Here is a 144,179-nt window from a genome sequence, read left to right as displayed (position 1 = left end):
GGAACCTGGGCGTAATACTGGACTCAACCCTCTCATTTCACCCTCACGTCAAGTCTGTCACCAGATCCGCCTTCTTCCACCTCAGAACCATTTCCCGCCTCCGCCCCTCACTCTCCGACACCTCAGCGGAAACACTCATTCACGCCTTCATCACTTCCCGCCTCGACTACTGTAACGCTTCCAAGAAGGTTCTGGATCGCTTACAGTACGTCCAAAACTCTGCTGCGAGGGTCCTCACGCGCACCAAACCCTGGCAGCACATCACCCCCACCCTGCAAAAACTCCACTGGCTCCCCATCAACTACAGAATCCCCTACAAGATCCTCCTCCTCACCTACAAATCCCTGCACGGGTTGGCCCCTTCCTACCTGACCAACCTACTCCACCCCTACACTCCAGCACGAGGCCTCCGCTCCTCCAACTCCGACCTCCTCACCATCCCCCGCACCAGGCGTTCCACACTGGGAGACCGAGCTTTCTCTGTAGCTGCCCCCAGGCTGTGGAACTCCCTCTCCCCCTCCATCCGAGGCTCTGACACCATCAACCTCTTCAAAACCCACCTAAAAACCCACCTGTTAACACTTACCTTCACGCAACACGGCCCTGCTCCCAAGTAGCCCACCCCTGACTCTTTTCTTTTAAGCCACAGATCCCATTGTTTTGTTTGTTTGTTTGTTTGTTTTGTTTGTTTTCAGTTTTTTGTTTGTTAATTTCAACCACTTCATCCAATTGGACAGCACCTTGCTTCCTTTTTTTTTAATCTTATTTGTTTTTTCCTGTTGTTACTATACTATAATAATTTTTTATCTTTTATTTTTTCGAAATGTTTACCCTTTCCTTGTACAGTGTCCTTGAGTCTGAGAAAGGCGCTTCTCTCTTAAAATCCAATTTGTTATTATTATTATTATTATTATTATTATTATTATTATTATTATTATTATTATTATTATTATTATTATTATTATTATTATTATTATTATTATTATTATTATTATTATTATTATTATTATTATTATTATTATTATTATTATTATTATTATTATTATTATTATTATTATTATTATTATTATTATTATTATTATTATTATCAAAATAACCAACCTCCTCCTTGCAGCTGACTCTGGCCACATTAGCATACTCATCCTCCTGGACCTTTCTGCAGCCTTTGATACAGTCTCCCATTATATCCTCCTCAACCGCCTATCCGACAACCTCGGCATCACTGGCTCAGCAGTGCACTCTCCTGATTTCAACCCTGCCTCACCAACCGGACACAGTTTATCACCATCTGCGATTCCAGTTCCACCCCGGCCCCAGTCAACCAAGGCGTCCCCCAAGGTTCTGTACCTGGCCCAATTTTGTTCACCATTTACATGCTCCCCCTCGGTCAGATCATCCGCCGCCATGGCCTCAGCTTCCACTCCTACGCCGATGACACACAACTCTACCTCTCCACAAAACCATCCACCCAGCTCCCCCCACGCTCTCTTGTCAACTGCCTTCATGAAATAAAAACCTGGATGTCATCTAACCTCCTCAAACTCAACAACAATAAAACTGAGCTCATGGTTGTGGCACCCAAGGCCCTGCTCCGGAAGGTTGGGGATCTCACCCTCGACATAGGCGGCTGCTCCATCTGCCCTTCCGCAACCTGGGCATTATCCTGGACTCCACCCTTTCCTACCAAGCCCATGTCAGCTCCGTCACCAAATCCGCCTTCTTCCATCTCAGAAATATCTCCAGACTCCGACCATCACTTTCCGACTCCACAGCTGAGACCCTCATCCATGCCTTCGTCACCTCCCGCCTGGACTACTGCAATGGGGTCCTGTCCGGGGTCCCAAGCAAAACCCTGGACAGGCTCCAGTATGTTCAAAATTCAGCTGCCAGGGTTCTAACACGCACCAAATCACCCCCACCCTCATCCACCTCCACTGGCTCCCCATCAAATCCCGCATCACCTACAAAACCCTCCTGCTCACCTACAAATCCCTCCACGCTCTGGCACCTCAGTACCTCACTGACCTCCTCCACCTCTACACTCAGTCACTGTCCCTGCGCTCCACGGACACTGGTCAGCTCTCCATCCCCCGAACCAGACTGCGGACCTTCGGGGACAGAGCTTTCAGTGTGGCAGCTCCCACCCTCTGGAACTCCCTGCCCGCAGAACTCCGCAACGCTCCAACTCTGGACTCATTCAAAAAACTGCTCAAAACCCACCTCTTCAACGTGGCCTTTAACCCCTAATTTCTCACTTGTATGTTGTGTCTGTCCACTATGTTTGTTACTTTTGTTATTTCCCCCCCTATGTAAAGCGACCTTGGGTCTTTTGAAAGGCGCTATATAAAATAAAATATAATATAAAAGGCGCTATATAAAATTAAGCTATTATTATTATTATTATTATTATTATTATTATTATTATTAGTATTATTATTATTATTATTATTATTATTATTATTATTATTATTATTATTATTATTATTATTATTATTATTATTATTATTATTATTATTATTATTATTATTATTATTATTATTATTATTATTATTATTATTATTATTATTATTATTATTATTATTATTATTATTATTATTATTATTATTATTATTATTATTATTATTATTATTATTATTATTATTATTATTATTATTATTATTATTATTATTATTATTATTATTATTATTATTATTATTATTATTATTATTATTATTATTATTATTAACAAAGTGCCCAGTGGTAACCCTACAAGCCAATGATCTCACATTCTTACATCCATGTTCTGTAAATACTACACACACACACACACACACACGCACGCACGCACGCACGCACGCACGCACGCACGCACGCACGCACGCACGCACGCACGCACGCACACACACACACACACACACACACACACACACACACACACACACACACACACACACACACACACACACACACACACACACACACACACACACACACACACACACACAGTAGTAGTGGTGGTAGTAGTGGTTGTGGTGGTAGTAGTGGTGGTGGTAGTGGTAGTAGTGGTGGTAGTAGTGGTTGTGGTGGTAGTAGTGGTGGTGGTGGTGGTAGTGGTAGTGGTAATAATAATAATAATAATAATAATAATAATAATAATAATAATAATAATAATAATAATAATAATAATAATAATAATACATCTATCTTATATAGCGCTTTTCCAGGTGCTCAAAGACGCTTTACATGGGTAGCAGAGACAAAACTATGGCAAAACAAAAAACAGAACAAAACAGAACAAAGATAATACATGACAAAATAAAATAAAACCGACAGAATTAGAGGTCAAAAGCAAAATTGAAAAGGGAGGGCTGATTTAAAAGATGTCAGGGTGTTTGCATCACGGATATGGCTGGGGAGGGCATTCCAGAGGGAGGGGGCAGCAGTAGCAAAGGCCCTGTCGCCCCAGGTCCGGAGCTTGGTCGTGGGAGGTGTTAGGAGGTTGGCATCAGCAGACCTAAGGCGACGGGTGGACGGGTGTGACGGTGGAGGAGGTCGGACAGGTAGGGAGGGGCAAGGTTGTTGAGGGCTTTAAATGTGATGAGTAGTATTTTAAATTGTATCCTGTATTTGATTGGAAGCCAGTGGAGCCAGTGGTGGTGGTGGTAGTGGTAGTGGTAGTGGTAGTGGTAGTGGTAGTGGTGGTGGTGGTAGTGGTAGTGGTAGTATTGGTGGTGGTGATGGTGGTGATGGTGGTAGTGATAGCTGTAGTGGTAGTAGTGGTGGTGGTAGTAGTAGTAGTGGTGGTGGTGGTGATGGTGGTGGTGGTGGTGGTGGTGGTGGTGGTGGTGGTGGTGGTGGTGATGGTGGTAGTGATAGCTGTAGTGGTAGTAGTGGTGGTGGTAGTAGTAGTAGTGGTGGTGGTGGTGGTGATGGTGGTGGTGGTGGTGGTGGTGGTGGTGGTGGTGGTGGTGGTGGTGGTGGTAGTGATAGTGGTAGTAGTGGTGGTAGTAGTGGTTGTGGTGGTGGTGGTAGTAGTAGTAGTGGTGGTGGTGATGGTGGTAGTGGTTGTGATAGTGGTAGTAGTGGTGGTGGTGGTGATGGTAGTAGTGGTAGTAGTAGTGGTTGTGGTAGTGGTAGTAGTGGTGGTAGTAGTGGTAGTAGTGGTTGTGGTAATAGTAGTAGTGGTAGTAGTGGTTGTGGTAATAGTAGTAGTGGTAGTAGTGGTTGTGGTGGTGGTGGTAGTGGTAGTAGTGGTGGTGGTAGTGGTTGTGGTAGTGGTAGTAGTGGTGGTAGTGGTTGTGATAGTGGTAGTAGTGGTTGTTGTGGTAGTGGTAGTGATAGTGGTAGTAGTGGTGGTGGTAGTGGTTGTGGTAGTGGTAGTAGTGGTGAATGAATGAATGAATGAAAACTTTATTTAACAGATTGCAGAATGGGTACAATACAGTACGGCTCAATACATACAATTGTTAAGGGGATGCAGACCTGAGAAAGACGTTTGTCTTGTTTCCATCAGGGTCCCCCATTTTCAATTCATATAGACATATATGACATACATGACATACAGATAGTCAGTACTGCTACATCTATACATTTATGACATACCAGATTTGCAAATACAGTACTGTTTGTGATACAGAAGGAGTCAAGAAAAGGGAGTATATACATTTGACGTAGAAACTGTACATTGGAGGAGGTTGGGTGGGGGGGGTTGGGTACATTGGGATATTGACAACCATACTGGGTAATTTACATTGGAGGTGGTTGGGGGGGGGGGGGGGGGGGGGGGGCGGGGGGCACACTGTATAAACAAATAACACTGTACATTGAGGGGGGGGGGGGAGGAGACACTGTACAAACAAACACAATTGTACATTGAACTATTGACAAAACCATACTAGGTAAATGACTGTACATTGGAGGGGGTTGGGTTAGGATATTTACAGGGGCCAGTGTTGAATTGCAGTCTCCCGTAGGTGTCCCTTGAGAGAGGTTTTGAAAGTGGGTAGTGATCCACATTCCTTTACAGCTTTGGGTAGGGCGTTCCACATTGATGTGGCATAATTGCGAAACGTGTTTAGTCCCTTATTTGAGCCGAATCTGGGTTTAACATGATTTGTGGAGCTCCCTCTGGTGTTGTGATCGTGGTATTCACTGACCTTTGGGAAGTATTTTGACATGTACATGGGTACCTTGGTCGTGTAGTGTATCTTGTAGACCAGGCCCATTGCAAGTTGTTGTACTCTGTCGTCTACTCTAAGCCATCCTAGGTTGTCGAAGTGGGCAGGGGTGAGGTGGGTTCTAGGAGTAAGGTCAAGCAGTAGTCTGACCAGTTTGTTTTGAGATGTTTGTAATTTTGTTTTTAGCGCCTTTGAGGTGCTTTGGTACCATGAGGTGCAAGCATAGTCGTAGTACCCCTGAATGAGTGCTCCTGCCAGAGTCTTCAGGGTGTTCTTGTTTACCAGAGAGGAGATCCGGTACAAGAATCGAGTTCGTTGGTTGACTTTTTTTATTACATTGGATGCCATTTTGTCACAGGAGAGATTAGCCTCTAGGATGGAACCCAGGTAGGTAATTTCATCTTTCCTTGTGACAATATTGTCACCCACTGTAACTGAGAAGCCGTCGGTCTTGCTGAGTTTGTTATTTGAACCGAAGAGAATGGACTCTGTTTTGCCCATGTGTAATGATAGTTTGTTATCAGCGAGCCATATGCAGATTCTGCCTAGTTCCGAGCTGAGGGTTTTTTCAACCTGTAACTTGTTCTTGTCAGAGACCAGCAGGGCTGAGTCGTCCGCAAACAGGAACAAGTTGCAGTCACAAGCTGACGACATGTCATTTGCATAAATTAGGAACAGTAGCGGTCCTAGTATGCTTCCTTGTGGAACACCACAGCTCACTGTGAGGGGGGGGGATAGGGTACCGTTTACCTCCACCATCTGTTCCCTCCCCTCAAGGTAGGATTGCATCCAGCTCACTGATAGACTATCAAAACCAATTGCTTTTAGCTTGTCAATCAGAATGGAGTGATTGACCGTGTCAAAGGCCTTTTGTAGGTCCAGCATGACCATGCCGCAGTATTTGCCTGCGTCCACCTCTTGTTTGATGTGGTCATTCAAATAGAGAAGGCATGTGTCAGTGGAGTGGGATGTTCTGAAGCCAGATTGGAATTCGTAGATTAGATTTTTTTCCGCTAGGTACTTTTCGACCTGTTCGTAGACTATTTTTTCCATGACTTTCGAGATGGAGGTGAGAATAGAAACAGGGCGGTAGTTGCCTGGGTCTAATTTGCTGCCCTTTTTGTGCAGAGGGGTCACCCTCGCAATTTTGAAGTCCTTGGGGACGTGTCCCTGTTTTATGGAGAGGTTTATTATGTGTGTGATGATTGGTGTGATGGCGGCTGCTGAGTCTCTGAGGAATTTGGAGGGGATGTTGTCATGGCCAGTGGCCTTGTTAGGTTGGAGGGCGCTCAGTTTATTGAGTACCTCATCTGTTGTTACCATTTCCAGCTTGAAGTCGTCCTTGCGGACCCCTAGGTTTTTGTAGTAAGCTACTATGTGTTCTACCCCATAAAGCCCTGAGTGGGAGGGTAGTTTGTTTACCAGTGTTGTGGCTATGTTTGTGAAGAAAATGTTTAAGTAATTGGCTACATCCAGCTTGTCTGTGATGAGCGTGTTGTCAGTTTTTATGTTTATGTTTGAGAATCTGGTTTTAAGTTTTTTACTGCATCCTAGTTGATTATTGAGTAATTTCCAAAGTTCACGTGGTTTGTTTTTGTTTTCCTCAGTTTTGTCATTGATGAAATTCTTTTTTGCAGTTTTGATCATGGAGTTTACGTCGTTTCTTAGTCTGTTTCTTTCTAGTTTGAGTTCAGTCACGTGGGCTTGGAGTTCACTGCTCGTTCTTTTAGTAAGCTTTGACTGACTTTTACGAAACTCAGAGCATTTTTTGTCTCTGGTTTTCATAGCGGCCAGTATTTCGGAGTGCATCCACGGCTCAGCGCGATTTTTTACCCTGGTGGTTCTTAGGGGGGCCATGTCGTTTAGTATTGCTGAGAATTTGGTTTTGAAACCAAGCCATGTTTCGTCAACCAGTGTACCATTGAGTTCATCTGACCAGTCCAGACTCTCCAGTTCAAGGTTGAAGGCCTCGCTAGAGTAGGTTTTGAGGTCTCTAGATGTGACTGTTTTGTGGCAGCCAGCCTTTTGTTTTAGTTTTTTTCGGGTACAGAATATCATATAATGATCACTTAACCCACATGCTATAACCCCTTTATTTGAGATCTTGGACTTGTCGGAGGTCAGAATGAGGTCAATGGTAGTCTGAGTTGATTCACATACACGTGTGGGTTGGGTGATTAGCTGGCTGAGGCCATGCAGATCACAAAACCTACTGAAGGCCTTGAAGACGGGTGCATCTTTTCGTTGCATATCCGTGTTCCAGTCTCCAATAAGAATTTTGTCTACATCCTCAACTCCAGCTAAACACCCATCCAGTGTATCATAAAAGCCACTATGATCTGGCGGCCTGTAGACTGTGCCAACCAGTAGGGATTTCGCCCTTTCGAATAGGATTTCCACCCATACAGTTTCAATTGATTTATGATTCAGGTCATTTCTGTTGATGAATTTGGTGTCCTTGTGTATGTACATACAGACACCACCTCCATGTTTGTTCCTATCATTCCTGATTATTGAGTAGTTCTCAATCTCTATCTCTGGATCTTTTACAGAATCGTCGAGCTTAGTTTCTGAGAAGCACAGTATGTTTGCCTTACCATTTATGAATATTTGTTTGATTTCATCCAATTTGTTTTTTAAGCTGTTAATGTTAATGTGAAAAATGTTCAGTCCATTGGCGTTGGTTATTTCATTGATGTTGGCAGGTTCGAAGTATTGTCCGTTTGTGATCTGTTCCTCTGTGTTGTTGTGGGTGGGAAGGGGGGAGGGGGGGGTCGGGTCCCGCGCCGTGTTGGAACAACAAAGAAGGGGGGAGGGGGGGGGGTCGGGTCCCGCGCCGTGCTGGAACAACAAAGGACTCGTTCCTGGTTGTTTTCGTTGTTAGCTCTGCTAGCTAGCCGGCTATCGGGCGTCGAGATGTTTACATCCCGCGTCGAGATGGTCGTCATGGTTTCGACCCTCGGTTCACCTCCTCTCGTCACTGCCTCACGTGTGCTCGTCTGCTGTGGCGTCATTGGGGGAGCTTCGCCGCCCGCGCTGTGGATGTAGCCACAGGTTGCGTTGTTGATGCTGTTGGTCGCGATGGGAACCTCCATCGCTTCTTGCTGTAGTCTCTGGTTCCGTGTCATTACGGGACCAGGGTTCTGATGTATGTCACCCGACATGAGCAGATATAATAAAAACATTGATCTCTTATTACACTTGCCTGCCGGGGGTAATTTCTTTCGTTCCGGATTTGCAGTAAGTACTGCGTGGATCGCCGTGGCTCCGAAGGCTGGATGTTTCCTCTCCGTGCCCGTTAACAAGTAGAAGTCGCAATGGGACTGTTGGTGGTAGTGGTTGTGATAGTGGTAGTAGTGGTTGTGGTGGTAGTGGTAGTGATAGTGGTAGTAGTGGTGGTGGTAGTAGTTGTAGTGATTTGTGGTTGTATTGTATTGTATTTTTGGTTATTTTCCTTACCAAAATAGTACACTTTTAACAAGTTTACTAAAGTACAACATCTCTTTTTTGAGGACAGAGGCATTTCAACCAGTGATGTTTATATCTGCTGCACAGCTGTTCATTACAAGTCTTCCCTGCCACTCAGACATTTATCTGTCTGTGTTTGTTTGAGTCTGGCGCTATCAGCGAACTGGACCATTATTTATAGCCAGCATAAGCTCTAATTAAAGGGTGTTGCTTATAATACGGCCGGGTATCGAAATTCAATACTTTTATGAGTTACTTTATTACTTAGTTTATTAATTACTTTTAGTAGTTCATCTCATGAGTGTCATTGAGCCAATAAGCATGTTTGTTCCAAGATATAACATTTATTCTGTTCTACCATAATCCAAAAGAATCCTAAATGTAACAAAGCCTCCTATTGGCTCACTCAGCACATGCTACACACATAACTCAGTAAAGTAAGGTCTTTAAAAAAAAAAAAAAGATCAGTATCGAATACCAGGTATCAGTATTGGCACCGGTATCGAAACATTTCAAACGATACCCAGCTCTAAATAAGACAGATACTGGGGGCCTGCTGGTGCGAGTTCCATACAAGCATTGCTGCCAACTCACCTGACTTGCATGTTCTGTTCTTGAGTACTTAACATTGCATACTTCATACTGCATCATAGATACCGTGCCCACTTTATTATAACTGCTGCAAGTTAGCAGTCACACCAAACAACCCGAGGGCTGCTCTCTCTCTCTCTCTCTCTCTCTCTCTCTCTCTCTCTCTCTCTCTCTCTCTCTCTCTCTCTCTCTCTCTCTCTCTCTCTCTCTCTCTCTCTCTCTCTCTCTCTCTCTCTATTTCTCTCTCTCTCTCTCTCTTGTGCTCTCTCTCTCTCTCTCTCTCTCTCTCTCTCTCTTTCTCTCTCCTTTCTCTTATCCTCTCCCTCTGTATTTTCCTGTGTCTCGCTTTCATGCCTGTGACATGGCTGACAGCGTTGGGTGGAATGTAGCTCAACGGTGGGTTTTTAAATAGCCCCCTGGCCTGGATCAGCCACTCCTAATAAGGCAGAGGGCAGTGCCTCTACCCCCAAAATATCAGCACCCACCCCACTGAAAATAAAACTTTTCCCAGTTACTATAGACTGAAAGGAAACAGTAGGAAAAGATAACACTGACTCATCATAATCATAATCAACGATATCTAACAATACTTGTGCGCTGTAGCTACTTCAGCCTTTGCGTCCTGGGGACCATTTGGAGCATATTCTGATGGTACCTTTACATTATGGTGTATTTGAGGTGTTCTCACTGGGATCTGAACCCATGACCTTAGTGCCAGGTCACGGCTGCACCATAATCCAGCAGTCATATCATGGTTGTATGTACTGCAATGGTAACTGTGGCAGACTGAGCTTGTTGTGTGAAACGTCACAACTGAAATAGCAGAGGAGCAGGTGATATTTAATCGTTTGTGCCCCCAGCACCAGCAGTGTGTGGTCGGCTTCACATTTTTCATACCATACCCATGATTTTTCTGTGCAATTTGATCATAATGGATTAGAATCTATGGTGATGCCCTCACTTTAAAGAAATATATAATAACGCACATCCTCCGTTTCTTGGTGCTGAGCCAAACTGTAAAAACAGTAGTACATGAACAAAGCAGGGTTTAACAGATTGTACGACGTTTCGACCCTTCCGGTCTTTTTCAAATATATAAAAACATGCCCTCACTTTATACATACTGTAGCTGCTGTAGCTAGAATTATAGCACATGCCCACTATAGTCTTCCACTCTGCAGTTCTTGTACCTGTATAGCAGGAACTTTGCTGGGGACTATGGAAGTAGGCCAGTGAGCCAACTTGGGTTCCAGCCCATCGTTTAAGAAACCGTTCACCATAGCAATGTTTGTATATTGTTCCCTCAGGATCCTGGTAGGGGCACCCCAGGCCGCTGGAAAGGGCCAGTTGGCGGGCAGTCGACCGGGGGCGCTCTTCAAGTGTCCGGTCACACCAGAGGAGTATGACTGTGAGAGAGTGGATATCGACGGAGATGGTGAGTTATTAAAATTATATTTATATTCATGTTAACCCTTCCCTGACCACAATTCCCTTTATCGTGTTTACTATTGAGATTATCCTTTGCTTTAAACTTAGTGTCATGACTCAAATCTTGAAATATTGGCCATTTGTGTCAACTCCCAGTAAGCACTGAGTAATATAATTTTAGGGCTGGAAAATGGACTTAGTTAGTGAGAGGAAAGCAACAGTTGTGATTGGAGGATCATTAAAAGAGGGCAGAGTTTAGTTTGAGATAGGTAAATTGTGTCTCTCTGTTTTCACTTATTTGTTTTTGTTTTACAATTTATCACAACCCTCACTTTATCATTTCATACATTATTGATATCGTATATAATTATAATTTTTGTTAGAAAACACTGAATTCCCTTGGGCACAGTAGTTCTCGATTTGTACAACAAACCACTATGCCTTATGGTAAACCAGTTTCTGGTGGTAAACTAGTTTCTGATTGTAAACCAGTTTCAGGTTGCTTTCTTAGCATGGGACCACTGTAATTCCCACTTAATTTTCCTTTTCTCAGTGAATCTGGACAGAGAGAGCAAGGACAACCAATGGCTAGGAGTCACAGTGAAAAGCCAAGGCATAGGGGGCAAAGTGGTGGTAAGTAAAGACGCTGCGGTTATACTAGTGCCAGAAACTGCCAGCACACACCCCCATCCTACAGTTGGCTTCCTGTTTCCAAAGGGGAAAAGCTTTGCAACCTTGTGTTTCACAGAGATGTCTCAGATGATATTATCTCTGATAAATGTAATCTCTGACACAGAGGTAATGCAAATCTTTAGACCATAATGGCAGACCTTCATAAAGCTGACATCATGTGGGTCCTGTGAGGAGTCCACAATGCAACTCACACAGATCATTGTTCTTCCGTGGTCAGAGGCAGCCAGCTAACATGGATGCCTTCTAGCGATTATCCTCCTGTCTTGGTAACACCATACCATTACTCTGATGGTTTGAACGTGGACCACAACACATTAGCTGTGCTAATGTTAGTTGGTTGCTGGTGTGGTACTGACAGTAGTGTTGCCAAAGACAGGACAGTAATGGCTAGAAGCCGGCTGCCTCTGACCGTGGAAGAACAATGCTTTGTGCATGTGGCCCTGTGGACTCCTTACATAACCCACATGACATCATGGCAGCTTTATGAAAGTCTGCCATTAAATGTTCAAATGATTTATAATGTGTAGATTTTTTTCTCTGTGAGTAAAACATTTGAATAAGATCATCCTAAATGATTAGCAAACGGTCAATATTAGCCTTGTGCAAAACACTGTATGGTCAGGAACAAGCCTAGTGCAAAACACTGTATGGTCAGGAACTAGCCTAGTGCGGAACACTGTATGATCAGGAACAAGCCTAGTGCGGAACACTGTATGATCAGGAACAAGCCTAGTGCGGAACACTGTATGATCAGGAACAAGCCTAGTGCAGAACACTGTATGATCAGGAACTAGCCTAGTGCAAAACACTGTATGGTCAGGATGGAACTAGCCTAGTGCGGAACACTGTATGATCAGGAACAAGCCTAGTGCGGAACACTGTATGGTCAGGAACTAGCCTAGTGCAAAACACTGTATGGTCAGGAACACGCCTAGTGCGGAACACTGTATGGTCAGGAACTAGCCTAGTGCAGAACACTGTATGATCAGGAACAAGCCTAGTGCGGAACACTGTATGGTCAGGAACTAGCCTAGTGCGGAACACTGTATGGTCAGGAACTAGCCTAGTGCAGAACACTGTATGGTCAGGAACTAGCCTAGTGCAGAACACTGTATGGTCAGGAACTAGCCTAGTGCAGAACACTGTATGATCAGGAACTAGCCTAGTGCAGAACACTGTATGGTCAGGAACTAGCCTAGTGCAGAACACTGTATGGTCAGGAACTAGCCTAGTGCAGAACACTGTATGGTCAGGAACTAGCCTAGTGCAGAACACTGTATGATCAGGAACAAGCCTAGTGCAGAACACTGTATGGTCAGGAACTAGCCTAGTGCAGAACACTGTATGGTCAGGAACTAGCCTAGTGCAGAACACTGTATGGTCAGGAACTAGCCTAGTGCAGAACACTGTATGGTCAGGAACTAGCCTAGTGCAGAACACTGTATGATCAGGAACTAGCCTAGTGCAGAACACTGTATGATCAGGAACTAGCCTAGTGCAGAAGTCAGAAGGAGCCGGAATAGAACCGGGAACCTTCAGATCACCAGATGACCGCTCTACCTCCTGAGCCACTAGTAAAATAAACGAACACAAAGTGTATATGATGTGGGAATGTCCAGGAGTACTCGCTTTTTGGGCCAAGGTTGCATTATTTCTCACTAATATAACGGAGATAAACATACCTTGTTTGCCACACATTTTATTATTAAATGATGATTCATCTCTAAAATTAACACCTCACAAAAAGAGAGTGTTTCTGGCCGGTTTAACGGCAGCAAAGAAAATGCTCGTAATGAGATGGAAACCACCCCATAGTCTCAATATTTACCGTTGGAAACTGTCCTTGTTGTTTCTAAATTGTATTGTATTTTTCCCTATTACTTGGTTATCTAACAAACATAATTATGATTTCTTTTCTAATTAAGAGTATCCTATACATGTATGCATCAAGGTTTCCCCTTCTCCTAAAATGTCTATGCAAACCCGGGGGGCTGGGAGTGGGGTTAAGAAGCGACCTGGGCTGTCTCGCAGCCACAGGACCGCCAGAACGGAGGAAAAGACTGTCACAACTGCAACAGGCAGGCTACACAGTATATGAATATACTGACGGACAATCTATACTGAAAAGACACTTTTTATGCCACTGTGTGAATTAATATGAAATGCTGATGTGAATGTCCTTCCTCTGAACTTGTTTTAAAAAAAGACAAAATAAAAAGTTGGTCACAAAAAAAACAAAGTGTTGTCCTCCCCAGGCCTGCGCCCACCTGTATGAGTTGCGGCAGCGCGTGTCCCAGCCCTCGGAGACACGAGACCCAATTGGGCGTTGCTACGTCCTCAGTGAGGACCTGACGGAGCGAGACGATCTGGACGGAGGAGAATGGAAGTTCTGCGAGGGCCGGCCGCAGGGACACGAGCAGTTTGGCTTCTGTCAGCAAGGCCTTTCTGTCAGCTTCACACCAGACAACAACTTCATCCTTTTTGGGGCTCCGGGTACCTACAACTGGAAAGGTATTGTGGCTATAACGACATTGGGTACAATGTCCTATTCTAGGCTTAACCTAGTTTGTAAAACTGGCCAAATATCTGTATAGGCCCTTTTCACAGTGGCCATTTTGATGTGGTGTAGGCAGACGAGTAATAGTGATAGTAATGAATATAGAACATAGTAGTAATAGTGATAATAGTAGTGAATGGCAGGATTCAATCAGTCAGTAATAATAGTGAGGATGGTATACATGGTCCATGACATAGTAGCACACTGCATCAAGTCCATGCAGTGTTTATTATTCAGAGTCAGACTCATTCTCAGCATGATTCTGTATGATTCTGTATGATTTGCAAGGCAGTCAGGTCTTATAGATGAACTGGAATCAACAAACCTTTTGAGAGGCAGTCATCTCACAGCTAACTGGAATACAAAAAAAAGCTAATCCTTGTCAAATGTCCATTCAAAACAACGCTAGCTAATTCTACTATCCATACCATTGAGTTTCTATCACAGGATAAACAATATGTAATTGATTTATAAGCCAATCTGCTGATTGCGTGCGGCAGGAATCCAGATCGATGTTGGTTAATCAAAGATTGTGCTGGGATTGATCCAGAGCAGTAAACCTTTACTGGGCTGCGCTGATGTATAGTATTGTTATGACCTGACAGAAATGATCAATACTAGTGGAGTTATGGATTACCCTATAATGTATTCTTATGCCACAATTAACATATGACATTTGAAGCTTTTTGTTCAATGTGCATCTTATTTTATCACTGTATGTAACTGCATGTGTAGATCTACAGTTTGTGCATTCTGTTTGCATTTTCATGTGCGTTTGGTGTATGAGAGTGTGAGAGAGAGAGCGAGAGAGTGTGAGAGAGAGAGAGTGCAAGAGAGAGAGAGAACGGTGTGTCTATGTCTGTATGTTTCTCTGTGTTTTGTGAACAAGAACGAATGAGACCGTATGAATGGCTGTCCGCCTTGCTGTGGCTTCACATGTCTCCTTTCCAGGTGAAATGCGTGTCCAGCTCATAAACCAGACCCTGTTGGATATGGGTTTATATGATGACGGGCCCTACGAGGTGGCTGACCAGAAACAGCTGAATGCCCAGCTGATCCCTGTGCCCTACCATAGCTACCTGGGTAGGACTCGACCCTCCCTGCTCACTGCTGCCTGCGCACAGGAGAGAGAGAGATAGAGGGCCATAGAATGGCAACAGGACCTCAGACTGTACCCAAAATACCCCAGATATGGCTGCCAGTTCTACCCTAGGGCCAGCTACAGTAGGACCAACTCCCAAACTGGTCTTGACCGGCTCAGAGAAGAGGGATAGAGAAGGGGTTTCTGTTTACTACTTTATTCTTTGGGGCTTGTCTCTGGCCCATATGAATGTGGGTGGACGTCGAAAACATTCAGAGCTCTTTCTGGTCCGAGGGCTGACGGAACATAAATATTTTGATCCCAAGAGGTAGTCAGCGTGTTCATTTACACATCTCCCATCTAAATTGAATAGGGGGATATATTTAGTTTGAAAACAATCTGACGAGGGACATATTTACCATGCAGCAAAAGGGACTCTGGGTACAGCCTGAGACGGTCTTGTCGTCTTTCCGCCAGGTACTCAGTGGGTCTCCAGAGAGGACAAACTGAGGTACCAGCATGACAAAACACCAACCAATCACAGCCATTCTCACCTGCACTCCCTTTCTCCCCCTCTTCTTTCTTTTCACTCTTTTTCCCTCACCATTCCACCACCCCTCCGCTCCCCCCCTCACTCCTCTCTCCCTCTCTTTCTCCCTCTGTTTTTGTTTCACCCGGGGCCCCATAGGGCTCTTGTTCATGGCTAGCCCTGTTGAAGATGCACTGCTGTACAAAACTATGGAGCCCTCCCACCGGTCCAGCGCGTTTCAGGACGTAGCTCATAATAGCTACCTAGGTTTGTAGGCGTGAGGTGTCTGTCGTCTGAACCGGACTGAGCTTGTAGTGGCATTATAGTCTCACCGTCTTTTCCGTCCTCCCCTTGACCTTTACCCTTTGTGCTAACTTCAACTGGTGTCTCTATTTAGGTTGTGTGTGGAACTTTGGGCTTTTCCACCTTTGCTGCTATGAATATTAAAGCGACAACCATCCTTGCACCATGTACTTTGACTCTTACGGTATTTTCATTGTCAAATGGAGTTTTTCCCCAGTGATAATGTATATTTACTAGGTCTGTGCTTCAGGTTTGTATGAATCAAAGTCAAGGCATTAGCCACTGATTTGATGGCAGCGTAGCGATGGTTGTCACTTTGAGTAGCAGCACGGTGAACGTGTGAAATACCTGTGTGGGTCTCTGTTGTCTGTATAGTCTATATGTAGTCTGTTAATGAGTCTGTCGGGCTGCATGTGTTTGTCCAGTCCGTGTGGAGCTGTCCAGGGTATCTTGGTGGTGGTTGTCAAACTCTAATCACTTTACCAGACTGAGCCAATAACTAGAAAGATGAAATCATCTACCCAATGTTTTAATGTTAACCTTTTCTTTTAAATCCTTTTTTATGTTTTTTTCTTCTTCTTTAAATAATTCAACAATATTTTGTTTAATAATCATACACTGTACAGGTAGATGCTTTTTTCTCAATGGGTAATTATAGACTGTCTGATTAACCACAGTAGATAGTCTCGTCTGCATTTTCGCACCTGTTTAAGAACTAAGCTGTTGTTCTTTTCATTCTAGATATAGAAAAAACTACAGCGCACAGCTACACTGGTGGTCTAATGGATTCTTCTAATCAATAACGTTTTTGCGGGGTCAATTGTTTCTTCTTATTAACCATGTGTGGATCTACTCTAAATCCCTCTATTCACATCCTACCAACCTACTTACCCTCCGCTCATCATAATATGCTGTTCCCTTCACAGCACTAATGACCACATGACTTATGATCAATTATAACTTGCATGCCTCCATCGATCCTAACCAAATGATTCACTGCATATGCACGATTACTAGAAGACAGACAGAGCTGTAGCAAGTTCTAATATGGAAGAATTACATTTTAATGAATTATAATCATTATAATCTTGGACACCTCCTGGTGTCCAGTTTTTCCCTTTTATAAAATAAGTCACAATAGCGGCAACGTATTTGCCATATTGCAGTAGAATCAAAGCAAATGCAGGATTTTAGGCAGATATTTTACTCAAATTATATTCATAATATTTGACTATTGTTGGATATGAAACCAAGTTGGCTGGGCCAGGACGGAGTGTCTTGGTGGTACAGTATGCCAAGTAGCACTAGCTCCAATTATAAGATACGATTAGATAAGAAGAACTTCATTGTCCCCATGGGGAGATTACTTTGTTGCAATGGATTACAAATACAAATTAAATACAGCTGTTGCACATTAATGATTGATGACATATTGAGAGGAAAATACTTTCTACACACAATGTAGCCACATCTAACTTAAGACAATTCAACTCATATGGCTTTTCCACAATCTCCACTGACCTTAGGTTGCACAAGTCCCAAAATAACACAACCAGTATCACAATACAATCTATTTAGGCTGCAGTGGGCCCCACACTTGTTAGGCTGAAGCTAGACACACATCCCTTTTAGAACCTAGCAAGGATAAAAGCTTCCATTCCCTGTTTAGATTTACAGAGACAGTCTAGCGGTTACAGCTTGTGTGGTAAAAGCCCCACAAAGTCCTCTCTGCGATGGAGGGGATGAGCCCTGCGTGTCAGAAGAAGCAGCTCTTCCCTGTCTCTTTACAGGAGCTGTGATGGACACTGTTGCATTCCACACCTGCCACCCTGGAGCAGCTCTCTGTTTGCCTGTCTCTGTTTGTCTTCCAAAAGCCTCCTTCTGCATGTTGACTCAGGACTAACAGACCACCCCCGTCCACATAGATTACCTTTACTTTTTACTCCCATGCTTGCTGGGCTATTGAGATGCTTACATGTTGCTTCTATTTTGTTCTGTCTATGTGAAAGATTTTATGCAGTGTGATATTTTTCACAGCTTGCTGAGACAATGTTCCATTTTTAATACACTCATGTCATCCCACAAGCACAGTACAGTTCCCTCTCTCCCCCCGTCCTCTTCTGTCCTCCCCCACCCATCTGATTTGTATGCAGGCACATCCTCGCATTCCCTTGCACACACACACACACACACACACACACACACACACACACACACACACACACACACACACACACACACACACACACACACACACACACACACACACACACACACACACGCACACACACACACACACACGCACACGCATGCACACACACACACACAAAGGGAGGGTGAGTCTCTTTAGGCCATAAATCGGATTAATGTCCAACCAGCGTGTTTACATGCATCCGTCAGAGGATACTTATGTGCTGCAGTGGTCCCATGGATCTCCTGAGACATTAGCCCAAGCCTCTCTCTTCATATACCGCACACAACAGCATCTTCCCTTCAACCAAACACACTCCCCTCTCCGCTGGGGAGCACACCCCTCCACCAGCAGACACGGCGTACACGCCGTTTACACACATCACGGCATACATGCCATTTACACACATCACAGGTTTGGCATGAAATCAATAGTCACTTAAGGCGCACATTTCATTAGTAAGAGGATGGGGAGGAACATGCGGCAGAGAGGGGAGATGAGTCTGTATGCTCCATATTAACCCCTGACTCTCCCTCCTCCTCCTCCTCCTCCTCCTCCTCCTCCTCCTCCTCCTCCTCCACCTCTTTTATCCCTTGTTCCTTCCTCCCTTGCTCCTGCAGGATTCTCTGTGGACTCAGCCATGGGGATTATGAGCCTGGGAGAGCTGACCTTCGTGGCGGGGGCGCCGCGGGCCAACCACACGGGGGCGGTGGTGCTCCTGCACAAGGACAACGTGTACCGGCTGGTGCCGCAGCACATCTTCTGGGGGGAGGAGCTGGCGTCCTCCTTCGGGTACTCAGTGGCCACCGCGGACCTCAACAGTGACGGGTGAGGGGGCTGCTGTTGGCCGGATGACAACCCTGGGTGTCTCTAGTTTGGGTCTGAATGGAAAGTTCACCTGGTTATTTAGGTTGTCAGCTAGTTTCATGACCCCAGAGAACCCCAGAGAACCCCTGGAACCCATGGCTGTTTTTTTTTATGTTTTTTTTTTTTTTTTTTATCCACTTTTTCTCCTTATTTTCAATTTTTTCTCCCATCCCAATTTCGTATCGCCAATTCTCCCCTTCAATTCTCCCCTCCCCTGTCTTGAACGTTGCTAGACTATGCCTCCCACTGGTCGGCTGTAGTGAGGATAGAAGCCTTGCATCACGTGTCCCCTCCGGTACACGAGGAGGCAGCCTGTTGCATCTTTTCACCAGACAGCGCGGACTCTCAGTGGCGAGGAGTAACGCGTGGGAGGCTCACGCTGCCCCCGATACTTCCTGTCTCTGCTGTACAGGAGTCACCCAACCGACCTGTAGGAGTCGCTGTCCACAACGTCCAATCCCCACCCATCAACTTTCCACCCGCTACCTCTGCCAATTGAGATAGTATGACGACTCTTGCATTGGTGATGAGCGCAATCTCCGCTACGCCACCCAGCCACCCTGTTTTTATTTTAATTTTTTTTTATGTTGATGTTCTTTTATTTTATTTTATTATTCCCCTTGAACAACTATAACTAGGAGTTGCTAAAATGGGATCAAAGGTTCTAGCTAAATTATAGGTAGGTAGGAGCCTAACTGTAGGCACCTAACTGTAGGTAGGAGCATAACTGTAGGTACCTACTGTAACTGTAGGTAGGAGCCTAACTGTAGGAGCCTAACTGCAGGTATCTAACTGTAGGTATGAACCTAACTGTAGCAGCCTAGCTGTAGGTAGGAGGCTGGTGAGGCAGAATCTCACTGTTTGGTGATGGTGTAAGATGGTGAGCATTAGAGATCATCTATGCCATGGTAACATCAGACCGGGTCGGGTCAAGTTTCCCAAAAGGATCTCGGTGCTCTGCTCACCTGAGTGCCGTCATGATTCAGTTGAATAGAATAATAAAGATAGCTATAGAGCGTTTGGGAAAGTCAGCCCTGATAATGCAAAAAGGAATACGTGGGTGCTTGAGGACAATTATTATTTGGAATCTCAGACATAGGCCTACCGTTAGCTCTCCATTTGTAGCAGTGGCGGCTGCTGACCAAATCTTTTGGTGAAGCACAAATTATTATATTATATTATATTTATAAAACATCACCCAATGTGTGTGTCAGTAGTGGCTGGTGAGTTAAAAAATTGGGGAGGACGGGAGAGATAAAAAAAAATGTAATAAAGAATTTTTTCCCTATTGTTAGGTTTTAGTGAGTTTTTCCTTACCTTCGTGCAGGGTATGTCTGGGAGTGTTCGCATTGCATTCATTTATTTGCATTTATTTTAAATTTGTTGCACCTTATGGTGTTCTTATTTTGTCCTTGACTTATTGTTATGTTTCTTCTTGACTTGTTTAAAGAAGACGTGTCCGGCCCATGGGGACATTAACGTGTGTTGTCGGGCCTTACAAATAAATTTGATTTGATTTGATTTAAGTACAGACACAGTGTGGTTATGAAGACAGCAGACAGACACTACAGTTAAAGACAACAGGCACTAGTAATAAATACCTTGGAGTAACTCTTGACACACACCTCACTTTCATAACACTTCCCCAACACTCACAGCTTTACTGCCAAGACACAATAGGCTACAAGTCAAGAACATCACCACATCAATCCCACATGCACTCATTCCAGTACCGGTTTACACAAATAATTATGGACTAAGATCATTCTTCCACACAAACAGCAAAATCTGGAACGAGATCCCATTCCACATCAGAGCAATAACCTCCATCTCACACTTCAAACAGGCCTACAAACAACATTTGATGCTAGAAAACCTCTGCACTCACTGTGTCATTTAGCACAGACCCAATAGCCCAAATGCTTGCAGACTGCAGAGGGGAATTCCTAGCGTCACGCACTCGCATAATGGCCATATATGGACCAAGTTGCCAACTAAGATAGTCTCGAAATGTCCGCAGAAAGCAGTAGCACTCACTCACCAAAGCTGTGTGCTGCTCACATGAAGAGGAAGGCAGCACAGCGGTTCTTCCTCTGGGCGAACGTTTCGATGACTTTGGGGGAAAAAATTGAGAAAGACAGGACAGGAGCTTACTAAACTACTAGCTTGCTAAGCTAGTAGCTAGCTACAACAAGTTAGCTTACAGAGTCCAAGACGGCACGGTCACGTGAACTACACTACTGTCTTCAACTGAGATAAAAAAATATATATATATATCATCAAACGATGCAGTGCACAATAAGTTGATGAAGTTCAACAATTGAATAAAGATCTTAAAATATGAATTATTATATTAGGCAAATTAATCTCTTCTTTTCTATGTCAGTCTCTTTCAAGGCAAATTGCACAAATAGCGCAAATAGGGTCCAGCCGCAGCGCTGTCTCATTAGCTGGCGCCAATCTCTGATTGGATCTTAAGTTTGTCAACACAATGTGGCACGGCGTGAACGCCAATCAATCAAGTGCGCTAAACCTCACTACCTGCCTTTTTTAAACTCAAATACCCTATTTGATTGGATAATTATATTCTTAAGCCAAGCCCGTGCACTTTTTTTGCAGTGAGTGATGGACAGCTGGCCATCAAATGTGTTATGGGATCAGGCCAGGTCAGAGAGCTCAGAGCTGTCACTTGGACATTTTTGAAGAAAAAAAGTATTCACTGGCATTGTTTTTTTCACAGGGGAAAACATTATTTATTTTATCTACTTTTTCTCCCCATTTTCTATTTTTCTCCCTTCCCCAATTTCGTATTGTCCAATTCTAGCCTCCCCTGTCTCAAACGTTGTTAGGCCATGCCTCCCACAAGCCGGCTGCAATGTGGACGAAGCCTTGCATCACGTGTCCCCTCCGGTACACGAGGAGGCAGCCGTCGCATCTTTTCACCTGCACAGCGCGATCTCTCAGCGGCGAGGGTCTGCGTGGGAGGGACACGCCGCCCCCGTTGCTTCCTGATTCTACTGCATAGGCGCACCATCCGACCTGTAGGAGTTGCTGTCCACAACGTCCGATCCCCATCCACCAGCTTCCCACCCCCTAATACTGCCAATTGTATTAGTAAGAACGACCAGCCAAGCTGGTAGCAACGGCGAGAGCTGGGCTCGATCCCAGCATATCCTGCGTTGGTGGCGAGCGCCTAGCCCACTGCGCCACCTAGCCGGCCAGAGGAAAACATTTTGAATAAAAAAATAATAATAATAATAATAAATAAATAAAAATATATATGTATATTAATAATAATATATATTTTTTGTCCGTATATTACTAGTGAAGCACTGCCTCACTAGTTGTCATGCAATAACCTCCACTGATTTGTAGCCATCACCTTCTTACGGTATATTATCTGTCACCCTCTCTCTATCTCTCTATCTCTCTCTCTCTCTCTATCTCTCTCTCTCTCTCTCTCTCTCTCTCTCTCTCACTCTCACTTTTTCTCCCCCCCCCCCCCCCCCCCCCCCCTCTCCTCTTCACTATTATCTCCTCTCCAGCTGGACAGATCTGATTGTGGGAGCTCCTAACTTCTTTGACCGCAAAGCAGAGATAGGTGGGGCAGTGTATGTGTACCTGAACCCCTTCGGTCACTGGGACGACCAGGCACGGCCCATCCGTCTCAACGGGACCTATGACTCTATGTTTGGGATGACGGTCAGCAACATAGGGGATCTGGACCAGGATGGGTTTGGAGGTAAAATGGAATGTCATTCTTTCTTTTCTTTGTGAACAATTATTACTTTATTTTCCAAATCAAATCAGAGAGTGTATACAAGAGTATAGTGAACGCACACACACACGCAAAGAGAGAGACAAATAATGGTAAGTAGAGCTTGCTTTGGCTGACTTTAAAATGGCTTTGATAACAATAACAATTGAGAGAATAATCATCACAAACAATATAATGAATGTAGCATTTTAATATGTAGCCAGGGATTTTAGTTAACTTTGCTCCAGTGAACTGACCTATCTCAAACCCGCCCTCTTTTCTTGATCCTCCAATCACAACAAACAATGTTTTTTTCTGAGGGCAGCAACAATTGTGATTGGAGGATCAAGAAAAGAGGGAGGGCTTGAAATAGATAAATTGTCAAATGGGTCTAGACTGGAGAATGTAGCAATAAAGAAGGGGACACAAACAGGCTGGATAAGCTGGTCAGGAAGGCCAGTAGCGTGGTTGGGGTGGAGCTGGACTCTCTAGCGAGGGTGGCGGAGAGGAGGAACCTTGCTAAGCTCCAGGCCATCAGGGAAAACCCCTCCCACCCACTATACAGAGACTTGGCTGACAGGAGGAGCATGTTCAATGCTAGGCTCACACTACCTAAATGCAGCACTGAACAGCACAGGCAGTCCTTCATTCCAACAGCCACAGACTATACAATGCATCACTGTGCCTCACTGTATCACTGAGCACAGGGTGACCGTTACCATCTTCCTGGACTCTTACTTTTGAAACAGCACTGTGCAATACTACACCTACTGTAGACCTCAGTATATTTTTACTGTATTTATTTACTGTATCTTTTATTCTATTTTTATTCTATTTTATTCTATTCTTATTCTTAGGCAATTTGTTTTGTTATTCTTATTCGTGACTTGTTCTGTCTAAATGTTTAAGGTTTGTAAAGGTTTGAATAATTTTTTGAATACACAAGTGAATATCCTACTCATTCTCATTAGGAACACACATTAAATACTAATGGTTCTTATCAATTTTTTATTTTTTTTTATCATTTCAGATATTGCTGTTGGAGCACCATTTGACGGAGATGGCAAAGTCTTCATCTACCGAGGCTCATATTCTGGAATTGAGACAAAGCCTGCACAGGTGGGTTTCACTATGGATGATGTGACAGAGTGCTGGGAGAAAGCAGGGGATGAAGTAAGGGAGGGGGAAGGAAAGGTAGGAAAGAGGGAAGGAAGGAAGGAATAAAGGAAGGAAGGAAGGAAGGAAGGAAGGAAGGAAGGAAGGAAGGAAGGAAGGAAGGAAGGAAGGAAGGAAGGAAGGAAGGAAGGAAGGAAGGAGGGAAGGAAGGAAGGAAGGAAGGAAGGAAGGAAGGAAGGAAGGAAGGAAGGAAGGAAGGAAGGAAGGAAGGAAGGAAGGAAGGAAGGAAGGAAGGAAGGAAGGAAGGAAGGAAGGAAGAGAAAATTAACAAGAAAGAAGGAGAGAAAGAATGAACTAGCTAATGGGTGAATGAATGAATGAATGAATGAATGAGCTAATTCAGCGGTTCTCAAACTACGGGTCGCGACCCAAAGTGGGGCCGTGAGTAGGTGACAGCGCATTGGCAAATGAAAAAATTCTAAAATTTAAAAAGTTTTATAAATGTGTATTGATAACATAGTACATTTTCTAATAAATATACATGATCAAGTTCAACAACTTGTGCTTTTATTTTGATATTTCTTAATTCCATGTTGACATTACGCGATACAAAACTCATTCAGCGCAGCGGGCCTAAATGCATGATCCCCCGCATTTCACTGTATGCTTGTATGCCGTGACAAATAAAATTCTTGACTTGACTTGACTATCTTTGTTCCTACTGCGCCACCGCTCTAAGAGATAGGAATGTGTGGCAGTGTTTGCAGGGCTATATCTATATTCTATATTATAGCTATGGATACAATACTATGGCTCATTTGACATCAACTATCCATCGTTCAATATGTGAAAAAGAAAGAAAAATGTCATGTATACATTCGCGTGTTATACCGTGGTGAATATAAGTATAGTTTCAGAGTGATCCTGGCTAATTCCAGGAAACTGCGCTATGGAGCATTTGACTAAAAGCGTTGTCGTTGCTCGCCTGGACACTCTACTATTTCCAAATCAAATGTATATAATAGGTATTATGTTTCATCATGAATGCATGAAAGGGGGAGGGGGTCGTTTTTTGATGCTTTGCTTTGGTCTGAGAGGAGGGAAAGGAGTAAAACTTGGCGAAGAGAACATCACCAATATAAGATACGCGGATGACACTTGTTACAAAGGGTCAGATTAAACCGAATATATATATTTATTGCCTGAGATCCCATGTATAATATCTGTATATCGTTTGATATCCCTTGTATATTCTTTGTACAATATGCACGGAATATCCCTTTAGTCTAGCAGGACAGACCATAATATTCATTCCCCTATTGGAAGCGATCCCCTGGCGCCAGGTACCGAGTAAAGCCTTACCCCCTCGAGCTGACTTGAAAGCTACCGCCGGGACTTGCCCAAACATGCCCGCTTTCGCCCACGGCTACGAGACCGAGAGGCGACAGAAATGAGATAGGTACTATTTGTTCACGGTACATATATATATGGCGCAAGAAATGTAGAACCCCCTTTTGCAGTTCCCTTGCAGTTCCTCTTCAGTTCGTCTTCAGTTCAGTCTGGTTCAGTTACCAAGTAAAGCCTTACCCACTACGTAACGTGCGGTACAGCAGGGCTCGCATTGCCCCAATATAGTCTCGTGTTATCCTAAATACGTCTGTTTGTCGTATCGTTCTCTATTTTATTAGTAAACCTTCATTACGAGTCAAAGACCACGTGGAGTGAGTAATTGTGCGTCGACATAGAGCACTTATTGCCCGTGCTAATAGTATAGTAACGTCAGGACCAACCGTGCATTACCGCACCGGAGGATTTACACCGGAGCAGCAGCACCACGGGGGATTTACACCCGCCCGCAGTGCCACTCTCCGGGCAAGGATTATTATTCTTCATTGCTTTGACCAAGCTGCTGGAACAGAGAACCGCCTACCCCACTGCTACTGTGGGATCCACGTGCCCGTGGGGACAACATTCAAGCCAGTCTCTGTCGAACCAGAGGCTCCACGGCTTCTACCTTCACCTGCAAGGCGCGCACCCTGGGATCAGGTTGCCTCTCCCCGCTGACCACACAGGGATGACATCGCCTCCTTGAACCCTGGACTTGCATAGAGCTTTGGCCCCCTCTGCTGGCTTACAACCGGTAGTACACCCTTTCCCAGAAGATCCCTAGATAATTACTGAATATTTACTATTGATTTGCCTGCACATTCTATTTGCCTTATACGCGCAATCTAAGCAAAGTATATGATGTAACCTAATATTCCCTTTTATGTAATAAATATTGTAAACTAGTATTTTGTGTGGAAAACCTGTTATTGTGCGAGTGTCGTCATCTAGAATACCTTTGTACGGTGTTGGCCAGTAATGTACAAGTCGGTAGTGATTTAATGATATCAGTACTTGATTAATACAGTCAGGGAATTGTACCCCTCAGTTACAACACTGCTATAGTCTGTAACTGTCAAGAAGATCTACAGGACATAATGAATAAGCTGAATGTCGAATGCAAAAACTATGGAATGTCGCTAAACACAAAGAAAACTAAAGTAATGATCATTGAAAAAACACCAGGAACTGTTTGTAAAATACAGGTGGATGGAGAAAAACTTGAACAAGTGAAGGAGTACATGTACCTTGGAAGCTGGATCAGTGAAGGTGGAAGAGCTAACATGGACATTAAGAGAAGAACCGGAATTGCAAAAGGCGCATTCTGGAACCATAAAGAATTATTGAGAAGAAACATAAGTTGGAAAACGAAGACCAGGGCCCTCATTCATCAACGTGGACTTTGACCTTGACCTACTTCCACACGTAAGCACGGAATTTAGAACTAGCGCACGCACAGGGAAGTCGGCATTCATCACACGTGCGTAAGCAGGCTCTACGCACACCTGTCATGATGAATCCCACCTTGGCCCTGCGCCGCAGCTCGTGCACGCTTTCACGTATTTGCATACCAAAACCGCCCCGACCAACCAAATATGGTCAGGCCCTCCCCTTCAAATACCATGAGGGAATCCCTGTGCGTGGAATGTTGGAGGATGGCAAAGCGAACGAAAAAGAGAAACTACACAGACACCGAGGTGGAGGTCCTCGTAACGGAGGTGGATAAATAAAAGGCGGATTTGTAAACGGTGATGTCAGATATCAACGGCTCCCTAAGACCATTGCTGCAATTCTGCCTGGACAGCTCAAAATACTAATAAAGACCGTTCGTTGACCACTGTTTGGCGTTGGTTGTGTTGTGTGTCATTATAACCGTGCTGTACAATATGAATGCCTTTATTAGTTGTGTTCGATTGGCTATATGATTTTTAGAGGCATCTATTTTGTTGTCGGCTAATAAAGACCGCGCTGGAATATGACTGCCTTTTCCCGTGTTGTTTGATTAATACCCACGGATTAAAGTTCTCCTCAATTCTATTCCAAATCGCGATGGATCTCCCGTCAATTTTCTACCTGCTGCATGATTTCTAGAGGCATACTACTACAATCTATTTTGATGTCAGTATTGGGTAGCCTATATAAACAATATAATACGAGAGCATATACAAGAACAATGAATCTCACTGCATGTATGATGTATCCTGCCTTTCAATACATGAACTTGAATTCCATCATATAGTCTGTCCACTATCTGCATGGTGTCATTGCAATGCGTTTTCTATTCTTTCTTGTACAGTAAAAAGGGGGAAGAACACTATATTCATATGACTTATTCTGCTTACAGCTTCGAAATTCCACTTGTTTCGTTTAACGTAAAGCCGTTTAAATATAATCAAAACGTTCCCGTGTTTCGGCGGTCTGCGCAAAATAATAACGAGTTGAGCTTTATGATTTATGATGAATTGAAAATGGGGGACCCTGATGTAAACAGGACGAAAGTTGGTCTGCATCCCCAATTAACAATTGTATGTACTGAGCTGTACTGTACTGTACCCATTCTGCAATCTGTTAATAAACTTTTCAATCAATCAATCAATCAAGCTACGCGGAGCGCAGTCAGTCAGTAGCCTACACCCCGTATATTCCGATAACGCTATGTAAACCATGAATGAATGAATGAATGAGAACTTTATTAACAGATTGCAGAATGGGTACAGTACAGTACAGCTCAATACATACAATTGTTAAGGGGATGCAGACCAGAGAAAGACTTTCGTCTTGTTTACATCAGGGTCCCCCATTTTCAATTCATCGTAACATATATGACATGCTGCATTCATTCTGAGAGAAAGATCTATTATTCCAAATGCCCAGGGCCCTCATGCATCAACGTGTTCTACGCACAGATCTGTGCGTAACCCGTGCGTACGATCATTTCTAAGCAAAGAGTGGGATTCATCAACTTCAACTTGAACTTGACTTCGTGCTTACATCTACGCACATTTCGGACCTGGCGGCCTGTACGTTAATGCCAAGCAAGCAGTGCAAAAATGCTTCCGCATTCGTCACCGCACGCTAGTGCGGTAAAGCGCCCTTCTTTTCAGACAAATGCTACCGTGCGTGCACCGGCGGCGGCGTGCTCGCTCAGGTGCGTGCGTGCGCCGGCGTGCTCGCGCGAGGTGCCCGCGCATGCGCATGAGATCCCGCCTTGAGCGGAGCTCAATATATATAAGTCACCGCCCCTTATTCAGTATCTACCAATAGCTCAATTGGCAAGGACACATGGCTGTGGATCCTATGGCTTGTTTGCTGGCGAGTTCGAATCCCATCGAAAATATTTTTTAACGTGATTTTTTTTTAACGTGTATTATTTCGCCGGTTAAGGTTATTTCGCCGGTTAAGGTTAGGCATGGTTAAGGTTAAGGTTAAGGTTAGGCATTGTTTCGGAGTTGGTTAAGGTTAGAACGGTTAAGTTTAGGCGCTGTTAAGGAGCTGGTTAAGGTTAGAGTTTGTCAAAGAGAATGGCAATATAATTTCTATGGTTAAGGTTAGGCATGGTTTCGGAGTTGGTTAAGGTTAGAACGGTTAAGTTTAGGCGTTGTTAAGGAGCTGGTTAAGGTTAGAGTTTGTCAAAGAGAATGGCAATAGACAGCCTATTTCCGCGCGACCTGGGCGCTGGGCGGCGGAAAATGAAAGGCGCATTACTGCATGCCACTACGATAAATTTTTGCACTGCTTGCTTGGCATAAAGCTACACGCGACCTGGCGTACCTCGCGCCCAGTGGTAGAATATATTATTACAACAAGGAAATGAGCTTCTGTGCATAATAACACTGGATGTTCTATGAACCGTAGTTCATTATAGTTCATTGTAAAATAGCAACAGTAGTGTAATTATGGTCAAAACCCTATAAATAGCATTTGGAATAATAGATCTTTCTCTCAGAATGAATGCAGCATGTCATATATGTTACGATGAATTGAAAATGGGGGACCCTGATGTAAACAAGACGAAAGTCTTTCTCTGGTCTGCATCCCCTTAACAATTGTATGTATTGAGCTGTACTGTACTGTACCCATTCTGCAATCTGTTAATAAAGTTCTCATTCATTCATTCATTCATGGTTTATATAGCGTTATCGGAATATACGGGGTGTAGGCTACTGACTGACTGCGCTCCGCGTAGCTTGATTGATTGATTGATTGAAAAGTTTATTAACAGATTGCAGAATGGGTACAGTACAGTACAGCTCAGTACATACAATTGTTAATTGGGGATGCAGACCAACTTTCGTCCTGTTTACATCAGGGTCCCCCATTTTCAATTCATCATAAATCATAAAGCTCAACTCGTTATTATTTTGCGCACAGACCGCCGAAACACGGGAACGTTTTGATTATATTTAAAAGGCTTTACGTTAAACGAAACAAGTGGAATTTCGAAGCTGTAAGCAGAATAAGTCATATGAATATAGTGTTCTTCCCCCTTTTTACTGTACAAGAAAGAATAGAAAACGCATTGCAATGACACCATGCAGATAGTGGACAGACTATATGATGGAATTCAAGTTCATGTATTGAAAGGCAGGATACATCATACATGCAGTGAGATTCATTATGCTCTCGTATTATATTGTTTATATAGGCTACCCAATACTGACATCAAAATAGATTGTAGTAGTATGCCTCTAGAAATCATGCAGCAGGTAGAAAATTGACGGGAGATCCATCGCGATTTGGAATAGAATTGAGGAGAACTTTAATCCGTGGGTATTAATCAAACAACACGGGAAAAGGCAGTCATATTCCAGCGCGGTCTTTATTAGCCGACAACAAAATAGATGCCTCTAAAAATCATATAGCCAATCGAACACAACTAATAAAGGCATTCATATTGTACAGCACGGTTATAATGACACACAACACAACCAACGCCAAACAGTGGTCAACGAACGGTCTTTATTAGTATTTTGAGCTGTCCAGGCAGAATTGCAGCAATGGTCTTAGGGAGCCGTTGATATCTGACATCACCGTTTACAAATCCGCCTTTTATTTATCCACCTCCGTTACGAGGACCTCCACCTCGGTGTCTGTGTAGTTTCTCTTTTTCGTTCGCTTTGCCATCCTCCAACATTCCACGCACAGGGATTCCCTCATGGTATTTGAAGGGGAGGGCCTGACCATATTTGGTTGGTCGGGGCGGTTTTGGTATGCAAATACGTGAAAGCGTGCACGAGCTGCGGCGCAGGGCCAAGGTGGGATTCATCATGACAGATGTGCGTAGAGCCTGCTTACGCACGTGTGATGAATGCCGACTTCCCTGTGCGTGCGCTAGTTCTAAATTCCGTGCTTACGTGTGGAAGTAGGTCAAGGTCAAAGTCCACGTTGATGAATGAGGGCCCAGGATTTTGGAAACGTATGTTATGTCAGTCTTTTCATACGGAGCAGAAGCATGGACGCTGAATGAAGAGGCAAAGAGGATGATAGACTCTTTTGAAATGTGGACGCTGAGGAAGATGCTGAAGATAACATGGAAGGATAAGATCAAGAATGAGGAGGTACTGAGAAGAGCGGATATGCAAGGAGGACAGCTGCTGGAGAGGTTGAAAAAGAGAAAGATGGAGTTGTGCGGGTATGTTCTGAGAGGATCCAGCGGGGAGATGTTCAAGAAGGTGGTGATGGGGAAGGTGGAAAGAGAGGAAGTGGAAGACCAAGAAGAGGCTGGTTAGACGACGTCTGTGATTGGAGCGGAGTGAGAGGCGGAGTCACGGAGTTGGAGAGAAGAAGTGGGGACAGAATGGGTTGGAGAGTGATAGGCAACCTTTGGAACGAAGAAGCCACCTAATGATGATGATGATCGTCACCAACGGCATATGTTCTGGAGTACGTTACACATGGTCGTTGCGATCGATGTGAAATCATGGTTGGATCAAAGCAGGATTGATGTCATATAGTCCTTACCTTCACTAGGAGGTACCCCAAAAAGAATATTCCAATTGTCTGATCGCGATCTCCAGTATTGGTGTCCATCGTGTCGCCAACATAATCCACCACAACACATGCATCGAGGGCATTGGACACGCTCCAATGTCATCGAGTGAACCGCTAGACTCGCCTGACCAAAAAAACTGCGCCCGGAGTGAATTAAATGTAACACCGGGTGTGAAAAAAAGGTTTCGAAGGGTGGGCGATACTGCCACCTACCAGGATGCGGCCGGTATTGCACTCTAGCGATCTCAGAGTGGTTCCCTATGGTAACCCCGAGGTCCGTGTGAGAGAAATGAATAAAAATATTGAATAAAAGAAATAACGATGAAAACCTGTCTATACTCGGGTCTGGCGCTGAACGGTTGGCGAGTTAACCCGACATTCCTCGGGTCTGGCGCTGATTGAGTTAAGTGTGAGGTCGCCAAAAAATGCCTAAATAAAATGGGGTCGTGGTATAAAAAAGTTTAAGAACCCCTGAGCTAATTCCATTCTTGCATTTCACACTGCTGTTTGCCGCGACACGTACTGACCTGAGTTCTTCACCCAACAGGTACTGGACGGTCGGGACTTTGATGTGAAGCGGTTTGGCTATTCTATCTCCGGAGGTTTGGACATTGATAAGAACCAGTATCCAGACCTGGCCGTGGGATCCCTCAATGACTCTGTGGTGCTCTTCAGGTGACACTGGATTTATCTATTATCTATTAGCTTATGTTAGGTTCAGTTGTACAGTGTTCCCCCCCACCCCTCCTGCCCACACCCCCCCCCCCCCACCCACCGAACCACCTCCAATGTACAGCCCCCCCCCCCCCCCCCCCCCCCCCCCCACCTCCCCAACCTCCCCAATGTACAGTTTTTACGTCAAATGTATATACTCTTTTCTGGACTCTTTTTGTATCACAAACAGTACTGTATTTGCAAATCTGGTATGTCATAAATGTATAGATGTAGCAGTACTGTCTATCTGTATGTCATGTATGTCATATATGTCCTAATTAATTGAAAATGGGGGACCCTGATGTAAACAAGATGAAAGTCTTTCTCTGGACTGCATCCCCTTAATAATTGTATGTATTGAGCTGTACTGTATTGTACCCATTCTGCAATCTGTTAATAACGTTTTCAATCAATCAATCTCAAATGTGCGTGGGCACATCCTCTTTGGGCTTTGCCAGTAACTAGACAGGGATTTATAAAGGCCAAGAGAACAAATAAAATCATATTTTTAACACCATCATCTTTTCGTTGACGGATAAAATGGAGGTGAGCAAGATCGAATATAAGTCACACGAGGCTGTTTCTCTGTTGTGTGTACAAAAAGACCTTCATGAAAAAATGTGTCATGGTAGTTTAATTTCCTGTGGTAATCCATTAGTATTTATATTATTCAATCTTTAATTGGAGTTCTGTAAGTATCTATTACTGTTCCACTATAATGGTGTTTTCCTGTGTGTTTCCCAGGTCTCGTCCGGTCATACATGTGATTAGAGACGTAACTATTGATCCCCAGTACATTGATCTGGAGCAGAACAACTGCCAGGGCCGAGATGGAGTTTGGTAAGGCTCTGTGATAATGACCAGGCTATTTCCAGGCTCATTCAACTAAGCTAACATGAACAATCAAACTATAATTACAATAATATTACACACATACATTGATAACATACATCCACTATCCATTGCTCAAAGTTATGTATCATTCTGATCCATTGTATTGATTGAAAATGAAATTAAGAGCATGGTAGAGCATGGCACTAATGCTGCCAGGAAGAGGCATTTGATTCCCATGAGGGAAAAACTAAATCTATGCCCTCATGGTACTGAAAAGGTACTTTGGATCAAAATGTCCACCAAATTATTTAGATTTACATATCCTATATATATATTTATACAACGGCATGCAAATTTCTCAATTCTGATTGGCTGAAACAGTCATTTTACACGACTTTATTGGCAACAATTCCACGCTGCTGGCCCAGGACCCGCCCACAACCGAACCACATCACATCACTCCGCAGGATCACAAGAAGGTGGACAATAATCTTTACAAATGGATATGTTGATAGCGACTAAACGACTAAATATCAAGCGATTCTGTCACAGCGAATGTCTTAGTCGTTTAAACAATGTTGGATGATGTAATTGATGGGTCTTGAATCATTCTGTAACAAAAGAAAAATCGCGGATTGATTGATTGATTAATTTTCAATTTTTTTTTCAATTTCTTTTTCCTTTCGACTGTCAGCGCTCGCTCTAGTCTCCACCCACCGCCACACCCTCCCCCCCCCCCCCCCCCCCCCACACACACACACACACACACACACACACACGCACGCACGCACGCACACGCACACACACACACACACACACTCTGCCTGCAACGCGGGCAGGCCCGGACTGGCCATCGGGAGCACCGGGAGTTTTCCCGGTGGCCTAGCCTGCACAGATAAAAAAAAAAAAAAAAAAAAAAAAAAAATTTTATAATTATAATTTTTTTTGCCAGGCCATTGTTTCTAGTTGTGGCGGCGGCGCGGCGCGATAGTTAGATAACCTAGGTGGGTGGGGAACAACCAGGATTTCACTGTCTGCGACAGAGTTGGAGAACTATCTGACTCTCTCCCTCGGATCACACACACACAATGGAGCCGTGCTGCCGCTTGTGATTGGTGGAGGCGGGACCAGGCGATACAACTGATTGACAGTGGAGGCGGCGAATGGAATGGCAGATGGCACTCTGCAGAATACTGTAACAGCCAGGCAGTGAGCCAGGTAGTTTTGTAATAATGAAAGGTCTGTTATTTAATGTTTGTGTAAGGGCTATTTTAACTGTTGATGGGTAGTGCATCAGTAAAGTGAATATGGTATTGTGCTCTTGCTCTGTTTGAATAGGTGGAGAGAGTGGTTAACTGTATTATAATAGTAAATAGACAAATATGTTGTGCTCTTGCTTTTTTCTTTTTGAAGGTGGAGAGAGTAGCATTGCTAGTGCCACAACAGTTTTATTTGAGGTTCATAACAGTACATTGTACTAAGCAATTGTTGGCTCATTAGTTTGTGATTCACATGAACTAAAATTCACCAGAATGCAGGAAATTAAGTCTTTGTAACTAAAAAAATCCTGGTGGGGGACCCCCAGACCCCCCGCTTAAAAAGTGGCCTGACTGGGGCTATATTTCGTGCTATATCTCCCGGTATGAATTATTTCCCCAGTCCGGCCCTGAACGCGGGGGATAGTCAGAGAGCTGGGTGCTGCGCTGTTCTAAGTGAGCATGGCCTATTGAGTTGATTGATTGATTGATTGATTGCTAATTTTATTACTGTACGCTTGGTTTCCAACTGGTTAAGTTTAGGCCCTCTACAGTAGGTTTAAAAAAATAAATAAAAGAATAGGGCGAAGAAAACGTTTTTTTCCTATAGGGCAAAGAAAACTTTTAAATTTGTTTTACCTACTTTATATAGAAGCATCTAAGAATGAAGTTCTATGGAAAGTAGGTCTGCATTCCCTTAACAATTGTGTGTATTGAGCCGTACTGTATTGTACCCATTCTGCATCTGGTAATACAATTTTCAATCAATCATTCCAATAATACACAGTTGGATGTGTTAGTTGGTTGGATGCACTTCAAGCTGCTGTAAAAAGTTTTCTTTGCCCTATAGGAAAAAAAACGTTTTCTTCGCCCTATTTTTTTATTTTATTTTATTTTAGCCTAAACTTAACCAGTTGGAAACCAGGGGTACAGTAATAAAATTAGCAATCAACCAATCAATCAATTCAATAGACCATGCTCACTTAAAACAGCGCTGCTTCTCTCTCAGTCTGACTCCCCCGCTGTTGCAGACAGGAGTGTGTGTGTGTGTGTGTGTGTGTGTGTGTGTGTGTGTGTGCGTGTGTGTGCGTGTGACGTGTGTGTGTGTGTGTGTGTGTGTGTGTGTGTGTGTGTGTGTGTGTGTGTGTGTGTGTGTGTGTGTGTGTCTGTGTGTGTGTGGGTACGCCAGCGTCGGACAGTGTGAGAGTGAACGCTGCAGTCAGTGGGAAGGAAGTAGAAATTTAAATCAATCAATTAATCAATCAATCAATCCGCGATTTTTCTTTTGTTCTAGATTGACTCAAGACCCATCAATTACATCATCCAACATTGTTTAAAGGACTAACACATTCCCCTTGACAGAATCGCTTCATATTTAGTCGTTATGGCGCTATCAACATTCTGGCGCTATCAACATTCTCCCGGAGTGAGCCGGCGGAGTGATTATGTGATTCGGTTGTGGGCGGGTCCTGAGCCCAGGACCGTGGATTGTTGCCAATAAAGACGTGTAAATGGACTGTTTCAGCCAATCAGAATCGAGAAATTTGCATGCCGTTGTATAAATATATATATATATATATATATATATATATATATATATATATATATATATACCAATACAGCCTTAGCAAGTGTTTTCAAAGAGAGTGTTTCACTCGGGTATAATAGAAAAGGGTTTCTAGTTTGGCAAACTAATATATACTCAGATATATAACAGTTTTAATTCTCCGACGTCCCTTTTTTCAGTGTGGAGGTCAAGGCCTGCTTCACCTTCACGGCCCACCCAGACCACTACGCACCCCACATCAGTAAGTCACACCTCTCGCTGAACAACCAACTTATTTCTCATCTCCCAGAAGGGTTTAAAACACTCCCTATGATGCCTTAGTTAGTCATGGCTATTTATATATACGGTAACCTTAGACTTTATTATGACGGACACGGCTGTGTAATACTGTATTCCCTTACATGATGTGAAGATATATTCAACCCCTGGTGAGCTCTGTAATTTGCTCTCTGTGTGCGTCCTGACATTTCTCTCTATTTTCCATCCTTCTGTCTCCATCCATCCATCCCACCCTCTCTCTCTCTCTCTCTCCACCATCTTCCTTTAGCCCTCGTGGTACATTTTGAAGCTGATACTGAGCGCAGGAAGTTGGGTCTCCCCCACCGTGTCAACTTCCTGGGTCGTAGTTCACTGGAGCCAGAGTACACCCAGACAGAGGAGGTGGAGCTCCACGCCCAGCGCCACCTGGCCTGCACCAGCGCTCTTTTCCAGCTCCAGGTGGCTAGAGCCCGCGATCCACATGAGCAATAAGGGACACATCTGATCATATTGTAGTAGAATTTAAGCAGTTTGAGGCAAATTACTTTCAGAGGAATACAGTTTTATTAAGATAACAAAACCAGAGTTAATTTGGAGACAACTGAATAACATGAATTACACATCACACTCATATACCCAGGTATTCTGAATACATCTGCTATGAGACACAACTCTATCCATCCAATAACTAGCACAGTTCAACTAGGCCAACATTCTATGGTGAATAAAGTGTTTAACAAGGAACCGTAGGTGCTCTTGGGTCAGAAGACTGAAAAAAGAAGGGTTCCCAGACACTCAAAGATATATACGGAAGGAAACATGTATTTCTTAAAAAGGCTTTAATTGTGCCACGGCTACATAGTTAAAGTGCCTGGGATCCCCTCTTTTTTCTATAGATCCAATATTTGCTACCCGTCTCTCTGTTATTGGCTGAGTTTACTTATGATGGATGATGCCCTTGTGGTTTTCAACAGGGCTTTTAACATCTTAGTGCTGATATGAGGTCAGGTTGTTGAGTTCTCTTAGCAAGTGGTCATACTAAGCTGAGTCACACAGATGACAGGTGGACATAAACCAGAACATTGGACCTCTCTGTGTGAATTCTCCTGACAAGCAGTCACAATTATCAGGACTCACTATACAGATGTGTGTCATTTGAATATATGCAATACTCATCATTTATTAATTTATGTAAAACCATTATAGATTTTCTACAACAATATGAAGGCCCACAGCCAAATGTGTATATATTTGGTGGTCCTCAGCATGAACAAGGACATCAGTGTAATAGAGGTAAAGCGCATTTCCTGTGAGCCACCACTAGGGGCAGAATGGCTAACCATGAGTGAGTTAGTGATATGAAATGCACTTTGCATCTAAAAATGTAAATTTTAACGAAATTGCAATAAACCCCAATTACATTTTCTTTAATCTCCCCATACAGGAAAATATCCGTGACAAACTGCGTCCCATCTCCCTGGCAATCACCCACACCATCAAGTCTGTGCCACCACGCAGACACTCAGGAACCAAGACTCTCGAGGAGCTGGCACCTGTCCTGAGTCTCTCCCCTTCTAACACACTGCATTCTGAGGTCAGTGGCAAGAACCAGAAATATTTATGTATAGAAACCAGGCATATTTGATGTCTGAGGGGAATACTGCACTGTAATTCCTGCATATACATATTGAATGATTATGCAGGAATTTGCCTTGCCTAAAATGACATTCAGAAAGGTCTACTTCTTACTCTTGGGTTAGGTTTATTCTACATGCAACATTTCTTTCTATCCTATACACAGTGCAAAATATTGACAACTAGGACACAGGAATATAAGAAAGTCTACTTAATATTATGTGTTTCTAAAGCATACCGTTGTTAAAGGGGTACAGTTTTCAACCTTAATGCTATTGTTCTGTTGTGAGGAGGACATGTGTTCTGTTGTGAGGATGACATGTGTTCTGTTGTGAGGAGGACATGTGTTCTGTTGTGAGGAGGACATGTGTTCTGTTGTGAGGAGGACATGTGTTCTGTTGTGAGGAGAGAGGACATGTGTTCTGTTGTGAGGAGGACATGTGTTCGGTTGTGAGGAGAGAGGACATGTGTTCTGTTGTGAGGAGGACATGTGTTCGGTTGTGAGGAGAGAGGACATGTGTTCTGTTGTGAGGAGGACATGTGTTCGGTTGTGAGGAGGACATGTGTTCTGTTGTGAGGAGGACATGTGTTCTGTTGTGAGGAGGACATGTGATAATTGGACATGTAACTCAAGACCATGTAGCTCAACCGCATCGGCACCCCAATAAATTCCTCTGGGTGACGTCACAGAGAGGATCAGACCTCTAGCGAACTGTGGACACTATTTCCTCAATCGTTTCTTTCCTTGAGTTGGACTCTACTACAGTTGAAAATAGTTGAGGAAATAGTGTCTGCAGTTCGCAGTATTCAGTACTTTTACTTGTACAATGACAGTAAATCTAATCTAATCTAATATGTGTGATATATGTCTCACTCTGTGTCCCATGAAGGTGAATTTCCTACGGGAGGGATGTGGTGACGACAAGATCTGCCAGAGCAACCTGAAGCTGAGCTACCAGTTTGGAACCCGGCCCCTGACCTCTGACCTTTTCACCCCACTGCCAAAGTTAGTACCTAACCTGCTCTATGGGGGCGGGTGGGTTCCCCAGCAGCTTCATCACCAAACACAAATTGTGTTTACCGCAGTGTTATCTACATTTTAACTTTTCTCTTTCACACTTGATCTCTATGTTGTATGTCTATATTCTGCATACGTGCATGGTCTACAAATTTGGCAAAAGCTAGAGTACGTTTTTATATAGGAGTAATAGTATACAAGTAATAATAATAAACGTGATTTATATAGCACTCAAAGTTGCTTTACATGAGTAGGTAGTGAAACATAACACAGACACACAAGGATGGATGGGTGGAGCTAATAGTGTTAGGAACCGGTTTACAGGTAGGCTCAAATGCACAACACGGGAGAAAGTTCAACCCTGAAGGGCGTTTAATAATACGTTGCAAAAAAGAGAGCGCACTCCAGTGCAGTGTGTGTGTGTGTCTTGAGCCTGGCGGGGGGTATCCGTGACCGGGGGGAAGCAGTGGGTTGAAGCTGGGGGGATAAAGGAGAGAGAGACGAGGTAAGTTTTCCACGGAGAAACGAGGGGGAAGCATACGGGAAAAACACAGGGAAAACATAAGACGTAAAAAATCATGGAACGGGTGGAGACACGAAAAAACACAACAGGAGTAAGGTTAGCATGATGATGGAAAAAACATGAGTAACAGAGGTAATGTTAAGAAGATACTTGCCAGGCCGTCAATAAACGAAGATCTGACGCTGATGCATGGAGATCCTGGTCTTCTTGTAGGTGGTGAGGTGATTAGATGGCAGGTGTGGAGTCTCCATCCATCAGCGTGATGATTATCAGCTGTGCCTTTTGTGCGCCCGAAGAGAGCGTGCGCCGAAGTGCAGGGAGTGGATGGGACAGACACAGGGTTAGAGACAGACATGGGGGTGTGTGAGGGAGACGGAGGGGATTGTGCAGGTGAAACCGTAACAAAGAGAAGGCAATGGAGAAGGGAGGAGTCTTGAGGCAGGATTGGAAAACTGCGATGGACTCTGAGTCTCTTATATTATCTAATATCTTGGGGGAGAGAGTTCCAGAGCCTAGGAGCTGCCCTGGAGAAGGCCCTGTCCCCAAAACTGTGAGGGTTGGACTTGGGGATGGAGAGAAGGGAGGCTGAGGTGGATCTGAAGGACCGACAGGGTTGGTAGAGGGGAGAGGTCAGTGAGATATGGGGGGTCCAGTAGGTGAAGGGCTTTGTAGGTAAAGAACAGAATTTGGAGATATTTTACGACTAGGGTGATGTGGTGCGAAGATTTGGGTGAGTTAGGAGTCAGGCAGATACGTTCTGGACCAGATTATTGATGGAGCAGCAGAGAGCAGTAGAGGAGTGAGATGCAGTGAAGGAGTGAGATGCCATAGAGGAGTGAGATGCAGTAGAGGAGTGAGATGCTATAGTCGAGACAGGAGGAGATGAAGGTGTGGATCAGTGTTTTAGCAGCAGGGGGCAGGAGAGGGCCTGATCTTTGCAATATTGCGAAGGTGGTAGAAAGATGTTTTGACAATTCTATGGGGCTCGAGTCTCTGAGCGGATCTCGGCCTGCCATATGACCTTTCCACCTAGATGATGTAAAAATCCCCAAATCCTCTGCCAGCGTTATACCTGTTGTTTAGTCTAGACCTTCTTTCTCCACGTGAATTTAAATATACTCTGCTGCACTGGCCTAATAGCTCTGCTGTGTGAGCAGACACGTTCAGTTTATAATGTTGTCTGACTAAGTATTGATAACACGCTTAGTATTTTACAAATTATAGATTTAAATTAAATATAAATATAAACAGATTAAATGTTTTATTCGTTGAATTTGGGCACTGATATGCACATTTCTTTTTCATGATCGCAAACATTTTCAGTCTGAGTGGTGCCAGCAGTGGCAAACCCCCAAAACCTGCTGATGTTACTGTCATACTCTCTATCCATTGATCATATCTTTCCTTTCACCCCCGACACCTTCCTACCTCCATCCAGGGATGATGAGGATGTGCAGGTGTTCTCTCTGTCGGACCAGCGTTCGGTGGTGCTGGAGATCACCATCACCAACATGCCCTCTGACCCCCTGTACCCCGAGGAGGACGGGGATGATGCCCACGCTGCCCAGCTGCTCATCTCTCTCCCAGAAACGCTGTCTTACGCAGGCTCCAGGCCACAGGTATGAAACACTGTTCTACGCAGGCTCCAGGCCACAGGTATGAAACACTGTTCTACGCGGGCTCCAGGCCACAGGTATGAAACACTGTTCTACGCAGGCTCCAGGCCACAGGTATGAAACACTGTTCTACGCAGGCTCCAGGCCACAGGTATGAAGTGCTGTTCTACGCAGGCTCCAGGCCACAGGTATGAAGCACTGTTCTACGCAGGCTCCAGGCCACAGGTATGAAGCACTGTTCTACGCGGGCTCCAGGCCACGGGTATGAAACACTGTTCTACGCAGGCTCCAGGCCACAGGTATGAAACACTGTTCTACGCAGGCTCCAGGCCACAGGTATGAAACACTGTTCTACGCAGGCTCCAGGCCACAGGTATGAAACACTGTTCTACGCAGGCTCCAGGCCACAGGTATGAAGTGCTGTTCTACGCAGGCTCCAGGCCACAGGTATGAAGCGCTGTTCTACGCAGGCTCCAGGCCACAGGTATGAAGTGCTGTTCTACGCAGGCTCCAGGCCACAGGTATGAAGCACTGTTCTACGCGGGCTCCAGGCCACGGGTATGAAACACTGTTCTACGCAGGCTCCAGGCCACAGGTATGAAACACTGTTCTACGCAGGCTCCAGGCCACAGGTATGAAACACTGTTCTACGCAGGCTCCAGGCCACAGGTATGAAACACTGTTCTACGCAGGCTCCAGGCCACAGGTATGAAACACTGTTCTACGCAGGCTCCAGGCCACAGGTATGAAACACTGTTCTACGCAGGCTCCAGGCCACAGGTATGAAGCACTGTTCTACGCAGGCTCCAGGCCACAGGTATGAAGCGCTGTTCTACGCGGGCTCCAGGCCACAGGTATGAAACACTGTTCTACGCAGGCTCCAGGCCACAGGTATGAAGCACTGTTCTACGCAGGCTCCAGGCCACAGGTATGAAACACTGTTCTACGCAGGCTCCAGGCCACAGGTATGAAGCGCTGTTCTACGCGGGCTCCAGGCCACAGGTATGAAGCACTGTTCTACGCGGGCTCCAGGCCACAGGTATGAAACACTGTTCTACGCAGGCTCCAGGCCACAGGTATGAAACACTGTTCTACGCAGGCTCCAGGCCACAGGTATGAAGTGCTGTTCTACGCGGGCTCCAGGCCACAGGTATGAAGCGCTGTTCTACGCAGGCTCCAGTCTCCAACACATAAGGAGGATACACTGTGGTGTCATCAGTGTCCTAATTCAGAAACCTTGGTGGTTCTCCGACATGGGGAATTGGGGGGGAAACAAATAAAACACATTCTTCTTACGATGCACTTTAAAATGTTTTAACTTGTTCCCCTGTTGCGTCACGGAATATGACATTTTATGGGAGACATAGCTGTCAATTACAGTAAAGAAAATGACCAAATAGGAGGCACAAGGTTTATGCCGGACGCTAGCAATCTAAAGTAGGCTACACAATTCTGGTTGAGGTTCATCATCATGGAACTGTTTTACTGGAGCTGGAACATGGAACTGTTTGAGGTTCATCATCATAGAACTGTTTTACTGGAGCTGGAACATGGAACTGTTTGAGTGTTGAGCTACTGCAAAGTTGCATGCTGGGCAACAGGAAATCAATCTCCACTTAAAGTGGCCGTGGTGGTTCTAGTAAGTAGGGGCCTGAACTCCAAATTGAAATGCTCTATACTGACTTCATGGTGCTCGATATTTGCTGATGTATTTATTTGTTCTAATCATGACTGGCTGCAGGAACAGTGTCAAGCCAACCAGAACGGCACCCAGGCAGAATGTGAACTGGGGAACCCTATCAAACGAGATGCTACGGTAAGATATATTTAGTCAGTGCTGATCATCACAGCAGCCAATACTGTACAAGTATGGACCATTTTATCTTGAACATGTGTTGTTTGTGTTTGTTCTTCAGCTGAAGTTCCAGATCATCTTGAGCATGTCTGCCATCACCATCGAGACCATGGAGCTGACTGTTGACCTCTTATTGGCAACGTAAGTCGCACATGTCTCCTCTGCACTGGATGCTTGGCTGAGGGCCACACAACGATGAAAAAAAAAAGCCCACACACTATGTTACTCTTTCGACTGTTTAAACAGTTGAAATGGTGGCAAAGTGGACTAGCATCCATTTTGGATTCTTATAGCTCTTTGTTTTGCTCACTCAGTATTTAAGCGAAGATCCACACTAAAATAATAGTCACGTAATACTATATGGCAGCTTTGATTTGTGAATATGAACCAGTCTCTCTCTCTCTTGAGCTGAAGAGGCTAGAGAGGATGTCATCAAGAGACATATCCTGGAGCTGTTCCATAGAAAGTGAATAGTGGGACAACTTCTAGGATACGATGACAGTACCCATGGTGATTTTACTGGGATATGACAAAAATTTCTGATTCAGAGTTGGAAACCCTATATTTAAATAACACTCATTTATAATAGCTCAAAGACAAATTCTATGAGCCCATAAAGCCATTATTTAATTGTCAATGGACTCCAAAAAGAGTCTCAATCACAGATTAAAGTCTCGATGCTCTGATTTCCAGTTTAGGGACACAGTTGTCCATGTTTATAGGTATTGACTTAACTCAGATCATTGGACTAGCACAATGTGAATTCTGTCCATGATGCCATATTAATGTGTTTGATAAATCTTGTTTCTCTTGGTGTCCTCAGGATCAGTGAGCAGCCTGACCTGGCTCCAGTCACAGCCGTGGCTAAAGTGGTGATAGAGCTCCCTCTGTCTGTCAGTGGGTGAGTGACATTACAGTGTTTTCTAAAAGCTGGGTATGACAGTTCCTCCATAAAAGCCCCCCCCCCCCCCCCCCCCCCTTCTCTGTTTTTGCCCTGTCATTTTGGCAGCTGTCCCACTAAGGCAGGAGACACAAGGAGCATCTTAAAACCCTCCTCCATGCAGCAGCTTTGTCATCTCAAATTACATGATAGGCCAATGAAACGCCACGTTCCTCAGCTGGGAGATGGTTGGATCATCAATTAGGAGAAAAATACAGCACTTAGAAATTAGAATATAGTAATATATTAACGAAGATTATAGCCTATAAAACATAAAGATTAATATTTAGAAATTGGCTGGAAACTTTCCAAAAGTGTAGAGGACTGTTTACCCCCCTCCCTTCAGGCAGGAGGCTGCAAAGCATCCCGGCAAGAACCACCAGGCTGAAGAATAGCTTCTTCCCGGATGCTGTGAGACGACTGAACAGTTCATCGCAGCTCATCACTGCCATGCCTCTGCACACTGCACCGTAGCACTTTATGGCACCTATCTCTTTTCATCTTTTAATCAGTGAATCATATTAGTCTTATTGAATTAAATCAGTTTTTACTGAATTAGACTAGGTTTTTATTTAAATGGATTAGTTTGCTATTGAATCAATTCACTGTTTTTATTGACCGTTTTTATTGAATGATTAGTTTTTACTGGATTTTTATTGAATCAGTTTGTATGTCTGTCATGAGGATCAGTATTTATTTATTTTAGTATTTATTCTAGTTTATCTAGTATCAAATGGCTATAACTGAGACCTGAGTGCTAACTTATATCTCGTGCTTCCATGTCAGTGGAAACATTACAATAAACATAACTGACTTTTGACACTTATTGGCATGGGGTCATTATCAATTGATGATGATCTACAGTATGATGCTGAAGCAGAGCTGTCCCTTTCCCCTTCTCTCTCTTCCCTTCCATCTCTCACCTCCTGCAAACTATGATGAAGCAGAGCTGTCCTTTCCCCCCATTATTTACTAGGGGGGGGGTTGATGACTGTAGTAAAATATCCAACAAGCTTTGCAGCTGTCTTGTGGCTGACTGTATTATACAATACTATTAATACTGCTTGGTGTGCTTGTTTATAATGTACAGTTGGGTCATTCCTGTCTTGTTTGTTTATACTGTACAGTCAGGTAATTCTTGTTAGGATTTGGGCCACTATCCCAGCAGGATTATTTGGTTTCCATCTCCATAATATTTCCATTATACCCCACTCTCATTCAAATCCTGGCTAGCCTTTTTCTTGAACAAATTGGGTTGTCTTGCTAAGCCATTCCAGGCTAGCTTGTGGGTTTACATATTACAAGTAAGCCTTCTGTCCCAGTAAACAGATAGTTATGGAGCTGTGTCAGTGTGTGTACAGCTGTCTGTATGATCCAGGGATGTGATCCTTTATGTGTTACTGCAGGCTGGCCCATTCTCACCAGCTGTTCTTCAGTGGGGCTGTTAAGGGAGAGAGTGCCATGAGCACTTTGGACGACATCGGCAGCCCTGTGGACCTCGAGTTCATGGTGAGGGACCAGCATTTGTGTCTGTGGGTGTTTTAGTTTGCTACTTTAGTTTAGATTAGTTTGTGTGTGATTGTGTTAGCCGATAATGACATACTATACTATCTCTGATTAATCTGATTTATTGGTTGCATACCTCTATGGCTACAGAGCCTAGATAACTGATAAGGCCTGCTTATTCAAATCAATCAACCAATCAATCAATCAATCAGTTAGTCAAACAAATATAATTTTTATGGCATGTTTCATACAATGAATACAATTCATAGTACTTTCACACAAAAAAACAACAACATCCCAACATTGTTTATTACCAATGTCTTCAGGTGTCCAATCCAGGGCAGGCTCTGCAGACTCTCGGCTCCGCCTTCCTCAACATCATGTGGCCTTATGAGCTGGCCAATGGAAAATGGCTATTGTATCCAGTCAGCCTCAAGTTCGAGGGCCACCCAGATACACACTGTTCCCCCTCAGGAGCTCTCAACCCACTGAAACTACACCACGCATCCGCAGCCACAGAGCTGCCACAGCTGGGCCATCTCAGGGTAGGCCAAGGAGTACAGTGTCATAGTATTAATGATAATCACCCGCTAGTCTGCCATCAAATACTATGAAGAAAGTCTGATGCAATTTTGTAGAATGTGAAGTAGAAACACAAAGTATTTCTGTAGGTATTCCTGCCATAGGGGGTGTACTCCTAAATCCCTTTGGAAAATACGAATGGGATTCGTGAAATTTAGGTTACGGTTTTTGCGCTGAACAGAAGATAGCTAACATAAGTTAACATCAACTTTGTGAAATTTGAAGCCTTACTTCACTGGATGGATTTTAAAAGTAGCCTTTGTTTCTACAGTGGCTACACTTACATGTTCCACTTTTATACACATTGGTTCCACTTTTCTCCCACTGTATAACACAGATTCAAACACTTAATTCAGAAATGTTTTGATGCATATCCTTGGCAATGCTGTTAACCCTTTCACTACCACACTACCAAAGGGTTAAGCCTTTCACTGCGACAATACAGAAGGTTAACCCGGTCACTGCCACACTACAGATGGTTAACCGTCTGTAGTGTGGTAGTGAAAGGGTTAACCTTCCGTAGTGTGGTAGTGAAAGGGTTAACATGGTTTGAGACTAATCTGATTCCAAATATTTGTACGTGTCATTTTCACCAGGCGGAGAGGAAGGCCCGGTCCCACCCAGAAGGGGGGGAGGGGCAGGTCATGACCAAAGGCAGCGTGGAGAGAACCACCCCAGCTGTGGCCGCTTCAGAGAGACGCAAGTCACTCAAACTGGTGAGAGAGAGAGGGAGAGGAGAGGAGAGGAGAGGAGGAGAGAAGGATGAGAGAGATGGCAAGGAGGGGGGAGGACAAGAAGAGTAGAGAGAGAGAGAGGGCAATGAAGAGGGGAGGAAGAGAAGAGAGAGAGAGGGGAGGAAGAGAGAGGACTGCTCAAATGTTCTGACATCAATCATCACACTTCAAATAGTACACATTTGGTATGCCTTGGTAACCATTGTTAAGTATGGCTAAGTGTTATGGGAAAAAAACAGTAAACAGTAAGTACAACACAGTAATGAGAAAAAAAATCCAATTCCAAAAACCAATACTGTATTTTGATGGAAAGTGTAATACAGTATTAAACTGAAAGTTACTCAGTCATTCTCAAATATTTCAGAAATCATTTTGTGAGAATCTCGACTCAGTTATTCACTTATTTATCAAAAATAATATCTCACAAAGCGATCACACTGATCATCAATAAACGATAATAATTACATATCTCCCTATCAAGCATATTTTCCCCAGGTCTGAGTCCATATCTTACAATGCTCACCCCTCTGTGTCTCTCTCTCTCTCTCCTTCCTCCTCCAGGACTGTCTCCTGGGTTCAGCCCGCTGTGTGCTCTTCCAGTGTCCCCTCCACAGCTTCTCCGGCCAGGCCGTCCTCAAGATCCATGCCCGCCTGTGGAACAGCACTTTCATAGAGGTAACATTCCCATCATCACCCCGTCAGCTCTATCCAGTAGTCCCTCTCTCTCTTCACTTCAATCAAAAGTGAACTGGTTCTGGCAGGGATATCCTGGGAGCCTTAATGCAAGTGGAGGGTAATTGCAGACCAGATGGCTTGGCACATCAGTTACAGAGAGTTGTTTGAAGGAGCATAGCTGTGACGTTATAGCAGCCAGTCACCACACAGTAAAGTACAGTGACTACAGGGGTAATATTGTGGTGTAACTGAAAGGCAATTTACAATATGACAACATTGTACAATATTTTTATTAAATTTGTATAGGCATTAGTGGAATAGAGAATTAAGTGTTGGTGTGTGTTTTACAAAAGAAAAACCCTCAGCTTTATTTATTTACTGATTCAATGATTTTTTTTATGTAATTAAATAAATGCTGTTAAATGTATTGGTCCCCTGTCAACATTTGACACTAGTCATATACTTTAAGACCACAGGACCACAGAAACGATTATTCTAGATGTACATAGAGCATCCTTCAGTTTGAAGCACCATTAGCCATCACCATCACCATCACCTTTCCTGTCACTTACTGCACCATTTCCTTTAACCGTCACCTATCCAGGAAAGATTTATTTTTGATTGGTTTTTAGCAACACCCTGTTTCACAGTCACACACATTCACACCTGGGAGCTGCCCAGTATCCACAGTTTTCTACTCTTGAACGTTGAAGTTCCGTGAGTTTGAATATAACCACCAGTGATGTCATCAGGGACGTTGATTCATTGTATCGTGTTAATTACAGCTCAATGAAATTATATGGTTGCAGTCCCTATGAGACAATGAATTGCTATTTTTCCACCAACATCATTTCATGGAGCTGTAATTAACACAACACAAGGATTCAACATCACTGGCCATATTCAAACTAATTTACTCTCAATAAGTGTCAAACAAAATGTATGTGTTTTTTGGATGTGTGTGAGATTATGTGCAAAATAAATCAGCATAATTTTTTGGCAAATGCCCCTTTAAGGTTAATTTAATTTATATATATTGCCATTTTAGGTATTACATTTACTTTTTATTTATTTATATTTATATGGTAGTTGTTGAGGGAGGTGGCAAGATAGTGTTAGTCATTCACTTCCACCCACCTACAGTTTACAGGTACAGGTACTCTGGTTTCCTCCCACACCATAAAGACATGCATGGTAGGCAGGGACTACAGATGAAAACTTGCTCATTAGCTAATTCTGGCACATTTACATTGATGTAGAAACTGAATATGTTGATTAATGTGCACTGTTCCTGGGTAAAATAATTACCGTAATTCCTCTAATAGTAACCCCGGCTTGTATTTGTTTCAACTGTAGCTGATACCAGGCTTGTATTAGGAGGAGGCATGTATAAGAGAGAGGCCTATATTTCTAATTTTCAAACAGATCATAATGAATAAATCAACATTTTGTGTCAGTTTGAACCCAGTAAAATGTACTGGGTTCATTTATTGAAACCAAGTACTGTGTGAAATACGGTAGTAAACAGTGCAATTACAGGTGGTCAAAAAAAGTTAAATAAAGTAAAATAGTGCAATCACAATACTGGTATAATAATAATAATAACTTTGTTTTATACAATTCTGAGGTAGGCTTACTCTCTTGGTAAACATTAACACCATACCATTATATTGTATTTACTGCACAGCCAGGCCAGCATATACATGAAACCCGGCTTGTATTAGGAGGCCGGCTTATAATTGCTTAGCTCAACAGCGCACCTGGTCATTAATAGAGACCCGGTTTTTAATTGATTACCGGTTACTATTAGAGGAATTACGGTATAAACAAACTTAAACTTTCACTGCTGGTCCAGAGATTAAACCCGACAACCTTCTAGTCACAAGCCTGCTTCACTAACCTTAAGACCACGGCTGCTCCATTTCACATTTTCCTATTCTTTTTTGTCTTTACTTTGTTCAGGAGTTTCCAGCAGTCAGTGCTCTGGAGCTGCTGATCAGAGCCAACATCACTGTCAAGTCAACAATCAAACACCTGCTGCTCAGGGACGCCACCGCACAGGTACTGGGCATTGATTGATTGAAAACGTTACAGATTGCAGAATGGGTACAGTACAGCTCAATACTAACAACTGCTAAGAGGATGAAGACCAGAAAAATACTTTTGTCTTGTTTACATAAGGGTCCTCCATTTTCAACTCATCAAGACATTTATGACATACAAATATACGGCATCACACAGAGACGAGTGACAGAGTACTAACAGCTTTCACTAAACTATTTATACTGTACATGTCATATAACTACACTAACGTTCTTTCTACCAGTGTTCATGGAGATGAACACACACACACACACACACTCTTAGGGAATAGCTCTTAGAATTGGAAACACAAATATGGGATTTAAGTGCCCCTCAGGTCCCTCACAGTCAAATATTCCCCCTCTCTGCAGGTACCACTGATGGTCTACCCAGAACCAGGTCTGGCTGACCAGTACCGGATTCCCTGGTGGATCATCCTCATTGCCATACTGGCGGGCATCCTACTGCTCACGCTGCTGGTCTGCATACTCTGGAAGGTAACATACAAAGCCTATTCACCACCCACCTTACATACCTGTCAGAATATTTTGGTATTCTAGATTTCAAAATGCTGATTGCACCAGCATTGCTGTTGAACTAAATTCTGATATCAAGAGTATTATTTAAGGTAAAGGAACACGCCAACTTTTTGGGAGATTTGCTTATTTGCCATCTACCGTGGAGTTAGACAAGCAGATACATACCCTTTTCTTCTCTGTGCATGCATTAGGCTTATGGAACAGCCGCACTGTTAGCCTAGCTTGTGTATTTACCATGTGGATACTTTTTTTTAATAATAATTAGACATTGTGATGATGATTTCAGTGATTTCATCACCTCAAAAGCCCAGTTTTTCAAAAAGCAAGAGGGCTTTTGAGGTTATGAAATCACTGTGCCCAGGCAGCAGTGGTTTGGCAAAACATAGTGCAGAGTATATATCTGCTTAGAAAACGAAAATGTAAAATTTTTAATTAAAGTTGTATTTGGAGTGTATTTCGTGACTGTTGGGAACTACAACTGAATCTATTTAACACGTCTCTGTTCTTACGGATTTAATGTGAGGAGAAACTATGATATGATCATACACATATACACCTTTACCATCACATCAGTTTATCATCATGCTCATATTATCATCATATTATCAATTCATCATATCCTCTAAAATTGCTTGGTCGAACAAGGTGAATACAGAGTCTGATGGTATTAAGAGCAGCCAAAAGCTCCTCAATAGCCTGGACAATGAGAGCCTGTCCTAAAACTGCCTCATCCCTTACTTCAGTCTCATCGTTGGCCGCCTCTCTCGTCTCTTCACACTGCTGTGTGGGTCAATAAAGCCTTTCTGTTCCATTCTATTCTGTCCTGTAATCAGTTTATTCTTTCCGGCTCACACTTTGTTTCTTCCTCTCCTTTTTTCTCTGTCTGTGTGTCGTCTGTCTCCTTTCTTCCGTCACCCGTTTGTCATCTCTCTTCTTCACCCTCCCTCTCCTTCCCTTAATCTCTCCATTCTTCCCCTATAACTGGGGGATGTTCCCTTTATCTCCTAACATCCTCTCCATTTCCTCCAAATATCTCTTTCACTTTTTCCATCCATCCATCAATCCATCTCCACCCACTCCCCTCTTCATCCATCCTACCTCCCACCCCGCGGTCCAACATCCCAGTGTGGTTTCTTCAAGCGCAGCGAGCGTCTCCCCGCCTATGACACGGAGTACTACCAGGCCCACCTGGGCGTCCAGCCCTCGGCGGAGGTGGAGAAGCAGGCAACAGAGCTATAGGGTTCTCCTCCCCCCCCAAAAAAACCTCAATCTGGCCTGCTCTCCCCTCCCCCTCTCTCCCAAAGCGGTAATGATCTCCACCCTCCGTACCCCTCCAACCCACAGTACTCAAACCTGATCTGACCTGGGTGGTGTTCAATATGGCATGGAATACATTTTACATTTTATAACAGTGTGGAGGACTTCTATATACCTACTTATACACTTGCATATATAACCCATATAACTTTATATGATAGCATGTACAATAATGCTGTATATACCGTGTATAATATTTATTCTTACCGTGTATATATATCTATCCACATCTGTCTGTACATACCTGCACATAATCCTTTCAATTTAAAAGTGTAATTGTCAGCTATAGCTAACGTTACGTTATAGCATCAAAAGCTATCGATAATGTTAGCTAATGTTGACTCTACTATCTTGACTCTTTTAAATTGACAAATAGCACATGTGTAATTCATGGTACAACTAAAATGGGATCAAATAATTATTTGTCTCTCGCCGTTGACTAGTGTACATATTTTTCCCTATAGGGTCCCCCATGGTGGTTAGGGGGGGGGGGACTCGCTATAGAGCTGTGTTGTGGTCTTTGGCTCTGCAGTGACTGCAGTATCACGCTAGTTCATTCTGGCTGGGATTTTGAGTAGTACACCATTTTGTCATCCCTACTCCATTCTCATTCCCCTCCTGTCTCAAATCAAAGCCTCCAGCTGGCTTTGTAGGGTACCAGAATTAACTTGCCAGCAGATGTGTGTGTTGTGTTCATGCTAGGTGCATGTGTGTGTGTGTGTGTGGGTAGTACTCACAAAAGATGTATTTCAAATTCAGGGCATGCTTTTCACTGCCTGGAAGCTTTGTTGTCATGTTGTCTGTGATGTGCATGTGGTTTTCTGATCATTTCTAATATTTAGCAGAGATGGACTATAGTGTTTTAGTGGTATATGACTTTATCTCCTGCTTGGTGTGGATTATATTTCATAGGATTGTACATTACTTACTGCAAAAGGTAGGACAAATATGAGCAGGGGTCATCCAGCAGAACTGAGAGATGGGCAGAACATTAATTCTCTCTCTCCTTCCTCTCATCTCTTACTTCTCTCCCCTCCCCTCTGTCCCCTTCTCTTCCCTTCTCCTCTCACTCTCCCCTCCTCCTCCCATTTCCCCTCCTTCTCTGCTCTCCTCTCCCCGCTTGTCTCTTCTCTTCTCCCCTCTCCCCTCCTTCTCTGCTCTCCTCTCACCACCTCCTCCTCCCCCTCTTCTACTCCTCCTCCTCCTCTCCTCTCCTGCCAACAGTGTGGATTTTTCCGGCGGGCTCACTACAAAGACAAAGTGCCTCAGTACCACGCGGTGAAGATTCCTCGCCAGGACCGGCCCCAGTTCCAGACCCAGAAGCCTGGGCTTGTTCATAAAAAGGAGTGGGCCACCCGCTGGAGCGACGGGACCTCTTAAATCACAGACTCAATCCAAAAAACCCTCTATGTGGCACTCACTTCCTCTCTCCCCGCAGCGTACGGTAACCTGACTGAAGAAGAGCACGTGGACTGATGTCAATACTTGTGTATTGGTGGTACATTACACTGAGTGGATCTATACTTCCCCTGCACTGTGACTCATGGCTGGCCTTGTTGGATACTAGTCTATATTTATACTGTGTGTGCATTGGTGTTTTACAGGAACTACCGATGGCCCACCAACAATATCAATACTCACCAATTTGGCTGCTCGATATGTTTTATAGACTGCATTTGGGAGCTGTGATGGGACACAAATGGACTTCACTGACTGACATCAATGCTGACTGACTAAAGCAAGCAAGCAGACACACACACACACACACACACACACACACACACACACACACACACACACACACACACACACAGTATGTGGACCCCTTTGACCAGGAAGCCAATGCCCATGACATGGACTGCTTCTTGCCTTAACTACTGTAAGACTGAAAGACCTTTCACCTTTTATATTGTTTGGTTTTTTTTATTCTAGCTAGCACTGGTTAGGAAGCAGTGATATGAAATATCAGATAACGGTAGATGTTGTCAACTAGAACATTGAATGTGTTAACGTCTGAAGAAAGATACATACATTCAGCTGCACTTGTGGACTCTGTTGTCAACACAAGAGAAGCCTTCATCGGGGTTCAACCAACTGTGATGAAGGCTTCTATAGCTGAAAAGGTGTGGCTTGATTCTGTCTTCCTGATTGATGCTTCTATTCAAGCACCTTGGAGGGACAGCAAGGTAGCAGCAGAACTGTCCTATTCCCCCTGATCAGCTGACGAAGCCATGTGACCAGTGGTCTTCATCATGATAGGCTGGCAAAGCCATGTGACCAGTGGTCTTCATCGTGTACTGTACAAGCCCATTCAAGGACATTGAATGTTCTCTAAAAGAGGAGCCCTTCTTCTTCTTCATTATTTTGCTTCATGGTCTAACTTTTACATATTTTACATCAACAACCTCTGGGTGAACTTGAATGGGAACAGGAAGATTACAACACAGCCTATTATACCATAATACAATAATAATACAATATAGCCATGGCCTTGACACTGGGCTCGGATAAAGACCACTCCTGGAGGAAAACTGACTGACTTGAAAGAAAGAAAGAGACAAGGAGCGAGAGAAAGAAAGAGTTGTGATATTTTCATGTGACAGCAGCAATGGGTTTTTCTGTAAGAGGTGTTGAAATAATTACGTTTTCCAACTAAAACAAAATGTAGGCTATGTGAAGGCCTGATTCACGTGCCGACATCATGAAGAATATAATTCAAACTGTTCAATGTATTATACTGCCCTGCCCTGAGCTCCTGTAACGTCCTCACACCAGCCAGGGAACCACTGTTTTCGTTCCTTTTGTTTGTAATTGTTGCATACAAGTGCCTTACGGTAAAACTGGCATAACTGGAGTGAGTGAGAGGGAAACAAATAGCCCATGAAAATAACTCGAAGTGGTGCTGCCTTGAAACGTTTGAGGGCTACTGAATAATTTGCAACAGGACTCCATTCATGTCAACAGAGAGAAAGAATTACCTGCAGAGTGGAGGGAAATAATCGGCCTGGGACCAGACGGACGTTTTGAAACCCGTTTGGCTTGGTTCAGTGTGATGGTTATAAAGCATGGGAAGTATTTTAGGTATTGCTGGACAATCTTGTAACATTATAGACGCATGAAGCTCATATTGCTATTCTCTTTTCCCCCCACTTTTTCTTGTCATGACCCAATGTTTTATTTATTTATGATTGACTGGCTGCACTGTTTTAACAATGTAAATAAAAGAAAAGAAAGAAAAACTAAATGAACCAATTAGATTATATTTTGACAATTATCCTAATGGCATGCTGATAGGGTATTATCCAAATTTAGACAAATGATTGCTAGTAATAGGGTGGGAAAGTGGCGATGATAACCATCTAGTGGTTGCGTTCATAAGGAAATCCAATCACCATTCATTTTCCCATAGGGATACCTTTTGATTATGAATGTGACATTTTGCAACAGTATAAGCACATGTTATAGATACCATACCATAAGACTGTGGAAGTGCTCTTAAAATTGCATTGAACTCAAAATGTAAATTCAAGCTTTCACAGATTTTTATTCATAATCAAAAAGTCTCCCTATGGGAAAATGAATCAACCACTAGATGGCGATGGTTGCCACTTACCTTTCTGCTTGCACCCATAATGTGAAACCTGCCTTTTCTTTAAGAACACTAGATGGTGCAAAGTCTGTGGTTTGTTTCGACCTACGTCTGTGTCATTAAAACAGCAATGTCCCTTTATTGTATGGAATAATTGTTAATAATTCTGTGCAGAAATTAATAGCTAATTTAAAAGGACATGTTTTCCCCCCTGTAACTACTACTTTACCACAGAGTTAAAGAAAAGTATTTGTTTTATGTCAACATGATTGTTCTATAATGGTATGGGCTCTGGTACATAGACTGGCTGTCTATGCACCGGACTTATGTGAATTCAGGTTTGTAGGGAAATATTGACTATATAGCCTATGGGTATGAATGATAATAATTATTCATGCTCAATGATTAATATAGCCAAACTACCCCAGTAGGTGAACAGGTGGGAGTGTCAATATGATTCATATTGTTTCCAGAATGCAGTACCCCAGGAGGAAAAAATGTGTTTGTACAACATAAACACAAGCAGTTGTATATAGTATTTATTATCTTAACGATAGTCATATTTAGTACTTGTTATCTGAACAATGTGGTAATATTTAGTACTTATTATCTGGACCATGTGGTCACATTCCCTCCTCTTTGTGTGTTTGAATTATTTAGAGCAAATAGGAAATCATTGTTTATTATGTTAAAGCTGCACTGGGTAGTTTTGAGATGGAAATTACCTCTACAATAACTACTATCAAATGCTTGAATATTATTTATAATATCTACAATAATAAACCTCACAAAGTCCTGCTTTGAAACAAAGTGAACCAATTGCGCTTAGAGGATTTCTGAAAACTGGCACCAAACCAAAAGCGGAACAGAACAGCTCCTTTAGCACCAACTTGGCCTTAAGAGAGCACAACGGAATGGCTTCAGCGTCGCTGCACGCATCAGGGTCAAGAGATACTGGTGACCACTCAAAAGGCTCACCCATAGCATATAGGATAGAGGGGAGCTTGTGGTAGGAGCTGGTTTGGCTTCACTGCACGCTGGTTACGTGGCAAGAGCGACAGTACTGAGACACATAACACAGATTTCAAGCCAGGCCAAAAGAAATACTTCAGAATGTGGTGGTTTGTTTTAGTTACTTCCAAATGTCCACATAATGGTGATGAGCTAAGCCTGATATTTCTGAGCATTGGAACAACAAGCTGGTAGGTAGTATTCAGCTCGTATGTAGTATTCCAACTACAGTCATCAGTAAACAAAGGAGTTCACTTGCACAGAGTCATCAGAAATAGGCTACATTGATGTCAAGAACTTCATATTTTGGTACTGCAGCTTACGAGAGGTCAGCCTTCTGTGTTATAGCTCCTTGCCAACCGGCAACAGTCAGTGATTTGTCAACAGGCAGGCCACCAGGACTCGGCAAGGTAGATTCCGTTGGCTCCACAGGCAGCTTAGAGTCAACATTTTCATTGAGTGGACGCATGAATGAGTCAGAGGTCTACTACATCTTCACACACAGTTATGCGATTGGGCACGGGTCACAATTCAAGCAGCAAACACAGTGGGGAACTTATCAGCCAAGTCAGTCTGACCTTCACACTGGCCCGGAATGATTGGGTCATGGACAACAATAGGCACAGGGAACACTTGGCCACCTGCTAAATAGCAGCAGGCTAATGGCGCATACTGTAGCTCCCTCCACCAGTTTAAGTTTAAGTTTATTTGGATCCCCATTAGCCACAGCAGTGCTGGGGCTATTCTTCCTGGGGTCCATAACACATAAAATACAGTTACAGACGTATACACTCACAACATTTACATGTCATACAGACAATTAAAACAACAATAAAAACCCTTATACACTCATAACATTTACATGACATACAGACCATTAAAACAACAATAAAAACCCTTATACACTCACAACATTTACATGTCATACAGACAATTAAAACAACAGTAAAAACCCTAATCAAATTCATAATACAATATAAAAATACAAAATTATACAATATTTTAATAATATATCCCTATCAGACACATGCCTTTTCATCCATATATACCTATCTCTTTATCAGACACATACATTTTAATTTACGTACACACTATCTATTATGGAATGTCAATTTCTTTGGTTGAAAATGTTGTTTTACCACGATTTTGAAAGGGCATTTACTATTCTCCTGCTTAACATGTCTGGGAAGAGAGTTCCATTCCTGCATACCACGGAACATGACAGTTCGCTTCATTGCATTCGACCTCACTTTTGGAAGTGTAAAACCTCGTGCAGAAGCATGTCTGGTGGAATGGTTGTGTCTGTCAAGACTTATTGATAAATTGTTATATAAAATTGAGGGGATCTTTGTAACAAAAATATTCCTAGTGAATACAATGAGTGAGCAGAGTAATTTATGTTTGACAAGTAACCAAGTTAAACAACTGTGCATCGCTGCAACATTAGTTCTGTACTCACAGCGAAGCGCTATACGTGCTGCTTTGTTTTGTACCATTTGTAATTTTTTCAGTTTACTCGTCGTTACATTCGACCATACTGCAGGACAATAGTCAAGATTTGACAAAACCAGAGCTTGAATGACCTGTTTGATAGAATTTAGTGGTAACAAATGAGCACATCTTTTAACAACAGAAATCCCTCTTCCCATTTTCACTACTATATTGTTTATATGGTGTGACCATGACAATTTACTGTCTAATGTTACCCCTAGGAGTTTAGTCTCCTGGACTTGATTAATTACCACATCACTTATCAAAAGTTTCAAGACTGGGTTCGTTCTTAGAGTATGGTTTGAACCGAAAATGATGCTACTTGTCTTTGATATGTTTAGAACTAGTTTGTTATTCTTTATCCATTCCATCACTGATTGCAACTCTGCCTTTAGGACCGTATTTAATTCATTGGCTGTTGAGGCTGATGTGTAAATCGTTGAATCATCCGCATACATAGAAATATAGGACTTATTTAGGACAAGAGGCATGTCATTTGTAAATATGGTGTAGAGCAAAGGCCCAAGGCAACTTCCTTGGGGTACTCCACACCTTACCGTTTTAACTTCTGAGTAACTCCCATTAAAAAAACTATTTGTTTCCGGTTTGCTAAATAAGTTTGCATCCAAGATAGTGCAGATGAGGAGAAACCGTAACATTCAAGTTTTTTAAGTAAGAATTTGTGATCTATGATGTCGAATGCTGCAGTAAAATCAAGCAAGACAGCTCCAACCATTTTCTTTTTATCTATCTCTTTCAGCCAATCATCCGTCATTTGAACCATTCACAAGCCCTGACTGTAAGTACACAGTACGCAAGGGAGCTTGCAAGCTCATCTCACATCCTTGTATCAGCGCACTACTGCCAGTATTACTTCTTGGTCAATGTAAGGACTCCTGCTAAACAACAGACTGAGCAGCTCCAGTGTCACTGACGATGCTAATCGGAATGGCAGTCTCTATGCCAGGGAGTGATAGAGCAGTCAGTAATGAAAGGTTAAAATAACCAGCCCGCTCACTACAAGCTGTAGGACACTGGTTCTGAAGAGCATGACTAGGCAAGTTACAAACACAAGGTACAGAAGCCATCAGACCCACAGATTTTTACTAAATATGCTTCTTACTGAGAACAGGGCAATCAGCTACAACATAACCTGGCTTTTTGCAGTGGAAACAAGTTATTTCTGAATTTGTGTTTCCGGGAGTAACAGACTTAGTAACTGAAGTTGGCTGAACAGTCAGTGCTGGCCGACTTTGAGAAACGAGATCTGCGAGGAGAACTGAGGTACTTTTGAAGAAAGGAAATCCGATCAAAACGAAGACAAAATAACTTGGTGGACGGTCTTGCGACTTCTGAGGTTCTCAATTTATTACAAAATCTTCAGATCATGTACAATGAAGAACAAGTTGTCTCTCTCAATATACTACAATTCTGATCCTTAGCTCCAATGTTTGAACAGATATACTTTAATCTAACCCCTCCCATTCTGTCCTTTAATTTGTCACGTCATCAGAAAAGCCATTCACATGGTCAGGAATACCCTGCAACAGACTCTAAAGCTTGGAGCATTCCCGTCAGTCATGGAGTTTTTAAGGCATTGCACTTGACCTATGTACTGAATCATGTAATTGTTTTTAATCTATCATTGTAATAATTGTAATTCATAACTGTTATGATATTTGTGTTCTTTGTTAACTCGTCATCACTGTAAATGAGGGAAACCTCAGTGCTTTCACGAGTATAAATAAAGGTTTGAATAAATGAATGAGTATACACATACTTGTTCACACATATCATAATTAGGCTCCATACATCCCCATTGAATGTGTTGTGTTGCCTGGTCCTGTTTATTCAAATTGTGTCTATCTCCGTTATTCTAGACTTAAATAAAGGTTTATTTGAAAGAATTAAATGTGAAAGTGAAGTGCCTCTAACTAACCCTTTCGGCTAGTTTCTTTTGGAATGTACTCCATTGTTGCAGCATCGTTAGAATGTTCAGTTCTGAAAGCTCTAACTCATGTGAGACTGAAGACCTGGAATGGCTGATGTAGTTATGAGTTAGTTTAGGGAAAAAGGTTTTGCATACAGACTGTAATGGGTTGATGGTAAAGACCACCATAAAGACATGCATGTTATGCAGGGACTACAGATGGAAACTAGCTCAAATCTGGTACATTTACATTGATGTGGAAACTGAAGATGTTCATTAATGTGCACTGTCCCTGGGTAAAAAATAAATAAACAAACTTAATGGTGCATTTTAAAGTTCAAGCATGGACTTAATTTACATTGCGAGGAAATATTCAGCCATTAGACCACAGTGTACATTTTCTACCAATTCAATGATTACTGTATATTTCAAATAATTGACTCAAATGTGTGCCAGTTGAGATTATGGTAGGGTTGAATAAACAGGATGTGCCCCCTGAGGGATTATGAGGGCTAATGGCATATATGCTGTAGCATTACAGAAGAGCAAACAAAAATGAATTGAATGAAAATGCCAATAACTACAGAAATGGATTATTATAATAATGAGGCCATACAAAAATCTTCAGAGTGAGTGGGTGTGGAATGCTGTTAAACTATAGGCTGGTGCGTAGGAAGGAATTCTGAGCCCTGTGCACTCCGAAGGAATTACATGTGAATATGTTCCCACGTGTTAAATGTAAGCACGCGATTTTTTTTTTACTAATTTGGTCACAGAGGTTAGCATATTCACATGTGCTTGTGGTTCACGTGAATTTGCTGACCAATGCGGTTAAGGTAGGGGTGGGCTTATTCATGAGATACCACATTTTTAAGGTGGTGTAGTGGTTAACACTGTCGCCTCACAGCAAGAAGGTCCAGGGTTCGATTCCCGCTTGGGGACCAGGTTTCCGCGATGCTACCCAGGTGGGGTATCTCCCAGGCCATTCCGTGTGGAGTTTGCATGTTCTCCCCGTGCTCGCAAGGGTCCCCCCCCCGATAAGAGAAACCCAATGGAAAAACATGCACAACAGATCGCTGACGCATCCCTGACGAAGATGGGCAGGAGCACTTGGATTGGTCCCCGGGCGTGGTACCTCGCCGACACCGTCTGCTCCCGGCTGCCCTTGGAGGGAAGGACGACGGGATGGGTTAAGCGCAGAGCTCAATCGCATCGGCGACCCTGAGAAAGACAATGCGCGTGTGTGTGTGTGTGTAATCCTGTGTGTACCGCCCATTGCATGTCCCATGTCGTTGCATGCCGAATAAAGACGTCTCTAAAGAGGTCCTGCATTATATATATTATATTATTTTTATGGTGTTGCAGCTAGAGTTGTTCCGATACCGATACCAGTATCGGAAATGCCTCAGATACAGCCTAAAATGCTGGTATCGGCGAGTACGCCGAAAGTCTAGCCTCCGATACCATACATAATTTATCATCAACACGCGGTATCCTCCTGCGGAGAGTGAGCATTATAAAACAAACATGTTTTTAATCGACCGTGAATTAAAGTGTCAATGCCGTTTGTCATTTTAACAGCAGATACTTTCTTAAATGCCATCGCCCCGACAGAGCGGTGTTGACGGGGAGCTCTGATGTATTCGCTTACTGGTGTTATTAGCATTAGCTGAAGAGCTAGCTGAAAAACTAGTTTTAGCTTAACGTTACCTTGGCTAAAGTTGGAGCTACCGTACCTTTCAGACTATAAGCCGCGGCTTTTCCCCCCATTTTTCGAACCTGCGGCTTAAACGGTGTGGCTAATCTATGGATTTTTACAGCTAACTGGGCGCGCTCCCTCAGCTCTGTGACCGTCAGATCAGACTCCTAAATCTGCTGCAGCAGTGCACGCCTTGCCCCTCCTCCGCCTCACGTCAACAAACCATTACGGCAAGAGTCTAGTGTATGATCAGCTCAGGGCTCCTCTTTCAACATAACTGAAGCATTAAGGCGAGACACTGCAGGGCCCTGTTTCTTGTACCTGGTTCAACTAAGTCGATCAAGATGTCATTATCCAGCTTCAGTTAACCCGATGTTTGAAGCCGGGATTTTCCTGTTCCTCGAAGGTGGATTCAGTCTCGTTAACTCAAGCCAGACTTGCGACCCAGGCTAAATGCGCGCGGCCGCTTCAGTTGAAAAGCCAGCACGTATCGATAGCAGAGAATCTGATTCTCTAGCGGCATTGATTGATTAATTGATTTAGAACTTTATTAACATATTGCAGTACGGCTCAATCGCCTCGCCGACAAGTTAAATGCGTTATCTATAGGCTAATTTCAAGTCCCTCATTACCTCAATCAATCAGATTATATTTCTTTAAACTTGCCTGCTGGATTGAATAATCAAATGAGATCTTGCTAGCGAAAATAATTAGTAAAACTGTTATACAGAATAACGATACGGCTCCCTTACCCATTGATTGATGTATGGTCGATCTTTTACTTATCTTCTCTGTGGTCTAACGGGTTGTTCTTTTGACTTTCACGCAGACGACCGGGGTTCGAGACCCAGTCATCTCCTTCTTTTTGCAATATAGGAATAATTCAATTTGGTGCACGTTGAGAGCTATATAAAGAATGACATCCTCAATGCATGTAGATTTATAATATTTTAACTTAAAACTATGCTACCTTTGCGTATAATCATTAATATTATATTCCAAAAATGTATATTGGAAAGACGGGGTTTCAAACCCCGGTCGCCCGCGCGGCACCCTGGAGTAGTTGGCCTTAACGTCCATTCACTCGTGTGTCTTAACGACGATCCTTCCCTTAACTTCCATCCACTCCCTGTTTACAAAACCATGTATTATTTTGGCCACTAGTGGCGCTGTTGCGAGTTTGTGGATGCTGCGCTGTATCCACATTTAGGAGAAGAAGAACAGAAGAAGAGCAGAGCTGGAGAAAGTAGCGTTTTTCAACCTGTTAATGTTTGAAGGTGAGTTTAAACTACTAAATAAGATCCGATTCCTAAACACTGTCACAACAGCAGTCATATTGTATATTTTCAACAATACGTTTGTTTACCAATAGGTTTGTGTTGCCGCTGTTTAAAGAGACTCCAATTGAATTGATTTACCGAGTGACTGAGTTCGTTTTTTCTGTACATATCTCTTACCTACTCTTACTAGTTACACTGCTGGCCAGTATGACTTACTACCATAGTGTCTTTATACCTGTATCACTGTACATATTAATACTATATCTAAATCTGTACATATCTCTTACCTACTCTTACTAGTTACACTGCTGGCCAGTATGACTTATACCATAGTGTCTTTATACCTGTATCACTGTACATATTAATACTACAACTCTGTACATACATGTAGTACTCATAGTACTAATTTATATATGTTATACCCAGTTTAACCACCTGTACAGTGTATATTACTATTTCACGTTACTGCTACATAGTCACTCTGGTTGGATGCCAAACCTCTTTTAGTTGTACTGTACTTGTGCTGCATGATGACAATACATTACAATCTGCACTGAATTAGTCACAGAATGTTTTGGGACTAGAAGGTTTACAGGGTTAACCGGCTGTTGTGTGGCAGTGAAAGGGTTAACCTTCTGTGTATTGTTGAAGGTTTAGTCCACATTGTTTATTGAACAAAAATACAATATGAAGGTTGGCCTTTAAGCCAGAAACAATAGTACTGTTACATTTGTGACATACGATATGCAAATATACAGTAAGGAACCTGACGCAAACTTTGCCATCACAACCATTGAACTATTATAATAGTTAGGATCTATGGGTAACAGTACTGTATATTTGCATATCGTATATGTCACAAATGTAACAGTACTATATACCTGTATGTCATGTATGTCCCTATGTCATAAATGTCATGATGTCATGTATGTTGTGTGTGTCATAAATGTCACTATGAATTGAAAATAGGGGACCCTGATGTAAACAAGACAAACGTCTTTCTCTGGTCTGCATCCCCTTAACAATTGTGTGTATTGAGCCGTACTGTATTGTACCCATTCTGCAATCTGTTAAATAAAGTTTTCATTCATTCATTCAGTGAGATGCTGGAGAAGCAGCAGAAACAACAACAGCGGCTCCCCAAGAGGACACACAACTGGTCAGCCAAAGTCCCGGTTCCTCAGAGATGGCTCCACCATCCACTTTTTTTTTATCAGACTGGAGCGGTGAGATACTGTACTTCTACTGCTCCACTAAGGTCTTCCAGACCTATGCAGCAGAAGGACTCACCAATCCCAGGATGCCATTCCAGGACTTTGTTGAGACAGAGTTTTTTCAGAGGGAGTTGGAGGCCTGGAGGGATGTCTTTATTCTCCTTTATTTTATATATCAGAGGATTTTATAGTATGTCTGCACTTTATGTGCTCATTTCATCATTCATGTATTTTACATTCTACTAAAACTGAATCAAACCATAAACAAGGTGGCCCTAAAGGATATTATATCCTAATGTGAAAAACTGTGATTTTATATGTCTGCTCATTTGACTTATTTCTACTTTTATCTTTACGCCCCACTATCTGCTGGGTGCATACTATAACCTTATCATGTTTTGTAACAGATTACAGAAGCATATTGGAACGTGAGGTTCTGATATGAATTGATTAATATATCTGCATTATTTTATCCCACTTTATGCTTTGCTCTTGCTGCTTGTTTTACACTGATTTTATGTTTTATTTCTTACTGATGTAAAGCACTTTGAACTGCAATCCCCTGTATGAAAGGTGCTATACAAATAAAGTTATTATTATTATTATTACTGAGACACAGTTCTTTCAGATAGATAGTTTTTAAACCAGCTCAAAGCCGTTTTACCAAGACCTATATGCAGCCAAGCCTCTGCAGTAATGCGTGATCCACAGAGTCAAACGCTTTAGACAGATCAACAAACAATGCTGCACAGTGTTTTTTCTTGTCTAGTGCTTCAATTATGTCATTTGAGACTAGCATAGTCGCTGAAGTACTATGGATCTGAAGCCTGACTGAGACTTGTTAAGAATATTATGGTCAGCTAGAAACTCTTTCAGTTTGTTTACAAGCGATTCAAAGACTTTGGCCATTACAGACAATCTGGAAATAGGGCGATAATTATTTAGGTCAGAGGGGTCTCCGCCCTTTAACAAGGGGAGAACCATGGCCGACTTCCATGAGCTAGGTAATTCACCAGATATGATATGAACATTTCCTGATGACGCTGCCATTTTAGCTCTAATTAAGAATGACAGTGACCTAGCTGACTATTATTTGGAAATCCAGTGGTTTGTAAACTGGTGCGACAATAACTGTCTGGTTTTAAATGTTAAGAAGACTGAGGAGATGGTGTTTGACCCCAGAGGTGTTGGGGACCACAGGCCTGTGGTCATCCACACACAGTCCTGTGCATAAATTAAGAAACATGATTTAAGTTGACAAAAACCTCTGCCGCTACAATCTAATGATAATCTAAATATGTGCAACAAGGAGAGACGGGGACAGAATGAATGAATGAAAACTTTATTTAACAGATTGCAGAATGGGTACAATACAGTACGGCTCAATACACAAAATGTTTAAGGGGATGCAGAGCAGAGAAAGACATTTGTCTTGTTTACATCAGGGTCTGCCATTTTCAATTCATAGTGACATTTATGACATACATGACATTTATGACAGGGACATACATGACATACAGGTATATAGTACTGTTACATTTGTGACATACGATATGCAAATATACAGTAAGGAACCTGACGCAAACTTTGCCATCACAACCATCGAACTATTATAATAGCTTTACTATTATAATCTAAATCTGTGCAATATTCATGTTTATTTAGTGATATTCATGTTTATTGATTCAACATAGCTGTTTATCTTTGATAATGTATGACAGGCTTTTGCCCCGACCGGGATTCGAACACTGCTGCACGAGAGCAGTTCAGCTCCTTGGACAGCGTGACAAATGCACCCATTTCATTGGCTGTCAGTCTGTTACACCTATACACGGCTGGCCCCGGGTTGCCAGGATTGAGCACTACCGCTGAGCCACTGTGCCAGATGGGATAAATTCATTGTTTATACATTAATGAACGAGAGACCCGTGTTTAGAATATTCTTTTTTTTTTGAATGAAGTTTTATCTCTTTATCCTCATTCATTAATGTGACGTCAACGGCTCATTCAATTTCTCAAATCCGTCAAACAGCGCATCTCATCAGACATCTTAATCCCAGTTACAATTAAAATAACCACATAATGTGTACATCGCACGAGCGAGCGCCACGGTATATATAACGTGCATTATTTAGGACAAAGTGAATTTAGTATCAGCATTTTGGGTCTATTTTACAATTCAAAAGCCCCCTCTGGAAGAATGGAGCACAAAAACGTAATTCAGAATGGTATAATGCAGATCGTAGACTGTGGGAATAATTTCAGGAAACGGGCTGTCACTTCTTTGCGGGGGCGTGGCGATGGTTCAGGCTAACTTGAACTTAAACTCTGCTTTCGACCAGGCTCAAACTTTTGGATCTGTTGTCATGGTGATTTGGAAAATCCAGGTACGGGGAACCGGAAAGTCCGGCTAACTCAGTTATCCAGTTAAAGTTATCCGGCTAACTCAGTTATCCAGGTACGAGGAACGGGGCCCAGGTGAATAGGCAACTATACTTTTTTTGTTGATTTTGAGATTGTTATATTTTGCTTCCTAAACATGTCTTCTATGAAACTAATGACAATAAAACGTCAATAACAAACATTTAGTTGTTTATTTTACTTCATTTTGCCTTATTGCATCCATAAATGTGCACATATTTAATGGGGAAGTGCCTCATTTGCATATATAAACATAAATTTCAGAAAACTTGCAATATATTTTTTCTTAGTTTATATGTACATAACAAACTGGGAAAGTTTCATAGTGATATCCATTTAAATATTTTTTGCCTATTAGGGGGTACTACACTGTACTACACTGTTTGTAGCCTGTGTGTAGTTATGTTCAGTTCAATATCATTATTATTATTATTATTATTATTATTATTATTCAGTTATCAGGCATGTGTTTAGGTTGTCTATTACTAATGGTTTGATTAGATATTGTGTTTGTAAATATCTGTTTAAAAAAAAAAAAAGTATGGCATTTTACAATACAGAACTTTGAAGGCGTTTTCCCCAAAAATGAGTTTTAAGAGTTTTTCCTCATACTCTGAGCCAGAAATCTCCACTTCAGTAGCACTCACATACACCAAAACTTCCAGTTCTATTCATATCTATGTTCTGAAGGTATTTACAGAAGGGTTTGTTGATATCGCATTCATACCCAGATTTATATCACATTTTATTCCTAAAAACATGGCGAAATATGGAATTTTACCATAAAAATGGACTGAATGGAGTATTTTCTGATTTATGGAGTGATAAAAAGAGATATCCAAAATCCCCTCTGTAATAACCTTTGGCTCTAATATGTCAACCAAATGAAACTATAATTTTGAAAATGGCTTTATCCAATGTTCAGATTTCTGTCCTGGAATTATATGCAAATTAGTGCATATTTAAGTAGATAATGCCTCATTTGCATATTTAAACATACAATTTCAGAAAACTTGTAATACAAAAAAGTCTTGTCTTAATATAAGTAATCAACTGGGGAATTTTCATTGTGATATCTATTAGTTAATCTTTTTACCCTATTCACCTGTAGTGTCTCCCCTTAAACAAAATGACCCAGTCAACGAACTATTCACTTTAGTTTATTTATACATGAGGGGTTGTCTAATGTTATCTAGCTGCTGATAGCTCCTGATATCAACGTCTGATATCATCAGTTTGGCACTCGATTTCGCAGGTGCTGGCTAACTGGCTATCGTTATGAGAGCTAACGTTGCTACCTACTGTACGTGGAGCTGCTAACTAGCTATCGCTATGAGAGCTAACGTTGCTACCTACTGTACCCGGAGCTGCAAACTGGGAGCTGCTAACTGGCTATTGTTATGAGAGCTAACGTTGCTACCTACTGTACCCGGAGCTGCTAACTGGCTATTGTTATGAGCTAATGTTGCTACCTACTGTACCCAGAGCTGCAAACTGGGAGCCGCTAACTGGCTATCGTTCCTGTTTAAACAAAAATGTTAATAAATGGGGGCTTCCTCAAACAGCCATCTCTTTCCCGACAATCCCCTCTGTGCACGGACCCTTACATATGGTAATTATGTAACCCGGACCATCAACAAATTAATCTTAATTATATTCATAGGACATACCTGACTCCTATAAGATTGAACAGAATGAAACTAGTTTTATCCGGTCTCACAGCTGCTAAAAAGCTGATGGCATCACGATGGATTCAACCGGAAAAAATTTGCCGGAAGGTATGGGTTCTTACCCATCTCGATGTGATTTATCTAGAATATCCACAGCAAGAATTTTAGGTGTCAGTGAAACCAACATTGCAATCTGGTTATAAGTGGTGGAGAGAATAAAAGCTAGCATATGAAGTATAGTGCCTGGTTAGAAACGAAAGAAAATGGATGGATTATCCAAGTGGGGGTCCGGGGGGGGTGAGCGAGCAGGAGCATAATGCATGTATGGTATTAGATAGCAAGTATTAGGTATATATCTCGTAAACTACATTTATAATGATTCAAATGTTGATTTCATTGGATGTTTACTGTTAATGCTTGTGTCTAATTTGTTTTTATGTTTATAAAAAAAAAAAAAAAAAAAAAATGTAATTAAACATTAAAACACCTGCGGCTTATAGTCCAGTGCGGCTTATATATGTAGTGTACACATCATTCAATTTAGCTGCTGCGGCTTATATTCAGGTGCGGCTTATAGTGCGAAAAGTACGGTATTCATAATCCAGCAATAATGGCTGCAGACCTGCAAGCAAAGTACAGCAAGTTGGCAAAGGAGTATTCCAAGGTAAATCACTTTTTCACCAGTAACGTTGCATTGTCTTTCCATCTAGCTCACGTTAACTGGCTAACCTAGCTCACGTTAACTGGCTAACCTAAGTGTCATCACTGATCGACCACATATGCAGCCATACCGGTGACAATGTTGAGCTTTTAGTGCCAAAGGATAAGAGTCTGAGGTGGAGTCTCAAAAGAGAATGTTGAATATTTATTGTGCATTAAAAATCACAACAGAGCCTCTGCTACTAGCTAACTGAACCGGAGCTTTCTGGATAGGAAGTGCAACAACGTATAACGTCCTATAAAAGAAAGGTTGAGATCCAAGGCAGCTCTACAATTTTTTAAAAAGCCTTTATTTATTGGCTTACATTATTTAGAAAAATCTTTTAAAAAAACCGACATGTTTCGGCCTACATGGCCTTCTTCAGTATAACGTCCGTGCGGAACCAATGTCCCAACAACCTTTCCGTGGGTGAACTCATTGAGCATAGTTGTCAATTAATGATACTAATACTAATCTATACAATCACCTGTTGTTGAATAAATACCATTACTTTCTAGTTATTACTAAAAAAACAGTATATATAAAACAGTAGCTGTAAAAAAAAAAAAAAAAAAATTTAAATTTTTTATATAATATAATTCTTTATTTAATTTTTTAAATGTATGCACTGGTATCGGATCAGTATCGGTATCGGCCGATACCCAAAGCGTAGGTATCGGAATCGGATCGGGAAGGAAAAAATGGTATCGGAACATCTCTAGTTGCAGCATAGTCATACCTCTCGCCACACTACGTTAGAGCTGTGCCAGTGCTGGAGAGAGGTCTGGATGTCCCCATTATCATTCCGGTATAGGGGAAAAACACTGGCTCATTATTTCTTTAACCCAATCACAATCATCCTGGGTGCAGCAGAGATGCCCTTGCAAAATAGTGTCGCAGATAGAGGAAGGAGGATAATTATGACTGAAATAGTCGACCGATGGTATGCTTATAGCCACAGTCTATATCCTGTGATTCAGACTTAAGATGGCTCACACTGAACTCTCCACACACAAGTACACATGATCACACACATACACATTCACTCACACACAAACGGTCACTTTAACACAATGGAAAGGACACTTTAAAGGAACGCGGAAAATAAACTTTAAGGAAAGAACTGTTGTGGTTCTTGTATAGTATAGTTTAGAAATAGCAAGTATAGCATAAGGATATAGAGCAAAAACTGTATATTGTATACATAGGACCCAGTGCCTTAATTCATAGCTAACATTGTATTGCATTATCTCAGGACTTTAACATGTCTATTTTATTATTTAGTATTATTGCACAATCAAAGCAGGCATAGCCACCCGCATTTCACGGTATGCCCTCATTGCCCTGGTATGTATGTGACAAATAAACCTCTTGAATCTTGAATAATTTGAATGCATTTAATATTTAAAATGTATGGCGCAAAATGACACCATCAAAATGTTACAATTTTTAACATCCAACATCACGTCACACATTTAGAGGTCATTGGGTATTAACACATACAAGGAGTCTACTCAGAGCAGAAAACACGTATATAAATCTATTCTAACATGAAAAAGGAAGATGAGACAATGTAAAGGGATAATATCAGGACAGTAAACATATGTACACATAAAACACAATGCTACAGCTCTGAGGCTCCTCTCAGCAGAGTAGAGTCTCATGTATCCTCTTGACAATCTTGGTCAAGTACTTTTTAGCTGGAGTGATTGAAAACACTATCTGTTCAAGCTGATGGATCCTGTGAAAACATGAGCAGAAGGGAAAATGTATATATTTATTTACTTTGTCCTTTTAACTGGTGGTATGGCTACTGCTATTAGCATAATTTTTAAGGCTCATTTTAATTGTTTATGACTTTTGAAATTATAATTGTTCTGAGCCAAGAAATTGACACGGTCCAATACTACTTATTTCTGTTTTGTACATTGTAACATGTTTTCATTTTCAATTATTTACGTAAACGTACGGTATAGGACATGAAACACTGTCAATTATGAAAAATATCTAGCTTCCAGCAGGTGTACTCAAACCTTTGACTGGCAGTGTTTATATGGTTCACACTTACGTTGTGTTTCCGATGATGCTGCGGAAGCTGTGTACTTGAGGGAGGCAGTGGGGGTAAGCCGAGGTGACTCCGATGGTCAGCTCAAACTTTACAAATGCCTTGAGACTGCTGAACAGAATGTGAACTCTGGAAGGAGGTTAAGAGCAGTGCAAAGAGTTAATATAGGAAACCTGGAGAGCAGGATGTTTGTTGGCACACTATAGGTTTTCAATGGGAATTCCTCCCAATGTTATGTACTGAGGTTTTAGTGGTCGATTTAAATCACAATAAAAAAATGTTACTTGGGTTATTATTCCTTCAATGAGAATTAGATCCATCTAGACTAGAGCTTATCATTCATCATTTGACAGAGTGAAGCTACTTTTGACACTTTAAGGCCTGTAAAACATGTTTGACATTCCATGACTTGTCCAAGTTTGTCCAAACAGAAGCGACCAGGTCCCAGTAACACTGAGCAAATCAAACAGAAGCTACCAGGTCCGACTAACACACTGAACAAAACAAACAGAAGCTACCAGGTCCCAGTAACACTGAACAAAACAAACAGAAGCTACCAGGTCCCAGTAACACTGAACAAAACAAACAGAAGCTACCAGGTCCCAGTAACACTGAACAAAACAAACAGAAGCTACCAGGTCCGACTAACACACTGAACAAAACAAACAGAAGCTACCAGGTCCCAGTAACACTGAACAAAACAAACAGAAGCTACCAGGTCCCAGTAACACTGAACAAAACAAACAGAAGCTACCAGGTCCCAGTAACACACTGAACAAAACAAACAGAAGCTACCAGGTCCCAGTAACAAGCATAAACATATTTAGGGTCTTAGTCAACTAAGACGTTGTTGTTGTCCTTTTTTCCATCCATGCTGAACTTCTGAAGGAGTCGTTTCCAGAAGGATAATGAGCATCTCTCTGGTACAAGTACTAGAGTTAAAAAGGTCCCTAAATATATTCAATGCTGGTTCAACGGCAATGCCCACTTTGTGCCAGGTTGTGAGGGCAGAGCCCACTGCCTAGGCCCTAGGGTAAGAACAGATTCTATAATGTGGCTTGGTATTCAAAAGGATATTGAGCTGGTTTCACAGCCATGGAGCCAAATATTCCTAACCCTGAAACAGACAGGAGGCTGGAGCAGAATGGCCGGACACGAAAGGCATATGTTCGTTGGCACTAGAGGAAAAACAGCAAGCATCCAATGTATTCTGGAGATGCTGTGAGTGATTATCCCAGTGAATTATTCAGGGGTTAACAGGTTAACTGTAACATTGCTGTGAGAAGCCACTCTTCCTGTGTGTTTCAGGGGTTAACAGGTTAACTGTAACACATTGCTGTGAGGAGCCACTCTTACCGTGTGTTTCAGGGGTTAACTGTAACATTGCTGTGAGGAGCCACTCTTACCCTGTGTCCACACAGCTGATGTCCAGGATATCCAGCCTCATGGCGCCCCACTTCTTCATCATGTGCACCTCGTCTCCCAGGAGACGACAGCGACTCACCACCAGGCTGACATCCTGCAGCAGCTAGACAACAGGACAGACAAGGGCCGTTTAAAAAAGGGGAATGACATCCATTCTAAAAAAGGGATAGTTCAGATTTTTGGAACCCTAGCCTAATTTCTTACTTACCAATCATGATCATTGATGGTAGAACCATTTCTCAGTACAATCCATGCTGGTCCTCATGCTAGCTCTGGCTAATTGGCTATCAACAAATGCTAAATCAATGGGGGTGGAGCCCCTACCTGTACAAGGTGACTGTGGCTCACTACAATCTACTTTGAGTGAGGCTCACTGAAATTAACTCCACTGTACACAGTTCGTACAGGCAGAAGCTTGATCCCATTGGTTTGTAGCCAACTATCCAGAGCTAGTATGAGGAACAGCAGTGATTGTGCTGAGAAAAGGTTCTACCATCAACAACATCATTGGTAAGTAAGAAATAATATGGCCAGGCCTCCAAAAATCACAACTATCCCTGCCAACATTTGGAGTGAGACTTTTTCGGGGTCACCACTGCGCGCCAGAGACATTTATTTTTTTATACACATTTGTACTTTAAGTAAGAGAGAAACAAAAGATCTGTTGCAACTTCATCCTTCAACCAAGGTGCATGAACTTGAAAAAACAAGGAAGAATTCAGCAACTATTTGAAGGCCGATGGATGGACCATTATTTTTAGAATATCCCTAATAGAGCTAACTTGTAATACTAAAAAGTAAAGAAACATGACTATTTACAGACACTTCCCCAGTTTCACAACTTTTAATCCTTATATTACAACCATTAAAAACTGTACATAGAAATAAAACCACGTTTTTGGCCACCAGACCGATCATTGACCAAGTGGCCAACAACTGCAACCTCAGTATTTTCAACAATGTGGACAGGATGGAGTCAGTGAGGGTGGGACAGTCACACTTTTAGGCTATGTCTTTGGTCAGGTCAGTTAAAACTTACAAAATCCATTTTGTATAAAAAAGAAAAAAAATTTAATGCATGTTTTTATAATTATCATTATTATTATAAAGAGAATGCCTTGTAGCAGTTGCCATTTCTTTTTCAAACCTTTTCAATGCAGGGTAATTAAAAATGCAGTGTTGCCCCTAGGATTTCTTTCAGAGGGGGTGGTAGGCTCTCCGAAACGACTAGTGTTGTCGCAGGGCATGCGTGTGACGGATACGTGGTGTCAACAATGTCGTCATAGACGCGCGCAGTAAGGGCCCGTGTCGACCGGGGACGTTTTATGAGTTGTCAGCTACTTTGTCATTCATTTCTATGCTACAGACGCGACAGGCGCACTCCTTTTCCCAGCGCCGCGCCTCGCGTTTTAGCGCTCTCGGCGGCCAGCGTTTTTGGGCGGAGCGCTCCCGGCGCCTAAAGTTGAAACTAGTTAAACTTTTGGAGAGGAGCGCGCTCATCAAGGTAACCTTTTTTGACTGACCAATCAACATCGAGCAAGTGGTGGAGCCGCGGCAGTCGCAAGACTCAGGAAAACGTTCTGAGCTTATTTTTTTTGCTTTTCAAAGCGGTCAGTCTTGAAAAAAACGTCCCCGGTGGACACAAAGCCTAAGGCGGTTGTTAGTACCGGTGCATTTCTCTACACTGAGCTGAAATGAAATGATTGCACATAAATTTGGTAACAATATTTATTTACAACACATAAATTAACTTATTTACAATTATACATACAGTAGTGACAACACACATATGAACTATTTACAATACAGGGAGGCACTTACACTATTTACAACCAACTCAAGTTGTTTGGAAATTCTGAGGGCTCAGAGTGCACACTGGACGCTCTGATAAACCTGATTCTTCTGTCAGAGTGGAGCAGATTTTCAGAGTGAATGTATTAACTCACCTTAACTAGGGCCCTATGGGGCGGTCAGGTGGCGTAGCGGAGATTGCGCTCGTCACCAATGCAAGAGGCTGCGGTCTCGACTCCCGGAGTCAGCATTGCCTTGGCTTGGGCTGATTGCTATACTAACTCGTTTGGCTGGGTTAGGGGGAGGGAAGCCGTGGGTGGGAAACTGGCGTTGTGGACAGCGACGCCTACAGGTCAGGTCTGGGCGCTTGCTCAGCGGAGGCAGGACTTGAGGAAGGCAGCGTGACCTCCCACGCGTTACACTTCACCAATGAGAGCCCTCGCTGCCAGGTGAGAAGAGAGCCGCACGTGTCGGAGGAAGCGTGTGGATACTTCAGGGTTCCCTTGTAACGACCAGTAGGAGAACATGCACACAACAACCAGGTAGGGGAGGGGGGGAAATTGGCATAACGACTAAATTGGGACGGGGAGAAAACAGAGAAAAATCTGAGAAAGAGAGATACAAAAAGAAAAGAAAAAAAAGGGCCCTATGGTGACTGCCAGTGGCATGGACTGAACACAGCTTGCGTCGTGTCGCAGCAAACCCTCGAATTATCATAGATTTGAACCAATAAAGAACAGAAACTAAATTGACTTCACCTCGACATTTATCAACTCCTTTTATTTTGTAAGCAGATTCTTTCAAAACTATCTAATCGTTCTTGAACAAACACATGTCCACGCGTGCACAAACAAAGTTCACAATGGAGAACGCTGACCTAGCGATGCTCATGAGAACAATTGTACGAGAAGAACTTGCTACAGGACTCGAAGCCAATCTAAAGCCGATCAAGGATCATCTAAACAAAACATCATGCCTGGGCCCTGTTCCCCGTACCTGGTTCAACTAAGTCGATCAAGAGTCACATTATCCAGATTCAGTTAACCCGATGTTTGAAGCTGGGATTTTCCTGTTCCTCGAAGGTGGATTCAGTCTCGTTAACTCAAACCAGACTTGAGACCCAGGATAAATGCGCGCGGCCGCTTCAGTTGAAAAGCCAGCACGTATCGATAGCAGAGATCATTGATTGATTAATTGATTTAAAACTTTATTAACATATTGCAGTATGGCTCAATCGCCTCGCCGACAAGTTAAATGCGTTATCTATAGGCTAATTTTAAGTCCCTCATTACCTCAATCAATCAGATTATATTCCTTTAAACTTGCCTGCTGGATTGAATAATCAAATGAGATCTTGCTAGCGAAAATAATTAGTTAAACTGTTATACAGAATAACGATACGGCTCTCTTACCCATTGATTGATGTATGGTCGAACTTTTACTTATCTCCACTGTGGTGTAACAGGTTCTTCTTTTGACTTTCACGCAGACGACCGGGGTTCGAAACCTAGTCTTTTCCTTCTCTTTGCAATGTAGGAATAATTCAATTTGGTGCACGTTGAGAGCTATATAAAGAATGACATCCTCAATGCATGTAGATTTATAATATTTTAACTTAAAACTAGGCTACTTCTGCGTATAATCATTAATATTATATTCCAAAAAATTATATTGGAAACACGGGGTTTCGAACACCGGTCGCCGGGTTGCCAGGATTGAGCACTACCGCTGCGCCACTGTGCCAGATGGGATAAATTCATTGTTTATACATTAATGAACGAGAGACCCGTGTTTAGAATATTCTTTATTTTGAATGAAGTTTCATAATGTGTACATCGCACCGAGCGAGCGCCACGGTATATAACGTGCATTATTTAGGACAAAGTGAATTTAGTATCAGCATTTTGGGTCTATTTTACATTTCAAAAGCCCCCTCTGGAAGAATGGAGCACAAAAACGTAATTCAGAATGGTATAATGCAGATCGTAGACTGTGGGAATAATTTCAGGAAACGGGCTGTCATTTCTTTGCGGGGGCGTGGCGATGGTTCATCCGGCTAACTTGAACTTAAACCCTGCTTTCGACCAGGCTCAAACTTTTGGATCTGTTGTCATGGTGATTTGGACAATCCAGGTTCGGGGAACCGGAAAGTCCGGCTTAAGTCAGACTTCACCGAAAGTTATCCGGCTAACTCAGTTATCCAGGTACGGGGAACGGGGCCCTGGACAAGATTGATTCTCTTGAGACGGCTGCCAACGACACTGATCAAAGGCTGATACAACTGGAAGCGGAGAATAAATAACTATCTGAGGAAGTTAAATCATTAAAACAGAAGACGGATTCGCTTGAGGACCACAGCAGAAAACTCAACGTGAGAATCTTTGGGCTACCAGAAGGAACAGAACAAGGCAACCCGACATTGTTTGTAAACGAAATGCTGAGCGAACTTTGTCAAGATCTAGGTAGTGTTGTCAAAAATATCGAAAAATCGATACATATCGATTCTGAATATTTAAAACGGTTTCGATACTCATTTCCCGAAATATCGATATTTAATTATTCATTAAAAAAAATTTAAGTTGCATTGTTCATTTCAATACCTGTAATAGTACAGTAGTCCACACACACACACACACACGTGCATTCAGTTAAGTCGGAATATGACTAATAACAGTTCAGTTTGTCAGGTACATGCAACACAGATTACAGTGTTTACATCTGTCTGCTTGAGAAAATACCATGTTCTGCAATACAAATGATTGAAGTGAGATGAACAGTTATTTTTAAATGTGTGATCTAAAGATAAACAAAGGGTTTTAAATGTGTGATCTAAAGATAAACAAAGGGTTTTAAATGTGTTATATTTATCTTCTCTTATAGTACCAGAGAGAAGCTGAGGAGAATCAACCAGCAACAAAAGCAAAATTTGTTAAAGAAAATTAAAAATAATAATTTATATATTTACTTTTTTCTTTTTGGTATCGAAAATATCGATAATATCGATACTTTTCAAGGTATCGTATCGAAGTCGAAATTCCAGTATCGTGACAACACTAGATCTAGGTACACCTCACTTGGTCAGTATCGCTCATTGCATCGGAGTAAACAAAGGCAAGACGTGATGCCTAATCGCTAAATTGAACAACTCTGATATAAAACAGAAGGTTGTGCGTCTTGCCGGTGGGAAAGCTAAAGAACCAGGCAGGCTACAGTACAAAGGACATAAAATCAGCATCTTCCGTGATGCCACAGCAGAACAACGCAAGCAGCAAGCCTCCTTTGATGAGCCCAGATCACTCTTACGCAAAACAAAACTACGTTACGGGGTGGCTCACCCTGCTAAGCTGCTCATCACCTTCAAGGATAAGACTCACTCCTTCACCGAAGCATCAGAGGCAATGGACTTCTACACAACCGAGATCAAGCCCATGCTAGACGCGGGGACACACTCATCACCAGCTCCGACCTAGGACGAGACTGTCTACTACTGTACATACACATCCTACAGAACACAGGTATGCCTATGGTCGCGCTGTCCACACTGGTCACATGAAACATTTTGAACATTTCAGACTAACGTGGCCACATGGACTTGGAGTAAAATGAAATCCTCTTCTGTTTGGCACTGTTCATGGGTTTAAATTCTTTTTTTATTATTAGCATTTTTCTTTCTAACCATTAGTGCTGCTGTGGATGGTGCTGTTGTCATCATGATTGATGGGGACGTTAATATCACCCATGGCATTACTCTCCTTACCCAATATAATTTGGTCTATATATGGTTTATATTATTCATATATTTTTTTGCTATTATTACAATCTATGTTATTAGCAACAGATATAGTGGTAACTGTGTTGGGTGAATTATTACTGCTGGTATTTTTATTTTATTTGATCTTTACTACCAGTAGTGTTGCTGTGGATGGTGCTGTGGTCACCATGACTAATGGGGACGATAGTATCACCCATAGCATTACTCTCCTTACCCAATATAAATGTATCATAAATTAAAGAAAGAAAGGGAAAAATAATTGATCTCCCCGTTTCCCTTCCAATTTAGTTTTTTGATAATGCAGGTAGTTAACACAGGGAGACCAGTAGAGGGAGCTGTTTGACCAGCTAACATGTCACAACTCTATGGGAGGTAGAAAGGTGGCTATGTGGAATAAGAATACTATGGTATTATACCCACGCGACAGTCTTCGGTGGGGGGTGATGGGGAATACGACGCTTCAACAAGGGAAGTGTTCGGGGGGAGAGAGTTGGGGTTTATTTGTGTTGAATGTTGTCCAGAGCTGCCAGACTCATTGTTTTTGTTTATCGTTAATTTCCATTCTAGTGTGCTTTTCCAGGCTTATTTCAATTGTATAGCCTACATGTGAGGATCCACTCGTATAAATCAGACAGATATGAATAACATAACGCTGGTCTCGTGGAATGTACGCGGTCTTGGGCAAGCTCTAAAGCGGGGAAAAGTGTTTGCGCATTTAAAGTCTCTTAAAGCGGACATGTTTCTACAAGGAAGAAACTCGCATAAAAGCTACAGAGCAGAGGCGACTGGTAAACTTGAGATATCCAGTTAGCCCTCAGTCACCTTTCACATCCAAAGCTAGAGGTGTCGCTATTCTTTTTCACAAGAATATCCCATTCCAGCTTTCCTCAATAGTCACAGATCCAAATGGCAGGTATATTATCACGTTATTGAACATATATGGCCCAAACACTGATGATCCAAATTACTTCCACAAAGTATTTGATTTAATTCCAGACCTAGGCACCACTAATCTATTAATGGGTGGAGACTTTAATTGCTACCTTGTCCTTGACCCATATCTTTCTTGATAGACTCTCCTCCCGTACCCCAACAGCCATAGCTTCTGTCCTAACATTAAATAATTTAATTAAATCTAGAAAAATAGTAGATATCTGGAGACTACAACACCCAACGGACAAAGACTATTCGTTTTTCTCGCATGTCCATAAGTCCTACACGAGAATTGATAATTTTTTAGTGGATGCAAAATTAATAACTAACATTGAGAATACCAAATATCATAATATAATATCGGATCACAGTCCAGTTTCACTAGAAATAAAGCTTGCTTTGCCCAAACAAAGCTACTGTTGGCGCTTTAACCCGTGGTTGCTCACAAGCCTCACAGACCAAGAGTTTATTAATTGTATGACAGCTCACTTGGAGGAGTTCCTCGAGTTCAATGACACAGGGGAGGTCTCAGACTCCATACTCTTAAAGCAGTAATGAGGTAATATAATTTCCTTTGAAAGTTATAAAAAAAAAAAAAAAAAAAAAAAAGGGAACAGCGCCATCGTCTGGCGGAAATCGAAAACACACTCCTGACGTTTGAACAGACTTACAGGAACTCTCTTTTGCAAGAAGACTATAATAAGATCTTGAATTTAAAGTATGAATATAACCACATTCTTAGTGGAAACATCTGTAAACTCCTATTGAAGCTCAAACAGACACTTCGAACTGAGCGACAAACCAGAGAGGCTGCTGGCCAGACAGTTAAAGGGAGCGCAGGCGAGCCGTGCAATCCACAAAATTGTATCTAAAACAGGTGATTTGTTAATTAACCCTAAGGAAATAAACAACAGCTTTAAAGAATTTTATTCAGAATTATACACAGCAAAGACTCAGGCCACTAACGCAGACTTAAAATTTTCTTTTGACTCCCTCAACCTGCCAAAACTGGATGAGTCATCCAGGTTAGAACTCGATTCAGATTTTTCAGAGAGTGAGCTAGTTGAGGCAATTAAGTAATTTCCTTCCGGTAAGGCAGCAGGCCCAGACGGATTTGGCTGTGGATTTTACAAGACATTTCATAAGACACTTGCCCCAATCCTACTCAGAATGATCAATGACTCCATTAAGAATGACTCCATTAAGAATAACAAATTTCCAAACTCTCTGTATGAAGCAAATATATCTTACTGAAGAAGGGCAAGGAGGAAACGGAGCCTGGGAGCTACCGGCCCATCGCCCTCCTTAATTTGGATCAAAAATCTCGATGTCAAAAATCACAAAAGTAGTAGCCAATAGATTAGGGAGACATATTCCATCAATCATACACCCTGACCAAACAGGGTTTATCCCAGGCAGATTTTCATTTTGTAATGTGCGTCGGCTCCGGAACAATGTTTATATACCAACCACGAGGACAACTCCAGAGCGGCCATTTTGTCCCTAGATGCAGCCAAAGCGTTTGATCAAATAGAGTGGCCCTACATGCTCGAGGCACTTAAAATATTTGGATTTGGAGACTCTTTTATTGCATGGGTCAAAATACTGCATCTCTGCCCGACATCCTCCATCCTCACTAAGAATGATAAATCTGGACCTTTTGACTTGCAACGTGGGGTCAGACCTTTCTCCCTTACTATTCGACGTTGCTCTGGAGCCCCTCGCGATAGGAATCAGGAGCCACCCCAATATTAGAGGCATTAAGATAGGGGACCTGGAAAGCCGGGTAAGCCTTTACGCTGATGACACATTGTTATATCTCTCAGACCCAGAAACCTCTGTTCCTCCCTTGTTAGATTTCATTGAATCATTTGGTAAGCTTTCTGGCTACACAATCAATTGGGGTAAGAGTGAGTTCATGCCTCTCTTGGGCGGCCTGAACTCAGACTTTCTTAATGCTCTACCATTTAAAGTAGTAAATTACCATTTTTCATATTTAAAACTCAATTCAAACTTCCATTCCTCTCGAAACTTTCTTTTGTTGGGTGGTGCCGCTCATCCTTTTTGTCTGAGAACACTGCGGTGGGTTTTCTTTTTAGTGGCCGGCTTACTCCTTCCACTAACGTTATTATGCTAATTGTAACGTTAGTACAAGCAGGTGGTGGATGTGACGTCGGTAAACAAGGAGAATTGACACGCGAGGGCTGCAAAAAAGGCGACTGTCCATAAATCCATTTATTTAGATCCAACAGTCTGAATGTATCTTGCGATTATTATACATTTCCAACGACGAACTATTAGCGTAATCCTGTCTCTCGAGTCGCTGCGTGCGTCCTGCCATTATTGCTTGCCATGACTCTGCTTGGCGCAGCCGCGGTAGGAAAAATAATTCCCTTTTTCATGATATTTGACGCCTCCGATTGGCTCAATTTAGTTTCAATCTGTATGCATCTACAAATCATATTATAACAGGTAGCCAATTGACGGGAAATCCGTCAGACTCCGAATCAAATTGACGGAAGTCCGTCTCAAGACGGAACGCTTTAATGCCTGGGTCCCATTGGCGGGGCGGGGGATTGCCAAGGCAATGGTAGTGGAAACACTGAAATGTATTTGCCCACTAGGTTTGATCCATGCCAGGATCACAAAGATCATTGCTGTTCCTGTCTCCGGTTATTGCTAATCTCATTTGAAACACAGGAATAAACTTCTCACTAAACTGTTAAGTCTAGTTTATGCAATTACTCATTTAGATCTTATTCACTGGGCTTTGTGGAGACAGATGTTTTGTATTTTTTTTTTTTACCCCTAAAAATAGTTAAATGGCACCCTCTGGTGGGTAAGATGTCTCATTGCTGCCACATAGTAAAACACTCACATTCATACAATTCAAGACGACGCTACACATTGTTCATAATTAATATCTATACAGACACTAGATCAATCAATTCTATTATTATTCTTAATGACCAATTAATCAAGCATCAGTTAATCACACCCATCCTTAGTGCTGAACCTGTGAAACTAGCTCCATCAAGTCTAATTGAATCAATATCAAATCGGGAACTTGTTAATCAAATCAGGTAAATCCATGCCAATACCCAGCCCTACATTTTAAATTAAACTCCACCTATAATAAAAGTCTCCAAACATTTCCTAACCGCACCACCACCCGTTAACTCTTTGGACGCCAGACGAGAGGATAGTCGGGTTATCTCGCCGACCGTTCAGCGCCAGACCCGAGTATAGTCGGGTCTTCATCGTTATTTATTTTATTCGATATTTCCATTCATTACAGGCACACAGACTCGGGGTTAACATGGGGAATCATCCTGAGAATGCCAAAGTGCAATACCGGCCACATCCACCCAGGTGGCAGTATCGAGCACCCTTTTAAACCTTATATCTTGGCCTGTGCAACGATCAAATGTCTTCGGGTGCACTTTTCTTTGTCAGGCGAGGCGAGCGGGTATCCCAATCGCATTGAGAAGCGTCAAATGCCTCCGATGCATCCGTTGTGGTGTATTATGTTGGCGACACGATGGACACCAGTACTTGGACTCGCGATCAGACAATTGGAATATTCTTTTTGGGGTACCTCCTAGTGAAGGTAAGGACTAAATTATATCAATCCTGCTTTGATCCAACCATGATTTGACCTCGATCGCAACGTGTGTGTGTAACGTTACTCCACAACGTATGCCGTTGATGACGATCAAAGCATCAAACCACCCCCCCTTTCATGCATTCATGATGAAACATAATACCTATTATATAAATTTGATATAGTAGCGCGTCCAGGCGAGAAACGGCAACACTTTTAGTGAAATTCACGTTTTGCTGCATATCGACGTTTTCTGGGATTAGACAGGATAACTCTAAAACTATACTTATATTCACCACTGTATAACACGCAAACGTATTGATGGAAAAAAATATTCTTTTTCACATATTGAACGATAGATAGTTGATGTCAAATGGGCCATAGTATTGTATCCATAGCTATAATATAGAATATATATATAGCCCTGCAAACACAGACACTTATTCCTATCTTTTAGAGCGTGGCGTGGTAGGAACTAAGATGCTCTAGGCCTGCGGCGCTGAATGAGTTAAGTGTGAGACATGCTCTTCATCTTCAACTCCGCCTCTACTCTCACCTTTGGGACATAGAGACTGGTAGGATACTTCATCACCCAGCTGCCTCCTTCATCGATGAACTGGGACACCAGTTTGTGAACAAGGCGGGCATGGCACTCAGCCTCATCTAGTTTGAAACACAGAAAGAAGTGTTATACAGGAGAATTACAGTACATAGTACTGAATTTACTAAATGTCCACTTTTGAAACAAATTCCCCACCGCTACGATAAGGACCGACAGACGTTATGGGAAGCGTGACTTCTTCTCACCCTTCAGTGAAAGTTGGAAAGTGATGTCAGATACATTCCGCTCAGACACGTCACTGGCATCATCCCCTTCAAGACAAGACAAAATCAATTATTTCAATTAAAGTACATTTTAAAGGCCCAATCAAAATGTAAACATGAAATCTTGCTGAATTTTATAGTTCCCATTTTGACCTCCCACCTCAAGATATCTAAATGAAAATGGGTTCTATGGGTAGCCATGAGTCTCCCCTTTACAAACATGCCCATGTTATGCCAATTCCATGCAGTTTTGGGCAAGAACCATGCAATTCTTTGCATGCAGTACACATCTTATTTATGTATTTGTTTAGCCTATTCTAAAAATTGTGTATTGGACAGTTTCTGCAAGAGTCTTGGAATTGCATACATTTGGGATGGCTGGAATGCAGATCTTGGTGTCTTTATGTGGTAATTTGATCATGTTTAATTAATTCTCAAGTGGTTAAAATTAGGGATGCTCGATATTGGCTTTTTTACCGATACCGATATACCAATATTGTCCAACTCTTAATTTCCGATACCGATATCAACCGATACCGATATGTGGGGTTTCCCCCCCCAAAAAATGGAATCATTTCAGGTAATTAACATTACATATCTCTTGGTGTGGAATTAACACAACATTATGCATACTTTTGACAATAAATAAAATCAGAATTTGTTCTTACTTGCTTGCCTGGGTAAATAAAGGTTATAGAAATGTAAAAATTAAATATTTAATCCGATACCGATATTTTCCGATATCACATTTTTATGCCGATATCGGCCGATAATATCGGTAGGCCGATAATATCGGACATCCCTAGTTAAAATGGTTTTGCGCCAAATCTGTGTAATAAATTGTATCAACCCAAAACCTGCTGCAACAACTTACGAGACATAATTGAGTACCGTAATTCCTCTAATAGTAACCCCGGCTTGTATTTGTTTCAACTGTAGCGGGTACCAGGCTTGTATTAGGAGGAGGCCTGTATAAGAGGGAGGCCTATATTTAAAATTTTCAAACGGATCATAATGAATAAATCAACATTTTGTGTCAGTTTGAACCCAGTAAAATGTACTGGGTTAATTTATTGAAACCAAGTACTGTATGAAATAGTAAACAGTGCAATTACAAGTGGTCACTGGTAATTTTAACGTTTTCAAAGTGAAATCAAGTAACTAGCTCAGTATGCAGCTCAGTATATTAGTAACCCGGCTTGTATTAGGAGGCCGGTTTATAATTGCTTAGCTCAAGAGCGCACCCGGCCATTAATAGAGACCCGGCTTGTATTTGAGACCCGGTTACTATTAGAGGAATTACGGTATATTAGGAATGGCCATCATATTATTTGATCATAATGTTCTAAGCCCTTATACACTCCATACATAAATTAGATTTATGAGAAAAAGAAACTTGACAGTGCTGAGCTGCATCTCAATTTAATCCTCAGGTTCCCAGCTTCCAGATGATGTATACCATTTCTATGTGGCAACTAACTGTTGACCTGCTATCTCCCCCTAAGAAAAGACACAAATGAGTCCATGTGGGTCTCGGAGGGTTAAAGGAATTAATAAGTGTATTTTAAATATAAAGATTATTCAAGAACGTATGTACATAATATACGCCACATTTAGAGGGGGCTTTAAACAAGCTGAATGAGACTCTGCATTTGACCCATCCTAAATATTTAGGAGCAGTGGGCCCAGTGCGGTGCCCGGGGACCAACTCCAGTTGTAATGCCAATAACTTGGTCAAGAGTATATACTAGGGGTGGGAATCACCAGTTTCATCACGATACGATCCGATAACGATTCTTTGGACAACGATACGATATTTGCCGATATCACAAAGTCTGCCACGATACGATACGATTCAGGTGCCTGCGATCGATATGAGACGATATTATGTGCCTATGTCACATTTAGATCAACTAAAAAAAGGCTACGGAAATATCAATTGACGTTTTTATTTTTGAGCTCTTCCAGACATTTAAATGAAAAACAATCTATTGTTTTTAATACAAATATACCTCCTGTTCACTGTAAAGAGCCACGTTTTTATATATTGAGCTTTAAACTTTAAGTAAAATGTTTTGGAACTCCCAACACACAAGCTAAAACCCAGGGGAGGAAACTAACTTTTTGGCTTACCAGCCAACTGGCGAGTATCTGATTTTTTTTTACCAGCCAAACAGATTTTTTACCAGACAAAAAAAATCGCTAATTGTGATAATTACTTCTTTGTATGTCAAGCCGCGTCAATGTTGTGTATGCATCTGGGTAGGCACACTGTGCCTTTAAGACAGCACGGTGGTCTTACGACAGTGCTGTGAAGTACCGTCAAGTGTTGTGGTAACGTCAGTTGGGTTGGTGTGCTGTTGTGCACAGTGCACTGGTTGAGCTAGCCCCTTTCGTGACTGCGATGTGCAAGCCAGGGGCTTTTGAGCATGAAATAAAATGTCTAACCTTACGTCGTAGTCCGGTGCTTTTTTGGAAACATTATAGTCATAACAGATACACCTAGTAGCTGGCTGCTTTGAGCACACGGGCCTAACGTTAGCTAGCAAGCAGCTATAGCTAAAACGCTAACTAGAAGCTAACCACTGTATACAGTTCCAGTAGACTAACATTACACCTCTGTGATTTAAATGTGTCCTTAGTAACTTATACTCGATGGTTGTACTAGGGTTGGATGCAGTTCCCCGTTGGTCAGTCTGTCTGTTTTCCATCTTCTGCTGTGTTTAACGTTATCTGTTTGCGAGTGCTCCTGATGGCTAGCCTAGTACCGCGGGACTTTTATTATTATATGTCCGCGGGTTGGCCAGTACTGCGCAAACGTTTATTAAACATTATATGTCCGCGGGTGGTCTTGTGCAGTGCTCTCGTGGCACTGTCAACTAAAGCGAACACTCAGAAGACGCGCACCGTTTGCCAGTGCAGTGATTGCAGAATGTTTTCTTTTTTTGTATACTCGCCAGCAGGGGAGGAAACTAACTTTTTGGCTTACCAGCCAACTGGCGGGTATCTGATTTTTTTTACCAGCCAAACGTAAAAAATACTAGCATTTGGCCAGTAAAGTGGCCTAATTTCCTCCCCTGCTAAAACCCCTCCCTCTCCCAAACTGTTCCTACAATTGTTTTATGTTGCATGATGATCATGAATACATTTATTATGTATTCATGTTTAAATATCATTATCTGTCCATCCTCGGTAAATAATATCAATATAATAATACTCCATCTGGTCTTTTCAAACGCACGCACACACACAGAATGCCCCTCACCCAGTCCCCCACAGAAAGGTAGAATGCCCCCGCCCCTCCTCCTTCCCCAGTCCCCTATCTCCTGTTCTCTCACGGTTAGCTGCTTAGCTTAGTTAGCTTAAGCAGCTAACGTAATGTTAATTTAGATCTGCCCACGCGACGTGGGCATAAAGGAATGGCGACGATGCAAAGCATGTTAGATGCATTTGACCCGTTGCGGGGAAAAAACTGCACAGACTTATATCGGGTCGCAAAATAGACGCTCTGTAGCGCTGTTCTGCTGTAATGTCTACACGGAGTTTCAGACTACTGGGCGCGGGCGGATACGACTCGCCGGATTTTCAAAATAAGAGTATCGCAATACAATCTTTTTACGTTGCATCGATCCTATTTGATTATTGATAATAGATCGATATATCGATCTGGATCGATGTATCGTCCCACCTCTAGTATATACCAAGCATGCATGTCTTTTCATGGTGTGGGGGAAACGGGAGTACCCCAAGGAAACCCACGCAAACGCAGGGAGAACATGCAAACTCCACAAAGAAAGGCCCCCTGCTGGGGTTTGAACCCAGGACCTTCTAGCTGTGAGGTAACAGTGCTAACCACTGCGTCACCATGCCACAGGAGTTCATTTCAGTGAGCCTCAGCTTATACAGACAGGAGCCTAACTATCCAGGGCATGGCTTGTGCCGAGAAAGGACTCAATCAACCAATCAGAACTATCCTTTTGCGGGAAGTCTTGCAATTGCCATCTTACCATCAGACTTATCAAACACCACCTCTAGACGCAGGGTCTGGTAGAGGAATGTGTAAACTGTGCTGTTGGCCTTTTTCTCCACAAACTTCCATTCCAACACCCTAAAAGGGAAGAAATCAAAAGGCATTTAATTTGAGAAAGGTACCTTTACAAGACAGTCTAATAACAGTGTGGCCTCCCCTGTGCAATCCTTAGCTTTGGACAGCAAGTTACTAGGTGTGAAGTTTGTGCCAACATTAATAATATTGACTTGGCTAACGTATGTTACCGACGTACACAGTTTCGCCCACCCCGCCTACCCAACCCCCTTACCCCACCCACCTCCAATGTACAGTCCCCCCCCACCTCCTCCAATGTAGTTTCTACGTCAAATGTATATACTCTCTTTTTTAGACTCTTTTTGTATCACAAACAGTACTGTATTTGTAAATCTGGTATGTCAAATGTATAGATGTAGCAGTACTGTATCTGTATGTCATATATGTTATGATGAATTGAAAATGGGGGACCCTACCCCAATAGACAGTATTATTCAGATATGCATTCAGGCATACAAAAACAAGATGAGTAAAACTGTGTCAAAATTATATAATAGCTTTGTTCAGGCCAGAACTGACTCCACAAGTTACATTAAGACAAATTGGGAAAATGAATCAAACATTGAAATAACTGAAGATGAATGGGAGAACATGTGCAGAACTCAATGTAGCTAGACTAATTCAAAAACATGGAGAGAATTCTGATGGAAAAACTTGACTAGATTCTTCATAACTCCCAAAATCAAATCCCGACAAGTAGGCATAGAGCAACCATGTTGGAGACAGTGCGGCCAGAGGGAGGCAAACCACTCTCAAATCTTTTGGAATTGTCCAGGTATTCAACGTTATTGGCAAGATGTTCACTCTACCATGCAGGTTATATTGAATTTTAAGATACCGGAGACCTTCTCCTATTTGTACCTGGGTAACTTACCTGAGGAATTGGTAGGAGGAGACAGATATTTGATAAAAATATTTTTAGCAGCAAGTAAGAAAGCAATCATACGTCTCTGGTATCAACAAGAACCTCTAACAAAAGAAAAATGGTTGGCCATTATAGGTGAAATATACACAATGGAAAGACTTACTTTTATTATCAGATTACAGGAAGTGAAAGGTTTGAAGTACTGGGAAAAATGGGACTTTTATATGTTAATTACGACAACCAGTGGATGATGTATAGTTGTAAAGAATATTCACCATACCTATAGGGAAAGTAAGAGAATTGAGAACTCCGTGTGAACATGTGAAAAGTATATTTTTGTAAAGTGACACTAATAATGCAGCCCGGGATTGTTTTTTTGTTATGTTTTGTTGTTTGTGATTGTTTGCTTATTGTAAAAAACAATAAAAATAAAGTTATAATTAAAAGAAATAATAAAATAAAATGGGGGACCCTGATGTAAACAAGACGAAAGTCTTTCTCTGCATCCCCTTAACAATTGTGTGTATTGAGCTGTACTGTATTGTACCCATTCTGCAATCTGTTAATAAAGTTTTGAATCAATCAATCAATCAACGGTGATAACTTTAGGCTGGCTAACTAAAGTTGATAACGTTGCGTAATATAAGCTTGGCTAATGTATGTTGCCAATGTTAAGAGCTTGGCTAACATACATTGCTAACGCTAACGTCGCTAGCTAACGTGTTACCTTGTGGTTTATGCACATAGCAGTGTGAGCTGTGATTAGTCTGCTTTTGTGGGGACAGACAGGCAGAGATACAGAGTAACCATGTCCACGCCATACAAATTATTACTGGATAAAAGCTTCTAAAATCTGAAAAAGGACTGTAGAGTGTAACTGGTTTTTGTAAATATATATTTTATGTAAATATTAAGGTTTTTAATGCAAGATGAACAATATACACTATATGAGATATTAAAATCCATTCAAAAGCAGCAACTGACCTATGGAGCATAGCGATGTGGTCCTCAAGTTGTTCCGTCTCAGTTTTGAGCCTGTGAATTTGGTCCACATTGTGCCTTGTCTGCTCATCCACTTCACACTTCCGTCTGTGGGGAAAACAAAACATGAATCCCAAATTTACAGTAAGTTATATTATTATTACCACTACTAAATGACACCATAAGCTGTATTCCAGGTAAACTTTCCTAAGTTACCACTGGTGATTCTATGAACTTACCTTTCCTTATCAGCCAAGTCCCTGTTGACACTCACCAATTCTGTTGAGAAAGTCAGTAATTCAGTAATCTCAGTAGTCTCAAAACAATACTCATGTCAAAGACAATGAGTGTAATTACTAGTGTAAAATGTACCTTGTTGCCTCGATTTCAACGTTGGTTGACTGTCGTCCTCTTGACCCGTCCCCTCGACTGCAGCGATTTCTAAGGTATAAAAAACAAATGCAATATTAATTCTGTGTAATTAGCCCAAACACAATACGTGGGACTGCACACAGAACAGCCACGCTTAATTTGTTGGAAATTATGGTCACATACCAGCTTCTAATTCATGAATACAGTCATCAAGGCTTTTCAGACACTCATCAGTCTTCTCAATTTTTCCTCTCAACTTTTGCCGTTCCTCCTGAGAAGATGGATACATTCACAAGATGCAATGTATTTTTATTTTGTCGATAGGGAATGGAGGCCTTTCACAGAATGCCCATTTGTCCTCCATGTCAGAAAAGATGGTTACTATGTGTTGATATATGATAAATATGTCATCATTTGTTGCCTTATTACTGGATATTGTTAAAAAGTCACAATGGAACAATAATATCAAACTTTTACAATGTTCTACCTACTCTACCACTGCATAGAAATTAAGACATTTTCTTTTGAAGGTGATTACAGGCAGAAATGTTGGAAGGCCTCCATTTCGTCTTGGACTTGTACTGAAGTTTCACAATAAAAGCACCATCACACATACAGTAGTAAAAAAATGCAGCCTCAGTAAAAAGCAACAATAAATTACACATAGTGTGTGTAATTTATTGTTGCTTTTTACTGAGGCTGCATTTTTTACTACTGTATGTGTGATGGTGCTTTTGGGTGCCAGAAATATAATATACGGTATATATAAACAGTGTTTCCCCTTGAGGTGTGACTATTAGAATATTTTCACTCCAACATTAGGGACTCTGTCGACGGAGTGGTGTTGATTAGCGAGTGGGGCGCCCACTAATGCCTATGGTAGGGGAAACACTATGTACACACACGCGCTCACTCATCTATATCCATATACCGTAATTTTCGGACTATAAGGCACACCTGAATATAAGCCGCAGCAGCTAAATTGAATGATGTGTACATATATAAACCGCACTGGACTATAAGCCGCAGGTGTTTTAATGTTTAATTACCATATGTAAGGGTTCGTGCACAGAGGGGACTGATCTGACGGTCACAGAGCTGAGGGAGCGCGCCCAGTTAGCTGTAAAAATCCATAGATTAGCCGCACCGTTATATAAGCCGCAGGGTCGAAAAATGGGGGAAAAAGCCACGGCTTATAGTCAGAAAATTACGGTATATATATTATTATTTTCTTTTTTCAAGGTTCTTACCATGCTGGTGTGCAGGAGGTTTGTGTACAGGCCCCCTTTCATTTCATGTGACAGTTCCTTGTTTGTTCTTCTGAAGAAATTACTTCTCTCCTTCAGTTTGGCACCAAAACATTTCATCTGATGGTGATAAAAGAATGAAACCAACATTAGGTGACAGGCCATGGAATCTAACCATTTATTTAAAAGGTGCAATCTGTAATCCAAATTTAAACAAATGGGTAGCTCCACCACTGAAAACGAAATCATGGGAGTGAGCTAGGGCTGTGCGATATGGCCTAAAAATTTAATCCCAGATTTTTTTTTAAATCCGATTTGAATAGATTTGTTTCTCTTGAGAGCTAAAAACCAAGATGAATGTCCCTATTGGGATTGAAGTGCAAACCTAACTTTCACAAATCTACACTTAAAAAAAAATATTATAATATATATATATATTATATAGGTTACTCTTGATCAAACAAAGATGAATGTCCCTATTGGGATTAATAGTGCAATAACTAGCTTTTTCACCATACTTCACAAATAAAAGGTGCCTCTTGATAATCAAACAAGAATGAATTTCCCTATTGGGATTAATGAAGTGCAAATCGAACTTTCACCAATCATCACTTTTTGTAAAATAAAAGGTGACTCTTAAAAAAAAAGATATATATATTTTTTTTAATCGATAAAATTCTCTCAAAATCATCCTAAATCATTAATTCGAATTAATCGATAATATCTATGAATCGCCCAGCCCTAGAGTGAGCTCTTACGGATAAACACGTTTCTGACGGCCAACGGTTGAGTGCCATTCACGTGTTAACACGTTTCTCGATTGTTATTTATTTTATTCGCTATTACCATTGATAATTCATCGGGGCAGCCTGTGCAGGGTGTCCTGAATGGGTCTGAGATCGCAAACGTCCAATACCGCCACCTAACGTCCTTGCGGCCGCTATTGCACATCCTTGGATTCTCTCTGGCTCAGCCTGTATGTTGATCTAACAAATCCGGTCCGGGTTTTCCTACTCTGGCAGTAGTAACGTTTATAACACATGGATTGGGGAGAATCAAGCACCATGGATTCATGTACTTTCATGGATTATCTTGGCAACACGATCGAGATCAATACTTGGAATGGCGATCAGATAATTGGATTATTCTTTTTGCAGTACATCCTAGTCAAGGTAAGTGCTATATGTTATGAATCTTGCGTTGATCCGAGCATGCCTTCATTGTGATCCGTGTGTGTCCTGTAACGTTACTCCACAACGTATGCCGTTGGTGACGATCGAAGCATAAACCCCCCCCCCCCCCCCCCCCCCCCATTTCATGAAACATAATACCGATAATCTAGCGTTGATTTCAGATTTATTGTTGATCCAAGCGAGGAATGGCACGCTTCCTAGTGAAATGCAATAAAACGCTGTTTAGCGGCGTTTCCTGGGATTACACATAATTACTCTAAAACTATACTCATATTCACCACGGTATAAAACGGGAATGTATTGATTAAAAAATTATCAGTTTTTTGCATCTTGACCGGAAGAAACTCCGACAATCGACTATATTATTAGATCCATAGCTATAATATTTAATATAGTTTTAGCACTGCAAACGCCGGCATGTACCCCTGTTCATTACAGCGCTGGCACACACGGTCATCCATACGCCCACAGCGACCTCTGGCGCACAATGTGTTAATAAAAACATACTCTAGATCAGTGGTTCCCAATCCTCTCCTCGAAGCACCCCAGCCGTTCCATGTATTTGTTAAATTCCACCACCAGCACACCTGATTCAACTAATAAAGGGCTTGTTAAGTTGAATCAGGTGTGCTGGTGGTGGAATTTAACAAATACATGGAACGGCTGGGGTGCTTCGAGGAGAGGATTGGGAAGCACTGCTCTAGATGACCAACTAAACCTGAGTTTTAATGCATTTTGATGTAAGTTTTGTTTGCATTTGTAATGTTTGTAGACAACACTGGCAAAACATTTACCAGTATTTCATGTCATGATGACTTGTGACTATTTACATTTACAAGTTCAACTCTTAACACTTTGAGTGCCAACGACGAGAAATCTCGTTGTTGGCCGCCATGCGTTGAGTGCCAATGACGAGAAATCTCGTTATTGCTTTTATTAGCGATATCCATTCATTTTTCATCAATCCAGCCTCACGTTTATCATTGGGACTGGCTCTGACCTTGAAAAGGGCAAATACCGCCCCCTATCGTCTCCCGGATGGTAATGCACCCATTGTATTGGACTCAATGGAAATGCATGGGGGAAAACCCGGATTGCACATTTTACTTCTCAGGCAATGTAACCTGAGACGATTGCATTCATTGGGGACCCTCAGAGTAGGGCTGGGCGATATGGCCTCTAAATGATATCGCGATATTTTTTGGCCATATCACGATACACAATATATATCGCAATATTTTGACATTTCCTCTAAAGCACTTAAAAATGCTTGATTTAACCCTTTGATGCATAGTCACGCCAATATGATGATCATAATAAGTCCCTGCAACATATGTTTGCATTATTAAACCATGAAGATGCTTTAAAAAATTATTAAATGAAAATGTACTAAGAGTAGTCTACTGACACACTAATAAAAAATGTATTTACATCTAAGACAATTTATATAAAAAATCTTGGGTGCCTAAGACTTTTGCACAGTACTGTTTTCTATCCACTTTAGCCAAACACACACGCATATATATATATATATATATATATATATATATATATATATATATATACATACACACACACTACTGTGAGAAAATTATAATCACACACAAAGGGATAATGGCTTATAGCCGACTTAATGATTTTAGAATATTTCAGATAATTAAATGTTTATATATCAACTATCCAGTTAGTATTTATACTGTAACGTTTGGCTACTTTAAATTATTGAATGTAGAGAGCGCGAGAGAGAGGGCGAGAACGCGCGAGAAGAGAGCCAGCCCCACCCCCCCGATTTTGTTTTAGGTTCGCGTTTTGAGCGTATAAGCTGCCGTAGGCGATGATGTCACACTCTAACGTCAACAGGAAGAGTTTAACACACAGAGATTGAAACTGGATGCCCAATATAAAGAAACAAATAACCAATAAATATGAAGTTATCTTTAAACCTCTGTTGTCAAGCATCGTCAATATAACCCACCCCCTTTCCTCACGAATGGAACTAGTGACGTGGAGTCGCTTTGAGCGCTTCCAGGGTTAGCTTAGCCTATTTATGGGATAACTTAGCAGCTAACGTTAGCCCATTGCTTGAGTCAATTATATTGCATGTCACTGGTCTATAGAAATAAATGCATTCGAACAAGAAACCAATGTATAGACATAGCAATGTCAAAAAAAATTGCCAGGCCTAATGCGAGCCAGGGAAGTCTTGGGCTTGTAATATGGCTTCATCTCGAAGTTTTAGGGTTAGCAGCTAACGATAGTTAGCCTAGTCATGGGATAAGTTAGCAGCTAACGTTAGCCCATTGCTTGCGTCAATTAAATTGCATGTCATTAAAGGTCCGCGCTAGTCTGTCTAATGAAATTACAATTGCATGTCAATGAAGGTCCGCGCTGGTCTGTCTATAATGAAATGATAGGAAAGCTCTGCGCTAAAGCAAGTCTCATCTCAGCTGCGACGTGACACAACATATACTCGATGTTCACGATATAGTAATTTACTACATCTCATGTAGAACAAGCCGCGATACATCGAGTATATGTTGTACATCGAGTATATGTTGTACAGATGAAAAAACAATCATACATGTTGACTGCAAGCAAGTCATTGATAAGCAACGGGCGTATTAGACACATAGCCATAATATAGAATATAGAAATAGCTCCGCGAAGATCATGAAATATCGGAAAATCAGTCCCAAAAGGCTGGCATTCGAGCGATAAATCGTGCGCCCCCTGCTGGCACTCAATGTGTTAAGAATCTGCCCAAATGAATCCCTCAAAGTGTTTCTGATTTATCATGAACTGTGTGTCATTTCAGTTGTAAAAAATAACTCACAAATAGTTTTTTGAGATATTGGGAGTAGGAATTGTTACATTTGTTCCAGTGAAAGTCAACGGGGTCTCAGGTACACGTATCCGTACCGTACCGAACGGCTGTGTAGTGTACCGAACAAATACAACGGTATGTTAACCACTAACGACCGCCCACCGGGGGCTGTTTTTTCACAATCTAATATATATGTATTTTTTAGTTACTGCACACATCACCCCTGAGTGGAACATGGAAAGCCAAACGTTCCCCCACTGTACCGAAAACCCATACTGAACCTTGACTTCAAAACAGAGGTACGTACCGTACCGTGGTTTTTGTGTACCGTTACACCCCTATGTCTCTAATAATAATAATAATAAACAGCAGTGATGTAGACACAAAATAGTCATAATTATATAGACTGTCATGAAACGAGCAGAGAATTAAAAACCCCAGAACATTTATTATATTTCCACCCCTTTTCAACATCAATTAGAAATCCATTATAAATTAGCATAGCGCTGCCAACGGGACAAAACCTCATAACTAATTTTTTTTTATTTTTTTATTATAAATCAACTCCGTAGATCATCCTCCATATGTGTGTGTGGGTTTTACAAAGTTTAAACAATGGGAAAGCATTAAACCAATCATCTGTCTAAACCTCGTAACTCTATTCGCCCTCAAATCTGTATTCGTTTTTTTCATCTGCTGAAAAGTTGGGTTTTTGGAGTTATGAGGTTTTGTCCCGCCAGCAGCGATAGGTACTTTGTGAAAACAACTACACCTTTATGTTCACTAAAGTTACTGTATTACTCTACTGGCAAGCTATTAAAAGTTTGACGTGCAGGTTTTGTAGTCGTGTTAGCAAAGGTAACACAACCCGTGGTTTTCAGAAGGCTGCGTTGCCTAGCAACTTTCAAACACCTTTCAAGTCTCAGAGAATTTCCCACCCCTTTTCAACATCAATGGCAGAGTGAACGACATTTAGTAAGGTAAGCAGAAATCAGCTAAACCATTCACTGTATACATCTATGAACACAAAATGAGTTAAAGACAGGGGCAATCTCTGGTCAAATCTAAATTAGACAGGCAAGGTCCTTTGAAAAGGGATAGTGCGTGTGTCTAAGAAGAAGTCCATCTGAAATGTCAAACTAGGAGTAATTTCAGTGGATCCAAAATAGCGCTTGTACCAGTGTGGTTTTTAAGTTTTCTGCTTCAAATATCTCATAAACCACTAAAGTACCAACATACCTCCTCCTCTGAAAGAGTTATCATTGCCTCCCAAAGTGGTCTGTTGACATTCTTCAGAAGTTTATCTTGGTCTTTCATTCGGACCTTCAACCTGGTGGGGAGAGACAAAATGATCATCATTAGACTTTAATATAAGTAGGAATGTTCCATGTCATTTTCCAACCTCCAGCATGCTGAGCTAACGGAACACAGGGGAAGAGAGCAACATGGGATCTCCAGGGATCACTTAAACACTGGTTTTAAAGTTGAAGGAATAACTCTGCCACTGGAGACCGGTTCTCTCAGAATTGGACAATGCAACAGGAACAGCTCGCTGGGACACTTCTTAACCCGGTAACCGTGTGATAGTAAAGGGTTAACCTTCTGTAGTGTGGTAGTGAAAGGGTTAACTCCTTGTCGTGTGGCAGTGAAACCTTCTGTATTGTCGCAGTGAAAGGGTTAAAGACTGAACCCAAAGAAGACGCTGGAGCAGCACACCATTCACTTTAATCTTCAGAGTCAAAGAGTGCATTTCGACTCTGAAGAAGATGAGTGCGTGTCAAAATGATAGTCATGTGCGCCTTATTAATAAAAAAAAAATTTGATCTACTTTTTCTCCTCCTATTTTTCTGTATTTTTCTCCCATCCCAATTTAGTCGTTATGCCAATTCCCCCCTCCCCTTCCTGGTCGTTGCGCGCATTTGCCCCCCACTTGCCGGTCTAGGGAGCCCTGAAGTCTATCACATGCTTCCTCCGATACATGTGGAGACAGCCAGGAGCCTCTTTTCACCTGACAGCAAGGACTCTCACTGGGGAAGTGTAACGCGTGGGAAGATCACACTACCTCCCCCAGTTCCCTCCCTCGCTGTGCAGGCGCCCTGACCGACCTGTAGGAGTCGCTGTTTACAACAACCAGGACCCACCCCACCGGCTTTCCACCCGCTGACACTGCCAATTGTGTCAGTATGGACGACCGACCAAGCCAGAGGTACCGCGGCAGCCGGGTTCGATCCCACTGTCTCTGCGGTGGTAGACAGACGCTTAGTCCGCTGTGCTACCCGGCCGCCCCCAAATAATAAATCATTTAAGTGATAATATAATAATAATACGTGTGCTCCAGTATCTCTTGCCTGATTTTTAAGTGTTGCTGTAAATGTAGACGCTTTATTGAAAGTAGTCCAACATGTACATACCCGACCACCTTGTCTGTGAGGCTCTGGCAGTCTGCTTCATACACCCTGTATTTAGGAAGGGTGATGTGTCTGTCTCTTAGCAAGTCCTCTGGTTGGCAATCCACATCCGACACCAGCTAGAAAAGTTGAATAAAATAAACCCATTACTACACCAGCACTATAAATAAATAATGAATATAAACCTTTTTTTTTTGATAAAATGTGCCCGAAGGTATGCATTCTCACCTATCTCGATGTGATTTATCTAGAGATATCTACTGCGCGGATTTTAGGTGTTAATGAAGCCAGCATCGCAATATGGGTAGCTGTGGTGGATAAGACAAAGGAACGCATATACATTTGGAGTTTTCTGGTGTTGAATGAAGTAGACGTTGGGGTCCTGAGGGGGGGGGGGGGGGGGGGGGGGGGGCGAGCGAGTGTCCATGGTATTGTATTTATTATTTTTATGTCTTTTAGTCTATTTTCATTCTGATTTAATTACCGGACTGTCATTATTGTTATTTCTGTTATTGTCCTGTGAGTTATTGTTGATTATTACTGTATTGTTTGTCTCGTTTCATGTAAAAAAAGAGAATATAAAAAATGTGTTCCAAAAAAAAAAAAAAAAAAAAAAAAAAAAAAAAAAAAACTTCCGCAAATTACAACTGAAAAAGTGGGGTCATCTTATATTCAGTACAATATGGTAATATCAAGGCTTTCATGTCAATTGACCTTCATGTCAATTAATGATTTTTATTAAATCTCATTACTTATGTCATTAGGTTCGTTTGAATGAGCCAGTTACTCAGCAATACTGGACATAAAATTACATTAAAAGATGGTTCTGATTTTTGGAACCCTAGCCCTATTTGCTGCTCATGATGTGCTCCACTCCAGAACAAATATGAGGGACAGCATGAATTGTGCTGAGAAAGGAGACTACCGGTCAACAACATCATTGGGAAGTTGAAGTAAATTTGACCAATTGCAAATAGGGCTAGGATTTTAAAATAATCTGAAGAATCCATTTAACATGGTCATTTAGTTGATCAATCAATTATTCAATTGGTTGACTAACTTCCATAACTATTAGTAGACCAATAATGTATTCATTCAGTAGTGAAGGAATCTATGTTTTTCAATGTGTATATAATGTAGATATCGGTGGGTGACAGCATCTGCTATTAGATATTAGTTGTAAGAGGACAGTACCAGTCACTATGTCTGGCTCCAGTGAGGCTGCAGACGAGGGCCTGTTATCAGCTGAGCTCTCAAGCAGGCCAAGGTCATTGTGTGCAGCGGCACTGGGCTCTCACATGGTGGTGTAGTCACATCGCCGTTGCTATAGTGATTTGGGTCAAACGTGCCGTTGCCATAGTAACAGTCACGAGAGAGAGAGAGAGGTCGACATCAACTTGAAGACGGTAAACTGTGGCGTCTTCAGGAGACTAGCCAGATTGAGACACGACGCACAGGCGAGCAGATGTGTTGATCAGAGACTTTGATCCCTCCTCACCCTCGCTGGGTGGGGGAGGGGAAGTGACACATCATCGCTAGCTTCGGCTAACAGGGAATGGTTGTTGGCTACGACGAGGCCCAGAACCATTGGACTAATGGCATAAGAGACGGTGGAGAAGAATGAATTAAGACTGTTCAAGGACATTACAGAATTGGTTACATCTGGTACGAAGCTATGTTTATGAAAATAAACATGAGGATCTAAGGAAAGAGATCACATTGCAGTGTCGTTTCTTCTGACTACGGATGTACTAACAGGGGTTGATACAGTGTGAGACAGCTAATGAGATATCCAAGTAAAATGACACAACGCGGAGGCCAGTCACAGAACAGCAGGTGACGAGTGAGAGAAAAGATTAAAGGCTAGAAACACTGTTATCTAACAGTAGAGGACAACCCTAATTAGTATATATCGAATAAAATACATCCATACTGTCAGGTTTTAAACTGTGGATACCAAACAGAAGGTAAAGACAGCTTTGAACTATACAGTAACAGTAATCCAGAACAATTTTATTGCACTGTAAAGAAACTGTATGTCTGCACTTTGTGCTCATTTCATCATTCATGTCTTTTACATTCTACTAAAACGGAATCAAACTATAAACAAGGTGGCCTGTTGGGATGTTAGATCCTAATGTGAAAAACTGATTTTATATGTCTGCTCATTTTACCCTTGCTATTATTTTACTTATATTTACTTTTATCTTTTTACGCCCCACTATCCACTGGGTGCATACTATAACCTGTATCATGTTTTGTAACAGATTACAGAAGCCTATTGGAACATGAGGTTCTGATATGATTTGATTAATATAGCTGGATTATTTTATCCCACTTTATGCTTTGCTCTTGCTGCTTGTTTTACACTGATTTTATGTCTTATTTCTTACTGATGTAAAGCACTTTGAACTGCAATCCCCTGTATGAAAGGTGCTATACAAATAAAGTTATTATTATTATTACTTTGCCTGGGAGAATGCTCTGTCTGGGATGATGGATGAGAAAGTCAATGTTAAAGAGTTTGAAGAACTCTGACACTGTTATGCTTTCATCTTCAACTTTCTGTAAAAAAGAAAGAAAAAGGGTAAATGCCAATGAAATAACTTTCATGTAAAAATCAACTGCTTATCTTAAGTGACATTTTCCAAAATACCTTTCCCACATCATCGGTGTAGTCATCAGTGTCTTCAAGCTGGGACTGAAAGAGACTCTGTTGGAAAGCTAGGGTGTGTGTGGGGTGGGGGAGGGACATTTAAAGGAACAGTTAATTTTATTTAAAATCCTGATTTCACAAACATTGAAATTTCATTCAATGCCAATTGTAATGGCACCAGTGGTTTTTGAAATATTGGAGGTAGAAATTGTTAGCAATGCTAGTGGAAGTCAGTGGAGTCTCCAAACATAGTTTCATATGGTCAGTGTGACAACCCTCCCCCACATTGTTGCTTGCTTGCTCTGATCTGTGTCCCTGTCTCACAGGATCTCTCTCCACCTGTTTGTTACTGTTTGGTTAGAAGCTTTCCTTTGGTTTTACACTTACAACATTCATGCTGCACATACATTCTCATCCACACACTGCTTACACACTGATACTCATTAATATTGGCTGATAATTATATACATAAATAAATTCTTGTTATTTCTTAAATTGTGCCGGTCTCCCCTTTCTTGTTGCGAGCTTGAGCCAGTTATTTTCAAATAATTAGGAAGTTGTTTGGAAGGCGTTACATGTGATCTTTCATAAACAAACTGATGCCAGAGACACACTGGGACGTCGAAGCGCTCTGAAGTGCCAATTCCCGAACGATTCTGTTCACAACAGAAGCCAGTTATCGGTACAGTGAACAAGAGATTCGCTAATTTGCTTCAATCACATGTAGAGGAGCAAGAATTGCTTAAGATTGCGAGCTGAACGGTACAATCGTTTAACAAAAGGAAACTGGCTGCACTTCCCGGCAATGACCGGTTAGCCTAGGTATTGTCCAACTAACACCTCTCCCAAAGGCTAACCGGTCATGTACGCTTCCATTCATTGTGCTAAGCTAGGCTAGCCGGATAGCTTTCTACTGAACGCACAGAGAGGAAACTGGTATCCATCTTCTTGTCTCTCTCTGGAGAAGACGGTAAGCTAATTTCCCAAAATGTTGGCGTGTTCCTTTAAATACTGCACTGTGGCTGGTGAATCAGAAACCTACTGACAACTGCTTTAAAAGGAAACTTACTGGACTCAAATGTTGCTTCACATCTGAGATGAGTTGTGTTGCTACTGCAGGATGAATTCATGGTCTTCATAATGCTTGGAGCTGCAGTAATGCTGTTGCACATCACAATCTGAGATGGTGGCCCCTAGCAAAGAAGCAAGACAGAACAAATGTGTAAAAACAATCTGTCCAACAAGAACTACCAATAATAATAAAGATTAAATTAAATATAAATAATAAAAAGATCAAAGAAGAATTTGACGTACGATTTCTTGGATCCTGTCCACAGTCTGTTTCCTTCTCTTTTCATCCTCCCTGGTGCCTTCATGACAATCTTCTGGGACAGGTCTCTTCTTGCTTTGGGAAACATAGGAATAGGACTGCTCAAGGAAAAATGTATCCTCCAAAACGTCCACGTTGTGCCCTTGGTGAGGGATTTCTTCTCCATTGATTTCCTGAGGAGACTTAGTGTCCATGGTTTCTGACAAATCCTCCTCACTGCTAATGTTGGGAAAAGCCTCGTCCCCTATGTCCATCAGCTTGTTACTGTTCAGTTCATGACTGATGTCCAGGGTGTTTGTCTTCCTACCATCAAGCACAGAATTCCGGCTATTGGACTCCATCTGATTCGGTTCCGCTGGTTTGTTTCTTTGCGGGAGCTTGGGCATAAAGCTACCCATCGACAGTCTTGATATAAGACCTTTACTCTTCTTCACGTTGAGAGGAGCTGTCACAGAGCGATGCTCCTCTCCAGTAAAACATTCAGATTGCATGTCGTTGTCTGCTTCGTCCGTTATCCCCATCATGTCGCGGTCACCAATGGGTAGAGATTTGGTTTTCCCAGCATTTTTGTCGAATGCCTTCTCCACTTTTGACAACGGTTCAGCACAACTGTCCATAGCAAATATATTGGTGGGTTCATGCATGCCGCTCAAACGCTTCAGCTTAGACATTAGTAGATCTAAACTCTTACCTCTAGACTTAGCAGTCTTTGAAGATGAATCATCAACTTGGTCAGCTGCAGGGCGTGTATTGGGAGAGCTCTCCAAGCCTTGTGATAAAACATTTTCATGCGTCAGTTCAGGATATTTTTGGTCATCCATTTCCTTTGAGTTAGGAGGATCTGGAGGGTTAACAGTGGTTGTTTCTGTAAACGGAACCTCGGGTAGCTGTGAGGACATCATTGCCTCCTTTGCTGTATCCAGCTGCTCAATATTCGTTGTGAAAGCTTTGGTAAATGTAATTTTATCATCTTCTTCCAACACACTTGACAGGGCCTCAAATGGTGCATTTGATTGGGGGAAGTTGTCCAGGTTACCAGATTTCTTAAACAGAGTCTCATCTGCTACATCAATGTGTTTTGTTTCAAGAGCAACCATCTGGCTTCTCGTCAGTTCCATATCATCAGAGTGCGATAGGTCCGTCTTGTGTCTGGAGCCGTCAAGCCCAAGATGGATTTTCATATCCACAAGAGCACTTCTATCAGAGAGAGTAGTAACTTCTCTTAGAGTCACAGTCCTCTCATGTTGGGATGACATACTTTTACTTGCTTTGAAGGGAACCCTGTGACTCCCAATTTCAGAATCAATAATGACTGACTGAGTTCTGGTCAAATCCATGTCTCCTGAATCCATAATAAACTTATCATAATTTCTGAGGTGCCCCTTATCAGAAAGATGGCCCTCTTCCACAACAACTGTGGTGGCTGAAGCTTCGGTAATTTTTATACCATTATCACTTTCTGAGAGAAGGGTTCCATTTGAACCCAATATGTCGGCTGGTCCTGCTGCTGACGTGAAGGCCAGACTCTTCTTCTTTCTATTTTGCAAAGGATTGACTGTGTGAAGGCTTTCGGCGTCTATGGCAACGGTCTGACTTTTTGTCAATTCCATGTCAGAATAGGATACAGTTTGATCCAATTCTCTTTGCTTGAAAGTTGACTCCATTTTGTGATTTGTTTGGGGGAACAGACTGTCTAAAGGATTGGCAGACGTTCTTGAACCAGCTGAATTATAAATGTTATCAATGGATACAGTGAGAGCTCTAGTCATATCCATCCCACACTCATCCTCTGAGACATTACTGGCTTTGTTAGGAGGGACCATGAAGGCCAGACTCTTCCTCCTTGTGTTCTGCAAAGGATTGACTGTGGGGAGGCTTTCTGCGTCTATGGCAACGGTCTGACTTTTTGTCAATTCCATGTCGTCAGAATAGGATACAGTTTGATCCAATTCTCTTTGCTTGAAAGTTGACTCCATTTTGTGATTTGTTTGGGGGAGCAGACTGTCTAAAGGATTGGCAGACGTTCTTGAACCAGCTGAATTAGAAATGTGATCAATGGATACAGTGAGAGCTCTAGTCATATCCATCCCACACTCATCCTCTGAGACATTACTGGCTTTGTTAGGAGGGACCATGAAGGCCAGACTCTTCCTCCTTGTGTTCTGCAAAGGATTGACTGTGGGGAGGCTTTCTGCGTCTATGGCAACGGTCTGACTTTTTGTCAATTCCATGTCGTCAGAATAGGATACAGTTTGATCCAATTCTCTTTGCTTGAAAGTTGACTCCATTTTGTGATTTGTTTGGGGGAGCAGACTGTCTAAAGGATTGGCAGACGTTCTTGAACCAGCTGAATTAGAAATGTGATCAATGGATACAGTGAGAGCTCTAGTCATATCCATCCCACACTCATCCTCTGAGACATTACTGGCTTTGTTAGGAGGGACCATGAAGGCCAGACTCTTCCTCCTTGTGTTCTGCAAAGGATTGACTGTGGGGAGGCTTTCTGCGTCTATGGCAACGGTCTGACTTTTTGTCAATTCCATGTCGTCAGAATAGGATACAGTTTGATCCAATTCTCTTTGCTTGAAAGTTGACTCCATTTTGTGATTTGTTTGGGGGAGCAGACTGTCTAAAGGATTGGCAGACGTTCTTGAACCAGCTGAATTAGAAATGTGATCAATGGATACAGTGAGAGCTCTAGTCATATCCATCCCACACTCATCCTCTGAGACATTACTGGCTTTGTTAGGAGGGACCATGAAGGCCAGACTTTTCCTCCTTGTGTTCTGCAAAGGATTGACTGGGTGGAGGCTTTTGGTGTCTATGGCAACGGTCTGACTTTTTGTCAATTCCATGTCGTCAGAATAGGATACAGTTTGATCCAATTCTCTTTGCTTGAAAGTTGACTCCATTTTGTGATTTGTTTGGGGGAGCAGACCGTCTAAAGGATTGGCAGACATTCTTGAACCAGCTGAATTAGAAATGTTATCAATGGATACAGTGAGAGCTCTAGTCATATCCATCCCACACTCATCCTCTGAGACATTACTGGCTTTGTTAGGAGGGACCATGAAGGCCAGACTTTTCCTCCTTGTGTTCTGCAAAGGATTGACTGGGTGGAGGCTTTTGGTGTCTATGGCAACGGTCTGACTTTTTGTCAATTCCATGTCGTCAGAATAGGATACAGTTTGATCCAATTCTCTTTGCTTGAAAGTTGACTCCATTTTGTGATTTGTTTGGGGGAGCAGACCGTCTAAAGGATTGGCAGACATTCTTGAACCAGCTGAATTAGAAATGTTATCAATGGATACAGTGAGAGCTCTAGTCATATCCATCCCACAGTCATCCTCTGAGACATTACTGGCTTCGTTAGGAGGGACCATGAAGGCCAGACTCTTCCTATTTGTGTTCTGCAAAGGATTGCCTGTGTGGAGGCTTTTGGTGTCAATAGCAACTGTTTGACTTCTGGTTATTTCCATGTCATCAGAGGTATCGTACTTTGTACGTTCTTCCTGGCATAAGGTCCTATCTGCATTATAGAATACCTGAGCGATCATGGGATTTCCAGTGAAATTAGTCAAACTTTGGTGCGATCTGCTCCTCGTTCGGCTCTTTGTGATGTCCATATCACCTGGGTCAGTCTGTGTATAAGCCTGTACTTCAGCGCTTTGCAGTCCTATAGTCACCTTTGTTTGGCTCCCATGTCCAGAGGGCTCATACAATTCTATTGTGGGGCCAGTGAGGGCTTCAGTCATATCCATGTCATCATTATATTCTGAAAAGACCACACTTCTGGTAGATGTAATACCGGATACAGACTTCCTGATTTTGCTTTGTGGCTTTTCCATCACCTTTGATGTGAAAGTTGGAGCTTGGTTCTCTTCATCTATTCTAGCCTTCTGCGCATTAAGCAGGGCAAAAAATTCATTGTTATCTATTTTTTCATGATGGGACAGTGTGGCGCCAAGCGCCACATTGCTCATCACGAGATTAGGGTTAGGGTTGCTCATCACAGGATTAGGGTTAGGGTTGCTCATCACAGGATTAGGGTTAGGGTTGGGGTTGCTCGGCACAGGATTAGACCTGGTGCCGCTTGGCTTGGAGAGGCTAGCAAGGTAGTTAGCAAAATTTGGATGAAAACCTTGGGCTGACGAGGATGTGTTCTTAGCTGGAGCGGAAGCCTCCGCTTTCTTCTTCTCCAAGGAGAACACAGAACCCAGACTCCCACATGTAGGCAGGTCACCGTGTTGGTCTGGTAGAATTGAGTCCGATTCTGAATAATTGCTGATGAATATAGTGTCACTGTGCGTCATATCCATGGTTCCAGCGTCTTCACCACAAAACATCACAGTTTTCTCTCCCAGGTTTGGAAGGACGTTGTCCCCAGTAAACATCACCATCCTATCCTTGTAGTCATCTTGGACATCATAGACCACGACATTCTCCTGTTAAAGAAACAACACTTAACATAAATAAAAGCACAGATAAAAACTTTGAATTTGAAAACTTTGAATTTGAATGTCATGTTTCAAGTTTCAAATGTCAAGTAGCTATCATCATGTTCAGAGCATCTCTAATCTTTCCCCCCAGGGATTAAGAACATTCGTATAGGCTGTAAAGTGAAGGCTGTATCGTTTCATCCCGTTCCCACCTCGACGGACTACGCAATTTTCACTCTGGGTGAAAGATATATTGGTGTAGATTAAAAAGTTCTCCATTTACAATCCTGCCCGTTTTGCGGAATCATAATTTTAAAGTCGGGACTAGATCTTTCCTCGCGAACGGATACTTGGTCACTGCATAGTTTTATTTGACGTAATTGGTGCGGGTTTGGTCACGTATCTTGCGCTCAACCAATAGTAGCTCTTTGTTGCGAGGATACGGCCGTCGAGCGACAACAAATATGACATCCACAGAGTAACGTTACATCAGAAGAGGACGAAAATGGACAAAAAACACCTTCTAAAGTTCGCAAAAAGGTTTCTAAACAATGTTATATACATCTCACGTCCATTCAGAAAGAATGTGTACAAGATTTTACACAGACAGTGGGATAGATATAGAAACTGTGTTGAATGGTGGCTTAACCTACCAGGCCAGAATCATACCATTGAGGAGACATACAAACATTGTTTAGAGATCGATTTTGCCAATGTTCCTGGAAATGCTGGTTTTCACGCAACTTGCGTTTCATTGACAAAAAGCGCCTGGATACAGCTGAGAAATGGGCCAAACCGTGTTCAGCAGCTCAAGATGTGGATACACTATTTGATGCTGTGCTGAGAGACAGTTTAGCTGCGTTTTTGTTTACACAACTAGCATTCTAGTTTTCAGATACTGTATGCATTCTAGTTTTATTGTTTACAGTGATGTTTATGTAGCTCTGCTAGTTCATAAAGTATGTTAGCTTTCAGAACCAATGCTTGCGTTACCCTCACCTCTTCCGATATTTTTATTCATTATCCACCCAGGGAGCCTGTTGTTACCATATGGAATGAGTCTGAGGTGGCTAAGGTGCAATACCGGCCGCATCCCGCTAGATGGCGGTATCGAGCACCCTTTGTAACTTTGTATCTTCGCCTGTGGGACGGCCAAATGTCTCGGGTTTAATTGTTCCTTGTCGGCCAAGGCGAATGGTTGTCCCGGTTGCATTGAAGCGCGTCAAATATCCCCGGTCCATATGTTGTGGTGGATTATGCCGTGGACCAAATCGACATTGGATGTACCAGATGGCGATCAAACAATTGGAATATTATTTTTGGAATACTCTCGATCACAGGTAAGAACGATCTGACGTACATTTTAGCTTGATCCTGCAATGCTTTCATACCGATCGGGCTGATAACCGTTTTTAGTAATACGAATGCTGTTACTGACAATAAAATTATCAGAAACGACGATGCTTATATTCACGGCGCTATAAAATGACAACCTATTGATGATTTTTTTTTCCTTTAAGCCATTTTGAAGGGACGGTTTATGAACTCAATTGACAATGAGAATGGACAGATAGCAATACTATAAAATATAGATTTAGCTGTACAAAAAGACACCGGTCTGTTTACAAAAGCTGGTCCTCAACCACTATATTAGACGCATCCCAGCGGTCGCCAATGTGTTAAGGTATCTCACGTGAATCGATACTCTGTAGTACCGACATGTTTCGGTAAGTACCTTTAAAAGTACCGAATTCGGTACCCATCCCTAGTGGCCGATGCGTCTGGAGAAAATTTCTCAATTATTTGACGTCGATCTGCTAGATCCATTTTCCGTTTGTATGACGCAATAAACGGCGAAAGCATATTGATTCTTGCGTCTCGAAAGCGATCCAATGCACTTGAGGTGTGTATATTGATCCACGTTACAAGATATCTCTGGCGGAGCTTTTCCCCCGATGCACCGAGCACCACTTCCGGTTTAGAGTGGAGTGTAACTCGCCCGAAATCCACCAGGCGGCGGTATTGAGGCGTTGCAATATCATACAGGGTCCAGCTGGATCCCGGAGGCTTCCTGGATGAATTATGAATGCCAATAGCGAATAAAAGAAATAACGATCATAAAAACGAGTTTACTCGTTGTTGGCAATTAATGTGTTAAAGGCCTAATCAGTGATCCAAACTTTAACAAATGGGTAGCCCCACTACCAGAAATTAGATATAAGTACAGAGACATGTTTTCCTTCTCTAGTTGATTGGCTAAGCTCTTGATACAATGACTAACACTAGACAACAGCTAAAGATGCATTCTTAAATCAGTTTGCTGTATTTTGTGGCTGTAAAATGTTGTTTGTATTTGTATTTATGTAGGTAGTGTGTGTAAACACTGGTGGCAAAATAGATCTGTATTCTGATTTACAATGCGGTAAGAATGTTCCAATTAGCATCTTTTCCATCTAAAGATTAAACTCGAATGTATGGAATATCCTACACATCAATATGGGAAACAGAAAATCACAGATTGAAGCTTTAAGCTCACCTTATTTATATGCTGGGAGGCATGAAGAGGAGCATTCAACAAGGTTTCCATGCCTATATTTAGAGATAGGTGTTGAATATAAAACAAATACAATAAAGAAATACAATAAAAAAAACACAAAAAAGAAAAATAATAATTCATATCTACCAGTGATTGGGCGAGTCCTATCTTCACTGATCCCAAATTGGAACCTTTTGGGTAAAGTGTGAAAAGAAAGATTTAAGATTACTTGTGCAATGAAAGAACAGAGAATTAAGTTAGCTTGGTTTGGTCAAAGTTATTCCATGAACAAACTATGAACTGAAATGAAGCAGATTAAAGCACTGTAATGAGGCTCGGAAGCACAATGTTCAAAATCCCGAAATGATTGGCTGGAGGATATCTGATCACCACCAATCATTATGTTTAGGTTACCTCAAATATGAACATCTCTCAGAGAATTCAGATAGAGAAAGGCAAACAATCAACATACCGGAGATTGTCCTTGTTTTTAATTGTGTGTTTATAGGTGTATACGGTGTGTGTTGCCAGTTAGGGTTACCTTGTGTATACCGTTTACTTAAAATTATTTATGCCTATATTTATTGTAACGTACAGTATAATATAACTGTCTGATGGGGCATATAGACCCTCATCTGCACCTTTGATTGCACAGTTTACTTCTCATATTGTTAATTATATTCTTTATACTGTTTATCCCCCACCCCTCATATTTCTTATATTCAGATCTAATTTGATTGCATATACAGTATTTATGTCTTCCTACCATTACCCTGCCCATATCTGTACCTCCCCTCTCCCATGCTGCTATGACGCCCACATTTCCCCAAGGGGAAGGAATATCTTATACACAACAAGGTGTGCGGTTATTGAAAAAGAATGCATGACGCAGGGCTAATTACCCAGGGTTTGCCTCCGCGAGGTGCATTATTTTTCTATAAACACACACCTTGGGCAATGTTCCCTCTAATTTATTTTTCCGGTCTGAGCAAACACTCAAACCGCCTGAGCAGACATCAGCTACTACTGAGCAACATAAGTCACCTGCCGATTAACCGGTTAGTTGATAAGCGGAAAAAATCTGAGAATCTTAATTTCCCTCAATGTCTAACATAAAAATCTATAAATTTTGCTGATACACCGAAATAATACAAAAAGGCATATTATATTCCTTAATCAAATATTTATTTGACCATTGATTGATGATACAGAGCAAAGTCCTTACTTTGGCGGCTGCGGTGTGAGTCGTGTCACTAACTTTTGTCTTTTTAGGAGGCTGACTCGTCATTATTTTATTAAGTGAATTATCATGCGACTTCAAGGGTGACCATATTGTGATTTCTTTTAAAAGAGGACACTGTGCCTTCAGCCTCAAGATACTTAATGATACTCGAAGTTTACTCAAAGATGTCTTATCATTTTAATATATTTAAAGTATGCCTCCTCTGTATGGATATAAAATTAGTTTATATTATTTTATAACAAAATAATATCTCTCTATAACCAAAGTTACTCAACATGCTGTATTATGCCTAAAGTAATCTATCTGACAAATCTCAAGAAAATAACTAAATCAACCTATGACAAAATATATATTTTCAAGTCTTACTGGACAAAATAAATAACAAGAAAAATATGAAGTAATGTTCTAAATAATACCTCTTCTGTATTAGAAAATCCAGCTTTAAAAAATATATCTTTGTATCTTTTCAATGTAATGTAAATTATAAAACAGTAACACCCACAAAGATACTAAGTTAAAAGTGCACTATGCCGTTTTGAATTTGTCACATTTGCATAACTTGCAATTAGTGTACAAAACAAATTTATTACACACATAATTGTTAGAATGATTGCATCATAACAAGCATCTTATCATCAACTTTGCCATCAAACTCTCGCCTCGCACAGCTTTATTTGGAATGTTTTTCTGTGTCCATGTGAGCTTTGAGATCACCAGCACCTTTATTAGAAACAGAAACATATGGTCAAGCTTTGCACGCGTTGCACTCCGCTTCCAATTAGTCTCGACCGGGACGGTAAATTGGGAATTTTCTCTGCAGTTCATCTGTAATGTACATTTTCGCATTGTGAGCAGAATCAATGCTGGTCGGATCTGTCCGCTTCCTCATCCGTTGTGTGTGAGCGCAGTAGCGACGCCCACAAAGCACTGAAAGCTGGCTTCTCTAACGTCACACGCAACAGGGTACCGTAGTATTCGGTGCAACGCGCCAGTCAATTTAAATACATGCATATTTTACACAAACGTTTCTGTGCGCGACAGATTTCAGATGTGCGCGGGAGCGTTAGAGGGAACATTGACCTTGGGTATTATCATACATATATGTGCCATTTATTCATATTTTTGACATTAAAATATAAAGAAATATGTTATTTATGCTTTGCTCACTGCTGCCTTTCATTATAGTCCCTCTGTGCTGCATTAGCAACTACTTGACAACCACTAGGGCCCTATGAAACCAGTTTCTGATTTCTGTTGATTTCTTTTTTTAACGTTTTCGGATTTAATATTTTATAAACTATACAAAATTATGTTTTTAACTCAATTTAATAACAGTGCCAGTGCAGTTCAATGTTCAGTGCAGAGTAAATATATATATATTTTTAAATACTATTCAGTTCAGTTCAACTGCCAGTGCAGTGCAATAACTAAATAATAATTAAATAACACAAAATACAAATTTGTTTAAAAACTAAAATGTCATGATTTAAAATAAAAAAAATAAAAAAAATATTTAATAGTTTAAACATTTATTTTGGTAAACTGAACGAAGATTATCCTATAACTCTAGTTATATGAGTACAGGGTATCTGCAGGTTTAGCCCAGTCAGATTTAAGGCTTTTTAAGACTTTTTAATGCCACTCAGAATTAAATTTAATACCAATTTCACGATAACAAAATGGCAAAAATCATGGGTACTCTCAGTACACTCATTCAAGGGTACTACGACTATGCCTGCACCTCATGGTACCAAAGCACCTCAAAGGCACTAAAAACAAGATTACAAACATCACAAAACAAACTGGTCAGACTACTGCTTAACCTCACTCCTAAAACCCACTTTACCCCTGCCCACATTCAAAACCGCTCTTAAAGAGCACCTACGGGAGGCTGCAATTCGAAACTGGCCACCGTAAATGTCCAACCCCCCCCCTCCTCCTAATGTACAGTCTCATCCCCATCATATATATATAATATTTTCTGTTATGATCTCTGGGTAACAGTACTGTATATTATTTGCATATCGTATGTCACAAATGTAACAGTACTACAGTATATACCTGTATGTCATGATGTCATGTATGTTTTTACTGTATTTATTTCTGTATATTTTATTTCATTTTTATTCTATTTTACTCTACTCTTATCCTAGGCAACTTTATTGATTTGTGTTATTATTCTAATTCGTGACCTGTCCTGTCTAAATGTTTAAATGTTGAGCGATTTGCAGTGTCAAATTTCCCACGGGATAATAAAAGTATTTCTATTCTATCTATTCTATGTTGTGTATGTCAATATGAATTGAAAATGGGGGACCCTGATGTAAACAAGACAAACGTCTTTCTCTGGTCTGCATCCCCTTATTATTGTGTGTATTGAGCCGTACTGTATTGTACCCATTCTGCAATCTGTTAAATAAAGTTTTCATTCATCCAGTTGTTTTGTTTTTGTGGTTTGGTTGAATGAATACTTTATTTAACAGATTTCAGAATGGGTACAATACAGTACAGCTCAATACACACAATAATAAGGGGATGCAGACCAGAGAAAGACGTTTGTCTTGTTTACATCAGGGTCCCCCATTTTCAATTCATAGTGACATTTATGACATGCACAACATACATGACATTTATGGCATAGGGATATACATGACATACAGGTATATATTACCGTTACATTTGTGACATACATGATATGCAAATATACAGTACTGTTACGCATAGATCCTAACAGAGTCAGGGAACATCGCTTGAAACACCTCTCCTAGTCCCTCATTTCCATTGTAGGACTGATGCTTTGCGACCGTATTTAGAACCCACAGTACCTCAGCTTCAAGGGTTGGCGTGGAGCCGAACGTTACCCGGACAGGTGCAGATGTAATTGGTGGTAGACCTACCTGTCCCTGAGCAGTTGATGTGGACGGCGTCGAAAAGAAATTTGATATTGAAGTTGTCTGCAGGCGGGTTTTTGTAGAGGTAACATGCTTAGCGCTGTGCATGCGTGACTCGACTGCTTTTATTCCCATCGTTCCCAGTTTAAAATCCTTTTTGCAGAGTTTGCAGCGGGCCTCGTACTTTCACTGGGACCAACCACACGGTGCAAACAGAGGGTTTTCGAGCCAGTTCTCATTAAATTTGCACTTTCCCATGTTAAATTAACGAGTGCAAATAAATACAAATCAATTAAACTAAACGTCAGCGTTATCGCTACGGCTTGAATAACGTGTTACCTATGCTCCGGTGTTCTGAAATAGCTCCCGACGGCGACACACATTAAGGACCATAAATTGGTTCCGCCCCACTGCGCAGCGTACCGTTTGCGTGAAAGAAAAAAAAAGTCTGACTTTATCTCCCGTTAATAATAGTTTCCCCCCAGATTTCACAATGAAACATAAGATGACATGGCATGTTTTTAAGACCTCCGAAAGTCGGATTTAAGACATTTTAAGACAAATTAAGGCCTTAATAGTTGATAGTTGAATTTAAGACTTTTTAAGACTTTTTAAGGTCCCGCGGACACCCTGGAGTAGTAGCGAGCACTCTGCTCTATTGGAACATTCCCTATCACTTATTGTGATCTTGAAAACGTTCTGCCACAAGCCCAGATCCGCCCATGTATATAAGCGAGGGGTGTAACCGTACTTCTGCTCTTCCCTAGTCTTGACCGTTAAAACGGAAGACCAATAGGGGTCCTCAGTGAGTGAGAGCAGAGCGCTCGCTACTACTCATATAACTAGAGTTATAGGATAACCTTCGTTATATAGCGTAGTAGCTTACGCTCTGCTCTATTGGAACACAGAGCGGAGAGCCCCACAAATGTACCCGCTGAGGTCCCCTACAACCATCAGAACACGGGGGAGGGTCCGGGCCCCCCCACCCCCCCTAGTGAGGGGCGGGGGGGGGGGGGGGAACAGGACACAGACTGTGCGAAAGAGGGGACAGCACCCAACGAACGCACAGGGTGAGCAGACTGCGGGACAAAAGAGCCCGCGACTACCCGACCGCGCGCCCCGCACGCTACCAGGGTACGTACGTGAAAACAAAAGCCTGCGTTACCGCTTCCACACCTCGTGAGGTCGGGGTCGCTAAACCCAGACGCTGCCCGCGAGGTATTCCAAGGGGTAAATTTTTTTTTAAACGACCCCACGGGCGAAGCCGTAGCAGCGGGGCGCGAAGGGGCTCCCAGCCCCAGGCCACACAAGGCGGGGCTTACCGCCGAGTCCGGGGGCCAGGACCCCAAGAATAGGGACCTGGTGAGGTCAACGAGGCCGTGGCATCGAGACCTCTCCAGGCGTTCACTGGTGACACCACCCACTACACCGCCAGCGTATCGGACAGGGCCTTCTCCGCCTGGCACGCGGTGAGGACCCCCTGAGAAAGAGGCTCTGAAAACTCCCGGAGGAGGAGGCTCTGTAAGGAGGTACATATACAGTATTTATGTCTTCCTACCATTACCCTGCCCATATCTGTACCTCCCCTCTCCCATGCTGCTATGACGCCCACATTTCCCCAAGGGGAAGGAATATCTTATACACAACAAGGTGTGCGGTTATTGAAAAAGAATGCATGACGCAGGGCTAATTACCCAGGGTTTGCCTCCGCGAGGTGCATTATTTTTCTATAAACACACACCTTGGGCAATGTTCCCTCTAATTTATTTTTCCGGTCTGAGCAAACACTCAAACCGCCTGAGCAGACATCAGCTACTACTGAGCAACATAAGTCACCTGCCGATTAACCGGTTAGTTGATAAGCGGAAAAAATCTGAGAATCTTAATTTCCCTCAATGTCTAACATAAAAATCTATAAATTTTGCTGATACACCGAAATAATACAAAAAGGCATATTATATTCCTTAATCAAATATTTATTTGACCATTGATTGATGATACAGAGCAAAGTCCTTACTTTGGCGGCTGCGGTGTGAGTCGTGTCACTAACTTTTGTCTTTTTAGGAGGCTGACTCGTCATTATTTTATTAAGTGAATTATCATGCGACTTCAAGGGTGACCATATTGTGATTTCTTTTAAAAGAGGACACTGTGCCTTCAGCCTCAAGATACTTAATGATACTCGAAGTTTACTCAAAGATGTCTTATCATTTTAATATATTTAAAGTATGCCTCCTCTGTATGGATATAAAATTAGTTTATATTATTTTATAACAAAATAATATCTCTCTATAACCAAAGTTACTCAACATGCTGTATTATGCCTAAAGTAATCTATCTGACAAATCTCAAGAAAATAACTAAATCAACCTATGACAAAATATATATTTTCAAGTCTTACTGGACAAAATAAATAACAAGAAAAATATGAAGTAATGTTCTAAATAATACCTCTTCTGTATTAGAAAATCCAGCTTTAAAAAATATATCTTTGTATCTTTTCAATGTAATGTAAATTATAAAACAGTAACACCCACAAAGATGCTAAGTTAAAAGTGCACTATGCCGTTTTGAATTTGTCACATTTGCATAACTTGCAATTAGTGTACAAAACAAATTTATTACACACATAATTGTTAGAATGATTGCATCATAACAAGCATCTTATCATCAACTTTGCCATCAAACTCTCGCCTCGCACAGCTTTATTTGGAATGTTTTTCTGTGTCCATGTGAGCTTTGAGATCACCAGCACCTTTATTAGAAACAGAAACATATGGTCAAGCTTTGCACGCGTTGCACTCCGCTTCCAATTAGTCTCGACCGGGACGGTAAATTGGGAATTTTCTCTGCAGTTCATCTGTAATGTACATTTTCGCATTGTGAGCAGAATCAATGCTGGTCGGATCTGTCCGCTTCCTCATCCGTTGTGTGTGAGCGCAGTAGCGACGCCCACAAAGCACTGAAAGCTGGCTTCTCTAACGTCACACGCAACAGGGTACCGTAGTATTCGGTGCAACGCGCCAGTCAATTTAAATACATGCATATTTTACACAAACGTTTCTGTGCGCGACAGATTTCAGATGTGCGCGGGAGCGTTAGAGGGAACATTGACCTTGGGTATTATCATACATATATGTGCCATTTATTCATATTTTTGACATTAAAATATAAAGAAATATGTTATTTATGCTTTGCTCACTGCTGCCTTTCATTATAGTCCCTCTGTGCTGCATTAGCAACTACTTGACAACCACTAGGGCCCTATGAAACCAGTTTCTGATTTCTGTTGATTTCTTTTTTTAACGTTTTCGGATTTAATATTTTATAAACTATACAAAATTATGTTTTTAACTCAATTTAATAACAGTGCCAGTGCAGTTCAATGTTCAGTGCAGAGTAAATATATATATATTTTTAAATACTATTCAGTTCAGTTCAACTGCCAGTGCAGTGCAATAACTAAATAATAATTAAATAACACAAAATACAAATTTGTTTAAAAACTAAAATGTCATGATTTAAAATAAAAAAAAAAAAAAAATATTTAATAGTTTAAACATTTATTTTGGTAAACTGAACGAAGATTATCCTATAACTCTAGTTATATGAGTAGTAGCGAGCACTCTGCTCTATTGGAACATTCCCTATCACTTATTGTGATCTTGAAAACGTTCTGCCACAAGCCCAGATCCGCCCATGTATATAAGCGAGGGGTGTAACCGTACTTCTGCTCTTCCCTAGTCTTGACCGTTAAAACGGAAGACCAATAGGGGTCCTCAGTGAGTGAGAGCAGAGCGCTTGCTACTACTCATATAACTAGAGTTATAGGATAACCTTCGTTATATAGCGTAGTAGCTTACGCTCTGCTCTATTGGAACACAGAGCCCCACAAATGTACCCGCTGAGGTCCCCTACAACCATCAGAACACGGGGGAGGGTCCGGGACCCCCCACCCCCCCTAGTGAGGGGCGGGGGGGGGGGGAACAGGACACAGACTGTGCGAAAGAGGGGACAGCACCCAACGAACGCACAGGGTGAGCAGACTGCGGGACAAAAGAGCCCGCGACTACCCGACCGCGCGCCCCGCACGCTACCAGGGTACGTACGTGAAAACAAAAGCCTGCGTTACCGCTTCCACACCTCGTGAGGTCGGGGTCGCTAAACCCAGACGCTGCCCGCGAGGTATTCCAAGGGGTACATTTTTTTTTAAACGACCCCACGGGCGAAGCCGTAGCAGCGGGGCGCGAAGGGGCTCCCAGCCCCAGGCCACACAAGGCGGGGCTTACCGCCGAGTCCGGGGGCCAGGACCCCAAGAATAGGGACCTGGTGAGGTCAACGAGGCCGTGGCATCGAGACCTCTCCAGGCGTTCACTGGTGACACCACCCACTACACCGCCAGCGTATCGGACAGGGCCTTCTCCGCCTGGCACGCGGTGAGGACCCCCTGAGAAAGAGGCTCTGAAAACTCCCGGAGGAGGAGGCTCTGTAAGGAGGTTCTCTCTCTGAGGAGGAGGCTCCGCTGAGGGGGTGCGGAGGCTCCAAAGAACTTCCTGAGGAGGCTCTGAAACTTCCCGAGGAGGGGGCTTCCCCCCATAATCTCGTGGGGTCGGCTGGCGCACCGGGGAGACAAACACTCCAAAAAGGAGGTTGATCCCTTAATCCAGGCCGACAGGTAACAAGAGCAGAGCTCGACCTGCGCCCGGACTGCGAACTACACAGGCACGCCTAGATGGGCTGACTGTAAAAACAGTACCCCGGCGGCCCACCCGCCAAGCGGGGGGGAGGGGAGGGTGTTCGACATGCCGTGCACAATGTCATAATCTCGTGGGACCATGAACATCGCGGAAAAGCTCAGGGCCCTTCGGGTTAATCAGAACGTATCTGTGACCTGGCGGGCACTGGGTTGAACTGATCTGGTCCGGTGCGACCAGGATGAGTCCCGTGCCCTCACACGCTGCCGCCCCTCACCAAAGGAGAGGGGGATAGGTACACGTTTCGATCAAAAAACATCACAGGGGGCGCCACCAAGACGGTCTGCACGCGAACGCACAGCTCCTGCTGGCCCACCTAACGGACGCGAACCCCCCCCCGCCGATGTTTGCTCTACCCAGTCATCTCCCCCCGGAGATGCATGTGAGCCCTCAAGCTAGCCTAGTGAGCTGGCGCTCGGTAGAGATCAGACCACGTGAGCGGATCGGCGCGGCCGAGAAATCCGCTCTTCGCTCTTTAAAGCTTGGTCCGCTCCGCTAATCGCTCATGTTGACCCCGCCCCCAAGTCGCTCTCCGCTCGCTCCCCACTCACCTTGAATCGAGCGCTCCCCGCTCCCCGCGCCAGATCGCTCGGCAGTTTCTTTTTCTTTTTTGGAGCATGGTGTAAATGAGCTCAAACTACAACAGTCTACACCCCCTGGGCCCCTTAACAATTGTTTGTATTGAGCCGCATTGTAATTGTAGCCATTCTGCAATGTTAAATAACGTTGTTTATCCATTCACTAGTTCTATTAAGCGATGATAGGCTAGCCGAGCCACAATGCTATGGTCGCTGCCATTAACGTTAGCATGTAAGCTAACGTCAACAACAATGGCGTCGATACCTTTTCTAACAGGAGAGTGAGTGTGGGCGTCATAGATATCTATGGTGGGCGTCTCTACAGTGACGAAGCCTGAACCCTTCTCATTGGTTGAAAATGGCCTTCATGTTTGTACATCGCCATCTGTTGCTTTGACATTGTACTGCATGTATATATTACATCAACAGTGTTAAACCACTGTGAGCGGCCTGGAGTGGATTGGAGCGGAGGAGAACTCTCGCTCCGGACGTCGCGCCGACTCATTTTAAAACCCACTCCTCGCTCACGTCAAAACCGGCCGCTCCGCGCCCCGCGCCGCTCACGCTCCGATCCGCTCACATGCACTGGTAGAGATATAAAAAAAACTTCCCGGCCGACCGCATAAAAAAACACAGCTTTATGTCGTTGGTCAGACCAGGGTGCGCTGGTCCCGAAGGCTGATTCAAATAAACACCGGGAAAACAGGCCCGGGCCAGCACTGATACCAGTCCCGTAAGACCAAGCGCTGATATGAACAGCGTGTAGGCTCATAAAACCTGAGAACGGTGGCGGGCGAATTCTAACAATAAAGAGACCTACAACGTTTCTCCCCCGTCTGGGTCGAACCAGGAGGGAACCGGTCCCGAAAACGATGCTGACACAGGGTTTATATACAGAGCCTGGGGAAAACCCCCAGTCAAAATTCCGCTCTTTATAGAAGAGGGGAAGATGCCAGGTTTATCCCGGAGAGACCTCTTAAAGGGGAACTCCAACATTTTGGGAAATTAGCTTATTTAACATCTTCCCTGGAGTTAGACAAGAAGGGTACAATACAGCACAGCTCAATACACACAACTGTCAAGAGGATGCAGAGCAGAAAAGACATTCGTCTGGTCTGTATCAGGAACCGGGTGCCCCATTTTCAATTCATAGCGACCTGCCACGCAGACCTCAACTCACGGATATATCTCTCGGGCCAAAGCCTCGCGAAAGCCTGTGATGTTTTCAATGACCGGGAACCCCAGCCCCACCCACTAAGGTCGGTGTGGGAATGGGGAATCCTCCCTGTGACGAGCAGGATACGCAACGTCGGGCAAAGGACGGATGCCATCGGGTTGTCAAGCTGTGGCACGCCGTCCCTCAAACCCTAGACCAGGGGTGGCCAACCAGTCAGAGACTAAGAGCCACAAAAATTACTGTGGTACCACAAAGAGCCACACCATATGCCAACGTTTCTCACGGCACCCTTCATGTGTTTATAAGTCTCACCCTCTGGCCTTAATGTCTTTTTTATTTGGGCCTCAGGGTTAAAAGTACCCTGTGAGACCCACGGTTGCAAAATTACAAAATCACTTTGCCATTTAAAAAAAGAATGTTTATTTAAAAAATGTTAAGCACATGTATAGTCAATTGGTCCTGTTGTTCAGCCTCACAATGCTATTTGATAGTAAATGTGTTTATATGTCCCACCCTCTGGCCTCTGAAGTTGCTAATGTCTTTTTAATTTTGGGCCTCACAGGGTTAACTTCTTAAACGCGAGATATACAGTAAAAGTGTATATTTTCAGCATTACGTTTGTTTACCAATTATTTTAACTGTTATTAGTGAAATATACGATTATAGAAATCTCAGGGCATTGAGTCGGAAACCGGCGCATATTGACAGGAGGAAGTGGCACAGCCAAAAGTGAGTGTAGTCTTTTGAAGGAAGAGACTCAGGGCTTTCGAATTTCGAAAGATTACCCTACCCAGCTCACACCAGCCCCTGTCAATCATCTGACTTCTGGATTTAATTTTTTATTTCTTATTTTTTTGGGATTATCTCCCACAAACCTGAACGTTATTGCCATAAAACAGAATGCAGTTCGTTTTTCTACCTTTCTGTGAACGTCTTGCAAAAAACGGTGTTGCAATACGATGAAAAATGGTAGTAACAGACACACTATTTCTGACACTGATCCATATGTCCCTAGATTCAGATACCAAGAACATGCAAATGGTCCATTTAAAAAAAATATTGTAAATGTTTATTCTACGTCCTTATGGAATGAGTGACATACATTTAAAAAAAATATATATATAATAATAATAATTATTATTATTATAATTTTTTGGATGGAAGAGTCGCACATTGACGGGCAAAGAGCTGCATGCGGCTCGCGAGCCGTGGGTTGGCCACCCCTGCCCTAGACCAAACCCTCCACCTGCGTGAATGGCACGTAGGTGGGGGATAGGCCGACGATGCGGGGCCGAAGAAGGGGCGTCTCGTCTCGGAGTTGGTAAATTTAACCCAGTCTCGGAGTACGAGGCTTCCCAGTACGAAACCAGAGCCTCCTCTGAAACTCCCTGAGGAGGGGGCTCTGATTCCACTGGGGCATCAAAAATGAATTCCCCCGCCCCCTCCATGGGATGTAATGGAGAGGAATCCCTCCTCGGAGCAAGCTGTTCCGCAGAGCCGAACACCTCGGGCCCTGCATACCCAACACAGCCACTAGACCACCCACCCCTGCTGCTCACCGCCGAGCGACGGGAGCGAGCAGAAGCGGAGAGCTTGCGCCGCAAGTCATCACCCACCAAAGAGACCCTCGGACCAGCCATGTAGGCCATCTCACTGGAGAGGGGCGCTCGACGGCTGGCGGGCGGCGCGCACCCAGCCCTGCACGCCGCTGAGGCTCACCTGCCTGCCACAAACGTGGAGTCAGGGAACCTCTGCGGTGCACAGAGGAGGCCTGAGCGATAATTCCCAGGTCCCGGTGGTGATGTCATTCTCAGTTTTTCCAAAGGGAGACTAGGAAAAAAGAAAAAAGAGACAGCGACACAAAATGACAACTACCGGTACAAACAATCAAACTATCCTTTCGCTGCAAAGTGTGCAATGTAGCCAGGGACTTCCGTGAGGTGAAAGATAGGGAAGGGCAGAAGTACGGTCACACCCCTCGCTTATATACTGTACATGGGCGGATGTGGGTGTGGGCGGACAGGTGTAGGTGCACTGTGGCAGAACGTTTTCAAGATCACAATAAGTGATAGGAAATGTTCCAATAGAGCAGAGCGTAAGCTACTACGCTATATAACTTAGAAGCAGGCCAGGCCAGTGTTTCTAGTTGCAGCGGCGTGATAGTTCGATAACCTAGGTGGGGAACAACCAGGAGATCACTGCAACAGAGGGTAACGCAGTCTAACTAGTCTAGAACTATCTCTCTCTCTCTCTCTCTCGCTCACACAAAGAAAAAACAAAAAATCCATCAAAACCAGTGTTGTTGCTAATCATTGACACATGCTAGACTGTAATACTCCCCCCCCCCCAAAAATCGACTTTGCATTTGATATATTGCAAATATTGTTTTTACAACATTTGTGATGCCATCACACACACACTGGCATTTAAAGGGTACAAATAAAATAATTCCTGCACCAGAATGCAGGAAATTAAGTCTTTGTAACAAAAATAATCCTGGTGGGGGACCCCCAGACCCCCCGCTTAAAAAGTGGCCTGACTGGGGCTATATTTCGCACTATATTTCCTGGCCTGAATGATTTCCCCAGTCCGGCCCTGGTTAAAAGCCTCCAATGCTCATTAGTGTTTGAACATTTGCATGTTTCAACCATACATACATTTTTTTTAAATAAATCTTTTTTAATACCACCCCTATAATAGTGGGGGTCGCGGCTCTCTGACACCCTTATTTCAGGGGTCGTGGTCTGAAAACTTTGGGAACCCCTGCTTTAAAAGGTTCATGCTTCTCCTCATCTCTACATGATGGTTAGGCGTTTTGTGTTTTCCTCAGTGAGGGATTCTCTTTTGTCGGTCAGCAGTGTTTTGTTCTTGCTAAAGCTTCTCTGTATAATTATTTTTTAAGTTTAAATATCAACATTATCTGGCCATCCTCAGTAAATACTATCAAACTCCTCTGACCTCATCTGGTCTTTCCAAAGACCAGAGATGGGACGGGGCGTGCACACACATACACTACTTGAGAGAGAGAGAGAGACTCTCGTTACGCGAGTCAGTCAGTTGAACGGAGATTCAGATCAAATCTCTGCATATTTTCATACCGCCAACAAAGTAGCCTACTGGGTCCGTTGTCTCGGTTGGTAGTTGTCATTTCTGCGTGTCTCCATAGACCGTGCCGCATCGTAGTTTTAAAGTCGTAGTGAAGATTGATTTATATGAAAACTGATTTATATATAATTTAAGCAAATTCCACGTCATTCCGCGATAATTCAGAATTCCGTGTTAATATCTCAATTCCGTGAAATTCCACGATCGCGGATTCCATAGGGCTCTACAACCACCCGTTATCTGACTCATGTCAGATGTCTCGGAAAGCTAACTCCATGCTAGCAAGCCTTTCTGTCAATAACTTTGCCTATGGTTAACAAACAGCAAACAGTGAATTATGATCCGACAGTATGTTTTATAAAAAGACTTGCTTGCTAGCCAGACATTCCATTGTCCCCAAATCAATAAAAATAAATTACGTCAAATAGTATCCATGCCTATGTAGCAGAGGTATTGTGAGTAATATCCACAGTCACGATGGACTTCAAGTGTTGTGAAGTGACTGTGGCACATAGCGGTACTGCGAGTTAAACTCACTTCCATTTAACTGCTTCTGCGCCAAGAACAAGTTATCTCGTTATTGCCCGCCAATCTTGTGCCAATAACGAGTAAACTCATTTTTAGGATCGTTATTTCCTTTATTCGCTATTGCCATTCATAATTCATCCAGCAAGGCTCTGGGAGACTCTGGACTCTGTCTGATATTGCAACGGCTCAATACCGCCGCCTGGTGGATTTCGGGCGATGTTGCACTTACTCTAAACAGGATGGTGCGTTCTGTGCATCGGTGAATATGTTCCGGGCAGAGCTCTCGTTATGTGGATCCAGACAAACACTCTAGTGCATTGGATCGCATAGATAATGGAGCATAATGTATACCGATCATATGCATTTGAATTTTTTAATGTAGCGTATAGGGACGAAACGCCAATCGATTATGTATAATATGCATCGGAGCCTATAACTCGCATTCTAGGAATTACTGCAGACCACTCTAAAAACACTTATATTCACGACGGTATTAAACGACAATGTATGAATGGAAAAATATAACATTCCCACATCTAGAACGATAGATACCCGATGTTGAATGGGCCATAGTAATGTCGATATAGCTATAATATTTAAAAAGTTATAGCCCTGCAAAGAAGGTGAGCGACTCCATAGACTTACAGCGCTGGCAGTAGAGCTATAAGATGCTCAAACTGCGTGGCAGAGATTGTGTTAAGAGGCATATAGACACGTTACCAAGCAGTGAATTAACTTCTTGGTATAGCGGTCTGTGATGTCACCCGCGGTGCGGGCGCCCCGGGTTCGAATCTCCCTCGGGGCATCGAAGTTTAACACACAACGCAGAGATGGCAATACGAGACCGGTTACACCTAGTGACTTTCAAACTAATGTCAAATCTCACAGAGTACTTTTCCACCCCTTTTCAACATCAATGGCAGTGTGAATGGTTTTAGTTAATTAGCCAAAACACACTGTATACAACTACGAACACAAAATACATTAAAAAGACAATCTCTGGTAATGTTCTTTAACATCAGCTTGGTGTTGGGTCCTGAGTCTCAAATGTACTCCTATAGACTCAAATATACAATGTGATTATGTAGCTTACCTCTTGTCAACATTCTCTGTTGCTGTGGAATATATATAGGAAAATGTCATTAACAGATTGTTTAAATTAGACGAAGTGATATTCATAATGTCCTGTAAATGTTTTACCTGTAACAGTATGACCCACTTTAAGAGCAGTGTTTCCCACCTAGACTGTGGCGGCCCGCAGAATATTTTTTATTTTACAAATTTCTTTTTAATATAAAGTTTACCAATAGGGATGCATCAGTAGTACTGGCAGTGGTAGTAGTCGTAATAGTAATCCACTATATTTTTTTATTTTCTAAAAAATAAACCAGTTCAACACAAGTAACCACTGTTCTTTGATGGCTCAAATGTATGCTCTAGTCCAGTGGTTCCCAAACCTCTCCTCAGACACCCCAGCCGTTCCATGCATTCGTTAAATTCCACCACCAGCACGCGTCTATGCCTTCTACAACGCTGTTCGGTTTCCGGGTTCCTCTGATTGGCCACTAAGCCCATGTGACCCTACGCTAGCACGCCCCCCTTATGGCTGAGAGCAGTGGCAGGCAGAGATAGGGCTGGGCGATATGACGATATTATATAAATATCGGGTACAGTTCATTAACGATACACTTTTTCAACGTATCGTGGATATCGTGATGTTTTGCCCAAGAGGATTGTGTCGCGTCAATCTGTCCACACGTTACTCGTTCATATCTCAGCCTGTGCTGAGATATGCCCATTCCGCGGTCTGTTAATAAAGTTTTCAATCAGACGGATGTATGGAAAGGCTTTTATTATAACATTCGTTGTAGTAAAATCATTATGCCTCATTTAGTCATCCAGTGAAGCACTGGTCTCCTACTCGACGGCCGCGGGGAGCTAACGTTAGTAGCTTTGTTGATGTTTGTTCAGCACACGGGACATTCAGGAAGTCAAAAAATAATAACGCTTGACGATTGGTGCTAAGAACAGCAGGGCGGGTGCAAGCGGTGTGACGTCATTGGCAGACTCGACTGTCAATCAAAATGATTATGTTTCCGTCAGAATGAATGAATGAAAACTGTATTAAAAGGTTGCAGAATGGGTACAATACAGTACAGGAGGATGAAGACCAGAAAAAGACTTTCGGCTTTTTTACATAAGGGTCCTCCATTTTCAATTCATCAAAACATTTAGAGACATACATATATACAGTAGTTTCATAAAAATGCTAAAATGCTATTTATTTATTTATTGATTGATTGATTTAAAACTTTAACATATTGCAGAATGGGTACAGTACAGCTCAATACATACAATTGTTAAGGGGATGCAGACCAGAGAAAGACTTTAGTCTTGTTTACATCAGGGTCCCCCATTTTCAATTCATCATATTTCATATCTAAATCATATAATATCTCATATGCAATATATAATCTAATAATCTAAATCTAATATAAAAATGCTAAATGCATGGGTATTTTATTTTGTCTTTAATGTTAGCTTGCAAACTCAAATACTGTCTTGGTAAGCCTCATAATGAATTGTTTGGGGTAAAAAAGAAAAACATCGTGATGTGTATCGTGTATCGCCGAAAGGTCAGAAAATATCGTGATATCATATTTAGGCCATATCGCCCAGCCCTAGGCAGAGAGCCTTGCTACTACTAGCCGAGTGATGAATGCAAATGTTTCTGTTTCACCTAACAACACTATTGCTCCGTGATCATAGCCATCCATCTCTAAAGCTAACCACTATTTGTAAAAGCCACAACCACGTTACCATATGTAATAATGTAAATCATTGTGTCGTTGTACATATTGTGTATACACCGTTAGAAGCTAACGTAGCTTAGCTTGGTAGCTATGGTTGTGCTAACGCCATACCCCGACACCAAGCTCGTTAGCCAGCATGAATGCCCGATGTAGAAGGCATAGACGCAGGTCGCTTGTTGGCCGGCATGAGTGCCCGATTTGGGGTGGTTCTCTCCTCTTTGTGTGCCTTTGTCCTCGCGGGTGTTCTGCCGGGGGAGCTTGTGGACGCGACAATAGTGGTGGTTGTAGGGTGTTTGAGCTTGTAGCGTTAGTTAGCTCATAGCTATCGTTAGCTTCTAACGGTGTATACACAATATGTACAACGACACAATGATCAAACACCTTATAACTACTACTATTGTCATGTCCATAAGTTCCCTGGCAGAATACTTGCGAGGACAAGGGTATACAAAATCGGGCATTCATGCTGGCTAACAAGCTGGGTGTCGGGGTATGGCATTAGCACAACAATAGCTACCAAGCTAAGCTACATTAGCTTCTAACGGTGTATACACAATATGTACAACGACACAATGATTTACATTATTACATATGGTAACGTAGTTGTGGCTTTTACAAATAGTGGTTAGCTTTAGAGATCATAAGTTCCCTGGCAGAATACTTGTGAGGACAAGGGTATACAAAATCGGGCATTCATGCTGGCTAACAAGCTGGGTGTCGGGGTATGGCGTTAGCACAACAATAGCTACCAAGCTAAGCTACGTTAGCTTCTAACAGACAGATACATTTTCATTCATCACTCGGCTAGTAGTAGCAAGGCTCTCTGCCTGCCACCACTCTCAGCCATAAGGGGGGCGTGCTAGCGTAGGGTCAAGTGGGCTTAGTGGCTAATCAGAGGAACCCGGAAACCGAACAGCGTTGTAGAAGGCATAGACGCCACCAGCACACCTGATTCAACTAATAAAGGGCTAGTTAAGTTGAATCAGGTGTGCTGGTGGTGGAATTTAACAAATACATTGAACGGCTGGGGTGCTTCGAGGAGAGGATTGGGAAGCACTAGTCTAGTCGATTTTGTGTTTTGAGCACAAAGTTCATCATAGATCTAGCCTCTTTATTTTGCTCTTAAAGTGCACCAGATTGATGCATTTAACTTTAAAATGTACCAAAAAAAAAAGGTCCCCCATAGTCTCTGAAAATCCTGTGGGAAACACTGAAGAGCCAATCCCAACAGACCTAAATAAGCCTAATGTAATGTATACTAAACCATGGAGATCTGACCAAATCCATCTCAACTAAATGTCTTTAAATGGGTGTAGACTCTTACACTGACGTACACTGTAGACAATATTCCAAAAAGACTGCTTCAAACAAGGAAAATGTAATTAGACAATTACAGTTTCATTTTGACATCACACTTCCAATTATCATGCCGTCTAATTCAATGAACTTCAACTGGATTAACATGATTTCCCATACCTATGCAGATATTGGGATTTATATTGATAATCAAATCAATTAAGATTAATGTGATACATTTCTTCCCATATCACCCAGCCCTAGTAATGAGCTTAAACTAAACCACAACAACATCATGACCAGAGCATCACTAGAGAGGGCTTGTAGAGAACTAATGTAACAATATAACCAGAGCATACTCACTAGAGGTCGAGAGGGCTTGTAGAGGTCTACTGTCAGATAATAAATTGTCCAGATCCCTGTGAATCAAAGAGTGTGGTTCAAACTGGTTCAATCAACAACAATGTTTGTGAATTAAAGGACCATACCAATCATCCAAATTATGGGGTTTAGCCCATTTACTGATCAGCACAGATTTTACATTACCCCTGATTGTTTTTCTGAGCATACTGTACCTTACTTTTTTAGATATAAAAATGTAGCTTTGTTTAAAGCTTTGCGATAGGATTTTGTAAACATATAGGATCTTGTAAACAAATCACTGTAAAAGCATACACACTGCATAGAAATGAGGCATTTTCTTTTGAAAATGGCTTTGAAGCATTCGGGTGAGCCCTAACGTTTTAGACAACCTGGTCTCTAGGGTATGAAGGTGTTTGGACAGCCTGGTCTCTAGGGTATGAAGGTGTTTGGACAGCCTGGTCTCTAGGGTATGAAGGTGTTTGGACAGCCTGGTCTCTAGGGTATGAAGGCGTTTGGACAGCCTGGTCTCTAGGGTATGAAGGTGTTTAGACAGCCTGGTCTCTAGGGCAGGGGTCAGCAACCTTTTTGACATGGAGTGCCTGTTTGAAATATAGTTGTAACTAGTGTGCCTCAACAATATTCCATGCATCGTAATACACCTCCGATACACCTCCGATGCCGACTGGATATCAATTGAGGGGGAATACGCACAGCTATCCGCCATTTGGATCTACCTACCTATTCGAAAAAACATTATCTGCACTGACTTATATAAAGAATAAGTACAGATCACATCTGAATGAATGTGGAGGATGATATCCGAGTCGCTGTCTCCAAAATTAAACCCAAACTGGACTTGTTGTGCTTCAAGCATATGCCCATCCATCTCATTAGGTGAGTTGAACATTAGCCTTCTAAATGAAATGCGCTATATGTATTCATTTTATGGTTGTTTGATTATTGTGTTATTTTAACTTGTCTGATATATTCTACAATCTGTTAATAAAGTTTTCAATCAATCAATGCAGTTAGAAAATCATGGTTTTCTGGGATCGACACCTCCCCCTTTTCAGGTAAAACGGCCACGCGCAATTATCCTGATTACTGAAGTCTGGTTCGAATTAACGAGATCGAATCAGCCTTCTAGAAACCAAGATAGCCTGACTTCAATCATCGGGTTAATTTAAGCTGGCTAATGGGACTTTTGATTGACTTAGTTGAAGCAAGTACGGGGAATGGGGCCCTGGTCTCTAGGGTATCAAGACGTATGAACAGCCTGATCTAGTGTCAAGACGTTTGGACAGCCTGGTCTAGAGTCAAGACGTTTAGAAAGCCTGGTCTAGTGTCAAGACATTTAGACAGCCTGGTCTAGTGTCAAGACGTTTAGACAGCCTGGTCTAGTGTCAAGACGTTTAGACAGCCTGGTCTAGTGTCAAGACGTTTAGACAGCCTGGTCTAGTGTCAAGACGTTTAGACAGCCTGGTCTAGTGTCAAGACGTTTAGACAGCGTGGTCTCTAGGGTTGGGCATCGTTTGGATTTGAACGATTCCGATTCTCCATTTCGATTCCTGTTCTAAACGATTCTCGATTCCGATGCTTTGAGGTGCAGGTCAAAACAGGTCACATCTTATTTGGCAGGAGAATAAAAAAAAAATTACCGGTAATCCCTTTTTTTTTTTTTTAATATATACTATTCACATCGTCAGTTGACTTGATACAGTTTAATTTGTTTGCTGTACTGTAGGGTATTAATTAACAAAGTAATTTATAATTACAAATTTTATTTAAGTTAGGAACCGGTTCTCGGTTCCCAACCCTAGTGGTCTCTAGGGCATCAAGACATTTGGACAGTCTAGGGTTTCACTTACTTTGAAAACAGCAGGACATCGTTAGCAGGGGCAAAACTGACTCTTCTCGAATTCCTCTTTTCCACAGGTTTTGCAACTTCCACCTTCATAAGAATAAGAATTAAACAACACAAATGTTAAACAAAATATATACATTTGTGCACAGTTCTAATTTTGTTCTAATTACATTTTAATAAATACACAGTCTTGCTTGTAGGATCATATGTTATGTAATACTGATTGTAATCTATGATGCTGAACTGAAGCGCTGGGAAGAACAGCCAGTTTACTTTTCGGCGCCCATGTTAAGTTAACCAATTGTACATGTGATTGGATCAAAAGCTCTTGTTGACCGGCATGGAGAAATGGCTTTTGGTGTGAACAGCCAGGCTCCTGTTTGAACGAGAATGATGCTTCACAGCGCTTCGGCGTCTGTTGTATCTCTAGAGTAAGAGTCTAAAATTCTACAGGCAGGACTGTCCTCCAAGGGTTAGCGTTAAATAAGAGTGTCAGGGGGTTGGATATAGGCTTGTTGCGATAATTACAATATCAACTTATCGTACATTATATGCACGTAAACTTTATCATTTTGCTGACCTTGACCATTGTGTTTACATGAATGTTTGTTTACAGTTCACATAAGAATGTGACAGTTTGAACCAGTTGCACTGCAATCGGTCTGTGTTTAACACTTTGAGTGCCAACAACAAGATTTCTCATTAGTTCATGCCAACCGTTCAGTGGCAGTGAGACGAGAGATCTCGTTTTTGACATTTTTTTTTTTTTTTTTGCGATTTCCATTCAGATTTCATCAATCTAGCCTCACGTTACCACTGGAACTCTCTCTGAGCTCCATTGGGAAAATAGCGACCCCTATCGTCTCTCCGGATGGTACTGCACCCCTTTGGATTGGATTGAATGAAACGGATGGAAAAAAAAAGTCCTGCTTCCAAATTTTACTTGTCAGACAAGTAACCCGAGACGATCGAAGTCATTGCCGAGCCGCAGAACTGCGGATAATGTGTGTTTCCAGTACAGAGCGTTGGATCAATAAACACGATCGATATTTGGAATGGCGATCAGGAATTGGAATCATCTTTTTGGAGAACATCTGATCTGAGGTAAGGAATCTATTTTACCAGTCTTGGGATAATCAGAGCTTTTTTCACAGATATATCAACGTGGGCCCTATGTGTGTGTGTGTGCGTGTGTGCTGATCAGGAAATGGATAATCGATTTTTCAGCCCGCTTCTATAGCGTGCATAAGTACACATATACTATCAATAATTAGCGTTTATTTGAAAACGATTCATAAATAGGCCGAAAAATGACTGTTTTTTGTGTATTCCAGTTAAGGGCGATTATCACAGAATCTTCTGAAATGTTCTGGAATGGTATAAAACGGAAATGAACCGATTATAAAACAATCCGTTTCGACAATGTTGACTGCAAACAAGTCATTGATAAGCGACGGCCATATTATACACATACATAATTTAAGATATAGTTTATGCATTCGCAAATATGAGAGCTCTATCATTGAAGTGGGTGGTGGCACGCAACGGGGTTCCGGGGCACCGCATTGCTGGCACTGAAAGTGTTAATGAACCATTCGATTTCACCCGCACGAGTTCCACTGAGTCAAATATGAACTGCACCCCCCCCCCCCCCCCCCCAAAAAGGTTGCATATACACACACACAACCATTTTGTTTGCTATCATTTTGTTAGCCTGAAATGGCAACTTTGGCTGCAGCAAAATAAAGTGAGATGCTCACGTTAAATTATCAATATATCACAGTGGCATACAATAGTCTTAAAATTACAATAATATTGTTTATCTCAATTATTTCTGGGGGCCTGGGTTAGATAGGACTATCAGAGGGGGGACTAGGGTTAGATAGAACTATCAGATGGGGGTTATAGGACTGATCATGAAAAATGAAGTCATTGCTTAACTATATGAACAAAGAGTTAATGAAGACAAATAATATATTCAATACAGGTCAAACTCTCTCGGATTCAGAACTCCCTACCTGCCGCTGTGATTGTTGCTCTGAGTTAAAGACTCTAGCAGGTGTCCGTGGTGCTTTTAGAATCTGAAAAGGGAAAAACACGTTACAAAAAGGTGCTTCGTTTGTGGCTGGAAGTGAGGATATCAAAATAATTTCTGCACTTAAAACAAAAACTATATATAGCACTCACCGAGGAAATGCGACGCCGCCCCGCGTTTTCACTGCAATATAAAAAAAGGAAAAATGTGGATCATTCAAATATTGTGGTGCCCAACAGATGCCTTGGCATACAAATCATATTCTACAGAAAATCTACAGATTCTACAGATCCTTTTTTAATAAGTACACAAAAAATACCATTCCCTCTGGTATTGTGAATTGAATTGAAAACCTTTATTTATCCCTGTATGGAGATTCAGGTGTCCATCACAGCATCAACAGCAATTAATACAAGATGGCCATAATAAATAGAGCTAAAAAGTGGTGAAGGGAGAAAGAGTCTATTCAGGTTGTTGGTGTTACAGTCCACATATCAGATCCTCTAGTCTGCGGCAGAATCGAATCACAACTGCAATATCAGTCAATAGAATCACAATATGATATATTTTCCATATGTTCAGCACTAGATAACAGGAATAAAATACTGGCCTCATACTCGTTTTGGTTTGGGGGTAAACTAGACTAAATAATTATCTCTTTCTACCAGTGGTGGCAGTGTTATTGCTTTGACAGCCCACCTAATGTTGAATGACTATAGATTAGAGTAAACAAACACTGACTGAGCTGTTACATGTTAAGTTGCATCTTTGGTAAATTATATGACTAGGGATGGACAGATAGTACTTTTTTCATTGCTGATGCCGATTCTACCAAGTATCGTTTGATACAGTTTATTACTTCTAATTAACAATAATGAAGACAATGTGGACAAAATGATTATTGTGACAAAATAGATTTTCACCATTAGAGAGATCCAACATCTTTCTATGTGGCATAAATGCAGAAAATCTGGTTATTTTGCTTTGATTTCTGTTATACATGGTTCTTGGTGTGGGTTTTCAGTGTTGGGGGAAATGATCATAATAGGAAGATCCCATGTCAGCCTGATATCAGATACCAGTATTGTTAATAGTGCAGCCCTGTAAATAAACAACATATTGTAACTCACTCAAGCCTGGCTGGATCAAGTGGCTCCATCTTCAACTAAGGGGATAAAGGCATAATTAATATCATGACAGTTGAATAAAGGTAAATCCATCTCGCTCTGACATCATTCAATAGACTGCAATCAGAAAAGGAAGCTATGGGTTTGTATTTTTGTAATGTGGCTGTAGACTACACTCACTGTAATGTGGCATGTAGACTACACTCACTGTAATGTGGCATGTAGACTACACTCACTGTAATGTGGCATGTAGACTACACTCACTGTAATGTGGCATGTAGACTACTCGCTGTAATGTGGCATGTAGACTACACTGAGTACACTCCCTGTGGTGCCAATGTTAGATGGATCACATCACATGCCATTATTGAACCTTACTGGGAATCTACACAAACACTGTCACGTCAGATCAGCAGACGCTTCACAGCTGAATTTATTTGGGTTTAGCGTGATCGATATTTGGAATGGCGATCAGGAATTGGAATGATCTTTTTGGAGAACATCTGATCTGAGGTAAGGAATCTATTTTACCAGTCTTGGGATAATCAGAGTTGTATTCGCTGAGATCTCAGCGTTTGCCCTATGTGTGATGTGTCTGTTTGTGCGCGATCGCTGAGAGGAAATAAGATAATCGATTTTTCAGATCGCCTCTATAGCGTGCATACGTACACATTAGGCCTGGCCGGTATGCTTTTTTTCACACCGTTATACCTTCATGACCTAATACCCCGGTGCACGGTATATGACGGTATGACTTTCATTCATTATCATCAGTGGGGGGGGGGGGGGGGGGGTGCCGGCAGCGGCGCAGCTAACAATATACTCGTTATTATCACCATACATAACGCTTGCATATATTGAAACACGTTGAGATTAGGGCCGTTCTTTCAACCTGAAAGTGCACTTTCTTCAACCTCGAGGTAAACAAATCTCACAGAAGGTAGACACTGCCGCCTGCCGGCACCATCCAGGTATCACACGTTGAGATTAGGGCCGTTCTTTCAACCTGAAAGTGCACTTTCTTCAACCTCGAGGTAAACAAATCTCACAGAAGGTAGACACTGCCGCCTGCCGGCACCATCCAGGTATCGACGTGAGCTAACGGTAGCTAGTTAGCCCGGCCGGCAGCCCGGCACCATGTATCAACGTGAGCCAGTTGCATTAGCATTAAAAAATTTCAACACTCGCTCACCCCGTTTTATATTACATTCCCAAAGAAGTGCCTCCGTCTCTCGTAGTCTCGTTGTGCTGGATGAAGTCACTGGTGGCAAGTCGACTCATGGCGCGAGGGTTTTGCTTAAATCCAAACAGACTGCAGTCCTTTAATTGTCCAAATGCGACAGTGTGTGCAAGTTTAGCTCTTCTGTGGTCAGGGAGCTCATCGTGGGCTGGAGTGACGGTGGTTAATTCGACGCTTCATTGTTCAATAACATCATATTATTAATATTATTATTGCTTAAGCAGCTGCTCAGAGTTAGAGGAAATGCATACAGGTAGGTTAGTGTGACGCACATCTGTGTGGGGAAATACGGACCGCCTCCCCTGCCCTCTGCTGGCCGTGCTGTGTGTGTGTGTGTGCACGCACTTCAACCAACTCGAAAGTTAACTCCGTTTCACTAATGGAAACCGAAACCCAATGCCGTCCCTGTATAATCTCCGTTTCAGTGGAAATAGAAACTTAAACCAAACTCTGATTTTGACGGTATTGAAAATCAATACCGTCGGTATTTCTAAATACCCCGGTATGCCTTAATACCGTCATACCGCCCAAGCCTAGTACACATATACTATCAATAATCTAGCGTTTATTTGAAAACGATTCATAAATATAGGCGGAAAAATGACAACGTTTGTGTGTATTCTAGAATATTCCAGTAAATGTAGTGAAGGTATTTTAAACGTAGTGAAGGTCAATTATTTATTTGCGACAATGACCGAGTATAGCTATACATTATTACATGGCTAATTACATGGCTAACTTACTAACAATATACCCAATTCATTTTACACCATCGACAAGACGAGATCAAATGCAGATGCAGTTCTGGTCTGTCGCTCCGCTGTCATCGCCGGCAGCTTCGCCAGCAACACCGGCAGGTGTGTCTGATTGGCTGCACTGATGCAGTGTGTCAGTGGGCTTGATTGCTACAGCTGCGCACAGCGGTCATTATTGCTCGGCAGAGGTCCGTCATCGAGTAATAACGGACCTCTGACGAGCGCTATTGACCAATCACAATCAAGCATTTCGGCGAATGTTAAAACGCCATGTAATAAGCGTTTTTAATGCTAACATTGAAGTGGGTCACGGCATTCAAGGAGGTTCCGGGGCACCGAGCTCCGGCACGGAAAGTGTTAACTGACAACCAACAGGAACCAAACTATTTTTTATGCCTAGGGGCAGGGCTGGTACCAGAAATCAGGGGTGAGAAAAATAAAAGGGTTGGAGCCTATTGATATAAAACAGCATTTTCTTTCCTTGCCTGCAATTTCACCCTTGCACTACCACACTACAGAAGGTTAACCTTTTTTTTATGTTGAAACTTTCTGCTGCCTTGCTTGGCCAGATCGCTCTTGAAAAAGAGATTTTAATCTCAATGATGCTTATCTGGTTAAATAAAGGATTTGATTGATTGATTGAACCTTTCACTATCACACTACAGACGGTTTTCACTACCACACTACAGACGGTTAACCGTCTGTAGTGTGGTAGTGAAAGGGTTAACCTTCTGTAGTGTGGTAGTGAAAGGGCTAACCCTTTGTCGTGTGGCAGTGAAAGGGTTAACCTTCTTTATTGTTGCCGTGAAAGGGTTAACCATTTGGTATGTGGTAGTGAAAGGGTTAAATCAGTGGACTTTCTCCCTAATACCACATTTGTGTCATGCCAGGGTGTTCCCCAGCTAACCAGTCTGCACAATGGCACTAGCATCCAAGAAGGAGTGCACGTTCACCCCATGGGGATGCACAAACTGGCATCCACAAAGGAGTACACGTTCGCATCATGGGGATGCACAATGGCACTAGCATCCGAGAAGGAGTGCACATGATTCACCTCATGGGGATGCCCAAGCCATAGCCTACAGAGCTTGGGAAATGATTGACCGGACACTTTAATGTCACTTAAAATATAAGCACAATGAAAATAACGTATTGTAGAGCAGCAATATGGATAGGATATTGGACAACTTTCTGGAGCATTAAACCGGGGCTGTAGTAGAAGAAACAGCCAGTTTGAATGGCAGGAGGGAAATAGGCTACTCATGGGAGATGTAATTCCATTCTATGTATAGCCTAATAGCTTAATCATTAGAACCCAATTTAAATTATTGCTTTGTATGTGAATAGCTAATCAAGTGTAGCATTATCTGAATAATGATCTTACATTTTAAAATACAGGAACTTGGTGCAGCCTTTCTTTATGTGAGCAACTGGCAAAATCCAGCTAGATGGCCCCTTGATGAATTCCCTTTGTATCCCGTACAGGGAACAAAATAAGCACACGCCATTGGCTTGTAGATTTAACGTCTGGCGACTAAAAATAATAGGTCGCCCGCCATCTGGCATTTAGTTCATATCGATACTCTTATTTTGAAAATCCTGTGCGGGTCTCATTTCCGCCCCAAGCGCAGCTCCAGTCATAATATCTGGGCTCCGGCAGCTAGCAGCAACGTTCGGTTCATATGATACTCTTATTTTGAAAAATCCTATAGCAACTCAGCGAGTCATATGATATCCGCCCACTCCGTGTTTCTTGAAAACAGAGCAGCGTTGTAAACACAGCGTTAACACAGCAGTGCGCCTACAGACTCAAAATAAGTCTGGTGTTTTTTTTCTTCTCACAACGAGTCAAATGCATCTATATCCTTTGCATCGTCGCCATTCCTTTATGCCCACATCGCCCGAAATTAACGTTTATGTACCAATCACTACAACGTTAACGTAAGCTAACAACCTAATCCTGATCAGACGAGGCAGAGCCATAGTGAACAGCAGACAGTGGTGTGGACTGAGGAAAGGGAAATGGGGGAGGGGGGGGGGGGGCACTCTCCCCTTCCCTGTGTGTGTGTGCGTGCGTTTGGAAAGACGACGAAGTCACTAGTCAGGACTCAGTACAGGAGTATATTATAGTAAACTGAGGATTACTGAGTGAGGATGGACAGATAATGTTGATATTCAAATATAAAAAAGTTTCGAGAGGAGTGGAAGTTTGAAGACAGACTACAATATGATGCAGGGGTGGCGAGTTGAAACAGTGTGTCGACCCCACTTCTATGTTTCAATAAATTATTTGCATTTAAAACTATTAACGCTGACTCATTCCTTCAGTCTACTCAAAATTATGCTAATATTCCTTATGTTGTTTATGATATTAATTGAAAATAGCATATGAGAGTATTATATAGTAATAATAATAACACATGGCAATATACTAAAAAGCTATTTATAATTTTTGGCTGGTAAAAAATCTGCCCCGGCTGGTAGTTTTTAAAATCTACCAGCCAAATGGCTGGTAAGTCAAAAAGTTAAGTTTGTTCCCTGATCCCGTACCTAAGCCAAGGTCCACATAAAAAGTTCAAATAACAAACTCAGCAAGACCGACGGCTTCTCAGTTACAGTGGGTGACAATATTGTCACAAGGAAAGATGAAATTACCTACGGTTTCCATCCTAGAGGCTAATCTCTCCTGTGACAAAATGGCATCCAATGTAATAAAAAAAGTCAATCAACGAACTCGATTCTTGTACCGGATCTCCTCTCTGGTAAACAGGAATACCCTGAAGACTCTGGCAGGAGCACTCATTCAAGGGTACTACGACTATGCTTGCACCTCATGGTACCAAAGCACCTCAAAGGCGCTAAAAACAAAATTACAAACATCTCAAAACAAACTGGTCAGACTACTGCTTGACCTTACTCCTAGAACCCACCTCACCCCTGCCCACTTTGACAACCTGCTAGGATGGCTTAGAGTAGACGACAAGAGTACAGCAACTTGCAATGGGCCTGGTCTACAAGATACACTACACGACCAAGGTACCCATGTACATGTCAAAATACTTCCCAAAGGTCAGTGAATACCACGATCACAACACCAGAGGGAGCTCCACAAATCATGTTAAACCCAGATTCGGCTCAAACAAGGGACTAAACACGTTTCGCAATTATGCCACATCAATGTGGAACGCCCTACCCAAAGCTGTAAAGGAATGTGAATCACTACCCACTTTCAAAACCACTCTCAAGGAACACCTACGGGAGACTGCAATTCGAAACTGGCCCCTGTAAATGTCCTAACCCAACCCCCTCCAATGTACAGTAATTTACCTAGTATGGTTGTCAATATTCCAATGTACAGTTTCGCTTGTTCGTACAGAGTTCCCCCCCCCCATGTAAATTACCTAGTATGGTCCCAATGTACAGTTTTGCTTGTACAGTTGTACAGTGTTCCCCCCCCCAACCTCCTCCAATGTACAGTTTCTACGTATATACTCCCTTTTCTGGACTCTTTTTGTGTCACAGTACTGTATTTGCAAATCTGGTATGTCATAAATGTATAGATGTAGCAGTACTGTCTATCTGTATGTCATGTATGTCATATATGTCCTGATGAATTGAAAATGGGGGACCCTGATGTAAACAAGACGAAAGTCTTTCTCTGGTCTGCATCCCCTTAACAATTGTGTGTATTGAGCTGTACTGTACCCATTCTGCAATCTGTTAATAATGTTTTCAATCAATCAATCAAGTATTAATCCTTTGATAATTTTGCAGTTTATGGTTATGGGTAGCCCCTTTCGTGACTGCGGTTTGCAAGCCTGGGGCTTTTGTGACCGCAGTCACTTGTTTATGCGACGCGACCACTTTAGAAAATACCAACCAAGCGTGAATGTGTGGATGACGTTGTGTCAAAAATATATCAGATATGAATTTCAAAGATACCCAGCGTACAATATGGGTTTAACACAGCTTTACGGTGGGGTCTGGAAGCTCGCAGTTGCTAATAAACAGTTTAAAACATTGTTAGGAAAAAAAAGTGGTACTCACAACGAACTCTGGCAAGATGGCGTCTTCTTCTTCTGCAACTTTTTTTGTCGCATGCCTGGTGCGTCCAGCAATCACTGCGCTCCCTATCCCAAAAGAAGTTGCAGAAGAAGACGCCATCTTGCCAGAGTTCGTTGTGAGTACCACTTTTTTTTCCTAACAATGTTTTAAACTGTTTATTAGCAACTCCGAGCTTCCAGACCCCACCGTAAAGCTGTGTTAAACCCATATTGTACGCTGGGTATCTTTGAAATTCATATCGGATATATTTTTGACACAACGTCATCCACACATTCACGCTTGGTTGGTATTTTCTAAAGTGGTCGCGTCACATAAACAAGTGACTGCGGTCACAAAAGCCCCAGGCTTGCAAACCGCAGTCACGAAAGGGGCTAGGTTATGGGTATAATGGTGTGGCTACTGTCTGCTGCCTGGTAGTTTAAAAAGCAGTTAATGAAGTTAGGCTCTCAACTAAAATGACATGTCACAGAAAAGTTTACAACTTGATTTTGAATAGTCAAATAATTTTGATGTAGGCCTACACTGTATACCTGTTTATTCCATCCAGTGCTATAGAAATGCTTGCATAATCATTAAATACATAATTGAACAATGAGGCTATTTATATAGCATGTATAAGTGAAATTACATTAAATCTGACCTGTACCTATGGGGAAATATACATATTCGTTTCTAATTATAAACGAAATACATTTCTTTTTTGTGAACATGTAGCAGTCAATGTATTCCTACGCTTCACGGACGAAAACTGCCAACGCAAATGTAGCGAAAAGCTAAAGCAAACAGCCAAGATTGAGTTTGTCCCTCCAGACAGAGGATGATATTTTCAGATCAGGTTATTTTTGCTGAAATGACAACATATGAACAAATATTGAAACGGATGACAGCAACTTTGTCCTCGTTTACAAAACCTTTAAGTGACCTCGTTTAACATATTAACGTAGCTAAGCAGCACCACACATTTCCAAGCATTTTCCAGAACAGTGGAGAAGTTGTGCATTTGTATCCCGTTGCAAACATAAAGAACGTCTTGGGACAGCAGCACGAATAAATAAAGGCTATTGGCACAGCTGGACATCGAACAATCCTTAGCTCGAAATGTTAACGTTAGCGTTAACTGAGTTAGGCAACTACCGGAGTTAGTTAGTCAGCAAATAACAACAATAACATAGCTACAACAGTGCAAACTAAAGAAAACATATACCTTGTAGTTGTAAATGCCACTCGTCACTAGCTAACGTTAGTTCCCAGCGCTTAATTTCGCTGACAGTCGTTGAGGAGGACAAGGAAAATAGGAAACGAAGTTTTGAATTTTCCGCCTCTACGCATGCGCACTTGTACCCGGGGTATTTCCGCCCATTCGGTTATTTTCCGTAAATATTGCTGATATTTAACATGAACATTAACAATTCGTAAAGCGATAGAAACCATTTTGACTCATATAAATGCTGCGTTGATATTCTAACCACATAGTTTTTTTTGCATAGGAGGTAGGTTAAATAACAGGAAGTGGAGGTGTGGGCGGCACTTTTCAGCTCCGTTCCGTTCCGTTCAATAGTGTGCAGCTGCAGCGCCGCAGTGCCAGTGGCGCTCTCAGGACCGCGCTGTGAGGGCCGCCCAGCAGCGCCACCCACCCAATGGCTGAATTGGAGTATTGCACTGTGCGGACGCGAACTGAAATATACATACATTGTTGAATGAACAGCCTGTTTTTTGAAGTGATTGAAAACTTTATGAACAGATTGCAGAATGGGTACAGTACAGCTCAATACACACAATTGTTAAGGGGATGCAGACCAGAGAAAGACTTTCGTCTTGTTTATATCAGGGTCTCCCATTTTCAAATCATCATAACATATATGACATACACGACATACAGATAGACAGTAGGCTACTGCTACATCTATACATTTATGACATACAAGATTTGCAAATACAGTACTGTTTGTGATATAAAAAGAGTTTAAAAATCACAGAATGTTTTGGATCTTACCCGGGAGTGAATTGTTTCGTGCTTTAAAACATGATTTGTGCAGTCACTCTTAAATTCAGCCAAGTCCCCGAGTTTCATGGCATGTGATTTAAAAAATAGTGTGTTTGTGTGTTCCAGATATCCTACCTTATTGATAATCAAATCTAAATAAATTTTATTTGTAAGGCCCGACAACACACGTTAATGTCCCCATGATGGGCCGGACACGTCTTCTGTTAAGCCTTAAGGTCCCCCTATAGGGGGACCCTGCTTTTCTTTATCATAAATCGATCAATAGAGACCATATTAGATCCCCAATTATCATATCATGGGGTATCATTGGAAAGCCACACTCATTGGCTACAACCCTGTGCAAAGATTTTTGAGATCGCCAAATGATTGACGGAGCTAGAGCCCCGGGAGTCAGGGGTGGTAATGTGTACTTTTGCGTACTTTGGGGCACGCCTCACATATCGGCATGTAACTCGAGAACCGCTGAACGGATTTTGTCACCTGAAAGGGCAATCGACAGGCAACAAATAGGGCTTTAATTCTATCTATATATATTGTATTAAAAGAAATGCACACCCGAGCCACTAGAGGTCGGCAAATAATCGTCCACATGTGGGCCCTTGGATGTTAAGAGGTCAATGTTTTTAAATATTATTTTTTTGTAGCCAAGAGTAAAGACCATAACCCTATCAAAAACAGTAGTCAAAGTGTATATTTTCATTTTTACCAATGTTTTATACGATTTATCGGAAATACAAATTTATCGGAAAATGCTAATTATCGTAAAAAACGCAAGGAAATTACTAAATCCAATGTATGTATGATTTGGCCGTAATAAGGTCAAGTTCAAGGTCAAATATGAATTTATAATTAAAATCTATTATCATTAATTACTGTATCTACAAATCCTTCTGTTTAATCATCTTCCCGCGGTTAATTTGCTTCGATTTTTTGTACACATGATCTCAATAAGGTGGTGAATGAGCTCAGTGAGCATTTTCTCCTACCCGTATACATTTTTGATCAAAGATGCAAAAATCATAAATCATAATTTATATTCTCCTTTTCTTCATTACAATGTACTCAAGCCTAGTAACAGACACAATATTTCTGACACTGGAAATACATACCCCCAGGTCCCTAGATGTTCCTAGATACCAAGAACATGCAAATTGACCTTGCAGAAGTGGAGCAATCTTCCATTTACTTAGGCATGTACCTTTAGGCGAAATACGGCTTACAGCTTATAAGGTTAAACAAGTCAAGAAGAAACATCACAATAAGTCAAGAACAAAACAAGAACACCATAAAGTCCAAAAAAATGTAATGCAAAATAAAGGAAAAACTCACTAAAACCTAGCAATAGGAAAAAATGCACCACAGGCAATGTGGAGGAGAGAAACCTTAGAAGGGCCATTCAATCCTAATTGCTCTTTTTTGTAGTGTGCATAATGGTTTTACTTTTATAAGTGTTAGCCCAAATCTCCACACAGTAGTTCAGATATGGTATACTAGTGAGCAATATAGAATGTACAGTGATTTATCCCCACATATTAATGTAACCTTCTGAGTCTTGGCAAATAACACCTCCATGCAGTCTTTGAATGCTTCAATGCTGGAATCTGGAGCTCTGTATACACAACTAACAATCACGTTTCTCAGATCTCTACTGAGATACAATCCATCAAGTTGTCATAGTTGACATGCATTCTACAACCTTATATTTGAGGCTATTTTTTATATATAGGGCTACACCCCCACCTCTTTTCCCAATCCTGTTAATATAATTGAGTTCATATCCATTCAACTCAAAGTCAACTTCTTTCTCAGAGCTAAACCAAGTTTCGGATATTGCTATGATATTGAAAGGTTTATGGAATAGCTCCAAATATTCTTTAATGTTTTGATGGTTAGCATATAAGCTTCTGCTGTTGAAGTTTTAAACAATACAAAACTCAAAAGTATTATTATAATTCTTCTTATAATATTGAAACATAGCAGCAAATAACTCAGTAGTGCAATAATGACGGCATCCTCTCATGTTATTTAGACTTCATATCAATAGGGTTTAGTTTTGTCAACATTGATTGATTGATTGATTGATTGATTGATTGAAAACTTTATTAACAGATTGCAGAATGGGTACAGTACAGTACAGCTCAATACATACAATTGTTAAGGGGATGCAGACCAGAGAAAGACTTTCGTCTTGTTTACATCAGGGTCCCCCATTTTCAATTCATCATAACACTTTGATCGAAATGGTTAAATTCATAATTTACCATCCCTAGCCAGCTCTATTTGTCTATGGAGAAGTTCCCCTTCTTTGCAGGGCTATAACTTTTTAAATTGTATTGCTAAATTGACATTATTATGGCCCATTCAATGTCCTATATCTATTGTCCAGGGTGTAGCAACGTTATACTTTTTCATTCACATATTCATACTAAAATACGGTCTAAAGTATAAGTATGTTTTTATCGTTTTCTGCAGCTTTCTCCAGAACTTGATTTATAGCCCCAAATGCATTATATTGATGATCAAATACAGTTTGGTAGCGATCAGTGCCAGATAAAAAATTTCAACTGGAGGTACTTCTAGAAGTTACTACATATGATCTGATGTTGACCGGATGGGCGGGGGGTCGTTTATAATTCCGTGGGCAACGTTATATCATTCATCTAGTGTGGGTCATATGATCATCAGAGCAGTTAGTATAGCAGACATTAGAAAATAACGCTGAAACTCACCGTATCTTCCTCGCGCCGTTGGGGGATGAGCGTGGAATAGAATTTTTTCTATTATGGGATGTCAAAATACCCGATCCATCTCCAGGTTGTATAATAGTATATACGTCCAAATCATGTTGTTTGTCGAGTTATTTGCACCGATCGGTGTTCACTGTGTCAAGATGGAGTCCTGCTAATGATAGCGAGTGCCCGGACGAAATATGTTTGAGCACCACTTCATCCACATGACTTCCTGTTGGGCGATCTGCAGAGCGGCCACCAGATGGCGCTCTTGAACCGTTAGAGAGTTGAGTGGAGCTCAGCAGTATATCTCAGGTCCCCGGAGGAGAAATATGATTTCGATCACAGATTTTTGAAATATTGATATCAAAGACGTGTTACGGCGTCTTCGGCAGAATGAGCATGGCGGGCAATGACGAGTTTCGGCGTTTCCGGCGATTAAAGTGTTAATAACATATCATACATGACATACAGATAGACAGTACTGCTACATCTACACATTTATGACATACCAGATTTTCAAATACAGTACTGTTTGTGATACGAAAAGAGGGGGGGGGGGGGGGGGGTTGGGTAGGAGGGGTGGGTGGGTGGGGGACACTGTACTGTACTGACACAACACAGGGAAGTTCTACAAACAGGCCAGAGGATATACATACTGTATGAGTAAAATATATACTTTTATAGATTTCTCTTTTCTTTTTGGCTCACATAATATCTCGTGCAATTCTCGAAGACACTCTGACGTCACGAGACCGCCGCCATCTTGGTATAACAAACGGATTTCTACCATCAAATGCATGCGTTGAGCTCCGTTTTTATTATGTTTTATCACATTCTTGTTCATTTCATAACATTTTCATACGATTTGTTTTGAAAATATTGAGGCCAACTATTCACTATTTCGAAAGCCTTTCTGGTGATTCTAAGGCGAGATATGAGTCAAAGAAGCTCGCCCTGATTGACTTGACATCATGTCCATACAAAACACCTGCAGACATGTCATGGCCATCTCTCGAATACCCAAATTGAAGCTGCTGTGTTACGTTTTGTACTAATAACAAACACAGAAATCCAAATCGCAAGTTTTATATAATACCAGCTGATGCATCACGGAGGAAAAAGTGGCTGGCGGCTAACGTTCGGCTAACTCCCTCTGGTGTTGTGGTCGTGGTAGCTACATGCTAAGCTAACGTTAATTACATCATATCAGGAGCTTATCTTATCTAATCTTACGTGGTGGTACCACCCACTACCCGATCAAACATCCATGTAAGATTAGATAAGATAAGCTCATATCGGTTCGATATGATATAATTAACGTTAGCTCAGCATGTAGCTATTTATTTGTCTAGGGTTAACATTAGCTGCCAGCCACTTTTTCCTCCGTGATGGTATAAAACTTGCGATTTGGATTTCTGTTTTTGTCATTAGTACAACGTGTAACACAGCAGCTCTTTAGCATTGTGAAGGACTGAAGAAAATTCCGCTTGATTGTCTTTAATTTGCCGCTTTAACGATCTGTTTCTCCACTAAATGAAGCGTACACAATGTACCAGGTGGGACAGTTTCCACCCACGCTGCAGTTGCGTAGCAACAACAGACAGGAAGGTGACTTCGAGAATACTCGGACAACCCATCAGATTGTTTCCCCAAGATGGCGGCGGTCTCGTGACGGTCTCGTGACGTCAGCGTGTATTCGAGAATGTTGAGAAGCATGCAGCTGCAGAGCCGCAATACTCCAATTCAGCCATTGGGTGGGTGGCGCTGCTGAGCGGTCCTCAGAGCGCGGCCCTCACAGCGTGGTCCTGAGAGCGCTGCTCTGCGGCTCTGCAGCTGCATGCTTCTCGTTCCATTGGCAACCACATAACCATCATTATGAAACTATATTATGATAGAGCAGGGTTAGAAGTTCAGTCACCACTAAAGACATATGTCTCATTAAATATATTATGAATAACATCACAAAACCGTTAGGCATATTTATCACTTAGGGCTACATAAGGCTACGCCTACCTCGCTCTACGCCTACCACTCATGAGCTTATTAAAACAAACACCCCTGTGTGAACAGTCACCAAACAAGATAGACTATGAGTGTGTGTGTGTGTGTGTGTGTGTGTGTGTGTGTGTGTGTGTGTGTGTGTGTACATGCGTGTTTGTGTTGGGGGTTGCTGAATGACAGTTTAAGCGGATTGTCATCCATTAGCCCATTTGATAAACCAAATCTCAAGTCAAGTGTTCCTTTATTAATCCCTTTGGGGAAATGCAGGTGTCCTCGGGGGGGGGGGGGGGGGCACTCACAATTAACTCATGGTGCAGACGAGGGTCGGTATCAGTTGTTATAATTATACTTTACAATGAATATGGGCGATAAAGAATTAGAATCTGAATACTATATGAGTAAATACAAGTGGTAACAGTCAGCCACAAAACAGTATCAGGTTTGGTGGTAAGAGTCAGACACATGG

At 42.1% G+C, this 144,179-nt stretch overlaps 2 protein-coding genes across 2 annotated transcripts in view; one reads left to right on the top strand and one right to left on the bottom strand.

The window, feature by feature from the left end:
- itga7 (integrin, alpha 7) overlaps positions 1-52,287 on the top strand; it is a 107,442-nt gene extending 55,155 nt beyond the window's left edge. Inside the window, exons 2-26 of the mRNA XM_084317573.1 lie at positions 10,523-10,650; positions 11,197-11,276; positions 13,592-13,847; positions 14,845-14,976; positions 15,663-15,770; positions 18,618-18,825; positions 22,410-22,606; positions 23,652-23,740; positions 31,662-31,789; positions 32,573-32,668; positions 35,665-35,726; positions 36,033-36,202; positions 37,188-37,337; positions 38,269-38,384; positions 40,358-40,538; positions 42,277-42,351; positions 42,452-42,531; positions 43,214-43,291; positions 44,737-44,839; positions 45,163-45,381; positions 46,015-46,134; positions 46,714-46,827; positions 48,790-48,888; positions 49,281-49,406; positions 51,990-52,287. Coding sequence (XP_084173699.1) covers positions 10,523-10,650; positions 11,197-11,276; positions 13,592-13,847; positions 14,845-14,976; positions 15,663-15,770; positions 18,618-18,825; positions 22,410-22,606; positions 23,652-23,740; positions 31,662-31,789; positions 32,573-32,668; positions 35,665-35,726; positions 36,033-36,202; positions 37,188-37,337; positions 38,269-38,384; positions 40,358-40,538; positions 42,277-42,351; positions 42,452-42,531; positions 43,214-43,291; positions 44,737-44,839; positions 45,163-45,381; positions 46,015-46,134; positions 46,714-46,827; positions 48,790-48,888; positions 49,281-49,406; positions 51,990-52,145 — 3,271 coding nt within the window. The 3' untranslated portion in view covers positions 52,146-52,287. The remainder of the gene's footprint in view (positions 1-10,522; positions 10,651-11,196; positions 11,277-13,591; positions 13,848-14,844; positions 14,977-15,662; positions 15,771-18,617; positions 18,826-22,409; positions 22,607-23,651; positions 23,741-31,661; positions 31,790-32,572; positions 32,669-35,664; positions 35,727-36,032; positions 36,203-37,187; positions 37,338-38,268; positions 38,385-40,357; positions 40,539-42,276; positions 42,352-42,451; positions 42,532-43,213; positions 43,292-44,736; positions 44,840-45,162; positions 45,382-46,014; positions 46,135-46,713; positions 46,828-48,789; positions 48,889-49,280; positions 49,407-51,989) is intronic.
- A 16,914-nt stretch (positions 52,288-69,201) lies between these two features.
- Positions 69,202-129,965, bottom strand: knl1 (kinetochore scaffold 1). The gene is made up of 24 exons (XM_084317208.1): positions 129,941-129,965; positions 129,772-129,834; positions 127,758-127,840; positions 125,890-125,945; positions 122,511-122,532; positions 107,289-107,332; positions 107,142-107,194; positions 100,151-104,611; positions 99,906-100,029; positions 98,837-98,904; positions 98,647-98,745; positions 96,184-96,299; positions 95,012-95,102; positions 89,759-89,875; positions 88,692-88,779; positions 88,509-88,577; positions 88,376-88,415; positions 88,140-88,244; positions 86,193-86,293; positions 82,168-82,233; positions 81,917-82,023; positions 71,242-71,363; positions 69,839-69,964; positions 69,202-69,511 (listed from the first exon to the last, which is right to left on the bottom strand). Exons 7-24 carry the CDS (start codon positions 107,190-107,192, stop codon positions 69,415-69,417), a joined length of 6,048 nt encoding a protein of 2,015 aa, XP_084173334.1. The 5' UTR covers positions 107,193-107,194; positions 107,289-107,332; positions 122,511-122,532; positions 125,890-125,945; positions 127,758-127,840; positions 129,772-129,834; positions 129,941-129,965; the 3' UTR covers positions 69,202-69,414.
- Positions 129,966-144,179: the final 14,214 nt, after the last annotated feature.

Source organism: Notolepis coatsorum (genome assembly GCF_963971535.1).
Source record: "Notolepis coatsorum genome assembly, chromosome: 6".
NCBI lineage: Eukaryota > Metazoa > Chordata > Actinopteri > Aulopiformes > Paralepididae > Notolepis > Notolepis coatsorum.
The sequence above is the reverse complement of the archived record's forward strand: the minus strand, read 5'-3'. Positions and strand labels throughout refer to the sequence as shown.

Coding starts and splice junctions, on each gene's coding strand:
- knl1 (XM_084317208.1), bottom strand. CDS start 107,192: ATGGAAACCTTGTTGAATGCTCCTCTTCATGCCTCCCAGCATATAAAT. Junction 98,905..99,905: donor TGAAGCAACATTTGAGTCCA/GTAAGTTTCCTT, acceptor CACACACCCTAG/CTTTCCAACAGAGTCTCTTT. Junction 88,780..89,758: donor ACCTCCTGCACACCAGCATG/GTAAGAACCTTG, acceptor CCATCTTCTCAG/GAGGAACGGCAAAAGTTGAG.